The 141624-nt window shown below is 58.3% G+C and overlaps 1 protein-coding gene across 3 annotated transcripts; it reads right to left on the bottom strand.

Moving 5' to 3' along the window:
- Positions 1–54803: 54803 nt before the first annotated feature.
- On the bottom strand, positions 54804–140974 carry PPFIA1 (PTPRF interacting protein alpha 1). 3 transcript variants are annotated; one of them, XM_036259097.1, is made up of 31 exons: positions 139416–139775; positions 105480–105581; positions 105017–105181; positions 104615–104689; positions 104152–104253; positions 103715–103936; positions 100871–101017; positions 98996–99130; positions 97917–97991; positions 97478–97561; positions 95035–95166; positions 92963–93025; positions 91788–91867; positions 87701–87836; positions 84387–84610; positions 81990–82221; positions 79642–79671; positions 76615–76766; positions 75488–75660; positions 75106–75199; positions 69890–69971; positions 69591–69791; positions 68266–68328; positions 67778–67804; positions 62906–63081; positions 62711–62808; positions 60968–61143; positions 60370–60438; positions 59432–59597; positions 57088–57151; positions 54804–56084 (listed from the first exon to the last, which is right to left on the bottom strand). In XM_036259097.1, the coding sequence occupies exons 1-30, from the start codon at positions 139677–139679 to the stop codon at positions 57093–57095; spliced, it is 3804 nt and encodes a 1267-aa protein (XP_036114990.1). In that variant the 5' UTR covers positions 139680–139775; the 3' UTR covers positions 54804–56084; positions 57088–57092. The 3 variants fall into 3 exon arrangements, with proteins under 3 accessions (XP_036114990.1, XP_036114987.1, XP_036114989.1); XM_036259094.1 differs by lacking the exons at positions 67778–67804; positions 68266–68328; positions 79642–79671 and adding an exon at positions 140942–140974 and having other exon boundaries at positions 139416–139679; XM_036259096.1 differs by lacking the exons at positions 67778–67804; positions 68266–68328; positions 79642–79671; positions 97917–97991.
- Positions 140975–141624: the final 650 nt, after the last annotated feature.

The raw sequence follows: 141624 nt of genomic DNA, 5'->3' as shown, positions 1-141624 counted from the left end.
GGTGCCGCTCTCCCCCCATCCCATGTGTTCACATGGGAAGCTCTCTGGACCCCCTACCCCCTGTACTTTTGGGGTTTGAGTGCAGCGCCATTGCGTAGGCATGATCAATTATTACTCTGTTTCCAGATGACCTGGGCCACAGGACGAGGTGACCTGGACCACAAAACAAAGTGACCTGGGCCACAATGACGAGGTGACCTGGACGAGGTGACCTGGGCCACAAGGACGAGGTGACCTGGACGAGGTGACCTGGGCCACAAGGATGAGGTGACCTGGGCCACAAGGACGAGGTGACCTGGGCCACAAGGATGAGGTGACCTGGACCACAGGTCGAGGTGACCTGGGCCACAAGGACGAGGTGACCTGCACCACAAGGACAAAGTGACGGCACCACAAGGACAAAGTGACGGCACCACAAGGACGAGGTGACCTGGCCCCTCGCCGCTCTCTGGGCTGAGAGTTCTAAGCCTGTGGCTGCAGCCTGGTCGTCCTGGTGACCACCCCCCATTAGCCACCCAGAGTCACCTCATCAGACAAAGACAACCTATCACCCGGGGAGTCCCAAGCACGGCAGGAACCCTGTGCCAGGGATGAGGTAAAAGACCAAACACCAGAACCAAGCAGGCTGCTGGCACCTTGACCACTCAGGAAATGACCAGGTTCCAGGAGCCCTTGGCCAGGAGCCGGGCAGAGGCCAGTGTGACATCCTCTCTGCTCTGATGCAGCCTGGCTGACCGAGCCCGGGCCAGAGACGCGTGACCCCGCGCCAGGCAGACTCAGAGGAGGGGCGATAAAGATACGACTGACCCGCGGCCTCAGAAGGGTTAAGGTCACGGGAGTCGGGGAGACTGAGGAGAGAGGCCAGACCGAAGAGCCAGGGTCACTAAGGCAAACACGACCTCCACTTCCCAGCCTGCCTAAGGGCTGTTTGGCATAAACCCCAACCATCCTGGATCTGTCCTTGTGTCCCGGTGAGGCTGGGGTCTTAGGGGACCCTGAAGGTCTTCCCCGAATGCCTTGCATCACCCCACCATGTCCCTGTGCTCCTCCTTGAACTTAAAGAGCCCACAACCTTAGCCGACCACTGCCCCTTGCTGGAGGTCCATGCCCTGTGTCCAGGTCACCTTGTCCTTCTGGCCCGGGTCACCTCGTCCTTGTGGCCCAGGTCACCTCGTCCTTGTGGCTCAGGTCACCTCGTCCTTGTTGCTCAGGTCACCTCGTCCAGGTCACCTTGTCCTTGTGGCCGAGGTCACCTCGTCCTTGTTGCTCAGGTCACCTCATCCAGGTCACCTTGTCCTTGTGGCCCAGGTCACCTCGTCCTTGTGGCCCAGGTCACCTCGTCCTTATGGCTCAGGTCACCTCATCCAGGTCACCTCGTCCTTGTGGTCCAGGTCACCTCGTCCTTATGGCTCAGGTCACCTCATCCAGGTCACCTTATCCTTGTGGCCCAGGTCACCTCGTCCTTGTGGCCCAGGTCACCTCGTCCTTATGGCTCAGGTCACCTCATCCAGGTCACCTTGTCCTTGTGGCCCAGGTCACCTCGTCCTTGTGGTCCAGGTCACCTCGTCCTTGTTGCTCAGGTCACCTCGTCCAGGTCACCTTGTCCTTGTGGCCCAGGTCACCTGGTCCTTGTTTCCACTGGATTTCCTTTGGCCCCATTCCGGCCCCTCTTTCCTGGGACTTAGCTGTCCTCCCTCAGTGTCCTCGCCTACAGGGCTCTCTCTGGCCTCTGTTGGTCTGTCTGTCTGTCCCTGAACCAATACACAGGAACTTAATCACTGTGCCTCACACCAAATCCCAGGACCTGCTCGGCTCTCTCACTGACCACTGTCTTCAGGAATTTCTTGACTATTCTGCTTTTTTGTTGTTGTTAATCTTCACCCGAGGGTATTTTTTCATTGTTTTTTAGAGAGTGGGAGGGATGGAGGGAGGGGGCGAGAGAGGGAGAGAGAAGCATCGATGTGAGGAAGACACATCGATTGGTTGCCTCCCACATGACTCCAATCAGGGCCGGGGATGGAACCTGCAATCCAGGTACATGCCCTTGACCAGGAATCGAACCCACCACCCTTTGGTCCTCAGTCCAGTGCTCTAACTGCTGAGCCACACCGGCCAGGGCTGACTATCCTACTTAGGATACTCATTTCATTTTAGAATCAATTTGTCAAGTAGAACACCTGTTGGGATTTTGATTGCGGTTTGATTGAAGGCAGGTGCATTTGGGGGGAATTCACAGCTCTGTATGCTGAGTGTTCCCAGTCTCTGCACGTGCCCCGCCCTTCCACGCGAGCCTCCCAGTTCCCCCGAGATGCTGCGGGGTTTTCCGCGTACGGGTCCCAGACAGAGCTGGTTATTTCTCTCCGGATATTTCATGTTATGCTATTGTACATGTGACAGTTTGAAGTATGTGCTTTTCCAAAGTATGTCTTGATGGTGCAAATAAATGCAATTTGACTATTCCAAGGCTGTCATGTATTCAACAGCCTAAGTGTTGATTATTATTATTATTATTTTAATCCTCACCTGAGGATATTTTTTCATTTATCTTCAGATAAAGTGGGAGGGGGAGAGAGAGAGAGAAAGAAACATCGATTGGCTGCCTCCTGCACGACCCAGACCAGGGCCGGGAACCGAACCGCAACCGAGATATGTGCCCTTGGCTGGAATCAAACCTCAGACTCCTTGGTCCGCGGGCCGGCGCTCCAACCACTGAGCCAAACCGGCCAGGGCGAGTGTTTATCATTTTTCACAGCTTTTTGCAACGTCTGCATCTCCTGCACACAGACCACAGCGTGTGGTCGTGGAATAAGCACAGGGCGACCTCTTCCTCTGTGACCCACACGGACGGCACCGGCTCTCCCCGACTCCTGGCCTCTCCCGGGACCGCGGTCCCGTGTGACCCAGAGGTTCCTTCTGTCACCCTCGCCTCAGAGACACCCGTTCCTGGGCTGACCACGCTGGGCGGCGTTGCTCTGGGCACTTGCAGACAGCCGTCATCATGTTAAGGGACTGCCCTATTCTTCATCGCGTGCCAGCAGTGACGTTTCTGCCCGAAGGCCACAGACGGGAACAGCTGCGTCTGTGTGATCACAGGCCTGGGGCCGGCTGCTCCAACCTGCGGGGCTCTGGCGGGACAGCCAGTGGACAGTGAGGTCCTGCTCCCACCGCCCGGCCCCTCGTCAGCCTCACCCCGACAGCGGGGTCCTGGGGGCGTTCACATTTCACCAGATTTCAACGCCTGACCCAGCACGTAGACTTTTCCCAGCATTTTGTTTAGCACAGGGGGGGTGTCTGCCCAGCTTCCCGTCCGTGCGTGGCTTCTCCGGGGAGCCTGACAGACCCGCCCTCGGGACGGCGGGCCAGCTCTGGCCGGGTCGCACGAAGCCTCCTTAGAGGATCCCGGCTCCCTCCTCAAGGCCTTCATATTGCCCAAGAGTTGTTTCATTGTGACCACGCTGACCTTTGTCACTCTCAGTCACTCCCGTGCTGGGGAAATGTGTCCAAATGAGCGGAACCCGGCGACGCCCAGACTCCCTACGCGCCCACTTGCTTCTGCGCTTGTTGGCGTTTTACAAGCCCCCCGGGCCGAGATGGCTCCGTTTTATTAAATTAATATTGAATAGTATCGAAGAATGGCCGAGATGTCTCCGTTTTATTAAATTAATATTGAGCGGTATCGAAGAATGCTTCCGTGTCTTGCGATTTCATTACATGATTTCCCTCCTTTATTGAGTTGACGTAAATGACATTATTTGATTTTTTGCATCTGTTCGCACCCCCTCGCCCCCCTGGAATCAGGTGCCCGGCCCGGGCTGTTCTGGGGCACGGCCGGGTCCGTGTGATTTCTGCGTCTCTGCGGGGCTGGGGCCGACTGGCGACGTCTCCCTCGCACCCCTGCGCCGGGCCGGGCGGCGAGGCGGTTCGTCCGTCACCACGTGGGTTTTTCGTCTGCGCTTTGGGTTCGGGGCAGCCGCTGGGGAAGCCCCGTGGCCCGTGTTCTCTTTCCGGCCAGTTTTCGTGTTAGTCATTTTGGTGGTCGCCCTGTTTATTTGCTCCTGTCCCCAAAGTCTCGCGCTAAAGACTCAACTCCTTGGCATTGCTCGTTCTGCTTCTCCGGTGTGACGCCCCCACGTTCACCACACAGGCTGCTGAGACCGCCGGTCCGCAGACACGGGAAACACTGGACACGTGCAGCGCGATTTCGCCGTTACGGTGGCAAAGCGGCCTCGGCCACTCGTGTTCTGTGTGTGAAAGGCCGTGTTCATCGGCCAGCGGCCCTGGGGCCGGGCCTCACGGGCTGTCATTTTAATTTTCAGGGCCCTTGCTGTGTGAGGTCACGGGACAGGCTGGTTGGTTGGGAGACGGGAGGAGGAAGGGGTGCAGAAGAAGAAGGGTTCGCCTGTCAGGAGCCTGGCCCTGTCCCCGCAGGTGCCGAGCGTCTGGGCGGACGGCGCGTCCTCACTCCTGACGCCCTCCCTGCTCCGCTCGCCCTTTCTCGTCTCGGTACAGTTGTATCCATTGTCCTGAGCCTCCAGAGAACCTGCGTGACCACAGACTTCATGTCTACACGTTCGTGGCTGTCCTAGGCCCCGGGTTTATCCACATGGCTCCGCTGTCCGAGTGGCCGTGGGGGTCTGACCCCCACGTGGAGCCCTCAGGTGGCAGACCCCACGAGCGTTTGCGTGGACACCGAGCGCAGACCCATGGCCACTGAGCTGAGTCCCGTGGCCACGGCCGGGCTGTGTGCTGACCCTGCGTGGAGGTCCCCACACGCCCGGCTGGACAGCAGGAGCCGGCTGTCGCTCTGTCCCCCAACTCGGCCCTCGCTTCGGGGCTGGCTCAGGAGGGACGTGGACAGAGCTTGTTGGAGGAGACCCAGGGCCCCAGGGCCCGTGGAGCTGCTGGGTTCAGGGGAGGAGGGAGGTTCCTGGTAAGTGACAGGCTGACGGTGACGGGGTCACCCCCTCCCGTGGGCTTCAGCAAACACTGCCCTGGGCTGGGAGGACGGCCCAGAACTGAGATGGGGCGACTCCCCTGAGGCCTGGGTCAGAGCCGGAGTCTTCCCCTGGCGGTGACAGGTGTGCAGACCCTGAAACCTCCACTGCCAGCACCCCCGGAACATCACCACCCCCGAACCACTCACCCCCGGAACTGCCAGCACCCCCGGAACCCCAGCACCCCCGGAACTGCCAGCACCCCCGGAACCTCACCACCCCCCGAACCTCCCATCCCTGGAACCCCAGCACCCCTGGAACTCCAGCACCCCCGGAACCCCAGCACCCCCGGAACTGCCACCACCCCCGGGACCCCCCCGAACCACCCACCCCCTGAACTGCCAGCACCCCCAGAACCCCACCACCCCCCGGAAACCCACCACCACTGGGACCCAACCACCCCCCGGAACTGCCACCAACCCCCAGAACCCCATCATCCCCGGAACCCCACCACCCCCGGGACCCCACCACCCCCGGAACCCCACCACCCCCGGGACCCCACCACCCCCGGAAACCCACCACTCCTGGAACCCCACCACCCCCGGAAACTCACCACTCCCGGAAACCCACCACCCCCTGGAACTGCCACCAACCCCCGGAAACCCACCACTCCTGGAACCCCACCACCCCCGGGACCCCACCACCCCCTGGAACTGCCACCAACCCCCGGAAACCCACCACTCCTGGAACCCCACCACCCCCGGAACCCCACCACCCCCTGGACCCCACCCCCCCGGACCCCCCCCCCAGAATAGCCACAGCAGCCCCTGGACCTGTGGTTGAGGGTGGCGCGGTCAGAGGAGCAGGTAGAGAGGGGGGAGGACAGGTGTGGACCCCCTGGGCCAGGGGCCTTTATACACCTGCCGGGGTCAGTCACCTCCCGGCCCCTCTCCTCGGGGAAGCTGCATTGTTTGTGTCTGTCTGTCTGTCAGCCCTGACGCGACCCTGGTGGCCCTGCTCTGCACTGTTTCCTTAGTTCACGATCACCTGGTCCTGGAACAACAGAGCCTCCGTTCTGGGGGTGCGAGGGGGCGGGACGGTCCTGGGCTGGGTGCTGGGCTCCCCTTGGCTGCCTGTTTGTTTCTGAGGCTGCTGGGACCACGCACTGTGGTCTCTCGGTCTGGAGGCCGCACAGCCGAGGTCCAGGTGTCGCAGGGCCATGCCCCCCCTGGAGGCTCCGGGAGGGTCCCTGGTCACCTCTTCCCTGCCCTGGCGCTCCGTGGCTCCGACCTTCTCCGGTGTCTGCGTCTCGACCCCTCTTCTCCATGTAGGACAGGACACCCGTGACTGGGTCAGGCCCACCCTGGACCAGCGCAACCTCATCGAACTTGATGACGTCTGTAAAGACCCTCTTTCCTATAAGGTCCTGTTCTGGGGTTCCAGGTGGACATGAAGTTGGGGTGGACACCCCCCCCCATGATCCTGATGTCGCCCAGATGCTTTCCTGGCTCCAAAAGCCCCAGAGAGGTTCACAGAGGACAGGGAGGGGGGTCCATGGGCACCCTCTGGGCCAGACTGCCCCCCCTGCCGTCACGCTGGGGACAGCAACACCGAGATCGAACAGGACAGTCGGGGGACAGCACCAGCTTGGGATCAGGACAGGACCCCGCATCAGGACAGGACCCCGCATCAGGACAGGACCCGGGACCTGGACAGGACCCGGGATCGAGACAGGACCTGGGACCCGGACAGGACCCGGGACCTGGACAGGACCCGCATCAGGACAGGACCCCGCATCGGGACAGGACCCCGCATCGGGACAGGACCCGCATCAGGACAGGACCCCGCATCGGGACAGGACCCGGGATCGAGACAGAACCCGGAATCGGGACAGGACCCGCATCAGGACAGGACCCGCATCAGGACAGGACCCGGAATCGGGACAGGACCCGCATCAGGACAGGACCCGCATCAGGACAGGACCCGGAATCGGGACAGGACCCGCATCAGGACAGGACCCGCATCAGGACAGGACCCGAATCGGGACAGGACCCGCATCAGGACAGGACCCGCATCAGGACAGGACCCGCATCAGGACAGGACCCGGAATCGGGACAGGACCCGCATCAGGACAGGACCCGCATCGGGACAGGACCCGCATCGGGACAGGACCCGCATCAGGACAGGACCCGGAATCGGGACAGGACCCGCATCAGGACAGGACCCGCATCAGGACAGGACCCGCATCGGGACAGGACCCGCATCAGGACAGGACCCGCATCAGGACAGGACCCCGCATCGGGACAGGACCCGGGATCGAGACAGAACCCGGAATCGGGACAGGACCCGCATCAGGACAGGACCCGCATCAGGACAGGACCCGGAATCGGGACAGGACCCGCATCAGGACAGGACCCGCATCAGGACAGGACCCGCATCGGGACAGGACCCGCATCGGGACGGGACCCCGCATCGGGACAGGACCCCGCATCGGGACAGGACCCGCATCAGGACAGGACCCGCATCAGGACAGGACCCGCATCAGGACAGGACCCGCATCGGGACAGGACCCGCATCAGGACAGGACCCGCATCAGGACAGGACCCGCATCAGGACAGGACCCGCATCGGGACAGGACCCGCATCAGGACAGGACCCGCATCAGGACAGGACCCGCATCGGGACAGGACCCGGGATCGAGACAGAACCCGGAATCGGGACAGGACCCGCATCAGGACAGGACCCGCATCGGGACAGGACCCGCATCAGGACAGGACCCGCATCAGGACAGGACCCGCATCAGGACAGGACCCGCATCGGGACAGGACCCGGATCAGGACAGAACCCGGAATCGGGACAGGACCCGCATCGGGACAGGACCCGCATCAGGACAGGACCCGGAATCGGGACAGGACCCGCATCAGGACAGGACCCGCATCAGGACAGGACCCGCATCGGGACAGGACCCGCATCGGGACAGGACCCGCATCAGGACAGGACCCGCATCAGGACAGGACCCGCATCAGGACAGGACCCGCATCAGGACAGGACCCGCATCAGGACAGGACCCGCATCAGGACAGGACCCGCATCGGGACAGGACCCGCATCGGGACAGGACCCCGCATCGGGACAGGACCCCGCATCGGGACAGGACCCGGGACCCGGACAGGACCCCGCATCGGGACAGGACCCGGGACCCGGACAGGACCCCGCATCAGGACAGGACCCGCATCAGGACAGGACCCGCATCAGGACAGGACCCGCATCAGGACAGGACCCGCATCAGGACAGGACCCGCATCGGGACAGGACCCGCATCGGGACAGGACCCGCATCAGGACAGGACCCGCATCGGGACAGGACCCGCATCGGGACAGGACCCGCATCGGGACAGGACCCGCATCAGGACAGGACCCCGCATCAGGACAGGACCCCGCATCAGGACAGGACCCGCATCAGGACAGGACCCGCATCGGGACAGGACCCGCATCAGGACAGGACCCGCATCGGGACAGGACCCGCATCGGGACAGGACCCGCATCGGGACAGGACCCGCATCAGGACAGGACCCGCATCGGGACAGGACCCGCATCAGGACAGGACCCGCATCAGGACGGACCCGCCTCAGGACAGGACCCGCATCGGGACAGGACCCGCATCGGGACAGGACCCGCATCGGGACAGGACCCCGCATCGGGACAGGACCCGCATCGGGACAGGACCCGCATCGGGACAGGACCCGCATCGGGACAGGACCCGCATCAGGACAGGACCCCGCATCGGACAGGACCCGCATCAGGACAGGACCCGCATCAGGACAGGACCCGCATCAGGACAGGACCCGCATCGGGACAGGCCCCGCATCGGACAGGACCCGCATCGGACAGGACCCCGCATCGGGACAGGACCCGCATCGGGACAGGACCCGGACCGACAGGCCAAAGACAGGACCCGCATCGGGACAGGACCCGCATCGGGACAGGACCCGCATCAGGACAGGACCCGCATCGGGACAGGACCCGCATCAGGACAGGACCCGCATCGGACAGGACCCGCATCGGGACAGGACCCGCATCAGGACAGGACCCGCATCGGGACAGGACCCGCATCGGGACAGGACCCGCATCGGGACAGACCCCGCATCGGGACAGGACCCGCATCGGGACAGGAACCGGAAGGGACAGGACCCGCATCAGGACAGGACCCGCATCAGGACAGGACCCGCATCGGGACAGGACCGGCATCGAGACAGGACCCGCATCGGGACAGGACCGCATCGGGACAGGACCCGCATCGGGACAGGACCCGCATCGGGACAGGACCCGCATCGGACGGACCCGCATCGGGACGAAACCCGCATCAGGACAGGACCCGCATCGGGACAGGACCGCATCGGGACAGGACCCGCATCGGGACAGGACCCGCATCGGGACAGGACCCGCATCGGGACAGGACCCGCATCGGGACAGGACCCGCATCGGGACAGGACCCGCCTCGGGACAGGACCCGCATCGGACAGGACCCGGATCGAGACAGGACCCGCATCGGGACAGGACCCGCATCAGGACAGGACCCGCATCGGACAGGACCCGCATCAGGACAGGACCCGGATCGAGACAGGACCCGGAATCGGGACAGGACCCGCATCAGGACAGGACCCGCATCGGGACAGGACCCGCATCGGGACAGGACCCGCATCGGGACAGGACCCGCATCGGGACAGGACCCGCATCGGACAGGACCCGCATCGGACAGGACCCGGATCGAGACAGGACCCGCATCGGGACAGGACCCGCATCAGGACAGGACCCGCATCAGACAGGACCCGGATCGAGACAGAACCCGAATCGGGACAGGACGCATCAGGACAGGACCCGCATCGGACAGGACCCGGATCGGACAGACCCGGAATCGAGACAGGACCCGCATCGGGACAGGACCCGCATCAGGACAGGACCCGCATCGGACAGGACCCGGATCGAGACAGGACCCGGAATCGGAAAGGACCCGCATCAGGACAGGACCCGCATCGGACAGGACCCGGATCAGGACAGGACCCGCATCGGGACAGGACCCGCATCAGGACAGGACCCGCATCAGGACAGGACCCGCATCGGGACAGGACCCGCATCGGACAGGACCCGCATCGGGACAGGACCCGCATCGGGACAGGACCCGGGACCCGGACAGGACCCGCATCAGGACAGGACCCGCATCAGGACAGGACCCGCATCAGGACAGGACCCGCATCAGGACAGGACCTGGGATCGGGACAGGACCCCGCATCAGGACAGGACCCCGCATCAGGACAGGACCCGCATCAGGACAGGACCCGCATCAGGACAGGACCTGGGATCGGGACAGGACCCGCATCGGGACAGGACCCGCATCGGGACAGGACCCGCATCAGGACAGGACCCGCATCGGGACAGGACCCGCATCGGGACAGGACCCGCATCAGGACAGGACCCGCATCAGGACAGGACCCGCATCAGGACAGGACCCGCATCGGGACAGGACCGGATCGGGACAGGACCCCGCATCAGGACAGGACCCGCATCAGGACAGGACCCGCATCAGGACAGGACCCGCATCAGGACAGGACCCGCATCAGGACAGGACCCGGGATCAGGACAGGACCCGCATCAGGACAGGACCCGCATCGGGACAGGACCCGCATCAGGACAGGACCTGGGATCGGGACAGGACCCGCATCAGGACAGGACCCGCATCGGGACAGGACCCGCATCAGGACAGGACCCGCATCGGGACAGGACCCGCATCAGGACAGGACCCGCATCGGACAGGACCCGCATCGGACAGGACCCGCATCAGGACAGGACCCGCATCAGGACAGGACCCGCATCAGACAGGACCCGCATCAGGACAGGACCCGCATCAGGACAGGACCCGGCATCAGGACAGGACCCGCATCGGACAGGACCCGCATCAGGACAGGACCCGCATCGGGACAGGACCCGCATCGGACAGGACCCGCATCAGGACAGGACCCGCATCAGGACAGGACCCGCATCAGGACAGGACCTGGGATCAGGACAGGACCCGCATCAGGACAGGACCCGCATCAGGACAGGACCCGCATCAGGACAGGACCCGCATCGGACAGGACCCGCATCAGACAGGACCCAGAATCGGGAACAGGACCCGCATCAGGACAGGACCCGCATCAGGACAGGACCCGCATCGGGACAGGACCCGCATCGGACAGGACCCCGCATCAGGACAGGACCCGCATCAGGACAGGACCCGCATCAGGACAGACCCGCATCGGGACAGGACACGCATCAGGACAGGACCCGCATCAGGACAGGACCCGCATCGGGACAGGACCCGCATCAGGACAGGACCCGCATCGGGACAGGACCCGCATCAGGACAGGACCCGCATCGGGACAGGACCCGCATCGGGACAGGACCCGCATCAGGACAGGACCCGCATCAGGACAGGACCCGCATCAGGACAGGACCCGGCATCGGGACAGGACCCGCATCGGGACAGGACCCCGCATCGGGACAGGACCCGCATCAGGACAGGACCCGCATCGGGACAGGACCCGCATCAGGACAGGACCCCGCATCAGGACAGGACCCGCATCAGGACAGGACCCGCATCAGGACAGGACCCGCATCAGGACAGGACCCGCATCAGGACAGGACCCGGCATCGGGACAGGACCCGCATCGGGACAGGACCCGCATCGGGACAGGACCCGCATCAGGACAGGACCCGCATCAGGACAGGACCCCGCATCAGGACAGGACCCGCATCAGGACAGGACCCGCATCAGGACAGGACCCGCATCAGGACAGGACCCGCATCAGGACAGGACCCGCATCAGGACAGGACCCGCATCAGGACGGACCCGCATCAGGAACAGGACCCGCATCAGGACAGGACCCGCATCAGGACAGGACCCGCATCGGACAGGACCCGCATCAGGACAGGACCCCGCATCAGGACAGGACCCGCATCAGGACAGGACCCGCATCAGGACAGGCCCGCATCAGGACAGGACCCGCATCGGGACAGGACCCCGCATCGGACAGGACCCCGCATCAGGACAGGACCCGCATCAGGACAGGACCCGCATCAGGACAGGACCCGCATCGGGACAGGACCCGCATCAGGACAGGACCCGATCGGGACAGGACCAGCATCAGACAGGACCCGCATCAGGACAGGACCCGCATCAGGACAGGACCCGCATCAGGACAGGACCCGCATCAGGACAGGACCCGCATCAGGACAGGACCCGCATCAGGACCAGGACCCGCCATCGGGACAGGACCCCGCATCAGGACAGGACCCGCATCAGGACAGGACCGCATAGGACAGGACCCGCATCAGACAGGACCCGCATCAGGACAGGACCCGCATCAGGACAGGACCCGCATCAGGACAGGACCCGGCATCAGGACAGACCCGCATCAGGACAGGACCCGCATCGGGACAGGACCCGCATCGGGACAGGACCCGCATCAGGACAGGACCCGGCATCAGGACAGGACCCGCATCAGGACAGGACCCGCATCGGGACAGGACCCGCATCGGGACAGGACCCGCATCGGGACAGGACCCGCATCGGGACAGGACCCGCATCGGGACAGGACCCGCATCAGGACAGGACCCGCATCAGGACAGGACCCGGCATCGGGACAGGACCCCAGAACGGGACAGGACCCCGGATTGGGACAAGACCCCGGATTGGGACAAGACCTGGGATTGAGTCAGAACCCTAGACACAAGGTGGGTTCCCCTGGTCTGCTTCGATCCCAGAGTGCCTTAGTTGGAAAGAGAGGGCCTGACCACCCCAAGGAACGCTGGTCTGCGGGGTGGGCTCAGGACTGGGGGGCTCAGGGCAGCTTGTCTATGGACACAAGTGTTGAGCTGGTTAGCCCCTTGCTACGTGGGCTGGGCAGGGAAGGGGGCCCAGGGCCGGAAACTCCAGGACAGCCAGACCGTGGGGCAGGCCTGTGCCCACCGCATGCAGGGCTGTGCCCTCCAGTACAGGGACCCGCCATGGTTGGACCTCAGGGATTGCAGAACAGGAGCTGAGGGGGACCTTCTGCTACTGGTGGGTGGACTTCTGTCACCCCACACAGCTAGGGCAAGGGGACCTGAGGGGGTGTCCTCCGAGGGCAGACACCCGGGAGAACAGACAGCCTCCTGCAGGGCCCTGTGGTCTCAGCGCCGAAGCCGCACAAGCTCAGGACCCCCGCCCCCATCTCAGGCCGCTGCAAAGGGGAACAGAGCTCCTTGTCCAGACGGGAGGAAATTCAAAATGAGATGTCACCACACCAGTTAGGGTGACCGTCATGGTGAAGACAGGAGACAGCAAGCACTGGAGAGAGGCTGGTGGGGGTGGGGCTGGTGGGGATGTGGCTGGTGGGGATGGAGCTGGTGGGGGAGAGGCTGGTGGGGTGAGGCTGGTGGGGATGAGGCTGGTGGGGATGGAGCTGGTGGGGGAGAGGCTGGTGGGGTGAGGCTGGTGGGATGGGGCTGGTGGGGATGGGGCTGGTGGGGATGGGGCTGGTGGGGATGGGGCTGGTGGGGATGGGGCTGGTGGGGATGGGGCTGGTGGGGATGGGGCTGGTGGGGATGGGGCTGGTGGGGTGAGGCTGGTGGGGATGGGGCTGGTGGGGATGAGGCTGGTGGGGATGGGGCTGGTGGGGTGAGGCTGGTGGGGATGGGGCTGGTGGGGATGGGGCTGGTGGGGATGGGGCTGGTGGGGATGGGGCTGGTGGGGATGGGGCTGGTGGGGATGGGGCTGGTGGGGATGGGGCTGGTGGGGATGGGGCTGGTGGGAATGGGCTGGTGGGGATGGGGCTGGATGGGGATGGGGCTGGTGGGGATGGGGCTGGTGGGGATGGGTGTGGGGATGGGGCTGGTGGGGATGAGGCTGGTGGGGATGGGGCTGGTGGGGATGGGGCTGGTGGGGATGGGCTGTGGTGGGGATGGGGCTGGTGGGATGGGGCTGGTGGGGATGGGCTGGTGGGGGTGGTGGTGAGGTGGTGGGTGGGCTGGTGGGGATGGGGCTGGTGGGGATGGGGCTGGTGGGGATGGGCTGGTGGGGATGGGGCTGGTGGGGATGGGGCTGGTGGGGTGAGGCTGGTGGGGTGGGGCTGGTGGGGATGAGGCTGGTGGGGATGAGGCTGGTGGGGATGGGGCTGGTGGGGTGAGGCTGGTGGGGTGGGGCTGGTGGGGATGAGGCTGGTGGGGATGGGGCTGGTGGGGATGGGCTGGTGGGGATGGGCTGGTGGGATGGGCTGTGGGTGGAGGCTGGTGGGGATGGGGCTGGTGGGGTGAGGCTGGTGGGGATGGGGCTGGTGGGGATGGGCTGGTGGGGTGGGGCTGGTGGGATGGGGCTGGTGGGGATGGGCTGGTGGGGATGGGGCTGTGGGGTGAGCTGGTGGGGTGGGGCTGGTGGGGATGAGGCTGGTGGGGATGGGGCTGGGGGGGGTTGGGGCTGGTGGGGATGAGGCTGGTGGGGATGGGGCTGGTGGGATGGGGCTGGTGGGGATGAGGCTGGTGGGGATGGGGTGGTGGGGATGGGGCTGTGGGATGGGCTGGTGGGGAGGGGCTGGTGGGATGAGGCTGGTGGGGATGGGGCTGGTGGGATGGGCTGGTGGGGATGGGGCTGGTGGGGAGAGGGCTGGTGGGGATGGGCTGGTGGGGATGGGGCTGGTGGGGATGGGGCTGGTGGGGATGGGGCTGGTGGGGATGGGGCTGGTGGGGATGGGGCTGGTGGGGAGGGGCTGGTGGGGATGGGGCTGGTGGGGATGGGGCTGGTGGGGATGGGGCTGGTGGGGATGGGGCTGGTGGGGATGGGGCTGGGTGGGTTGGGCTGGTGGGGATGAGGCTGGTGGGGATGGGGCTGGTGGGGATGGGGCTGGTGGGGATGAGGCTGGTGGGGATGGGGCTGGTGGGGATGGGGCTGGTGGGGATGGGGCTGGTGGGGATGAGGCTGGTGGGGATGGGGCTGGTGGGGAGAGGCTGGTGGGGGATGGGGCTGGTGGGGATGGGGGCTGGTGGGGATGAGGCTGGTGGGGATGGGGCTGGTGGGGATGGGGCGGTGGGGATGAGGCTGGTGGGGATGGGGCTGGTGGGGGAGAGGCTGGTGGGGATGGGGCTGGTGGGGATGGGGCTGGTGGGGATGAGGCTGGTGGGGATGGGGCTGGTGGGGATGGGGCTGGTGGGGATGAGGCTGGTGGGGATGGGGCTGGTGGGGGAGAGGCTGGTGGGGATGGGGCTGGTGGGGATGGGGCTGGTGGGGATGGGGCTGGTGGGGTAGAGGCTGGTGGGGATGGGGCTGGTGGGGATGAGGCTGGTGGGGATGGGGCTGGTGGGGATGGGGCTGGTGGGGATGGGGCTGGTGGGGATGGGGCTGGTGGGGGAGAGGCTGGTGGGGATGGGGCTGGTGGGGATGGGGCTGGTGGGGATGAGGCTGGTGGGGATGGGGCTGGTGGGGATGGGGCTGGTGGGGATGAGGCTGGTGGGGATGGGGCTGGTGGGGATGGGGCTGGTGGGTATGAGGCTGGTGGGGATGAGGCTGGTGGGGATGGTGCGTGGTGGGGGATAGAGGCTGGTGGGATGAGGCTGGTGGGGATGGGGCTGGTGGGGATGGGCTGGTGGGGATGAGGCTGGTGGGGTGAGGCTGTGGGGATGAGGGCTGGTGGGGATGGGCTGGTGGGGAGGCTGGGGGGGATTGGCTGGTGGGTATGGGGCTGGTGGGGATGAGGCTGGTGGGGATGGGGCTGGTGGGTATGCGGCACGTGGGTATGGGGCTGGTGGGTATGCGGCACGTGGGTATGGGGCTGGTGGGGTGAGAGGCTGGTGGGGATGGGGCTGGTGAGGGATGAGGCTGGGGGGATGGGGCTGGTGGGGATGAGGCTGGTGGGGATGGGGCTGGTGGGGGAGAGGCTGGTGGGGATGGGGCTGGTGGGATGTGGCTGGTGGGGATGGGGCTGGTAGGGGATGGAGGCTGTGGGGATGGGCTGGTGGGGGATGGGGGGTGGGGATGAGGCTGGTGGGGATGAGGCTGGTGGGATGTGGCTGTGGGGATGGGCTGGTGGGGATAGGCTGGTGGGGATGGGGCCTGGTGGGGATGGGGGCTGGTGGGGATGGGGCTGGTGGGGATGAGGCTGTGGGATGGGGCTGGTGGGATGGGGCTGGTGGGGGAGAGGCTGGTGGGGATGGGGCTGGTGGGGATGGGGCGGTGGGGATGGGCTGGTGGGGATGGGGGCTTGTGGGGATGGGGCTGGTGGGGATTGGGGCTGGTGGGGATAGGGGCTGGTGGGGATGGGGCTGTGGGGATGGGGCTGGTGGGGTGAGGCTGGTGGGGATGAGGCTGGTGGGGATGGGGCTGGTGGGGATGGGGCTGGTGGGGATGAGGCTGGTGGGGATGAGGCTGGTGGGGATGAGGCTGGTGGGATGGGGCTGGTGGGGAGAGGCTGGTGGGGAGGGGGCTGGTGGGGATGGGGGCTGGTGGGATGAGGCTGGTGGGGATGTGGCTGGTGGGATGAGGCTGGGGCATGGTGGGGTGGGCTGGTGGGATGGGGCTGGTGGGGTGGGGCTGGTGGGGATGGGGCTGGTGGGGATGAGGCTGGTGGGGATGGGGCTGGTGGGGATGGGGCTGGTGGGGATGAGGCTGGTGGGGATGGGGCTGGTGGGGATGGGGCTGGTGGGGATGGGGCTGGTGGGGATGAGGCTGGTGGGGATGGGGCTGGTGGGGGAGAGGCTGGTGGGGATGAGGCTGGTGGGGATGGGGCTGGTGGGGATGGGCTGTGGGGATGAGGCTGGTGGGGATAGGGCTGGTGGGATGATGGCTGGTGGGGATGAGGCTGGTGGGGTGAGGCTGGTGGGGGAGAGGCTGGTGGGGATGGGGTGGTGGGGGATGAGGCTGTGGGGATGGGCTGGTGGGGATGGGGCTGGTGGGGATGGTGGGCTGTGGGGGATGGGGCTGGTGGGATGGGTGGGGGATGAGGCTGGTGGGGTGAGGCTGGTGGGGATGGGGCTGGTGGGGGAGAGGCTGGTGGGGATGGGGCTGGTGGGGATGAGGCTGGTGGGGATGGGGCTGGTGGGGATGAGGCTGGTGGGGATGAGGCTGGTGGGGATGAGGCTGGTGGGGATGAGGCTGGTGGGGATGAGGCTGGTGGGGATGAGGCTGGTGGGGATGAGGCTGGTGGGGATGAGGCTGGTGGGGATGGGGCTGGTGGGGATGGGGCTGGTGGGGATGAGGCTGGTGGGGATGGGGCTGGTGTGGATGGGGCTGGTGGGGATGAGGCTGGTGGGGATGAGGCTGGGGGGATGAGGCTGGTGGGGATGGGGCTGGTGGGGATGAGGCTGGTGGGGATGAGGCTGGTGGGGATGAGGCTGGTGGGGATGGGGCTGGTGGGGATGAGGCTGGTGGGGATGTGGCTGGTGGGATGTGGCTGGTGGGGAGAGGCTGGTGGGGATGGGGCTGGTGGGGATGAGGCTGGTGGGGATGAGGCTGGTGGGGATGAGGCTGGTGGGGATGGGGCTGGTGGGGATGAGGCTGGTGGGGATGTGGCTGGTGGGATGTGGCTGGTGGGGAGAGGCTGGTGGGGATGGGGCTGGTGGGGATGGGGCTGGTGGGGATGGGGCTGGTGGGGATGGGGCTGGTGGGGATGAGGCTGGTGGGGTGAGGCTGGTGGGGATGGGGCTGGTGGGGGAGAGGCTGGTGGGGATGGGGCTGGTGGGGATGGGGCTGGTGGGGTGAGGCTGGTGGGGATGGGGCTGGTGGGGATGAGGCTGGTGGGGATGGGGCTGGTGGGGATGGGGCTGGTGGGGATGGGGCTGGTGGGGATGAGGCTGGTGGGGATGGGGCTGGTGGGGGAGAGGCTGGTAGGGATGGGGCTGGTGGGGATGGGGCTGGTGGGGATGAGGCTGGTGGGGTGAGGCTGGTGGGGATGAGGCTGGTGGGGTGAGGCTGGTGGGGATGGGGCTGGTGGGGATGGGGCTGGTGGGGATGGGGCTGGTGGGGATGAGGCTGGTGGGGATGAGGCTGATGGGGATGGGGCTGGTGGGGATGAGGCTGGTGGGGTGAGGCTGGTGGGGATGGGGCTGGTGGGGATGGGGCTGGTGGGGATGGGGCTGGTGGGGTGAGGCTGGTGGGGATGGGGCTGGTGGGGATGGGGCTGGTGGGGATGGGGCTGGTGGGGATGAGGCTGGTGGGGATGGGGCTGGTGGGGGAGAGGCTGGTAGGGATGGGGCTGGTGGGTAGAGGCTGGTGGGGATGGGGCTGGTGGGGTGAGGCTGGTGGGGATGAGGCTGGTGGGGATGGGGCTGGTGGGGAGAGGCTGGTAGGGATGGGGCTGGTGGGGATGGGGCTGGTGGGGATGAGGCTGGTGGGGTGAGGCTGGTGGGGATGAGGCTGGTGGGGTGAGGCTGGTGGGGATGGGGGCTGGTGGGGATGGGGCTGGTGGGGATGGGGTGGTGGGGAGGGGCTGGTGGGGATGAGGATGGTGGGGTGAGGTGGTGGGGATGGGGCTGGTGGGGATGGGGCTGGTGTGGATGAGGCTGGTGGGGATGGGGCTGGTGGGGATGGGGCTGGTGGGGGAGAGGCTGGTAGGGATGGGGCTGGTGGGGATGGGGCTGGTGGGGATGAGGCTGGTGGGGGAGAGGCTGGTAGGGATGGGGCTGGTGGGGATGGGGCTGGTGGGGATGAGGCTGGTGGGGATGGGGCTGGTGGGGATGGGGCTGGTGGGGATGGGGCTGGTGGGGTGAGGCTGGTGGGGATGGGGCTGGTGGGGATGGGGCTGGTGGGGATGGGGCTGGTGGGGGAGAGGCTGGTAGGGATGGGGCTGGTGGGGATGGGCTGGTGGGGATGGCTGGTGGGGTGCGGCTGGTGGGGATGGGGCTGGTTGGATGAGGCTGGTGGGGATGGGGCTGGTGGGGATGGGGCTGGTGGGGATGAGGCTGGTGGGGATGAGGCTGGTGGGGTGTGGCTGGTGGGATGAGGCTGGTGGGGGTGCGTCTGGTGCAGCCACTGTGGTGGACAGGACAGAGGGTCCTCAGCAAATTAAAAGTAGAACTACCTGTGACCCAGCAACTCCACTTCGGGGTCTGTATCCACAGAAAACGAAGTCACTGTCTGGAGAGGTCCCTGCACCCTGTGCTCACCCAGGGTCACGCCCATGGCCGAGGCGGGTGCCATGGCGTGGGAAGGGCGGTGCCTTGGGTCAGGCATGTTCCCCGGACGGCGTGTTGTGAGGTGACAGGTCAGCAGGACAAGGTGACTGCGACAAATACTGCGCGGGGTCACTTACAGGTGGAATCTAAAAAATAACCACGTCGAACTCCCAGAAGCAGAGCAGAGAAGAGCGGTTGCGGGCGGGCAGGGGAAGGGGAGGCTGGTAGCGAGGAGAGAGGGGGGCCGAGGAAGGAGGAGTCTCGGGGAGGCCGCAGGGCGTGGGCCCCGGCGTGGACCCTGCGGCGCATCACCAGCCCCGTGTGAGCTCCTGACCACACAGCGGTGAGCCGCCCTCGGGTACCCTCGTGACGTGCGCGGCTGTGTGCGTTTTTAATTCCACGCACGGGGGGTGTCTGAGCACCAGCCCATGCTTCTGAGCCCCCCTCGTCCCTGTATCCTCACAGGCGTCCACCCAACACGCGTCCACCAGTCTCGGGGGGGTTGGGGGCTCAGGCCACGGGGCGAGACCCAGTCATGTGATCTTGGGCAGTCCTGCGCCTACTCGACCCTCAGTTTCTTCATCTCTGAAGTGGGGCCAACAGCGACCGCTGCGAAGGCCCCTGTGAGGAGCCAGGAAGGAAGGTTAAGTCGCTGGTTCTTTGCAGGCCCAGCGAGGGCACAGTGGTCGGCGCCGCTCACTGCTGTCCCTGCTGGGTCCAGGCTCTCTGCAGGAAGCGGCTGTGCAGACCGTGGGCGCCCCCTGGCGTTCGCGAGGGCCTTGCTCCCGGCCGGTCGGGGGACAGCACCAGCTCGGCCAGGGCTCAGAGGCAGGGGCACAGGACAGCCTGGAGCCAGCCATGGGCCCCGGAGGAACTAGGCACCGGCTGGCAAGGAGCAAGGGCACCACTTGGCCCCATGGGGGCTGCAGGCTCAGAGCAGCCGGGTCCCTTGCTGCCCAGGGCCACCTTCTCCCTTCCGTCCTCCTGTGCATTCGCCTTTCTGCTGAGCTTGCCGGGGGGCATGACGAGGGCAGGACGCCCCTCGGGTCAGGCAGCCTCGGGCTCCCTCACGCCCTCGCGCCCACCGCTGGGTCTCAGCTGCCCCGCACCAGGTCCCTCCCTGGCTCAGGGCCGGCTCCCTGGCACTGGCCCACAGGCCCACGGGGAAGGCGATCCGGCCTGGGCTGGCCGCCGGGTGGTCCCCCTGCCCCTGTCTCCTTGCCGGCACGTGGGTTTCTCCAGGGCCCCATGCCCAAGCCCTGTCCCCTTCACTCAGGGGTCTGTGTCCTAGGGGGACTGGTCCTCCCCGTGACCATTGCCAAGTCACATGATGGCTGTGCCTCCTTTTCTAGACCCTAAACTCCCAATGGTGATAGGGCCCATGCCCCTTAATGAGAAAATTCAGTGGGGAATTCAATTCAATTTCTGATCTCCTCAGAAAGTCGGCGGGGTGGAGAGGGCGCCACCTGGTGGCAGCATTTGCACACAGCGGAGGGCCGGCCCCTGGAGGCCAGACACCCTCTGTCCAGGGAGAGGGGCCAGCTCACCGCCGGGGTTGGGGTCTGCAGGAGTCGGCTGGGTTCTCTAGGGGCTGTGTGCCCAGCTGGCCAGGCGCTCAGGGTCTGTGGAACACCCGGAGGCTCTCCTCCGCTGGGCACGCCCGATGGAGCAGTGTGGGACCCAACTGCACTGCACCGACCGCAGGTCCGTTCTTCCCGGTCATGCCCTTTGGTGCTTTTCAGAAACAAAACCACACGTCCTTCAGCTGCTGCTCCCAGGCCCGGAGCAGGTGTTCAGTGAGGCCCCGCAGAGGCTCAGCAGCGCCCCCGGTGTGCCCTCCCCGGCGTCGTGAGCATGGCTCTACCTTGTCACACGGGCCCGTATTCGGTGAGCGGTGAGCGTGGCTCCCACCCTGACCTTCCTTCTGCGGCACACTAGCCAGCTCATGGCCCGTGGGCAGAGGCCGGGCCTCGACTGTCACCCCCCTGCCCCTCGGTGGCCTGGGGAGCGCACCTGGGGCCCTGGGGAAGCTGTAGGCTGGATGCTTGAGCTGGGACCAACGGACCCAGAGGGATATCAGCCGGGGTGTCAGTGGGCTCCCGGGGGTGGGTGAAGCCTCAACCTTGACGCCGGGCAGGGTCTTTGGCTTCCTCCCTGCCGCGGGGCCTGCTGTGCCTGGCGCCCTGTGGCTCTGGCCACTTGGTCCAGCTCAGCCCCACGGGGACTGTCCTCTGCCTCCGCGCACACCCAAGCGCCGCTGTCACTGATACCGCCAGCGTCAGCGAGGGGGCTGGCAGACCGGGGAGTGGCCCTGGGGAGTGAGGTCCCCCCCCATGTCTTTCCTGGGAAGCATGTTTCCGGGCCCTGGAGACGTCCCCTTTCTGCTGTCCAAGGGCCGCTGAGCCGGTCGCCGGGAGACTGCGCTGAGAGGAGCCATTCCAGAGGGCGCTCCCGGACAGGCTGCCCAGCCCCGGGCCTGGCCATTGGACGGAGGCCTTCTCCCCGGTCACTGTGAGGACGCCACTCACGGACGTGGCCTGTGCCCGCTGGTCCCTTGTGCTGGTGCCGCTCACGCGAGGTCACGGCTCCTTATGGTGGCTCGTCTCCCCTCGGGCTCTCTGCTTGCCCTCGTCTTCCGTCTGGTCGGGGGTCGAGCTTCATGCTTGGAGCTCACTCAGCACATCCCGCCGGACGCAGAAGCTAACGGCGGAGACCAGTCAGCTCGGGCGGCGGAGACAGTGTCCCCACCGACGGCGGCTCCCACCGCATTCCCTTCTCGCAGTTCTCGGTTCTCGGGGCTGGCGCCCCACGTCCAGGTGTCAGCAAGGTCGTGAAGCCGCCTTCTGGTCTGCAGATGCCGCCTTGTCCCGGTGTCCTCGGCGGGGGCAGGGCTCCGGTCTCTTCCCTGGGGCACTGACCCACCGCAGGCCCACCCTCAGGGCCTCATCCACACTACTGCTCCGTTAGACCCCACCTCCACCTGGTGGTTAGGGCTTCCACACATGCAGGGGGGGTCACAGGTCAGGCCATAGCAAACCCCATTCAGCTCGGGACGGGACCAGCCCTGCCGCAGGCCTGGGCACTTCTGTCTGCGGTGTCCCAGCCCCAGAGCGGAGTGGCTGGGGCCTGTGGTGTCCGGACGCTGGCCCCCACCTCCCCAGGAGCTCCCGGCACACGCTTACCCCTCCCCTGGGGCCACATGTGCACAGCCTGGGCGGAGGGGGGTCCTGGGGACCCAGACCCCAGCAGCGGAGGGGTGCAGGCATCCGGAGCAAACACGCAGCCGCTGGCCTCGGCAACATCGACGGGTCTTGTTCACGCGGTCCCTCTGCGGGCGTCCCCTCCTCGCATCGCGCACATATGTGGTGCCGGCGGCTCAGAGCCCAGGATGGGCTCGCGGGGAGAACGGAGGAGGAAGGGCCCCGATGTGCACTGAGGCCAGGCCAGGTCCCAGGGCCCGGCCAGCGGCTGATTCGTCCTGGACACTGGAATGCGGTCATTTGGCTTGTTCATCTACTCTGCACTCTAGGGCACCCCGATCCATTTCTGTCCCTCACACAAAAGCAACAGACTCTGCTAACGAGCATCCTCCCCGCTGCCAGCCCCCACGGAGGGTTCTGAAAACGGGTCATGACCAAAAGTGGAATTGAAGGGGGACAGTGGCTCGGGGTGGGTGGGGGTTGAGGGACAGGCCAACCTCGTGAGGCCGGGGACAGGATCTTGCCGGGGGTGGAGAGGGAAACCTGGTCAGGGTAGGGCCACCTGAAGGGTGCCGGGGTGCCGAGCACCAGGGAACTCAGCTGGGAGCAGCGTGGCGCCACGGAATGGGCTCCAACTCAGAGGCCCAAGGGCATTCTGCTGGAGTCCAAGCCTGAGACCTGTACCCGAGACCCCGGGCGCCCCAGGAGGCAACAGCCGGCCCAGAGCAACAGCAGCCGCGGCCCCACCGCCACCTCGGGCTGCAGCTGAGGCCCAGGCAGCTCTGCTTCCCAGAGAGGACCTGGCCCAGCGGCTCCATCCAGCGGGTCAGAGACACAGGACCTCCGACCACAGGCAGGCAGAGCCCCAGCTCATGGAGCCCATGGCCCTTCCCAGACTGCCCAGCAGGGGGACGCAGTGCTGGGCCCAGATCACAGCCACAGGGCCAGCCTTCCCCAGGAGCCCAGGGGCCCACAGCAGGGGTTGGAGCAGGGGTGCGGGGGAACAGCGCCCTCCGACTGGGCGCCCAGCTGCCCACGGAGCCGGCCACTCTCTCCTGGGGCCACGACAAGCCGCTCCACAGTGGCTGAAGCGGACGGCTCCACGCGCAAGTCCACTCTGTGATCAGAAGGGGTCCTCCCCCAGCGTGACGAGGACACAGACGGGCAGTCACACCGAGGTCACCCTCAGTAGGCACGAGCTGATCTTTCCACCAGCATCCGTGACCCGAGTCCATCGCCCCGTCCACACCCCACGTGAGAAAAGACACGAGCGGCCCGTGTCGCTTGGACACAGGCACAGTGGTCGCTGTGGCTCTGAGCACTGTCGCTTTGACCTCAAGAAGAGCAAGCGCAGGGATTTCAAACCAGCCCAATTTAACTAACAGCCAAACACTTTCAGAGTGTGGGAGACACCAGTAGAAGGCGGGGGCCGAGTCTGTCACCGTGAATTCCCAGGGGACTTCACAGTGAATGAAACACCCGCCCGAATACAACGGGCACAGTAGGACGGGAGCCACGGGTCTGAAAGGTGGAACCACAGTCCAAAGGGAAGAAAGGACACGAGGGGAGAGCTGGCGGCGGCCACCAGGTGGCGCCATGGGAAGCCGGGCCCCAGCCGGCCTGGTGCCCCCACCCAGATGGGCTCTGCAGCCCCGTGGGAAACTTGGTGGGAAACTTTCTGGGGGCCGCTGCAGAGGCCTGAGCCCCAGTGTCCCTGAGCCTGACATGGCATTTCCGGCTGCTGTTTATCTCCACGAGCACCCCAGGCCGTGCGCGGGGGAAGCTGGCTCCAGGCCCCGGCAGATCACAGTGAAGGTGCCGCCGCAGGGGAGTGGGAGCCGCCCGTCCAGGTCCGGGGCGTAAAGAAGATTGATGTCCTGGGAAGCACACGGCTACCCTGCACCTTGGCATCGCCCCAGTTTTACAAGCAGGGTCAGGGCGTGGGGAGCACACTGGGGGCCGCGGGGGAGGAGGCCTGGCACCCGGCGCTGGGACTGGGCCCACTTGAGTCCCTGTTTTTCCTTCAATAAAAAGTATCCTTGTTTTTAAAAACGTGACAGCATTCTTTAAAGGGCGCACATGACACTATACCCCAGTAGCAATGGCTGGAAGGAGAATCTTTATTCTCAGGGACATTTTGTAAGAGGCCCAGACACAGAGTCCGTGGAAGCTGGTCACAGGGAGCACAGCAAACACCCAGGCGTCCCAGCTCCCTGTCCTCCTCCCCCCGTCCCAGCGTGAGGAATGCGCCCTCTGTGGTTTAACATGGCTGCTGGAGCGCCAGCCATTTCGTCAGTGCTCTAGAAAGCACAAAGGAGCCCAGAGCACAGGACAAGCTGCTCCCACTGGCCAAGTGTGTTTCTTTGAAGAAAGAAAGTGAAACGTGGAGTTACCATGGGACCCGGCAACCCTCCCTCTAGGTGTACCCCCAAATAATGGACAGCAGGGGTTCCCACAGACCCTCCACACCCATGTTCACGGCAGCATCATTCACAGCAGCCAAAGGGGGGAGGAGCCAGAGTGTCCCTCAACAGACACATGGAATCACAAAAGGGTCCCCCCAGGGGAGTATCCCTCGGCCATGAAAAGGAGAGACACTCTGACCCCAGCTCCCACGAGATGGACCTGGACACTCGGAATAGGAAGAAAGAAGTAGAAGCAGAGAGCCTGCCTTCCAGGATTTAGTTCAAACGAGCCAGTCCTGACCTGGTGGCCAGAGGGCAGGCGTGTGGCCGAGGCCGTGAGCAAGGCGGGCGACACAGTGACCAGAGCAGGGCCGTGTCTGTTCTGAAGGAAGGGCAGAGGACAGGTTGGCCCCAGCCTTCACAGCAGCGAGCAGGACGGGGTTCGAGAGGGCGCCAGGGCTCTGCCCCGGGAGGGAGCAGGGGCTCAGGGGCCTCGTGTCGGCCAGGCCTGTGGGCGGAGGGGCTGATTCTGTCCTGGAGCTCTGGGAGCTGGGGAAAGTCCGGGCAGGCAGAGGGGGACCCTGCGGATCTTCCCCACGGGGCGGGGCTGCCGGCCCAGCCACGGGCAGAGAGCTGGGCCCTGCGTGCGGCTCAGGCGGGGTCTGGAGGCGGCGGGCACCCTGCCTGCTGACCACCGGGTCTCTCCTGGCAGCCTCTGGGTGCCGTGACCTTCGCCACGTCGGCACGTGGCTGTCAGGGGGGCTCAGGGTCACACCAGCTGTGCGGGGCGTGTGGTGATTGGGGCCAAGCCGTGTGGGTGCCGTGGCCACAGAGTCAGAGGCCAGAGGCCCAGCGTGTCCTGTTTGTGCACCTGGTTTGGGGCTGAGAGGACGAGGGGGAGCCCAGGCCCGCGGGGAGACCCGGGCACAGCCCTGGTCCTGGGGGCCGTCGGGGCTGGTCGACAGGGGAGGGGTGCAGGGGCCAGACGGGTGCCAGGAGCCCACCCGTTCCTGCGCTGGCTGTGCCCTGTCATCCCGGGACCCGCCCCAGACCCCACCCCGCTCTCTGGGCGCCACTGACCCCCACCAGGCCCTGCCACCGCCAGGGTCTGCAGTTCCGTCCCTGTCAGGGGGCCTCTCGGGGGGACAGGCACAGATCCTGGGCCTGCTCCCAGCCTCTGCTTCGCGACACAGCAGGGGGTTCCCCAGTCTGCCCCACAGGCTGCTCCGGGGGATGGAGAAGGGCCCCAGCCCTCGGCTAAGGGCACCTCTGTCCCTCTCCCAGGGCCCGGACCCTCCCCCTCTGCGCTGCCAGCCGAGCCCAGAATGACCGCCCGGTGGCCGGCCCGGCCCGGGTCCCCGACGGGCTGTCAGGAGATGGCCTGACTCGTGTGAAGTTGCAGATGGTCCCGGGGGACCCGCGCGGGCCCTGCACAGCCTCACAGCGACATGAAAGGGAAGGGGGGAGACACCACGGTGTCCTGTAAACACGCTGATTTCTCAACGTAAACCAGATTCCAGCCCAGGACATCAGATAAACATCTGCGTCAGCGCCCCCTCCCCGGAGGCCCAGGGTCCGTGGCGCGGCTCTGGGGCCTGTCAGAGTGACCGCTGACACGTTGCACAACCAGGCGAGATTGGTCTTGCATTCCTTCCCTAAATCCCCCAGATCTCTGCGATTTCAGATCTCCTCGAAAATGCAAACATTTGGTAACGACGTGACCGGGAGAAAACAGCAGAGGCTGTTTCTCTGGGGAAAATGCCGACGGAGGCAGTCCCTGGGGTTGCGCCCACCTTGGGCCGGGCCGCTTATCTGCAGGAGGAATCCGCTGAGCTGGGCCTGGGTGCGGGCCGGCGCCGAGGCCCGTCTGGAGCCCGGGGCTGGCCCGGGGCCGGGTCCCAGCCCCCCGGACTCTGGGACACCAGTTTGGGGCACAGGGGCCCACTCTGCAGGGCGGCCGTGTGGCAGCACCAAGGACAGTGGCCTCGAGGGCAATGCCAGCCAGGGGCTGAGCTCCCTGCCCGCTGGGCCGTGTGTGCCACTGGCCCTCACTCCTGCGTGGAGCTGGGCCTACGTGGGCAGCCGCTCGGGCCCATGGCGGCCTTGACCTCTGCTCACAGAAGAGGTCCCTGTGTTTCTGGGTGTGTCCCTCGCTGGACCCTCTGCCTCCTGGTTGTTTTCCCTTTATCTCCGGGATCAGGTCGAACCCTGGAGGGCCCGGGAGGCTGTAACATTCCCGCCAGGTCACCAGGCTCTCCCCCCGCCCCCGGTGTGCTTCCCGGGGCTTTGTTCGTAAGGAGAACAGCACGCGGTATCTGTCCTTCCCTGCACAGATGAACATAAAGAATGTGCTTTACGTAAAAGCTGGTCATGCCCTTTCGAAAACAAACGTTTTATGAGAAATAGTTATACATTCCCAGGAAGCCGTAAAAACAGTTCAGCGTTTTCCCACGTCGCTCCCACCAGTCGCCTGGGGGTCACAGCCGGGACCGACTTTGCCACAATGTATCTCTTTCTGGGTGACAGACCTGCCCCCCAGCACCGGCTCCCAGTGCCCGCGCTCCTGCGTGGAGCTGGGCCTGTGTGGGGGCAGCTTCCCCGGGACGTCAGCCTGGCCGGGCCCCACACTGGGGCCTGCGGCTCCCTCCCTGCCGCAGCAGCTGGGAATTGAGGTGTCGGGGTGGCTGGAGTCTGTAGGTGGGGTGTCAGGGTTAGCCTTTGCTAACTCAGGGACCCTCAGCTCCCAGAGCAGGCCCAGGACCTCCCTCTAGTGCTGGACCTGTCTGTGGGGCCATGGCCACCTGCTCGCCTGACCTGACCCTCAGGGCTGGGCTCAAGGTCACGTCCTGCCTGCCCCCCTCCTTTCTGTAGCCCACAGCTGAGGCCCCTCTCAGTGTGCGCAGATCAGGGGATACTCTGACACGCCGGCATCCGCGGAGTTCGCATTTCGGGCCATGGTATTGCTTTCTCGGGTGCCGGCACCCTCTGCTGTGGCCGGCAGCTGGGGTGGGCGCCTCTGCACCCCGTGGTGGCAGCTGCCATCGGCGGTCGGAGCTGGGGGAGCAGTGTCCCTTGTCCCCAGCAGAGGCTCCATCCAGATCCTCGGGTTCCAGAAGCCCAGGCAACCCCACACGTATTTCTAGAGAACTGGCTTCTGGTGGCTCATGGTGCGGGCACAGAGGTGGTTGCGGTCTGGCCCTGTCCCCGGGGGTGTCCTGATCAATCCACGAGGAAACCGGCGGTGTCACACGGTGCCCTGGGTGCGAGCCCAGACGTGGGCTGCAGTGCCAGGGGGGGACAGCCCTGGAGTGGAGGCAGGGAGGGTCCCACCTTCCCAACTCCCGGGATCGTGGACGGGGGCCACATCATGCGTCTGCTTCTTTGCTCTGCGGATGTAATTGCTGGGTTTCCTACGATCCCTGCTGTACACATAACCAACGTGCAGAGGCCTGGACACGCACACGCCCACAGGGACCACGGCCTGACTGCAGCTGGGTCAGAAATCGGGGGCTCTGTGCTCACTCTGAATAGAGAGAAGGGACCTCAGAGTTCAGCTCCCCTGTCCAGGGCATTGGAAAGCCACAGAGCTCGGCGCTGGGCCTTGGGGGAGGGCATTGGGCTCTGTGGGGAGGGGGTGCCCCAGGAAGGGCTCAGCAGCTGTCCGTGGTCGTGGGAGAGTTGTGTCCCAGGAGTCTCCAGGCTGAGATGCCGAAGCACCTTGTTTACGATCTGCGGGGGCACAGAGGCCAGCACTCCCCTGATAAGGCACGTCCGCCGCTCTCAGAAGGCGCGGACTCCGGGGGGGTGGGGACAGCGGACTGGGCCTGGAGCCACAGGGACCAAGGCTGCTTCCTCCTTGGGGCTCTGTGACTTGTGGCCTGATGCTCTGGCTGATGTTTGTACTGTCCTTGTCACATTGCTGCTGGCCCTGAGCTGGCCCTGTCTCATCCTGCCGGGACTGTCCTCACAGATGACCTTTCTGCTGTTAGTGGGGAAAAGGGAGAGGAGGGTGGGTGAGGGACGAGCAGAAGGCCCACCTGCCCGCTGCCCATGGGTGCCAGGCCGTCCCATGCCAACCCCGTGAGGCCGGAGCTGCCCCAGCCCCCACCCCACCCCCCAGTTCACATTTGAGGAGACTGGCGCTCAGCGGGACTGAGAAGCTCACCAAGGTCACCCAGACTGAGGCCCCAGCTAGGGCCTGGCACCCCAAAAAGTCTCAGTTGCTTCAGATAGTGTGTGTGAACCTCAGCCATGACTCTGCATCATGGAACCTTCCCTCACGGCCAAAGTCATTGTCTTCCGGCGCAGGGACTGTGGACTCCAGGCCTCGGGGGTGGGGGTGAGGGCCCAGCATCCCCCCGACGCCTGGAGTCCACAGTGCTTCCTGCCAGGGTTGTCCTCGATGCAGGCACAGTCTGGTGCCACCAATGCTTCCTGCCAGCCCTGCCAGCCGGTTCTCCCGACAGACAGACCAACAGAAGCACGGGCGTAGGTGCCGGCGTGAAGAGGGTTGGGGTGAAGAGAGGCTCATGTGACTGTGGGGGCGAGTCCAACACCTGCAGGGGTCCCAGCAGGCTGGAGAGCCGAGAGCTGGTGTGCATGGAGCCAGGAGGCCGTGGGCTGGCTCCCCTCGGGGAGCTCAGTCTGTCCTCCACGGGGCCTTCAACGGATTAGACCAGGCCCACCCACCACAGAGGGCATTTAAATGTTCGTCTCAGCCCCAAACCCATACAATTAACCACCACAGAAGACTTACAGTTCATCTTGAGATATTAAAAATAGGATTTCCCGCCCTGGTCGGCGTGGTCAGTGGGTAGAGCACCGTTCCGTGCACGGAGGGCCCGCAGATTCAGTTCCCGGTCAGGGCACATGCCCCGGTGGTGGGTTTGATCCCTTGGTGGGGCGAGAGCGGGAGGCGGACGACTGTTTTCCTGTCTCTCTCTCTCTGTCTCCCACTTCCTCCCCTTCTCTCTCTCAAAAAACATGTCTTTGAGTGAGGTTTAAAAATTTTTTATTTTAATTTAAAAGCAACACAGGATTTTACAACAAGACACTTGGCTTGAAAGCCAGGCTCGGTGAGAGAAGGAAGATCTGTAACCTGGGGCTAAAGCTGGGGGCCCCTGGACCCCGGCTCCATGGGGACGGCCCGGCTGCAGGACTAGGAGGGCGGCCGGCCCCGGCGGGCAGCGTGGCGACCGCGTGGGCATGCGTGGGCGGGCACGCCTGCTTGGTACTGACGTGTCCCAGATGGGACAGGCCTGTGGACGGCCGCGCGACAGGGGATGCCCCGTGCCCGGCGCCGCGAGCCCAGCGGCTGCCGGAGTGAGCACGTCTCCGCACGGAAGCTCGCTGGGCTGTGCCCGGGGGCCAGTCAGTAAGTAGGTGCTCTTTGGGGTCTGGCTGTGTCACTCAGCACAATGGCTTGGGGACCCCCAGGGTTGTCGCTGTGTCCATGGTTTACTCTTCTGCTGCCATGTGGGACCACTGTACAGAAAGTGTGGGGCCAGGGGTGGGAGGGTCCCGGCGCCCACTCTGCCCGGCTCAGCGGCCCTGCATGCGCCCCACGCCGGCTCCCCATGGCCCCCCAGCACCCTTGTCCACAGCCAGTGCTGGTGGGGTCTGCTGTGTGCCAGGCACCGGGTGAGCAAGACTTGTTCCGGGGAGACCGGCCGTCGGCAATGCCCTCACGTGACCCGACTCGTGATGGCGCCACCCGTGGGCGCACCTAGGGGACCCCCGGGGAATCCGCAAGGGCTTAGGTGCTCGGCGAGCTGCCGCGTTCGAGAGCACAGCCCAACACGCTGTTGCGAAGCAGGGACACTTGAAGAGCCAGCACGTCTCCCGCTTCCGAAGGGGACGAGGGTGAGAGAGTCGCAGCCACGAGGGCCTGACCTCACGCGGCCACGGATGGGCACGGGGTGGGGAGGAAAAGTGCACACGCGCAAAGGAGGAGGGAGCCACCAGCCGCCGCCGCGGGTGCAGGCCACGCCCGCCCACAGGGGGTCCCTGCCCGCACAGGTCTGGCGACCCCCCTTCCCACTCCGGGTGCCCTCAGACCATGGTGGGAAACTCCTGAGAAAACAAAAACACGAAGAAAATTGTCAAAAGCAAAGCATTCTGAAGACCTCACGCTCCCAGAGACAAGACTGAACAACCCAGAGAGAAATGCCGTGTCCCTCCACCGGGAACCTGCTGATGTCATTGCACCCCGTAAAAGTCAGGGGCTATTTCTGTCTCCCGAGCGTTCTCCGAGCCTCTCATCAGAGGACATCTGTGCTGAGCAGCTATTAAATTTTTGAAAGCAAAGTGAAAAGGCAGAAGCCCAGATTTCCCGGGCAGATACCGGAGCAGAGCTCCAACCGCAGGCTGCCGGCTGCAGATTAGAGCCCCGGACAATGGGGGGCAACGGGGCACACCCGGAGCCCTGACGCCCACGGAACTGGGGACAGACCGACCGACGTGTGGGCTTCAGTCAACAGGAAAAGGAGACTGTCACTGGGATGACATCGCCACCCTTGGTCATTCATTTGGAGCAAAACAGATCTTAACTCAGACACGAAAATAAATTTAAGAGCCATCAGAAGCCAAACAGGAAAATAAAAGTGTAGTGTTTCTGAGAGGACAAGGGGGGACGTGATGCTACCTGGGGGGGGGGGTGATAACCGGCATGTCTCAGAGTTCACACGTTCCAGATGAAACACCCCAGTGAGTCTCCATGAACCAGAAGAGCAGCCCGAGAGAAGGTTGCTGGCGGACAGGCAGTCAGGGTACTAATGTCCAGAGCCGAACGGGACTGAACACGGGCACAGGGACTTGGAGGCGCTCAGGGTTAGGAAACAGCTGGGGGACCCCCCTGAGTCTGCAGCCATGGAGGCAGGACATGAGGTCGTTGCTCCTACCTGTCAGGGTCACCTTTCGTACCTGCTCTATAGACATTCCACTTGGTCCCTACCCGGGCACCAAGAAACGACGGGCTGACCCTGAAGCTGGTACAGCGCAGGGTGGGAGAGCCACACTAGCTAAACTGGGGCAAAGGCATAAACGAGCGTCCAGTTGGAAGAATCAGGCCACGTTTGGTTTGCAGCCTTCCTGTGGTCAAGAGCGTGACGCTGGGGGGACAGACACGCAGGAAAATGGAGCAGATGGGGAGAAGGGTTCCGCTATGACCCACGTGAGGTTCTTCTACAAGGGGTCTCTGCAGGGCCCTGGAGGGAAGGTGGTCCCCTCAACGCACAGGCCGGAGCGGTCGCCGTTGCTGGGGAGACCCGTGGCCTGAACCTCACACCACCTTATAAAAAAATGAACTCAAATTGGAGCATAGATTTAAACAGAAAACTTAAAAAAAAACCCAAAGCACACAGGACAAAGCCCTCAGGGCGCTTACACATAGCACAAAAAACAGGCCCCATGTGATTTTTAAAAACCAGTGACTGAGACCTCATCAGAACTGCCATCCTTTGCCCCGAAGAAGCCCCAGGAAGAGATGAGACGAGCCCCAGGCTGGAAGACAGGGCTGTAACCACAGGTCAGACAGTCACTGCAGACCACAGATGACCTTCTAAAACTCAGCAGCCAAGAGACCAATCCACTGGGCCGGCCACGAGGAGCCATGTCCCCGAGATGCCCGGATGACCTGAGCAGGCCGCCACCAGCCCCCAGGGAAGGGCCAGGCAGGGCCAGGGATGAGAATGTCACCTACCCTGGGAAACAGTCTGACAGTTTCTTAAAACTCTACGCATATTCTCCCCAGATGCGTACCCCGAGCCCTGACCCCACCGAAGGGGACACTTGTGTTCACACGAAAACACACACGGTGAGTTTCAGCAGCTTCCTCTGCAACAGAGAACAACGGGAGAGGACAACGAAAATCCCCTCCCCGGGGGAGCAGCTAGACCAGCGGTGGCACCCGGACACCCGGGGATGCCCCGGGCCCAGAAAAAGACACACAGACAGGGAGCCGCGGTGACAGTTCAGGTCTGAGCACGGTGCTGAGGGACAGAGGCCCGTCCCAGTGTCTCAGGCTGTGTGATTTCATGTAAACTCCATTTCCAAATGACACCAGCGAGCTCAGATGCTGGTGAGGGTCAGAGAGATGGGGAGCCGGTGCTGGGGGGCAGGTCTGTCACCCAGAAAGAGATACATTGTGGCAAAGTCGGTCCCGGCTGTGACCCCCAGGCGACTGGTGGGAGCGACGTGGGAAAACGCTGAACTGTTTTTACGGCTTCCTGGGAATGTATAACTATTTCTCATAAAACGTTTGTTTTCGAAAGGGCATGACCAGCTTTTACGTAAAGCACATTCTTTATGTTCATCTGTGCAGGGAAGGACAGATACCGCGTGCTGTTCTCCTTACGAACAAAGCCCCGGGAAGCACACCGGGGGCGGGGGGAGAGCCTGGTGACCTGGCGGGAATGTTACAGCCTCCCGGGCCCTCCAGGGTTCGACCTGATCCCGGAGATAAAGGGAAAACAACCAGGAGGCAGAGGGTCCAGCGAGGGACACACCCAGAAACACAGGGACCTCTTCTGTGAGCAGAGGTCAAGGCCGCCATGGGCCCGAGCGGCTGCCCACGTAGGCCCAGCTCCACGCAGGAGTGAGGGCCAGTGGCACACACGGCCCAGCGGGCAGGGAGCTCAGCCCCTGGCTGGCATTGCCCTCGAGGCCACTGTCCTTGGTGCTGCCACACGGCCGCCCTGCAGAGTGGGCCCCTGTGCCCCAAACTGGTGTCCCAGAGTCCGGGGGGCTGGGACCCGGCCCCGGGCCAGCCCCGGGCTCCAGACGGGCCTCGGCGCCGGCCCGCACCCAGGCCCAGCTCAGCGGATTCCTCCTGCAGATAAGCGGCCCGGCCCAAGGTGGGCGCAACCCCAGGGACTGCCTCCGTCGGCATTTTCCCCAGAGAAACAGCCTCTGCTGTTTTCTCCCGGTCACGTCGTTACCAAATGTTTGCATTTTCGAGGAGATCTGAAATCGCAGAGATCTGGGGGATTTAGGGAAGGAATGCAAGACCAATCTCGCCTGGTTGTGCAACGTGTCAGCGGTCACTCTGACAGGCCCCAGAGCCGCGCCACGGACCCTGGGCCTCCGGGGAGGGGGCGCTGACGCAGATGTTTATCTGATGTCCTGGGCTGGAATCTGGTTTACGTTGAGAAATCAGCGTGTTTACAGGACACCGTGGTGTCTCCCCCCTTCCCTTTCATGTCGCTGTGAGGCTGTGCAGGGCCCGCGCGGGTCCCCCGGGACCATCTGCAACTTCACACGAGTCAGGCCATCTCCTGACAGCCCGTCGGGGACCCGGGCCGGGCCGGCCACCGGGCGGTCATTCTGGGCTCGGCTGGCAGCGCAGAGGGGGAGGGTCCGGGCCCTGGGAGAGGGACAGAGGTGCCCTTAGCCGAGGGCTGGGGCCCTTCTCCATCCCCCGGAGCAGCCTGTGGGGCAGACTGGGGAACCCCCTGCTGTGTCGCGAAGCAGAGGCTGGGAGCAGGCCCAGGATCTGTGCCTGTCCCCCCGAGAGGCCCCCTGACAGGGACGGAACTGCAGACCCTGGCGGTGGCAGGGCCTGGTGGGGGTCAGTGGCGCCCAGAGAGCGGGGTGGGGTCTGGGGCGGGTCCCGGGATGACAGGGCACAGCCAGCGCAGGAACGGGTGGGCTCCTGGCACCCGTCTGGCCCCTGCACCCCTCCCCTGTCGACCAGCCCCGGCTGCCCCAAGGACCAGGGCTGTGCCCGGGTCTCCCCGCGGGCCTGGGCTCCCCCTCGTCCTCTCAGCCCCAAACCAGGTGCACAAACAGGACACGCTGGGCCTCTGGCCTCTGACTCTGTGGCCACGGCACCCACACGGCTTGGCCCCAATCACCACACGCCCCGCACAGCTGGTGTGACCCTGAGCCCCCCTGACAGCCACGTGCCGACGTGGCGAAGGTCACGGCACCCAGAGGCTGCCAGGAGAGACCCGGTGGTCAGCAGGCAGGGTGCCCGCCGCCTCTAGACCCCGTCTGAGCCGCACGCAGGGCCCAGCTCTCTGCCCGTGGCTGGGCCGGCAGCCCCTCCCCGTGGGGAAGATCCGCAGGGTCCCCCTCTGCCTGCCCGGACTTTCCCCGGCTCCCAGAGCCCCAGGACAGAATCAGCCCCTCCGCCCACAGGCCTGGCCGACACGAGGCCCCTGAGCCCCTGCTCCCTCCCGGGGCAGAGCCCTGGCGCCCTCTCCAACCCCCGTCCTGCTCGCTGCTGTGAGGGCTGGGGCCGCCCTGTCCTCTGCCCTTCCTTCAGAACAGACACGGCCCCTGCTCTGGTCACTGTGTCGCCCGCCTTGCTCACGGCCTCGGCCACACGCCTGCCCTCTGGCCACCAGGTCAGGACCGGCTCGTTTGAACTAAATCCTGGAAGGCAGGCTCTCTGCTTCTACTTCTTTCTTCCTATTCCGAGTGTCCAGGTCCATCTCGTGGGAGCTGGGGTCAGAGTGTCTCTCCCTTTCATGGCCGAGGGATACTCCCTGGGGGGACCCTTTTGTGATTCCATGTGTCTGTTGAGGGACACTCTGGCTCCTCCCCCCTTTGGCTACTGTGAATGATGCTGCCGTGAACGTGGGTGTGGAGGGTCTGTGGGAACCCCTGCTGTCCATTATTTGGGGGTACACCTAGAGGGAGGGTTGCCGGGTCCCATGGTAACTCCACGTTTCACTTTCTTTCTTCAAAGAAACACACTTGGCCAGTGGGAGCAGCTTGTCCTGTGCTCTGGGCTCCTTTGTGCTTTCTAGAGCACTGACGAAATGGCTGGCGCTCCAGCAGCCATGTTAAACCACAGAGGGCGCATTCCTCACGCTGGGACCGGGGGAGGAGGACAGGGAGCTGGGACGCCTGGGTGTTTGCTGTGCTCCCTGTGACCAGCTTCCACGGACTCTGTGTCTGGGCCACTTACAAAATATCCCTGAGAATAAAGATTCTCCTTCCAGCCATTGCTACTGGGGTATTGTCATGTGCGCCCTTTTAAAGAATGCTGTCACGTTGTTAAAAACAAGGATACTTTTATTGAAGGAAAAACAGGGACTCAAGTGGGCCCAGTCCCAGCGCCGGGTGCCAGGCCCCCTCCCCCGCGGCCCCCAGTGTGCTCCCCACGCCCTGACCCTGCTTGTAATACTGGGGCGATGCCAAGGTGCAGGGTAGCCATGTGCTTCCCAGGACATCAATCTTCTTTACGCCCCGGACCTGGACGGGCGGCTCCCACTCCCCTGCGGCGGCACCTTTGCTGTGATCTGCCGGGGCCTGGAGCCAGCTTCCCCCGCGCAGGGCCTGGGGTGCTCGTGGAGATAAACAGCAGCCGGAAATGCCATGTCAGGCTCAGGGACACTGGGGCTCAGGCCTCTGCAGCGGCCCCCAGAAAGTTTCCCACCAAGTTTCCCACGGGGCTGCAGAGCCCATCTGGGTGGGGGCACCAGGCCGGCTGGGGCCCGGCTTCCCATGGCGCCACCTGGTGGCCGCCGCCAGCTCTCCCCTCGTGTCCTTTCTTCCCTTTGGACTCTGGTTCCACCTTTCAGACCCGTGGCTCCCGTCCTACTGTGCCCGTTGTATTCGGGTGGGTGTTTCATTCACTGTGAAGTCCCCTGGGAATTCATGGTGACAGACTCGGCCCCCGCCTTCTACTGGTGTCTCCCACACTCTGAAAGTGTTTGGCTGTTAGTTAAATTGGGCTGGTTTGAAATCCCTGCGCTTGCTCTTCTTGAGGTCAAAGCGACAGTGCTCAGATCCACAGCGACCACTGTGCCTGTGTCCAAGCGACACGGGCCGCTCGTGTCTTTTCTCACGTGGGGTGTGGACGGGGCGATGGACACGGGTCACGGATGCTGGTGGAAAGATCAGCTCGTGCCTACTGAGGGTGACCTCGGTGTGACTTCCGTCTGTGTCCTCGTCACGCTGGGGGAGGACCCCTTCTGATCACAGAGTGGACTTGCGCGTGGAGCCGTCCGCTTCAGCCACTGTGGAGCGGCTTGTCGTGGCCCCAGGAGCGAGTGGCCGGCTCCGTGGGCAGCTGGGCGCCCAGTCGGAGGGCGCTGTTCCCCCGCACCCCTGCTCCAACCCCTGCTGTGGGCCCCTGGGCTCCTGGGGAAGGCTGGCCCTGTGGCTGTGATCTGGGCCCAGCACTCGTCCCCCTGCTGGGCAGTCTGGGAAGGGCCGTGGGCTCCATGAGCTGGGGCTCTGCCTGCCTGTGGTCGGAGGTCCTGTGTCTCTGACCCGCTGGATGGAGCCGCTGGGCCAGGTCCTCTCTGGGAAGCAGAGCTGCCTGGGCCTCAGCTGCAGCCCAAGGCGGGTTGCTGAGTGTTTCATTTCACGCGTGGTCCCGTCCCTGCGGATCTCGTAGCTTGTAAATCAGCAGGCTTCTCCCCCAGCACAGGCCTCCCGGTCAACCTCTTCCCAACATGGACGAGCACTTCCTTCTCCCTTCCGGGGACCCACCGCCTTAGGCTCCCTCTCCCCGTCTAGGGCATCACCCCCCACTGACAGGGTCACCACGGGCCTTCCCATCAGCACCTTCTCCCTGCCTGCCTCCCACCGGTGTCTCTGCCTCCCCGCCGGTGTCTCTGCCTCCCGCCGGTGTCTCTGCCTCCCCGCCGGTGTCTCTGCCTCCCGCCGGTGTCTCTGCCTCCCGCCGGTGTCTCTGCCTCCCCGCCGGTGTCTCTGCCTCCCGCCGGTGTCTCTGCCTCCCCGCCGGTGTCTCTGCCTCCCGCCGGTGTCTCTGCCTCCCCGCCGGTGTCTCTGCCTCCCCGCCGGTGTCTCTGCCTCCCCGTCGGTGTCTCTGCCTCCCGCCGGTGTCTCTGCCTCCCCGCCGGTGTCTCTGCCTCCCCGCCGGTGTCTCTGCCTCCCGCCGGTGTCTCTGCCTCCCCGCCGGTGTCTCTGCCTCCCCGCCGGTGTCTCTGCCTCCCCGCCGGTGTCTCTGCCTCCCGCCGGTGTCTCTGCCTCCCCGCCGGTGTCTCTGCCTCCCCGTCGGTGTCTCTGCCTCCCGCCGGTGTCTCTGCCTCCCCGCCGGTGTCTCTGCCTCCCCGCCGGTGTCTCTGTCTCCCCGCTGGTGTCTCTTTCTCCCCGTCAGTATCTCTGTCTCCCTGTCTGTGTCTCTGCCTCCCCGCCGGTGTCTGTCTCCCGGCCGGTGTCTCTGTCTCCCCGTCGGTGTCTCTGTCTCCCCGTCAGTATCTCTGTCTCCCCGCCGGTGTCTCTGTCTCCCCGTCGGTGTCTCTGTCTCCCTGTCTGTGTCTCTGTCTCCCCGCCGGTGTCTCTGTCTCCCTGTCTGTGTCTCTGTCTCCCTGTCTGTGTCTCTGTCTCCCCGCCGGTGTCTCTGTCTCCCTGTCTGTGTCTCTGTCTCCCTGTCTGTGTCTCTGTCTCCCTGTCTGTGTCTCTGTCTCCCTGTCTACGAGGCATCTGAAGGTGACCCTCCAGCCCCACCCATGGAAGCGACTCCGACTGGACAGGCCGAGGCAGCCTCCAGGTACCTGCCTGGACGGGTGACGCCGTGCCCCCCACCACGGATGCTGGTGTCACTCCTCCTGCGCAGACCCTGCGCGTCAGGCCGGGGACTGGCTTTCCCTTCGAGTCCGCACCCCACCGTCGACAGTCTGTCCAGGCCACTCCGGCCGCGGCCTGCGATGGTGTAGGAGGGCCTCAGCCCCGGCCCCTCGGCCCCGCCTTAGCTGCCATCACTCCAGCCTGCCCAAGGCATCCCTCCATCTGTCTCCCTGACAACCTGTTGTCACAGAGAGGCCACCGCGGTCTCTGACACGCGCCACCCTGGTCACGGCCCTCTTCTGGCCTCTGTCACCTCCTGCTGTGCTCCGAGCTGAAGGCGAAGGCTGTGCGGAGTCCGGGGCTGGCCGGAGCGTGGTGGGTCTTCCTGGGGACCGTGCGCGTCCGCGCGTGTGCGTGTGGGCTGACAGCGCCGTGACACCGCGTCCCGGGACAGGCAGGTTGGCTCTGTCCATCCTTCACAGGTTTAGCTGGTCAGCCGAGTTAGGTCATTCAGTTCCAGAGTTTATGGCCTGTGGATCGCAACCCTTTTACATTTCTTTCTGGTTATTCCGTGAGTCAGCCTCTGTGTCTGTCGCTGGGCATACCCAGGGAGGGTCTGTGATTGTCCGCTGCCCCTCCCGTGGAAGGGCCACCTCGGGGGACACGGCTCCACCCTGAAAACAGAGCCGTTTTTGCCCCGGCGCCGGCCCGACAAGGTGCCGTCGAAGGCTGACGGGGTCTGAGTCCCGCGCGTTCCCGGTTCTCTGTTCCTTCTCTGTGTTTACTTCATGCTTCTCTCTTCTCAGTTCACTCCTGCGAGACTCCTGTTTTAGGACTGGTCCAGTTAGGGGGTCTGTCTCTAAGTCCTCCACAGATGTTTTAGCTTATTTTCGTCCTCACCAAGGATGTTTTTCCATTGCTTTTTAGATGGAGTGGAAGGGAGGGAGGGGAGAGAGAGAGAAACATGGATGTGAGAGAGACACATGGATCGGTTGCCTCCTACATGACCCTCACCGGGGCCAGGGATCAAACCTGCAACCCAGGTACGTGCCCTTGACCAGGAGCTGAACCCGCGACCCTTCAGTCCGCGGGCCGATGGTCCAACCGCTGAGCCAAACCGGCCAGGACTCAACAAACTGTTTTAAGTGCAAGGTCTCAATATGCACCCTCTTCTCCATCCAGATAAGTTTTCTGCAATGTGTCCCTGCCTGTCATTATGAAGGGACCTCGGATGGCTGTCCGTGACGCAGTGTGTGGCAAGCAAATGGACAGTGAACACTTGGCCCTCGAACCCAAAGCCGGGCTCCCTGCCATCTCTGCACTCTCGGTGAGGCCTGTGTCGCCCCAGTGCTGACCGGGTGCGGACACAGGCTTCTGGTTCATCTTCAGAACAGGGACATTTCAGTGTTCCACGTGTACACGCAGCTCCTTCCTATGCACACGCAGCTCCTTCCTGTGCACATGCAGCTCCTTCCAGTGCACACACAGCTCCTTCCTGTGCACACGCAGTTCCTTCCTATGCACACGCAGCTCCTTCCTGTGCACACGCAGCTCCTTCCTGTGCACACACAGCTCCTTCCTGTGCACATGCAGCTCCTTCCAGTGCACACACAGCTCCTTCCTGTGCACACGCAGCTCCTTCCTGTGCACACGCAGCTCCTTCCTGTGCACACGCAGCTCCTTCCAGTGCACACGCAGTTCCTTCCTGTGCACACGCAGCTCCTTCCTGTGCACACGCAGCTCTTTCCAGTGCACACGCAGCTCCTTCCAGTGCACACGCAGTTCCTTCCTGTGCACACGCAGTTCCTTCCTGTGCACACGCAGCTCCTTCCTGTGCACACACAGCTCCTTCCTGTGCACATGCAGCTCCTTCCAGTGCACACACAGCTCCTTCCAGTGCACACGCAGTTCCTTCCTATGCACACGCAGCTCCTTCCTGTGCACACACAGCTCCTTCCTGTGCACATGCAGCTCCTTCCAGTGCACACACAGCTCCTTCCTGTGCACACGCAGCTCCTTCCTGTGCACACGCAGCTCCTTCCTGTGCACACGCAGCTCCTTCCAGTGCACACGCAGTTCCTTCCTGTGCACACGCAGCTCCTTCCTGTGCACACGCAGCTCTTTCCAGTGCACACGCAGCTCCTTCCTGTGCACACACAGCTCCTTCCTGTGCACATGCAGCTCCTTCCAGTGCACACACAGCTCCTTCCTGTGCACACGCAGTTCCTTCCTGTGCACACGCAGCTCCTTCCTGTGCACACGCAGCTCTTTCCAGTGCACACACAGCTCCTTCCTGTGCACACACAGCTCCTTCCAGTGCACACGCAGCCCCTTCCTGTGCACACGCAGCCCCTTCCTGTGCACACGCAGCCCCTTCCAGTGCACATCTTCGACATCCTGACTGGTCTCGGGCAACTGCCCCATCGGTGGAAATCCTTTCGTTTCTACACCGTTGGCCTGTGTCGTCTCGGGTCCCAGGACACGGTCAGGAGCAGAACCCTTGTCCGCAGCCATGTCCGCACTGACTCGGAGGCTGAGTGCTGGATGGGCGGGCTGGCACATTTGCAATTGGAACGAAAACGAGGAAAACAAAAGACTAGTAGGAAAATGGCCACTAAGGCCCACGGGCTTCGCGGGTCAGGGAGACGCGCCGGCAGGGCCGCGGGACCAAACCAGTCGCACTCGGGGAAACGCCAGGAAAACAGCAAAGGGGTCACCTGCCCCAGTGGGGGCGCAGGGCCCGCCATGGCTGGGGCACCAGCGTCCCTGGGCACCCAGACGTGTCAGGCCTTCCCATGAACACCCCGGGAACCCCGCAGACCCCCGGCTGACCCCTTCCGCCTGCAACCCCACACCCATCCCAGCCCCTGCTCCCACCGGGCGGGCAGCACCACCCCCCCATGGTGGTGAGAAGGGGAACTTGGTCCTCACTTTACTGACAAGGTTTTGGGGTTTCATACTTGAGAATTATGTTCCCTGTGGCCTTTAGAAAAACAACATTTCCCCTGTGCCAGCAGTTTCTATCTTTGTTTGACGCGGTGTATTATTAATGGCTGCTGGGTCTTATCAAGGGGGAAATGTGAAGCCGCTGGGGCTGGAGCGCATGGGAAGCTGCTGAGTCATGGCATTCCAGCCCGGCGAGCACGCGCAACACCCTGGAGGAGGGGGGAGGGAGCCTGGGGCCCCGGCCCCCAGCCCGCCAGGCCGTGGGAAGCATGCCTCCTTTCTGGGCCCATCCAGAAGAGACCACCCCACTGCACCAGACCCTCCAGCTCCCACAGCACAGTGTCCCCACCCGAGTTTAGAGAATGCCCTTGGTCACTCCCGGGGACCACAGCCCTGGGGGAGCTGAGACCGGCCAGTGCGTGTCCCTGTCCACCCCGCAGACGGTGCAGTCGGTTTGTCTGCGTGAGCACCACCACTGCGGGACCGGCTCTGCCACTGGGCTGTGGGGACCCTGCCCAGGCCACGCTGCAGGGCACCATGCCGGCCACGGCTGTGCGGGGACTGAGCCCTGCTGCCACCCGCTCGCTGGTGGCACAGGCTGTTGGCACCTCTGCAGTGCTCGGAGCGTCTCCTCCAAGCACAGGCTCGGAGAACGTGGCTCCTGCCTCCATGTGTCTTGTCCACTTGGGAGTCCTTCCCTTCCGCTGATACAAAAGAGCTGGACAGAGACGGACAGACACACTGAGACACAGAGACAGAGACAAAAGAGACAGAAATGAGGGAGACAGAGACAGACGGAGAGACAGAAAGGAAGAAAGAGACAGAGAGAGGGAGGCAGAGACAGAGAGAGGGAGGCAGAGACAGAGAGAGAGAGACAGAGTTGGAGAGACAGAGAAGGAGACAGAGACGGAGACAGAAGAGACAGGGAGAGGGAGACAGACAGAGAGAGGGAGACAGAGACAGAGAGAGGGAGGCAGAGACAGAGAGAGGGAGACAGAGTTGGAGAGACAGAGAAGGAGACAGAGACGGAGACAGAAGAGACAGAGAGAGGGAGACAGAGACAGAGACAGAGAGACAGAGTTGGAGAGACAGAGAAGGAGACAGAGACGGAGACAGAAGAGACAGGGAGAGGGAGACAGACAGAGAGAGGGAGACAGAGACAGAGAGAGGGAGGCAGAGACAGAGAGAGGGAGACAGAGTTGGAGAGACAGAGAAGGAGACAGAGATGGAGACAGAAGAGACAGAGAGAGGGAGACAGAGACAGAGAGAGGGAGACAGAGACAGAGAGAGGGAGGCAGAGACAGAGAGAGGGAGACAGAGTTGGAGAGACAGAGAAGGAGACAGAGACGGAGACAGAAGAGACAGAGACAGAGAGAGGGAGGCAGAGAGAGGGGGACAGAGACAGAGACAGAGAGAGGGAGACAGAGTTGGAGAGACAGAGAAGGAGACAGAGACGGAGACAGAAGAGACAGAGAGAGGGAGACAGAGTTGGAGAGACAGAGAAGGAGACAGAGACGGAGACAGAAGAGACAGAGACAGAGAGAGGGAGGCAGAGTTGGAGAGACAGAGAAGGAGACAGAGACGGAGACAGAAGAGACAGAGACAGAGAGAGGGAGGCAGAGAGAGGGGGACAGAGACAGAGACAGAGAGAGGGAGACAGAGTTGGAGAGACAGAGAAGGAGACAGAGACGGAGACAGAAGAGACAGAGAGAGGGAGACAGAGACAGAGAGAGGGAGACAGAGAAGGAGACAGAGAGAGGGAGACAGAGTTGGAGAGACAGACCACAGAGCAGGAGGCAGGGAGGGGATTCTCAGTGGGTGACGACTGTGAGCTGAGGGTTCACTGACTGTCCATGTAAAGCAGACTGGTCCTAACAGGCCCCAAATCTGCTTGTTTGAGCTCTTATTTGTAAAGATTTTTCACTGATATTTAGAGAGAGAGGAAGGGAGAGAGAAGAACAGCCGCCCTGTGAGCACGTGGCGTTGATCAGCCATCGCCTGTGCGCCCCCTAGTGGGGGTTGAGCCCGAAACTCGGCACGGGCTGGGACCAGAATTGAACGGGTGACCGTTTGGGGCGTGGGACAGCAACTCAACCAACGGAGCCACACCAGCCAGGGCGTGGGCTATTTTTAAAACAACTGAAGGTATCACAGTTGGAGTGCGGTGCCGGTGTGGAAGAGGCAGGGGGCGACCCCAGTGAGTGGTGGCCATCACAGCGTCCGCTGCCCGCGAGTTCGATCCATGCCGGCCAGCAGCTCAGTGCCCAGGGCAGGACCACCAGAAGAAACTGGGGGCGGGGGCTGTCTGCTGGGGTCCCGAGGCCGCTGGCCACACTGCCACCAGCAGTTCCGGGGCCTGGGAGAGGTGTGTGTCACAGCCCCCCTTGCGGCAGCACGAGAAGGGCCCCTCATTTGATGTCCTGCACTGACTCTCCTTCCCGCGTCCCGGGAAAGGGCCGGAGACCCGAACTTGCGTCATTCTCTCTGCAGAATGGGAACCCCAGTCCAGGCCGCGCCACTCAGGGTCCCAACGTCCCCAGTGCTCGGCGTCCAGGCCATCTGACTTGAGACACAGCAAACAGATGGGCCGAGGAAGGCCGGTACCTTCATCCCGGGACACCCTGACCAGCTGCTGGCCCCTGCCGCGGGGCCGGAGGGGCGCACAGCTGGGGAGTCCTTCGTGTCCAGGTCCGTTCAGAGTGATCGATCCAAGCCCGCCGACCACTGTGTCCGTGGCCAGGCTGGTCCCAGCACCGCGCCCAGTGCAGCCCGTCCATGGCTCAGAGGTCAAGCGCGTGCCGATGGCCGCTTCCTGGCCGCCCACACCTCGGGCAGGTAGACCCCATGGACTGGGGCGCCTCGAGCCCGGCCGCAGACCTGCAGCGTGTAGGCTCCAGCACCTCCAGGCAGGGGGGCTGGCGGGGCTGCTATGCTCTGCACCCCAAATTGTAAACCGTGGACCCGCAGGGAGAGCGGGGTCCCCCAGTCTCCCCGGCTTTCAGGGGCATCTGGACACAGAACCCGCTCCCTCTGGGCCCCCGAAGGGAAGACCCAGCAGCCCCAAGCACCCCATCTCTGTCCCCCGCAGCTGTGTCTCCCGGCCAGGGCGAAGTCTCAGTCCCCCTGCAGACGGCCCCTGGAAAGGACAGCGTAGGCCACCCGTGCCTCATTTGCCATCCAACACTGCCACCTGGCGGCCAGCTCTGGTCTCCCCGCCAGGACACTCCTCGGGCGGGACAGAGTACATCAGAACACAAGGCTCCTGCAGAGACTTTTAAAAATAACTGAGCCGGGCTCAGCGGTTAGAGTGAAGGCCCGCGAACCAGAGAGACCCGGGTTCGGTTCCCGCTAAGGGCACGTACCTCGGTTGCAGTTTGTCCCAGGCCCTGGTTGGTCGTGCGGGTGGCAGCCACTCGATGTGTCCCTTTCACGTCGATGTTTCTCTCTCTCTCTTCCTCTCTCTCCCTCCCACTGTCTGAAGATAAATGCAAAAATGTCCTCAGGTGAGGATAACAATAAATAACAACTGAGCCAAATTCAGGGGCCCACCTTGACCAGAACAGCAGCCTATGTTCACGCGAAGCCTTTATGGCAGACGGTTAGACACACGCGGAGGCCAGCCCGGCAGAGGGTCTGAGGCCAGCCCGACGTCCCGTGTCGGCTGTCGCAGGGGACGGTGGCCAGCTCTCCGCGCTCTGCAGCCTGCGGCGCTCAGGTACACTCTCCCATGGAGGAAGGGAAGGCAGCAGCTGAGCCCTCCGGGGCCATGTGGCAGGGCAGGGACCGGGCTCCTCAGTCTGGGGAGCCCACACCCCAAGAGGGTTTCACAGAGGGTGCCGGAGGGGTGGCAACCACCTGAGTGCCCTTCCTGAGCCCGGAGAGGAAGATGGGGGGAAAAGCCGGTTCGGGACATGCTTTTAAAGGAGCCGGAGCCGCCCTGCTGGTTTGCTCAGTGGTTAGAGCGTCGGCCTGTAGACCAGAGAGAACCGGGTTCGGTTCCCACTAAGGGCACGTACCTCGGTTGCAGTTTGTCCCCAACCCGGTTGGGGTCGTGTGGGTGGCAACCAGTCGATGTCTCTCTCTCACATCAATGTTTCTCTCTCTCTCTTCTTCCCTCTCTCCCTCCTGCTCTATCTGAAGATACATGCAAAAATGTCCTCAGGTGAGGATGAAAAATAAATAAAATAAAGGAGCCAGAGCCTAAAGCAGGGTCCTGTGGGGGAGGCCGACAGCGTCTCCAGTGAGCCGTGTCCCGGGTCAGGAGCCTCTGGTGTGGGGGCTCTGCTGTCCAGAATGCCCGTCATGAACGGGACCCTGACACAGCAGTCCAGGCTGCCCGACACCCCCAGGAGCCTGCTCCCGAACCTCTGGCCTGTCCCCACTCCGAATGGCCGCCGGCCGCCTGAGAGTGTGGCCGCCGGTCCCGGCACCACCGCCCCACCCCGGGTGTCCGCGCACCGCCGGCGTGGCTGGGACCGTTCGGGCAGTTCTCCAGTATCGAGGGGAAGACAGCAGGTGTGCCCAGCAGCGTGGGTGTGCCTGTTACCATGGTAACTGTGGTGTGCCAGCTGGCGGTGGTGCCCGACGTCTGCGCACACACCAGTGCAGATGTCGCCGAGAAGGTGTTTTCAGATGAGGTAACACAAGTCGGTGGCTCTGAGTCGAGCCCAGTCTCCCTCCATACGTGGTGGGCCACGTCCCATCAGTCGACGGCGTCAGAGAAAAGCCTGGGGTTTCCCAGAGGGGGACGTCACGCTCGAGGCCATGGCACAGAGACCCTGCCCGAGTCTCCTACCCGCCCACCTGCCTCCCCCCCGCCCCCGGTTTCAGAACGACCCCCATAATCTCAGGAGCTAATTTCCTAAAGTAAAGGTTCGACTTCTCCAGAGCACCTTGGTCCGTGCACACGTGGGCCAGGAAGCAACCGTAAAGAGTCGCCTGGGTCCGGCCGGCGTGGCTCAGTGGCTGAGCATCCACCTGCACCAGGAGGTCGCCGGTTCCATTCCCGGTCAGGGCGCATGCCCAGGTTGTGGGCCGATCCCCAGTGGGGGCCTGCAGGAGGCGGCCGATCGATGTTCTCTCATCGATGTTTCTCTCTCTCTCTCCCTCTCCCGTCCTCTCTCTGAAATCAATAAGGAAAAGCTGCCGGGACCAGAGCACAGGAGCCAGGGGACGCGCCCGCCCTGGTCCCCTGGAGGCCAGGAGCAGCGCAGGCTCTGAAGGGCTCCGCTCACCAGCTGGCACCCTCTGGGCACCACGCCCGCCCCCCGCCCCCCGAGGGCAGCCCAGGGGCCGTGGCGGGTCTAGAAGTCCTCCCCCTTGTGACTGGGGTGACTTCCTGCACCATGAGCTGCCCGCGGGACCAAGACCGCTGCTTCCTCAGGACTCGGAGCACCCTGTCCACGCTGATGTCCGTCCTCGGGCACAAGGGAGGGCGGAGAGGTGCAGCCCGGACCCCGCACATGCGCCTCACGCGGCTGCTGTCTCCCCATCAGCGCCGGGCCTGCTGCTTCTCCGCGTCGGGCTGCTGGGCCTGCTCTGGCCTGACAGCCCCCCACTTGCCACGGGAGCTGGAGGTGGGATGAGTCTCATCTCCTTGCCCATAACTGCCAACCCGCCTGGAGCAGGGAGGAGGGCTCAGCTCGGGGGACACAGCTCAGCCCGGGGGACACACGGCTCAGCTCGGGGGACACACGGCTCAGCCCGGGGGACACGGCTCAGCCCGGGGACACGGCTCGGCCCGGGGGACACACGGCTCGGCCCGGGGGACACACGGCTCGGCCCGGGGGACACGGCTCGGCCCGGGGGACACGGCTCGGCCCGGGGACACGGCTCAGCCCAGAGGACACACAGCTCAGCCCGGGGGACACGGCTCAGCCCGGGGGACACGGCTCGGCCCGGGGGACACGGCTCAGCCCAGAGGACACACGGCTCAGCCCGGGGGACACGGCTCAGCCCGGGGGACACGGCTCAGCCCAGAGGACACACAGCTCAGCCCGGGGGACACGGCTCAGCCCGGGGGACACGGCTCGGCCCGGGGGACACGGCTCAGCCCAGAGGACACACAGCTCAGCCCAGAGGACACACGGCTCAGCCCGGGGGACACGGCTCAGCCCAGAGGACACACAGCTCAGCCCAGAGGACACACGGCTCAGCCCGGGGGACACGGCTCAGCCCAGAGGACACACAGCTCAGCCCAGAGGACACACGGCTCAGCCCGGGGGACACGGCTCGGCCCGGGGGACACGGCTCGGCCCGGGGGACACGGCTTGGCCCGGGGACACGGCTCGGCTCGGGGGACACGATCCAGTCCTCTCTGCCGGGGCTGGCAGACACTCAGGCTGGGGAGGGGCACAGACAAGGACTGGGAAAGACTGAGGAGTGGGGCCCTCTCGGCGCAGGGCTGCCCCAAGCTGGTGGACCCTACAGGGGCAGGACACAGGGCGATGCTGGGTCCGGTCACAGCAGTAACTGTGGGCATCACCTATGGGCAGGACCCCGTCCCCTGCTTCCCCACTGAACAGGCCCCGCCCCTGCCCGGGTCCTCGGGCTGCAGCTGGCGGCCTTTGCCAGTCGGGCTGGCCCACGCGACATGCCCGAGGCTGGTGGCCGAGCCGGACGTGCCCCCGGGGCTCCAACCGCCACCGGAAGTCAGGTGGCTACGGCTTGTGTTCCCCCACCGTGTCCCCCCACCCCTGGCTCACCCTCATTTCCCTCTTCCCTCATTCAGTGGGATCAGAAAATCCAAGCACATTTTTATGTCACTTTAAAAGTGGCCAAAATCTCAAGCTGAAAGATGACTATTTCTCCGCTTTTACACTCAAAACTTCAGCAGGTTCCCTGCTCCCAGCGGGACACGTCCGCGGCCCAGCCACACGCCTTCGCTGCGGGGACCCTGCTGCGTCTCCGGGCGCTCACACACTCCCTGTGCGCGACCCAGGCGCGCTCCCCCAAAGTGGCCTACAGGACATCGCTTCCGAGGATGAGCCGAGTCTCAAATATTTTCACTTCAAACAAGGATGTTTGGCCCTGGCCGGTTTGGCTCAACGGTCAGAGTGTCGGCCCGCGGTCCAGGGAGACCCGGGTTCGGTTCCCGCTCAGGGCACGCACCTCGGTTGCAGTTTGTCCCCGGCCCTGGTGGGTCGTGTGGGTGGCGGCCAGTCGATGTGTCTCTCTCACGTCGATGTTTCTCTCTCTCTTCCTCCCTCTCTCCCTCCCGCTCTGTCTGAAGATGAATGCAAAAGTGTCCTTGGATGGGGATTAAAAAAAAACTAACAGACGAGGGTGTTTGAAATCACACAGTTTCAAATATACTGTAATAGAAAATTCCAAAAGTCACTTTTATGCAAAGGCATTTAGGGCGGCGTGGCTCAGCGCCCCAAGTGTCCTGGGGCAGCGGTGGAATCGGAGGGTGGGGGTCACAAGGAGAGAGAGCCAGCAGCCTTCCCCGACCCAGCCCACAGGACACACACGGACACACTTGTGCTGAGACAGCGGTGGAAGGAGACGGCCAGGCTGCTCCGCAGCTGTCCAGCCTCACACAGCGAGGGCCCAGGATCCCACAAGAGCCACCAGCCCACCCCTGCTGAATGACAATGACCCAACTGCCAACTGCCTGCTTCTTGAGGGCATCCGTCTCCTGTGAACCCCAGACCACCAGCCAGCCGGCCAGAACCCTCACCCCACACCCTCCCCCCCATGGTTTAATGCAGGTGAGTCCTAGGGTCTCATCCAGCATGGCTGGATGCGGTGGTGAGGGGAGCCTGGCGGGGAATCCCACCTGCTTGGAGGAGGTCGGGGTGACCGGAGTGGGCACCGTGAATGGATGGGGTAGCAGAGATATGGACACTGTTCACCTGCGCCGTCTTCATTCCCCAAACTGCCCATAGCTCCACCCACAGCACCCAGAGCCTCAGGCCCCACTAATTCCACCTCCATCACCCCATTCCTGTAACTCTGTCTTCTGCTGCCTGAGCTCCACTCAAACACGCCAGACTCCAGCTTGTTTGGACCTCAGGACCTTTGCACGGGCTCTGCACCCGGCTCTACAAAGCCAGCCTAAGAACGGATGGCGATAACGTCCAGTTCACCTATTTCTCCAAGGACCAAGCTTCACTCGTATCTGAGAGCCACCGACAGCCACGGGACCGCCTGGCGCTCCGTACGCCAGGACCGGCACCTGGACTCAGCTGGGAGTCTGCGGAGCGGCCCCAGTCACATCTCCCTTTGTGCTGTGGGGCTGCGCTCGCCAGGTCTGCCAACTGCGCCCCCTGGTGGCTCCTCCTCGCCGAGCCGCTTCCACAGGGGCTCTGCAGCCCAGAGCGGTCAGACGCAGTCAATGCAGCCGTCAGGAGGACTGACTGACTTTCCACCAGGCCGGCCCTATTGTTATCGCCCAGCAGAGACAGAGGGAACCACAGGACACTGCTCTGGGGCTCCACCTGCTGGGGAGGGGCAGGAAGGGACGGCCCACGTGGCAGGTGTCGGAGCCTGAGAGAGGGCAGGGGCGTCTGTGTTTACGTGGAAGGGAGAAGGAAGCACACAGGTGTCCACGCCCACACGGCCCACACCTGTGCTGGCAGCTGGGGCCCCGCTTCACCTGGGCACCCACTTGGGGGGAGATGAGAAACAGGAGGGCGCCCGCTCTGATCCCCGCTTGGCGCCCAGGACGGACCGCGGGGGCGCGGGCTGCGAGCTCGTGGCCTTCTTATCACCGTTCTTGTGTTTATTATTTTAAAGTGTGAACGTAGATGCACAACCCGTGGACACAGACGTTAGTTTGGGGAAAGCAGGAGGGTGGTGGGAACGAGGAGGTCAGTGGGGGGAAAAGGCAGGGAGGTCTAATACCTGCAACAATAAAAATCAAAATAAATAAAAAATATGTTTTAAAAAGCGTGAACACTGACAATGCCGGTGCCCAGTGCCTTTCGAACAGCGTGGGCCCCGGGGGCTGCCCGTTCAGGACCACGGCTGTTCCTGCTCCTTCCCGGTGTGCGGAGCCCTCTCCCCAGCCCGGGAGGGAGGCTGAGGAGGGGCGGACCCGGTGTTGGGTTCAGGGGAGCTCCCAGGTGCCGGGGTCTGGGGACATGGAGGGGGAGGCCCGCTGCGCCGCTTCGGCAAGGCCGTCAGCGTGGTGAGGCACGTCCACAGGCTGCCCCCCAAGACGGCTGCCCTGTGCACAGGAGGTCGGGTCCAGCCGCCAGTGTTTGTTCAGCGGTTTGGAATTTTCCCACGAGGGACAGAGGTCGTACGTCTCTGTGGTCATCCCGTTTTCATCGGGTTCACGTCGATGTGCTCCGGCCCCGGAGAGGCTGCGGACGCCTCCTGTCTCGCTCACAGAGCCGGGGGGACCCCGCCAGGCCCTGCTGTGGGCGGCTGCTCCCCCGTTCTAGGTGCTTCTGTGCTCAAGGCTCGGCGGGACGGCCAGCTCCGTCACGCACGCCTCCAGGGCCCTTCCTCCAGCCCCGCCCCTGCGCGCACCCTCTCCGCCAGGTGGGACAGGCGATGAGGAGACCCTGCCCCTCCACCTGCGACCCTCTCCTTCCAGGGGCGCGGGTGTCCGCGTCCCCAGGTTGCCAAGTCGGGGCTCCCAGGGGTCTCTGCAGCCTCCTCCCTGGCTCTCCCGCCTCTAACGAATGGCTAACGGGCACGGAAGAGGGTCTCTAGTGGGGCAGACGGCAAAGTCCTCCAACGCTGTGAAGGCGCGTGACGGGAACTCACGCTCCGCCATCAGAGGCCAGTAGCTCTGTGACAGCCAGAGCCGCTCCCCAGGGCTGGGCGTTGGTCAGCGTGTGCGCGGCGTGGCTGTGTGGGGGCAGCTAGGCACACGTGAGCATAGCAAGGACATGGCCAGGTCCCGGTCACCGGGGTGCCCAGCAAAGAACACGGGTGGGGTGGGACCTCGTCCCCAGGGGGACCTTCCTCCCCTGGCACATGGTTGGTCACGCGGCTTGGGCCCCTTGACCGTCTCCCCCCTGGAGACCATCTCGGCCTCAGCTGCAGTTCAGCTCCCGGCCCAGAAAAGCAGCAAAACCAGACCAGCGACCCCAATGCCGCAGCTCACCTCAGGACCCGCCGCACTGGACAATGGCCTATATTCTAATAAAGTTTTCCTCTGCGGACTGGCTCACGCCTGCTCCGCTGTGGACGATGTCAACCGCACTAAGTGTGAATTTTGTAAGATTGTCGCGCATGAGGCTCTGAGGCTCGGGGAGGGAGAGGCGGGGACACTCACATTCTCGGGTGTCCGCGACAGGCCGCGGCCGCCCCCCACGGATGGATGGGAGCCGCCCCAAGCAGTCGGGGGCAGCACAGGACAGAGGCCCCGCGTTCCACTGGGGTGATGTGCACGCAGGTCCTTGTGTGACCTGGCGACTGGGACCCTCGGCCCTACAGGCCGTAAGACTACAACTCGACGCGCTGCTTTTCTGTGATGAAACACGAGAGAGAAAAAATTCATTTACATTGCCTTTTTAAAATTACAAATGACTTTCAAAGTGGTTTTTATTTACAGGTATGACAGCATCTGTCCTGAGACAGAACTGTCAGCTGTGAGCCGGGACGTCACTGGCCAGGCGAAGGTCCCTCCGGCTGCGGAGGCAGCACCTACTCTGCTCTGCGGAGGGGTCCCTGCTCCCAGCTCCTGGCTCAGGCGGGTTGGCACTGGCGTCCCTCTTCACGCCTGCTCCAGCGTGGACACTGTCAACTGCACGGGACAGGTCCTCGGCCCCGAGGCTGTGGCACAGGCCGCCCAGAAGCTGGGGCTCCCCAGCTTCCCTGCACCCAGCCCCCCAAAACGCAGGGACACAGTGGTCATTCCTGGCTGCAGCCTGGCCGGGCAGAATCCGCCTCCGTACTAGAAGCGTGGACTCTGTCTCCGCACCTCCGTGTGGTCTTCGATGGCTGTGAATTTGCTTTCGAAAGGGGGCCCCCCCGTCTGCCTTCTTAGCTGAGGTGACACTGAGCACACAGGGTGGTGACCTGTCCCAGAGGTCAAACCCCCTGGCTCTCTGCTTCAAAGTGGCTTCCACCTTCTCGGAGCTCACCGCTGCCCCACCCCGGAGCTCACCGCTGCCCCACCCCGTGGTGGCGGTGGGCGGTCCTGACCGTCAGGTGGGCCCCAGGGGCAGGCCGCCCCGCCCTGGCATCTCTGGGCAGGGAGCGCCTTCTCCGGAAGGGACGCGGAAGGGTGTGGAGGACTGAATGGCGACCCCAGAGGTTGCCTCCGCCCAATCCCGTGGACCTGTGAGCTGACTTTCTCAGGAGAAGAATTTCGGGAGACATGATTCAGGGTCTTGAGAGGTGACCGTCCTGGATCACCTGGGTAGGCGGTGACGAGTGTTCTCACGAGAGACAAAAGCCAAGGCGCGCAGAGGAGAGGCCCGGGAGACGGGCACAGACAGGGCGCAGCCAAGGAGGCCGACCCCAGGGCTGGAGGGAGGCAGGGGTGGACCCGCAGAGCCCCCAGAGGAAGCGCCGTGACTGCTGTGCGGGCCGGGTGCAGGGCCCGCCGGGAAGGGCACCCCGGAGCCCAGGACAAGGAGTTCCCAGGTGCCTGAGCCCGTCGGACTCACTGACATGCCCGCGTCAGGACCGCAGCAGGAACGGCAGCTGGACACCCACTCACCTGAGCCGAGAACCGGGGAACGTGGGCCCTTGCGCAGCCCTGGACGAAGGCGGGGCTTAGGCAGCAAGGGCAACGACCGAAACCCACACCCCAGTTCCACGGACACGAACGCGCGTCCTGTGCAGCGCGAGGAACCTTCGGGGCGCTCCCTGGGCAGAGCGGCCGTGGCGGAGGGCTCGGACCCAGGGGAAGGCGGGCCGGGCTCTCCCCGACCACACCTGGGCTGAGAATGACCCTCAGCTCCCTGCTCCCGCAGGGGTCAGCCGGAGGGCAGACCCGAGGGACCCCGACGCGCGCGGAACCAAAGCCCCCGTCCGGGTGTCTCAGAGGACGTGTGAAGGGCTAAGAGGAATCACACGTTTTAAGGAAGCACCGAAGTCCCCGAGCCCAGGGCGCGGCTCGCTTCCGGAAGCTGCCAGGGACCGAGGCTCCGGCAGCAGAATGAACAGTGAGGTGAAGGAAGGAAGGAGCACGCTCCCCAGGCTTCCCATCCACACTGAACCCCAAGAACCAGGAGTGAGGCGGAGGGCGGGCAAGCGCAGGTCCGACGGGAAGCGCTGGGTGACCTGCGGGCTAAGTCCCGACGGAAATGAGCTAGAAGGTGTCACCACAAAAAGCAAGCATGTGCCATTCGGAAGAGGGGCCCGGCAGCCCTGGAGGGACCGGTGGGAAATGAAACTCAGGTGACCACAGCAGGGCCCCCCAACAGGCCGTGGGGGGAGCGAACTGCCAGCCGCCAGAGCTGCGCACTCCAGACGTGCTGAGCGATGGGGACACAGCACCCTTGAGCTGCCCGCGCCCTGCCCTGCGCCTCCTGCACCCGCCCGCTGTGGGCAGGCACCCCCCCCCCCGTCCCCTAGCACAGGGCTCCCCGCACCCGCCCGCTATGGACAGGCCCCCCCCTGTCCCCTAGCACAGGGCTCCCCGCGCCCGCCCGCTGTGGACAGGCCCCCCCCTGTCCCCTAGCACAGGGCTCCCCGCACCCGCTGTGGGCAGGCCCCCCCTCTGTCCCGCTAGCACAGGGCTCCCCGCACCCGCTGTGGGCAGGCCCCCCCTCTGTCCCCTAGCACAGGGCTCCCGCACCCGCCCGCTGTGGACAGGCCCCCCCCTCTGTCCCCTAGCACAGGGCTCCCCGCGCCCGCCCGCTGTGGGCAGGCCCCCCCTCTGTCCCCTAGCACAGGGCTCCCCGCACCCGCTGTGGGCAGGCCCCCGCCCTCTGTCCCCTAGCACAGGGCTCCCCGCACCCGCTGTGGGCAGGCCCCCGCCCTCTGTCCCCTAGCACAGGGCTCCCCGCACCCGCTGTGGGCAGGCCCCCGCCCTCTGTCCCCCTAGTACAGGGCTCCCCCCCCCCCGTCCCGCTAGCACCGGGCTCAGGACTTGCTGAGCTGTCGGAGAAGCATGCTCAGTGCTCCCAGGGGCCATGGACCTGGGAGGACACAGCTGGGTGCTGCCCGGGACCCCTGGGAAGAGCAGCGGGGAGCACAGAGCGGAGCAGGCTCTCCCGTGGTCACGGCGGCCCCTCAGCCTCTGGCAGGCCGTTCCCTGCTGGCGGGGGTCTGTCTCCTGTGCCTCTGGGCCCCTCCGGGCCTGGCTCCCCTCAAACTGGAATCGTCTCGGCCTGCAGAGCAAGGGGAGGGACCACCTGGCCTTCCCTCGGGTGACTCCGGACCCTGCCAGCTGGTTCCCGCCACGGGACGGCCCACGAGGACCAGGGCGGCGGGACAGCCACTCCCCATGGGCCGAGGGAGACGCTCCCGCCACGGGACGGCCCACAAGGACCAGGGTGGCAGGACAGCCACTCCCCACGGGCTGAGGGAGACGCTCCTGCCACGGGACGGCCCACGAGGACCAGGGTGGCAGGATAGCCACTCCCCACGGGCCGTGGGAGACGCTCCTGCCACGGGACGGCCCACGAGGACCAGGGCGGCAGGACAGCCACTCCCCACAGGCTGAGGGAGACGCTCCTGCCACGGGACGGCCCACGAGGACCAGGGCGGCGGGACAGCCACTCCCCACGGGCCGTGGGAAACGCTCCAGCACTTTATTGAAAGAAAGCAATAAATAACACTGTGATAAAAAGAGCTCCAAAGTGGACTGTACATCCTTTGTCACATACCAGGAAGTTCACAGAGTGATAGAAAACAGCAGTGATGGTGAATCGCACAAGCCACGCGGGAGCAGAAGCAAATGCAGACACGCTGTCCCCGCCTGCCTGTCTGTCCCGCAGCGGCCGCATAATAAATACCGCACGTGACCCCACGCAGTCCCGCTGGCTGCGGTGTCACACGCCACGGAAAGGGGAGGCGTGCCCCTGGCCGCGCCGACCGTCCAGATGGCTGTGTCGTAAAATCTACAAACGTATGACTGGGTCCATTCTTTAAACACGTCTACAGACAAATGTGAAAAGATGGTCAGGTAAGAAAAATAAGGCCTTTATTAGTAGTGTGGCATCCTCCTCGGGAGCCCGCACGTCCTCTGTGCAGCGAGGTCCCTGCAGCGAGCTGTGGCCTCCGATTGGTCCTCACGGGTGGGGGTGCCAGCGCCTTCCCACCCCTGGGGGAGAGCCGGAGGCCACAGCTCCCCCACCGTCTCTTCCTGTCCAGCTGAGAAGTGTCCGCCGCTCCGGCTCCCGCCCGTCCCCGAGGCGAGCTCTGCGTCTGCAGAGGCGGGCTCTGAAGGGGTGAGCGGGCCGCGGTCCATAGTGTCCTGCTCATCCTCACCGTCCGAACTTCACGAGAAGCTGGCGTCCCACCGGACATGCTCACGCTGCAGGACAGCGCTTCTCGCAGAACAGTGCAGCGGGGTCAGGCACTGAAGCACAGCAGCGACGCTGGAAACAGGCTGCTCGCTCCGGACGCCGGCCCGGCGGCAGGCCAGGCTCGGGAGGGCGGCTTCCCCAGCACAGGGGATCCTCTCCGCGGGTGGTGTGTGATTGGAAATGAAACGATCATTACAATTAATGCATAATTTACAGAAGCCCACGTGCCCGCGGGACTTGTGCACGCGAGCGTGACGTGCCTTCCTCGAAGACCAGGAGAAGGAGCACGGGAGCTGATTGGAGGGTACTCAGCCGGGCCATACATGAAAAAGTAACTATATAAACGAAGGCATAAGTTCACATAAATATAAGAAACATTAAATTCTAAAATATTCTCTTTATGGTATTCATAAATCTTCTCGCTGATTAAAAACTCTGTAATAAAATATCTCAGGGTCCATATAACAAGTTCCGACAGGCTGCAGAGCCCACCGGATGCTGAAACGCCGTCCTCGCGGGGTCCAGGCGCCGCCGTCACCTGTACAAGTAATGTGGGTAAACTGGAAAAGAAGCAGAAAGACCAGCCTGAGACCAGCCCCCAGCGAGGGGAAGAGCCCCCCGCGGGCTCCCGGCCTCCCGAGCCTGCACCGTACTGCCCCAGGGACTGTGATATCAGCGAGAGAATCCCTTCACTGACTTTATTTTAGCATGTGTCTAAAGGTTATCAGTTTTCAAAAAAGATGCCGAGCCCTGGCCAGGGTGGCTCAGTGGGCTGGGCGTCGCCCCGTGTACTAGTGGGTGGCGGGTCCAGTCCCGGTCAGGGCACATGCCTTGATTTCCAGCTCGACCCCAGTAGGGGGCGTGCAGGAGGAAGCCAATGGAGGTTTTTGTCTCCTGTTCATGTTTCTCTCTCCTCTTCCCTCTCTCAAATCAATAAAAACTTTATAAAAAAAAAAAGATGACGAAACCAATCGAATATCTTGGCTGAGACATGGCGACATAACTGAGCAGACCAGTGCCCTCCGTCCAGCCCTCCGCGCAGCGCTGGGCTGGCTCCGGCCCGTGCCCACCACCCAGCACCCACGAGGCGCGCTGGGGCCCCAGGGACTGACGCGGGGCAGCGCCAGTGGCACGCCAGGCACCGCTCCTGGAACAGCTCCGCTGTCTCGTTCGAGGAAGTGCGCTTATCCCAGCTCACCAGCAAGGCGCCTGGGGACCACAGAGGCACCCACACACGTCCAAGTGCCAAGGGGCCTGCACCCGGCGCTCCGAACCATGGGCAGCGGCCAGCTAGGAGCCCAGTTCACGTTTCCTGCTGCGTTCTGCCCCCGCCGCCCCACCCCGAAAGGACGTTAGCAGACACTCAAGGAAGCCAGCATTCTCAGGTCACAGACACCGCAGCAGACACCCTGAAGAGGGGGGCGCCAGCCTCGTGCCGGGCTGCAAGCACACAGCCCCGGAGCCGCCTCAGTGGCGCAGAGGCTCCTGCTCTTGGCCCAGTTCCCGAGCGACCCGATGGCCCCCTGGCCACAGGCTTGAGGGGCGCCGCTGCCGTCCACTCACCGGCTTCAGCAGGAGTAGGTGCGGACGGTGGCGGAGTCCAGCCTCTGCGAGCCCGGCAGGCTGCCTGCTCCGCGCCCGGGGAAGCATGCAAACACAGCGTGCGGTTAGTGCGGCCGCCACACGACAGGCACCTCACCCCCCCAGGCTTCCAGGGAGCCCTCCGGGGCTCGATGAGCCAGAGAAAGAGGACCCCAGTGTCCCCAAGGGCGGTGTCCCTAGGTGTCTCGTCTCCAAGCAGCCCTGTCACTGCCAGTTCAGTTAATTCCGAGACAGCAGCAGTGCGTCTGACGGTGTAAGAACAATTCCACCGGTGCATCTGCGTCCGTGGCCACTACTTCGTGTGATCCCTGTTCTCCTCAACCTGTCTAATCTGAGTGAGCAACGGGACTCTCCTTTCAGCCCTACACACTGTCTGTGAGAACGGCAGGTGACACCTGCTACCAGCCCACTGGTGGGCGGGGTCAAGGGTCAAGTGCACCCCTGGCCTGAAGGGAGGAGGGCCACCTCCCGGCACCCTCCGCACCTGCCTGTGAAGGACAGTGCCGGCCTGGGAGGCCTCTCGGGCAGTTCAGCCCAGAAGCGGCTGGAGGACACGCCTTATCTAAGGAACTACAGTCCAGTCGGCGGACACAGGGCACGCCACAGACTTTTGGGGTAAGAAACATACTGCATGGCCCAGCAGAAAAGCCCCAATTCTTCCTCGCAAATCTGATTAATACATTTTCAAAACTGAGCACCAGATACCCGCCGTTCTCAATGACACTCTGCCGCACACCAGGACTACTCCGCACAGGAGTCCGCAGGGCCCCGAGAGGCACCGGCAGCGGGCTGCGGAGAGTGGGTCCCCTTATCAACCCTCCGGTTTGAAGGGCCTGGGAGACCTGCGAGTCCCTTGCACGCCCTGGTTTAAAAAGCCACTAAAATGATCAACTTCCCAGGTTTAGGCATTCGTCATACAGTGTAGAACATGCTGTATGTTATACTCCCAAAACCTTTTTCTAGAAATGTGTTAAATTCATCTAGACTCTAACCTCATTATTGCTACTAACATTTCACAGGAAAACACAAGTTGTAATAAAGAAAATGGAAATGAAACTGGAAGAAAAAGAAAAAAGCACTCAGACTATTCAATAAGTCAAAGGCCAAACTACAGTTAAAATTCATAGAACTTAGCTGCATGCATCTTAAAAAAAAATGTGACCTTAAAAATGTTACTGGCTTTCCTACGAGCACACTGTTGAACTCTGCCAGAGAGAGGCAGCTTTCAGTAAGAAGGCTGCCCTGGCCCTGGCCGTTGTGACTACTGGCTGGAACATGTCCCGGGCACCGAGGGGGCGGGTCAGGCCCTGGTGAGGGCACACACCTGGGCTGCGGTCTGATCCCTGGTCGAGGCAAGTACAGGAGGCAACCGATGGATGTTCCTAACACTGAGGTCTCCCTGCCCGTCCCTGACTGTTACACAGGGGTGAGAACGACCTCTAACCCCACCCCAACGGGCTGGAAAAAGAGCAGAGCCTCACAGGGCCACACCCCCTCTCGGAGCCCATCGGAGGCAGATGGAGTCCCTGTAACAGGAAGTGGCTGCGCCGACGCAGACATGCCACTTTGTAAGAGCTTCGTGGGAATTCATTAATGACCACACCAGGCGGACGAGGAAGAGACTGGTGGGACGGCCACGTCACAGATGGGGACCGAGGGGCGGGGCTCAAGGCCGTGCACCCATGTCTGCCACCGAGAGGGTCGAGCACAGCGGCTGTCCAAGCAGAGTCCGAGGCCTGATCTGAAACCACGACCGCAAGGCTGGTCTCGTCAGCGAGACGAGCTGCCATCCAGGGACGACCCCCAGGCTTACGCCCCTGCTTGTCTCCATCCTTCTGGGACATGGACGGACCACAGCGGGGACAGAGGACGAAAGGAGACACAGCACTCCCAGAGGTCCAAACAAACGGTGCTGTTTAAATGGACTCGGCCACCTTTCCGGTGTGAACAGGGGTCCAGGAGCAAGTGAGGTGGACTGGAAGCCACGACACTGCTGTTCTGACAGGGTCCTGAAGCCGCCTGTCACACACCCCTTCCTGGGCGGGAGTCAACGCAACGCACTGAGGCTGTGCGGTGCTCAGCTTCCTTCGTTGGAAGAATGTGAATATTCAACCAGACGAGAACGTAAATACAAAATCTGTTACTGGTAAGCTCTCACAAACAGCGTTAGGGTTAATGGACATGTAGGCGGGACATGCCGCTACACTGACATGCCTCCTGCCCTATGAGACGGCCGTTCCCGACAGGCACCCACACCCGGCCACCGGCCCTGCCCCTGCACAGGCAGGCGCGAGGCCTCACGTACCGTCCAGCTGCATCTTCTTGGGCGGCACTGAGGGTGAGGACAGGGAGGAGGTGACCCGGAAGTTTGCGGGGAGAGTCTCTGCCGACCCGGCAGCAAGGCCGCGAACATCTTTGGGTCTGAACTTTTTTCTCCAGGAAGGTGCCCTCCTGAAGCTCTTGTCGTCGTCCTGAACACGAGAGCACAGAGCACGGCGCTGTCAGGGACACTCACCGTCGGTTCCCAGCCCGTTGGGAAGACGGCGGGACTCGTTCCTGCACTGTGTCACTTTATCTGAACCTGCTCTTGACGGCCACGTGATCTGCTGACCATGGAGCCCGGGTGCAGGAGGCGGGCGGCCCCACGCAGGGACCCTGCCCCTCCTCTCCAGCACCGTGTGCCTGTCACTTCTCACGTCGCAGAAGTCACTGCCCTACTCTGGGAGACAACGCGTCTCCGTCTTAAACACAGCTGTCGAGTGGTGACTGGTTCTGTCTTATGCTGGGACAGAGCCCGCAGGTGCTTCGAACTCGAGCTTCCTCATGGCCCAGTGAAGTAAGAATGTGTGGAAAGAAGTGAGTCATGGTTTTGTATAAGGAAACATGACCACTTTGTGTGGTTTTCTTCATCTACTTCTGACATACCCCCGAGCACAGGCTCCGGGTCGGGGGGAGCCGGCCAGCCGCCCGAGCACGGCTCACAGACAGACCCCATTCCCGGGCACAGTCGCTCTGTGAAAACCGTTTCTGAGGTTTCTCAAAAGTTAAGTAACAAAAAGTAAAATAACCTATCTTACTGAAAATCTTAGTTTCTTAATAGCTCATCTGTTCATCAAGTTTTAAGAACAGAGCCCGCCCTGCACAGTAAAAATGCCGCCACGCTAGCGGGGTGCCCAGCGCAGACGGCGCCCGACAGAGCAGCTGCCAGTTAACCCCGCCGGACAGCCCTCAGCCGGAACCTACCTCATTGAAGCGTCGGTCAGTCCCCATGACTAAGAGGTGGTTAAACTCTCTCTCCAACACGGACCGGGCCTGAAACCACAAACCCAGACGTCAGTCCCCGGAAGGGCCGGTGCAGCACAACTGCTTCAAGCAACACTTCCAACCACCACGGACAAGCTAGCAATGCCTTGAGCTAGGGTCCGAATCACGCGTTAACGGGGTCCAGATGGACTCCTGGATACTGTTCAGAGGGTGCTGGGGCAGGCAGGGGGGGGCTGGTAAAGGACAGGGAATCTTCGGCAAGGGACAAAGAAAGGAGCCCAGGAGGCAGAAAGGACTAGGTGAGGCAGTTACCCCGGAGACACACCATCACCCCCATCTGGCACACGTCAGAACTGCATCAACGCGGCTCTGATGAGCACGGGGACTGGGATGAAAGTTCCCACCACTGTGTTTCTCACAAGACTCTCATGCTTGCAGCAGACAGAGAAGAGAACAAGAATAACGAAGAACTCAGCCTTGCTGATCGGAACTGTCCTGCTACAGATCAGGTATGGACTCGAGTGACCCCACGTGGGCCGGGAGCCGAGGGGACAGGCGGGAGGCCGGCTGGTGTCACCTGGGTGTTCTGCGTGGGGATCTGTAAGAGCAGGGCCAGCACGTTGAAGTCGAAGGTCTCGTCCAAGGCCATGAGCGCGCCGTGCACCCCGCTCTCCAGGAGGTTGTCTGCGTACTCCTTCAGGCCGATGGACAGGATCCAGCGAATCACTCGATCATTGCTCCAGACAAGCACGTCTGCAGGGAAAAGAAAGGACGACGCACGTGACTTCAGGGGGCTGGCCACCATGCACCCCTGGAACACAGGACTACGGCTCCACAGGGATCCCGCCCTTCGGTCCTGGCGGGAGACCTGAGCCTCGCGAGAGCCGAGCAGCCCTGCTGAGCGTGCAGACAGCCACTCGCTGCCCCAGCCAGCGAGGTCTTGGCCCTCCTCCAGCTCAGAGCCTCCCATCAGAACCGATCTGCAGGTGAGTCCACGGGAGTCAGGCTATCTCGTGCATTCAGCGTCAAGAGGAGAAAGTGATGCGGGTCCAGGGATCGCAGACCACAAGGCCAGGTGCCAACACGGGTCCCACGGGAGCCTGACGCCCTTCCATCTCAGGAGCTGACACCGACACCCACGCCTTGCTCAAGTCAACACTAACCTCCCGCTGATGAGCTTGAAGCCGTTTTTCCTGTCTTGTTTTTAAATGAGAGAAACTATAGATATTCTCCAGAATACTAAAAATCTGGGGGGAAGATTTTATACTTTATAAAGTAATAAATCATTAAATTTGCTCTAAAAAAGCCTCTATAAAATACATTCAAATGACTATCAACTCCTTTCAACGACAGCTTTGTCAATTGTAAAAAGATTTAAAATGAATAGAGAGCCCTGGCCCTGGCCGGTGTTGGCCCGCGGACCAGAGTCCCGGGTTCGGTTCCAGCCAAGTGCACGTACCTCGGTTGCAATTTGTCCCCAGCCCTGGCTGGGGTTGTGTGGGTGGCAACCAGTTGATGTGTCTCTCTCTCACATCGATGTTTCTCTCTCTCTCTCTTCCTCCCTCTCTCCTTCCCGCTCTATCTGAAGATAAATACAAAAATGTCTTTGGGTGAGGATAAAAGAAAAAAAATGAATAGAGAAAACAAATGAGATAGATTTGCACATTTAATTTCTAAAGACCTTTTCTGGATAAAGGAGACACACACACCGCCTGAACACCATACTTGTGAGTCACATGAACTCAACCGTGACGAGACTGTCTTTCCAACTGACCTCCTCCCCACACACCCCCCTCTCCCGGTTCTTTCTCGGCGAGACGGGGGTGACAGCAGCACCTGTGGGCCGTGGTAAGGATCACACCAATCGCTGCACACCAATCAGCCCGTCTCCCAGCCCCACCCCCCGACCTGCTCTCCAGGAGAACGCCGTGCCCTCCTCGCCGTGCCCTCCTCGCCGTGGGAGGCGCCCGCTCCACCCGCCAGGCCCAGCAGGAACTCGAGCTCCAGTCCCTGGGTCAGCGGCCAGAGCAGGAGTCCCACTTCAGTGGCTGAGCTAAGAGCAGGCCCGCCCTGCCCCACCAGCGGCAGCAGCTGCACCTCTGAGCGAGGGCGCGGTGCCCCCCAACAGGAGAGCGCCGCGTCGGAGGGGAATGCTCCCCGCCAGTGGCAAACTGGAAAGCCTCGTGGTCACCGCCCTGCTCTGGGCTGACTCCACTCGTCCTCCCCACGTGGAGCCTCCCCTGGCTCTAACTAGGAGTCGCGGAGGCTGCCGATGGCTGGGAAGCAGAGACCTGCTCAGCCGATCAGACATGGGTGCTACCTTTCACTTCATTCTGGCTTTCTTCTCTTTTTCTTTCCAGTTCTTTTCGGTCATAATTTAACCTTCGCAGGCACATAATTCCGCACTGGAAACTGTTTCTATTTGTTAAAAAAAAAAAGATAAGAATACACATTTTAAAAAGGAATAGAAACGTCAAGTGAAGTCTCAGGCGACCGGCCAGACCGGGCCGCTCACCGGTGGAAGCTGTCCACCATCTTCAGCTGCCCCCGCAGGTCCTTCTTGGTGAGGTGGTCCAGCATGCGCGCGTCCACCAGGCACTCCATGAAGTAGCTGCGGTACTGGGGCAGCCCCAGGCTGGGCAGCCACTCGTTGCCAATCCACTCGTGGTTCATGTCCCCGTAGGCCAGCGTCTGCTTTCAAGAAGTGAGGGTGATCAGTTCAGAGAGGGGCCAGGAAGAGGGCACAGAGCAGTTTAAATAATCTTCAAACTGGATGTTGAGCCTATGACATATTCACAAAGGCTCAACTAAGTTTCTTCTTTATAATTTCAAAGTAAACAGCTCTCCTATTAACTACCTTTTGAATTTGTTAGTAAAACTTTACACAAAAGGAATTACACTGTTAAAAATCTATGACTCATTTGTATTTATAAATTTAATCTATTTAGCAAACCACAACAGAACTGTAACTGACCACATGTATCTCTCTGGAACATGTTTTATGTATAACAACACAACACCAAAGAATGACCACGACTCATGAACAAGTTTGAAGGATCAATCCAACAGTACTCATTAAATAGATCTCCACTGGTTTTAATTTTAACACCTTGTTTTCTAAATTTCCTTAAAACATCTGTTAATTCCAAAACCAGTTTAAAAAGGGAATGAAAATAGTTTTAAAAGAAGAGATAGCCCAGCCGGCGTGGCTCAGTGAATGGAGCATCGTCCCATGGACTGAGAATCCCAGTGTGATTCCTGGTCAGGGCACATGCCCGGGTTGCGGGCTCGATCCCCGGTTTGGGGGAGTGCAGGAGGCAGCCGATTGATGCATCTCTTGCATTGATGTTTCTCTCTCTCTCTCTAAAAAATCAATAAAAACATATTTTAAAAACTTTTTTTTAAATAAATAAAGAGATAAAAGCAAGAACGGACAGGACTGAAAGAAGAAACAGACAAGCACAGGTCTAGTAGGAAGACCCAGCCTCCTCCTAAGTAGTTCGTAACTGAGTAAGGAAGCCCACCCACCCACCCCTCAGTAAGCAAGTAGAAGCCTCCACAACACCACCAAGCCCACTGACCTATGGACACTTCATAGAACTCTCCGCAGCTACAGGTGCACATGGAACATTCTCTCAGACAGACAAATCTCAATATATATACACATAGAGAAAGAAAGAAATACAGATCATGTTCTCTGACCTCAAAAGAATTATTAGAAATCAAATTAAATTAAAAATAAAAAGGTATCTGAAAAACTCCTAAATATTTGGAAATCAGCATACTTCTAATAACCCACGAGTCAAAGAAGAAATCAAAAGAGAAATGAGAAAATATGTTGAATCAGCCCTGGCCGATTTGGCTCAACGGTTAGAGCGTCGACCTGCGGTCCAGAGAGACCCGGGTTCAGTTCCCACTAAGGGCATGTGCCTCAGTTGCAGTTTGTCCCCGGCCCTGGTTGGTCGTGCGGGTGGCAACCACTCGATGTGTCCCTTTCATGTTGATGTTTCTCTCTCTCTTCCTCCCGCTCTATCTGAACAAAAAATGGAAAAATGTCCTTGGGTGAGGATAAAAAAAAAAATACACTGAATTGAATGAATGAAAACACAATATATTAAGAAACTGTGGGACACAGCTAAAGCAGAGCCTTGAGGGAAATTTATAGTATTAGATACTTAAGATATAATTGAAGAAAGATCACAAATCAATAATGTAAGACTCTACCTTAAAAATCAACAAATGAAATCTACAGTAAGCAGAAGGAAGAATGTAAAAGTGAAAATCAATGAAACAGAAACCAGAAAAATAACTGAAAATTAAACTAAAATCTGGCTCTCCATAACTATCAGTAAAATGGTCTAATCCTTCACCAGTGTAACCCAGAAAGGAGAAAACACGTCACCAATATCCAGAATGAAAGGGGGTGTAGGCATGCACCCCACAGACACTGTGAGGACAGTCAGGGAAAACTGGGAGCGACTTGAAGCAACTGAGATGAATGACATAGCCAACTGCTTAAGACAATCTACAAAAGCCACTGAGTAGGAAACTTGTGACGTGTATCTATTATAACTTGAATTTATAGTTACAGACCTTCTCACACACAAATCTCTGCCCTCAATGGCTTTACAGGTGAATCCTACCAAATATTTGCGAAAAAATAGCAATTCTACAAAAACTATTCCAAAAAAGTGAAGAAGAAATGCCTAATTCATTCTATGAGGCCAGCATTGTCCTGATACCAAAATCAGAAAAATGTACGACAGGAAAACTGCAGACCAATATCCCTCATAGACACGGATGCAAGACTCCTGACAAAATACTAGCAAGTCAAATCAATAATATATTAAGAGAATAACGTGACCAGTGACATTTCTTTCAGGAACTTAAGGTTGGGTCGACATTTATAATCAATGGAATTCACCGTATGGGTGGGCCGGAGAGGAAAGCACATCACCCTGGAAGATGAGGAAAGGCGCACGCAGCACGCGCAGGCCTGAGCCCTCGCAGACAGAGCCCGTCTCGCCGACACGGCACATCTCCCAGATGCACAGAGCCCACCCCGACGGGGAAAGCCCGCGCGTCCCCACGTCGGGACAGTCAGGATGTCTTGCGCAGTGCTGGGCTGTGCTCCCAGCCACTGCAACAAGGCAAGAGGAGAAGCCAGGACACACGACTGGTGAAGAAAAACTGTCTGACCTGACTAACAACACAGAAAACAACCTACAGAACACACCTCAGCTGAAGTGAGTTTGGCCAAGTCGTGGGATACAAGGTTGCATATGGAAATGACTGTGTCCACATACTAGCAATGAATTGGAAGCTCAAATTTTAAAATACCATTTACAATGCCATGAAAAACCACAAACGCCTTAGGGATGCGTCTAGCAGGACATGTGAAGGTCTGCACAAGAAGAAAGCAGCACGCGTGTGCATGCGTGTGCACACATGGAAGACGGGCCCTGGTGTTCTTCAGTCTACGGAGACCAAGCCCCAGCCCCAGGAATTCTGCACATTATGGGATCCCGGCAGAGAGCAAACTCTACCCACCACCATGTCGTCTTGAAAATACGGTCTCTAACCTCATTTATGATTTATGCCAGCCAGGCGGAAGGAGTGACTCCGATTCTAACAGGAAAGAAGTGTCCTTGTTGCTCTGCACCATGAGCGAGAACCGGGCTGGGACATCGCACACCACATGCCTTTTCGGTCTCTGACTCCCACCTCGCAGGTTCTCACAGCATGAACGTGCGGCCCGTGTTCTTGCTGGCTGACTATGGAGTCTTCAGCCACACAAAATGCAGAGATTTCTGAACAGAGAAGCCCATGGGAGCAGGACCCTCCTTACTGTGTCTGCTCACTCTAGCCTCTAGTCACACTTCCTGTGGTCAGCAGGAGCTCCGAGGAGGGCCAGGCTCCTCCCAGGGAGACCCAGCACCCCGGCTGCCATCACAGGCTTCTGAGAAAAGCAGCAACAGGGCTCCCTGTGTCAGAGAACATGTGGACGACGAGAGGCAGCCACAGCACGGTCTATTTTCCCATTGTTGGAATCACCACGGATTCAGCCCAGGTGTTCTAACTCTGTACAATCCGGGTGCGGGGAGGGCCCCGCTGCCCTGTCCAGGCTGTGTTCCTGGCAAGCAGTCTGTGGGCACACACTGCTGCTACCCGTCAAATGAAGTGTCATGGCTTTGACCGCACCTTGATGTGTTCTTCCCCCAGTGCCCAAGGGCACCTCAAAGTGCCCCCCAGCTTCAGAGCTGAATGCTGTGGGGCAGTGTGGGGAGGGCACTGAACAAGTCCTGCACCTGGCATTTCACAGACCCCGGGGGCCTCACCTGCTGCTCATCTAGAAGCCAAAAGCCCTTGCTCGCGCCAAGACCGAGTGCTGGCTAACTCTGCATCTCTGGCACGGCTCACCCTCACTCACATTTGATGGCAAAGAGCACACGTGCAGCTTCATTTACGCGCTGTGCCTCTGATGCAGGCATTTCCCGCGGACGTGCGGCAAAGCTCTGCTTGCTGGTGTGGGCACACTGAGCTCTGGCTGGGACGCACCCCGTGGCCCCAGCGCTCACCGCTGACCTGTGCAGAGGCAGCTAGCTAGCTTAAACCATCAGTAGAAACGCTGACCTGGAGGATCAGCACATAAATGGGGGGAGAGCGCTCAGAGAACCTCATTACAGCTTCCTCCCCTCTTTCATTAAGAAAGGTGGTATAACTGGCTTCACTTTAAGAGTAAACGGAGGGAAACAGGTATTTCAACCACCAACTCCTGACCAGGAAAAGTGATTTAAGACTGCTTCCGGTGTGAGCACCTGAGGCCTGCCCACAGCTGGACCCCGGGCGCCTGCCACGCACAGCCACATGCAGCTGGTGGACTCGCGGGTCGAAAGGCTGCACGGCCCCCTGACAGAGTTTCTCAGAGGCTGGACTTCTGGGGCCCGTTAGGAGGGAGGCTTCTACTCAGACGACACTAGGAGAGCGCTCAGTGAGCCCGACCCAGGCTCAGCGGGGTCTCCGTTGGAAATGTATTCAAACACGTTTTCCCATCCACAGATCTTGTAATTCAAGTTACCCTACGAGGGACTGAAATATATAAGGGGCTGCTAAATCCAGACTGTGTGAAAGAGCGGTCTGTGTCCATGAGAGAGAACCACCACGGCTCACTAGAGAAATGCTGAGAAATGTTCAAAATTGTCCATGAGCCGTGTTCTTCGCACTCTTACATCCTACACTTTGCTTTGACTGATGCTTTCAAAGCATAACAACGTTCAGAATAAATTAAGAGGTTAAAAATGTCAAGAAAGATAAGTTACGAGTTTTCATACTCAATTCTTTTTGTTGCTGTACATAGAGTGAAGAATAGGTTATAAAAGTCTCCAACCTGAGCCCAGCTGCCCTCCTCATCCTCCTGGTGTTACGTGGTTAGGGATGCAAAAGAACACACAGCCGTTAGTACGTGAGCTCAGGACACGGGGTGACCCGGCAGGCGGTGCACGTCGCCGAGGGACAGGTCAGACCCACAGGCACATGCAACCCATGCACGCCCCACACCCCGCCTCGCGTGCAAGGAGCAGGCACCCACGGCCGGCACGCCCACGAGGGGGAACCAGGCCGGACCTTCACAGTGGGGGCTAACGTGAGGTCTCTCCTCAAGAAGAGAATTCAATCTATTCTAAATAAAGCCAATCTACCAACTTTAATTTCATAAAAAAAAAAAAAAAATCTAAAAGAAGATAAAATAGGAATTCTATTGCACAGTTAACTAATACCTAAAAGAAATGCTGTCCGGAACAATTTACTGTGGCATGGCATTGTCTTCCCGCCCTGAACGGGAATGCCCGAGGCAGACGAGCTCGGGCCAGGACTGACCGTTTGTGGCGTGGCTGTGAGTGTCTCCATCTCTTCGTGCGTTAACCAGACATTTCCCGTGCTCTAGGGTGACCCCAGTGACCAAGCACATCCAGGACAAGGGAGCAGTGACAAAGAGGAAAGGTGGCAGACACGTGAGCCACAGGTATTTCAAAGGAGCAGGTGGACGCAAAGGTCCACACAGAAAATGACACATGGACATCAGCTCGCCCCTTTGCAGAGTAACCACACCTCATTAACACTGTTATCAACAGCACAAGGCGAGCCACCAGGTATGTTTGCCAAGCTTGCCACCTGAGTTATGTGGCAGACACGGAGAGGAAGCATCTGTGCCTCTGAGGATGGTGACTAACTCAGCAGCTGTCACTCGATACATCCAGTGGGTCTCACCCACACAGAGACACCGGGCACTGCACAAAGCCTGCTTTGGCTGTGGGACGCCGGTTCGGCAGGTGCCCCATGGGTGGGCCTCTTGGCCCGCGGCCTCGCCCGGGGAACCAAGGAGGAAGGGGGCAGGGCTGCAGCCTGGTCTGAGGCAGGGCCTCCCGAGGTGAGGGGTGCTCTTCATCCGCTCACCCAGACGCTGCCTCTATCCCACTTGATGGCAGCGCTGGGAAGCCGCAGCACCTTCACTTCTAGAAAGGCCACTCTGAGGAGACTGACGATGCCCCGCTGGGCAAGGGCGTCTGGGCAGGAGTGAGACACTGGAGTGCTGTCCACTGCAAACCTTCCCTGCGCCACACGGGGACCTCACGCTCCTGACCCTCCCGGTGCGGAGCGGGGCTGGCCTGCACCCAGACATGCGCGTCTGCGAGGCTGCGGCGCTCGAATAGGCTTTGTCTCCAGAGACCCAGAGCAGAGCCAGGGCCCCGGCCAGGGACGAGGGCACGTACCTCCCAGGTTCCGCTCCTGTGTGCACTGGGCGCACTTGAACTTTCGACCAGAACCCTTTCTAAGGGTCCTGACTCCCGTGCGGCGGGAACTGTCCTGCAGACAGGGCGGGCATGCCTACTGCTTCCGGCTGCTTCCCCGCGTGCTCAGGGCTCGGCCCCACCCACAGACCCAATGAGTCAGCAGAGAAAACACTGCTTATAACGTAACTGGGGATCTAAGCTTTTCCCCCTTCTCTTTTCATGAATTCACATTTAAACGTGCTCCTTACTTTTCTACACTCCCAACTCCTACTTCTGTAGGACAAAGCCACTGCGGCCCTGTGCTCTGAAAGCCTTTACCAAAGCTGCTCTCAGCCACCCAGCGTCCCACATTAGCTGCGCCTTACATGGAGCACCTGGCGTGTCTCTAGGGACCTGGGGCCTGACACGTACCGTCCTGGACGTGGGCGGGGCCGACGGGCTGGTCAGGGACATGATCTCCTGGATGGCCAGCCGCAGCTTCAGCCGGTGCAGAGGGTTGCTGATGCCGATCTCCCGCTGGATCTCCGTGTCCGACAGGGCTGACATGATGGCCCCGCTCTTCACATTGGCTCGGCACGCGGCCACGTACCAGGCCGGCATCCCCACCCAGAGCTGAGAGACAGGCGGTCAAGGTGGGGTCAGGCTCAGAGCAGGACATGAGTCACACGCTCACATGTGCAACACCCTCAAACCCGGACCAGGAGATGTACCTCCAGCCAGACGACGACGGTTGGCCCGTCCCATTGTGCAAAGGGTAAGCCTTGTCTCCGGGCTTCCTCGAGCACCTCGTGCCTGCAAACAAGACTCAGAATTAGAGCCTGGTACCCACACAGAGCACGCGGACAGCTCCCTCCACAGCCCCCCAACCCTGCGGTACCCACACAGAGCACGCGGACAGCTCTCTCCACAGCCCCCAACCCTGCGGTACCCACACAGAGCACGCGGACAGCTCTCTCCACAGCCCCCAACCCTGCGGTACCCACACAGAGCACGCGGACAGCTCTCTCCACAGCCCCCAACCCTGCGGTACCCACACAGAGCACGCGGACAGCTCTCTCCACAGCCCCCAACCCTGCGGTACCCACACAGAGCACGCGGACAGCTCTCTCCACAGCCCCCCAAGCCCTGCGGTACCCACACAGAGCACGCGGACAGCTCTCTCCACAGCCCCCAAGCCCTGCGGTACCCACACAGAGCACGCGGACAGCTCTCTCCACAGCCCCCCAAGCCCTGCGGTACCCACACAGAGCACGCGGACAGCTCTCTCCACAGCCCCCCAACCCTGCGGTACCCACACAGAGCACGCGGACAGCTCTCTCCACAGCCCCCCAAGCCCTGCGGTACCCACACAGAGCACGCGGACAGCTCTCTCCACAGCCCCCAAGCCCTGCGGTACCCACACAGAGCACGCGGACAGCTCTCTCCACAGCCCCCCAAGCCCTGCGGTACCCACACAGAGCACGCGCACAGCTCTCTCCACAGCCCCCCAAGCCCTGCGGTACCTACACAGAGCACGCGCACAGCTCTCTCCACAGCCCCCAACCCTGCGGTACCTACACAGAGCACGCGCACAGCTCTCTCCACAGCCCCCAACCCTGCGGTACCCACACAGAGCACGCGGACAGCTCTCTCCACAGCCCCCAACCCTGCGGTACCTACACAGAGCACGCGGACAGCTCTCTCCACAGCCCCCAACCCTGCGGTACCCACACAGAGCACGCGGACAGCTCTCTCCACAGCCCCCCAAGTGTGAGGGCACACATCTCATCATGCCCTCTGACCTCCCACACTGTCCAGTCATTGCTGGTTGGCTACAAACTACAGAGAATGCAGGAAGGACGAGACTTGGACTGACCCCACCATCTCCGTAGAACCATCTCCTTACAGAATTAAGAATTACTACCAACTCCGGACAAGCCAGCCGCCTTCATATCCGAGGTCAGGCATTCAAGGGAAACACAGCCACGCTCCCCTGAGCACCGAGGAGACAAGACTCCCGCAGGAAGAGGAAAGACAGCTGGTCTGAGCCAAGGAGGCTGCCTCTGGGCAGCTCAACACCACGAAGCACAAAGCGACCCTGGCAACGGGCCGGCACAGCAACGGTGGAGGTGGGTGTGTCCACCCCATACTGCCATCGAGCTAACAACGTGTCTGCAGAAGGACGACACTGGCCCCTGTGGTTCGCCCACGGGCTCCATGCCCAGACACTTCACGCCCACCACCACCCGCACACCCAGGGCGGCTGCCTGGGAGGTAGACGCATGAGCTCCACAGGCAGAGCAGGGCAGCCCTGGGCGCCGACGGCATCGGAAGGGCTCTGCGGCCTGATGTCAACCCTTAACCCCAAGTTCACCACATTCACATCTTTTTTTTTTTTATCCTCAGCTGAGGACATTTTTTCGTTTTTTGTTCAGATAGAGTGAGAGAGAGAGAGAAACATCGACGTGAAAGGGACACATCGAGTGGCTGCCACCCACACGACCCAACCAGGGCCGGGGACAAACTGCAACCGAGGTACGTGCCCTTAGCGGGAACCGAACCCGGGTCTCTGGGGACCGCAGGCCGACGCTCTAACCGCTGAGCCACACCAGCCAGGGCCACATTCACATCTTTAAAAGTGATTCTGTCTCCCTGGCCAGTGTGGCTCAGTTGGCTGGAGCATCATCCCATGAACCGGAGGTCGTGGGTTTGATTCCTAGTCAGGGAATCTCGAGAGAGAGAGAGATTTTTGTCCTGGCTGGTTTTGCTCAGTGGTTAGAGTATCAGTCTGCAGGTTCAATTATCGGTCAGGGGCACGCACCAGGATTGCTGGCTCATGCCCAGCCCATCGGGATCGTGTGGGAGGCAGCCAATCAATGTGTCTCTCTCACATCCATGTTCCTTTCTCTCTCTCCCTCCCTCCCTCCCGCTCTATGTGAAAACAGTCAATGGGAAAATATCCTCAAGTAAGGATTTAAAAAAAGAAGAGATTTTGTCTACTGATAACACAGTCAGGTAAAACATAACCGGTGTGAAAGCCGAGGAGAGAAGAGGGGCTGGGCGAGGGGACAGGTCCACCCCCCGTGTGCCTGGACGTCCCGGGTCACTGTGACTTCCTAGGTCACTTTCAGGACAGCCCCCCCCCCCCCCCCATGTGCCTGGATGTCCCGGGTCACTGTGACTTCCTAGGTCACTTTCAGGACAGGCCCCCCCGCCCCCCCCATGTGCCTGGATGTCCCAGGTCACTCTAACTTCCTAGGTCGCTTTCAGGCAGTGACTTCCTGCCATGATCTCTGCAGGACACACCGCTGAGTGTCTCGCTTCTAGACAAATATTAGATCTTTGATATATTTAATAGCATTAGACTCCTCATGAGACAGTGAGGTCTATGTACAATTAGATTCCACAATATTTCACATAAAATTTCAAGAAAGTTTTTCTTAAGTCAACCTTGGGTTTCCTGGGAATAATAAATTTTGTAATTACCTGCCGCCATGACCCCGGAGCCTGGACACTCAGTCATGGCGACGTCCCTGAGCTGGGAGCTGGGAGCTGAGGGCCGATGCACCGACCTGAACACCCCAACTACAGACACCTACCAACCACAACACGCGCACACATGTGCACATGCACGCACGTGCAAACGCACGCACACATGTCCAAGTGAGCGATGGAATCACACGCTGAGGCACAGCACAATAAAGGCTGTCCTCATACGGCCAAGTGACCAGGCACCCCTGCTGAGAACGACCATCATTTAGAAACCACAATGAGACACTCTGGCCAGTTTATATAGTTTGGGATCCTCCATGAACATCAACTTCTGGGAGCAGGAGGACCAAGCCGCACCACCGCAACCCGACAGCTCTGACCCCAGGCGACTGAGAATGGGAAACGAACACATCACTGAAGCCAAGGGACACCCTGGTGAGGCTCCAGGAGCGAAGGGCCCGAGCCGCTCGCCAGCCTTCACTCCGTCCAGAGCACCGGCTTCTCGGCAGCTGCTGCTGCTCAGTGCTGTCCGCAAACGTCCGTCGACCATCCCTGCGGCACTGTGAGCAGTAACGGAAACACGGCATGCCACCTGCAATGCCATCACTAGTGTGCCAGCCACGATGACCGTTACCACGGCTTCTGAGAGGAGAACTCAAATGGGGCAAATTTCACACAAAAAAGTCAACTGGCAAGTCCAGGGGCTAATGGCAAAGGGCCTCAGCGGAAGGGTGTCCTGGCTCAAGGGCGACCGTGGGGCCAGTGCTGGGGTGTTGGCTTCTCAGCGGCCAGATTCGCCACAGACCCCGCCGCGCTTCACCCTGGCCATCTCAGCACCTCTCGGACAGAATTCCTCCCACTCTCGAGGGGTCCACGCTCACCTCTCAGCCCACAAACTGCAGCTCTCACCACAGGAAGGGTTTGGCCTCACTGCTCAGCTCGCTGGGACCGTCTCAGCCCACGAGCTCATCTGCGCACCTCTGGGTTAGACCCGAGAGCGGTGTGCCGCGGACCCCTCCTGCCTCGCTGTGGGGTCACGGTGCCTGGGCTCCTCTGCAGAGAGCTATTCCCACTGTTACTCACTTTCACAATCAAAATGTAACAAGTAGACTATAAAACAGAATCTATGTAAGACTTATAAAAACAAAATCTGGCCCTAGTTGGCGTGGCTAAGTTGGCTGAGGGCCGTTCTACGTGCTGGAAGGTTGCAGGTTCAGCCCCCAATCGGGTGGGTACATCCAATTGATGTTTCTCTCTCCCTCTCCCATCTTCCTGCCCTAAAATCAATAAAAATATATTTTAAAAAACCTGGAGCAGATAAAAGGGCAAATGGCACACTCCCTGCCAGGCGGCCGGTGTGTCCCCGCAGTGCCATGCACAGGGAGAGCTGCCCGCCCTGTCCCCGCAGTGTCGCGCACAGGGAGAGCTGCCCTCTGTGTCCCCCCGCAGTGTCGCGCACAGGGAGAGCTGCCCGCCCTGTCCCCGCAGTGCCGCGCACAGGGAGAGCTGCCCGCCTTGTCCCCGCAGTGCCGCGCACAGGGAGAGCTGTCCGCACTGTCCCCGCAGTGCCGCGCACAGGGAGAGCTGTCCGCCCTGTCCCCGGAGTGCCACGCACAGGGAGAGCTGTCCGCACTGTCCCTGGAGTGCCACGCACAGGGAGAGCTGCCTGCCCTGTCCCCGCAGTGCCGCGCACAGGGAGAGCTGTCCGCACTGTCCCCGGAGTGCCGCGCACAGGGAGAGCTGTCCGCACTGTCCCTGGAGTGCCACGCACAGGGAGAGCTGCCTGCCCTGTCCCCGCAGTGCCGCGCACAGGGAGAGCTGTCCGCACTGTCCCTGGAGTGCCACGCACAGGGAGAGCTGCCTGCCCTGTCCCCGCAGTGCCGCGCACAGGGAGAGCTGCCCGCCCTGTTCCCGCAGTGCCGCGCACAGGGAGAGCAGCCCTCTGTGTCCCCCCGCAGTGCCGCGCACAGGGAGAGCTGTCCGCACTGTCCCCACAGTGCCACGCACAGGGAGAGCAGCCCTCTGTGTCCCCCCGCAGTGCCGCGCACAGGGAGAGCTGTCCGCACTGTCCCCGCAGTGCCGCGCACAGGGAGAGCTGCCCACCACGTCCCTGCGCACAAGGCGGACTATGCGGCTGGCACTCACAGCCCGTGGGGCGTGTGCTCGGCTCCCTGATGCCCAGCACTGATCCGTGTGGGCAGACTCAGAGTCAGGCGCTGAGGCCCAGCCCACGGAGCCACAGCACAGCCCCCTCGACAACTTCCTAGGGTGAACGGGGATCCCTGCGGGAGTCCGTTGAACATTCCATACAAACGTGCAGTTCAATGAAGACTTCGGTTAATCCTTACAAGACAATACATACACAGAGCTAGATAATACACTTAATAAACATTGGACAGGAATCAGGCACGACCAAAACCCACTCAGTAAGCTGGACACAGACGCAAACACTCACTTCTTCTGAAGCCTGCGATTCTTCTCGGCCTGTCCTCCCAGCTTGCTGAGCCCCGGGGCCTCTGGGGACGGGCTCTCTGCCTCTGAGGCGCCAGCTACGAGGAGAAGCAGCGGGGCGGTGAGCGGGGCACAGGGCTCGCGGGGCGGCCCCCACACAGCCGCTCTGGGACGTCATGGAGACGCTCGGAGTCGGCCGCGAACACCCGCGACAGGCTGGCGCTCAGGGCAAGGGGCGTGGCGTGGCTCGCTGGCCTGTGCCGTGGCCTGGCCGTGCCCTGGAGAGCTGGAGAGCACCCCGCTGGCGTGGCAGAGCCCAGGCAAGGCCGGCGCAGCAGGCACACGGCGGCCCCGCCTGGCAGCGGGCAGCGTGTGGGAGCACTGACCTGGTCCCGGCGCCTCCTTGCCGATGTGCCCTGGGCGCATCTTCTCCTTCTTGCCAAATAAGCGGCCGATGGAGGACTTGATGCCCTTCTTCTTGGGGGCTTTGTGGAGCGAGTCCTGGCTACTGTTGCTGCTGCTGGGGTTGCTCACCGGCCCATCCTGGGAGCCTGTCGAGCTTTAGGGACAGAAAAGGACCTTTAGTTAAGTGTTCTTGAACTAGAACTCTCCCCCTTTTTAATACCTGTTCTCAAACTTCTCAACAAACACTCGTCTCTTCCACAACATCTACTTCACAAGACTCCTACGTGTAGGAAACAGGGCCCCAGGGCCCCGAGGGAGAACTGTGTCCAGAAGGCGGAAGTTCTCGGGCTGGGAGTCTCCTTCCCAGGAAGGCTGGGAGCCACCCCAGGTCACCTCTCAGCAGGAGTGCCCCCGCCCCCACTCTGCACAGCCCCGGGCCTGAGAGGAGCAGGGAACCGGCGGCAGGCCGTCGCCGGTCCTGGGGGCAGGCACCGGGAAGGAGAACGACAGGGAGGCCCCGCAGTCTCGAAGCACAGGCACCTGAGAGCCGCCGACGGTCCACAGGGAGGTGACCACCACCAACGTGCCATGTGCGGGACAAATGCTCCCGCGAGAAAAGTTCTTGAAACGGGCGACTGGAGGAGTCTGAAGAAGGGGTTCCCTAAAACGGCAGGTCTCACGTGACCCCGTCTCCCCACATGGCTCTGCCAGACCTGCACCTGTGGCTGACGTCACAGCAACCCCAGGACACCCCTAGCATCCGGAGCACCGCTTACGAAACACAACGGAACCACAGTATTTCTTTAAAATCATAGTTCTGACATTTTAAAAAAAACAACCCTGGCTGGTTTGGCTCGGCGGTTAGAGCTTCACCCCGAGGACCAGAGAGTCTTGGCTTCGATTCTAGTCGGGCATACACCTCGACTGCAGTTCCTCGGCCCTGGTTGGGGTCGTGCGGGAGGCAACCAATTGATGTCTCTCTGTCTCTCTCTCTCCCCCTCCCACTGCCTGAAGATAAATGGAAAAATATTCTCAGGTGAGGATTAGAAAAACACATTAATAGCTTTCTCATCCCTGAAAACCACAGACAGCATGTCCCCGCTCTTACTTCCTGAGGTCCCTGAGGTCCTCGTGGCTGACCGTGTGCAGGGCTCCTCTGTGCGTCCTGTCCACACGCAGGGACCTCGGGGAAGGCGGCGGGGAGGTTTCACATTTGATGGTCGTCTTGTCGTCTCGTACCTCTTCTCGGGAAGCTGGCAACTGAGGGTGGAGATCAGTGTAAACTAGTTAGCAAAAGACGTGACCAAAAAAGTCACACCGGCTCTAAGTGACAGTCGTGAGCTCATCTGAAACGCTGCCGGCGATGCTCCTGCCGCGTACACAGCCCTCCCTCGGGCCGCCGCCGCCACAGAGGACAGTCGTTCAGGACGCGCCGGACGCCCGCTCCCGGGCCCCGAGCTCCACGCAGCCTGCGGGCTGTCCCGCCGAGAGTCCCGGCACACCGGGGCGGCAGAGACTCGACCCACTACAGACCAGGCGGCATCTGCTCTCCGAGGGGTCTGGGAGACTCTGTACATGCGATGCCGTTCCAAAGAAGTGCCAGCGAAGGCAGAAACCTCTCAGGCCAAATGCCCAAACCTTCCTGTTTGGGGGTGGGGGATGGGGAGGAAGAGCTGGTACCACGGCCAACGCCATCCTTAATGATATGCAGACTAGAGGACTCAGTAACAAGTCCCAACAGAGACAAGGGAGCTCACCCTCCGCCCCGACACGCAGCCGGGCTCCGGGAATCACAAGGGAAACAGCACACGAGGGAAGGACAGGTGAACCGCAACGCGTCACTCCAGCTTCGAAGGCGCAGTGGCGGGTTCCCGCTGCAGATGCTCTCGGTTTGCGGGAATGTGGCGTGGGAAGTAGGGCGGGGGGACGGCATGGGGAGCAGAGGAGCCCTCGGGCCCTTACGCATTTGGGTTCAGGGGCAGGGCAGGGTGGACTCTGAACCGGTCCTAACAAGCACCTGTGTGCACAATGAGGCCTGAGCAGCCAACTCAGGCCCTTCTTAAGATGACACTGGGTACAGACGATCGGTCCTGTGTCCCCACACTGGCTCAGTGACAACCAAGTGGATAACTGCAGAACGGAGCTGAACTCAGCAAAGCTGGACAATTCTGCACCCTCTCCTGACTGCCAGCCATCGTCAGACAACAGGCTACAATGGCTGAAAGTGTCCACGAGGAACATAGGGGCAGGTTAAAACGATGACTTGTGGGAAAGCAACAACAAAGAGCAGGGCAGGGAGTGGCCCTGTCTGGATCGACCACACTTATGGAGACCGACTACCCCAGCAAGGCTGCTCCTGGACCACAGCCTGCAGCAGAGGGCCCTGCTGGGGTGTCCTCGCCCCGCCTGGCCTGCCAGCCCTCCTTCTCTGGGCCACAGCCTGCAGCACGAGGGCCCTGCTGGGGTGTCCTCGCCCCGCCTGGCCTGCCACCCTCTCCCTCTGGGCCCCACAGCCTGCAGCACGAGGGCCCTGCAGGGGTGTCCTCGCCCCGCCTGGCCTGCCAGCCCTCTCCCTCTGGGCCCCACAGCCTGCAGCACGAGGGCCCTGCAGGGGTGTCCTCGCCCCGCCTGGCCTGCCAGCCCTCTCCCTCTGGGCCACAGCCTGCAGCACGAGGGCCCTGCTGGGGTGTCCTCGCCCCGCCTGGCCTGTCACCCTCTCCCTCTGGGCCCCACAGCCTGCAGCACGAGGGCCCTGCTGGGGGATCCTCGCCCCGCCTGGCCTGCCAGCCCTCTCCCTCTGGGCCCCACAGCCTGCAGCACGAGGGCCCTGCTGGGGTGTCCTCGCTCCGCCTGGCCTGCCAGCCCTCTCCCTCTGGGCCCTAGAAGGTGCACCCCACGTGGGACTTGAGCCCACCCGGGACTAGAGTCTACGTGCCATTTCAGACCCAACTAGAAGGGGAGGCTCCATGGAGCTGGGCAGTGTCTGAGCATACCCCAGGGTGCTGGGGAGGAGGGGTGACGCTGCGTACACACTGGCCTGTGTGCACGGCGCTAGGCCCTGTGCAGACACAGCTGGTCACACCCTCACAACCACCCCAGGGCAGGCTCTCAGAAGAGCCACTCGCCACTCAGCAAATGCAAGTTCCCACGAGCAAGGCTGCCCTGAGCGAACACAGACCCACGACTCCCCTCCCTGGGAGGGCTTGCCAACAAATACACGCAAGCACAAGCTAGCAGGCTGGGGGTGTGCTCTGTGCCTGCGATGGCGCAAGCACCTTGTCAACTGTGGCTGTGCACAGACAGGCCCAGGCTACGGCCACCCGAGGGCAGGATTTCCATCCCTGTCTTCACCTCACAGGAGAGCCAAGCAGGGCACCAAGAGGGCAGGAGCCCAGCCAGGCCACACCACTCAGGGCAGAGCTGGAGTTCACCCCAGGGGGTCAGTAAATCGCCACACTGCTCTGTGCAGGGCAGGGACTCACCCACACTGACCACCCGACAGGCTAGCCCAAGTGCGGAACAGACAGATTTGGGAGATGCACAGACTGGGCCAGCGTGTGACAGTGACAAGGAACACGCTTCGGTCCCTCCCTCTGAGAACAGGGAGACCCAGCTCAGGGACACCTCTGCAGAGCAGAGGCCCTGACTGCGGCTGGGGTGCTGCAGAGGAGGAAGAGCACCTGGGGAACAGGCAGGCCGGAGGGGAGGTGGCTGTATCCAGGCTCTGAAACCAGAGAGCCACATTGCACTGGGTCCTGGGCACAGTGTGTGGCTGCTCCAAGCCTCAGTTTCCACATCTGTAAAAGGGGGTTAACAGCAGGACCCTGCATCTCACAGGGGTGCTCGTGAGGATCGGATAACAGATTAGCAAGCACGGAGCGCAGTGCTGGTCACAGCGAGAGTGTAGGAAGTGCTGCCAGCTCGGAGGACTGAAACGGGCTTTTCCCAAACCTGGTCTGCGGCTCTGCTTCAGTAACTCAAATACCACGGCTGCTATGAGCACGGGCACAGCGCCCGCGGGCAAAGGCACATCTGCCCAGCTGGGCAGCCAGTGCCCCCAAACCCGGCACCCACCCTCTGCGTAGGCACAGAGACAAAGAGCAAAGGAGTGTTAAGTTAAGTGAGGAAGGGTTACCTTTCTACGGTGCTTCCTTAGGTCACTAGGCTGACATGCAGGCAAAGAAATGGAGAGAAAGCAGATTACTGCACTCTGACGCGAGATTCGACCACGCAAATATATTACAAAGAGACACGACAATTACGAGTTAAGATTAAGAAAAAAATGTAACTGGAAATAGAATATTTTTTCATCAAAAATTTAAATATTTAAATATAAGTTATTTGAAATTTACTAGAGAAATACTGCAAATTACTCAGGAAAGGGAAATCCTATGACAACATGTAAGATGAATTATAATAAGACATTCTGTGTAACAAAGAGCCCCACAGTTGTCTAACCAGCTGATGAGGAAGTTAGCACAATACCTACTATAAGACTGAACTAACCTACCTTTAGCTAGTCAACTGTTGGACATCAATGTAAATCCTTGCCTGAAATTTAACTTAAAACTGTTCAAAAACAAACGTGTTGATGAGAGCAAGGAGCCCTCTGCAAACATGGAATAAAAGCTGTCGTAACAGCAGGTGGAATCTCACCTTCTGTAATTCAAGATGTTTTAATTAGAAAGACAGTCTAGCCCTGGCCAGTTTGCTCAGCGGTTAGAGCGTCGTTAACAAGTTTGATCCCCGGCCCCAGTTGGGGTCGTGCGGGAGGCGATCAATAGCTGTGTCTCTCTCACATCGATGTTTCTGTCTCTCTCCCTTCCTCCCTTCCATTCTATCTAAAAATTAATAGAAAAACATCCTCCGTGAGGATTAACAAACGAAAAAAGAGTCTGTTAATGGATTAGTTGTGCATGTTCAGTAAGCTCATGAGGCCCACGGTGACAACCAGACGTGTACTCTCTGTGCCGAGACTGCATCAACCCTGCACTTGGTGGATTGTCTCTGTACCTGTAGGGGAACAGCTCCTGCACGGAGCACACACGTCCTACAGTCTTGAGTACAACGGCTGGGACCCCACATCATGCCTGCACCCACATCCAGTACATGGGGACACACTGACGTGCCGCTGAGGAGTGAGGAAAGGCAGAGCGCGCAGCAAGGAGCCAGGCTTGAACAGTCACCCTGCGGGCCGTGCCGCTGCCGTCTCCTGAGCCTGCGGGAGGGTGCTGCCGCGTGGGGCTGTGCGCAGTGGAAGGAGTGAACTGCAGGGTGGGGTCTAGGGGACGGAGGCCTGGATTCAAGTGGTCAAACAAACACAGGGCGACGCAGGAGGGCAGGGCCACTCAGCCGGCAGGCGGAACTACGCGAGCGGGGAGCACGGGACGTCTGCACGAGTCTCTGCAGGAGATAAGCAGAGCCCTGGCCGGTTCGGCTCGGCGGTTGGAGCATCGGCCCACGAACCAACGAGACCCGGGTTCGATTCTGGCCAAGGGCATGTACCCCGGTTGCGGTTCGGCCCCGGTCCTGCTCGGGTCGTGCAGGGGACAAACAGTTAATGTCTCTCTCTCTCTCTTCCTCCTAATCTGTCTAAAGATAAATGAAAAAATGTCCTGGGGTGAAGATATAAAAAAAAAAAAGAACAGAAACATGAAAACATAAGTGACATTGTCAGTTTGGAACAGCAGCTGATTAGCTGGCGATGTGAAGGACAGCGCGTGTCAGAACACCTCTGCGTGGGGTCACTTTGCCGCGTGGCTGCCGGCTGCCGGCGCAGCTGATTAGCTGGCGATGTGAAGGACAGCGCGTGTCAGAACACCTCTGCGCGGGGTCACTTTGCCGCGTGGCTGCCGGCTGCCGGCGCAGCTGATTAGCTGGCGATGTGAAGGACAGCGCGTGTCAGAACACCTCTGCGCGGGGTCACTTTGCCGCGTGGCTGCCGGCTGCCGGCGCAGCTGGAGGCGACCAGGGCGGGAGCAGCAGAGCGGCAGTGCGGCCACCCCGAGCACGTGGCCAGCGTGCAGCGGGGCAGCACCGGGGCCATGGAAGCATGGCTGAGGACCGGCCTGCTGCTTCCGACCGCGGGCCTGGACCCTCCATCAGGCCCCCCTAGCGCCGAGGAGACGGCACAGCTCTCGGCACACTTGTCTGTGTGCTGGGAGTCTGCCTGCATTGACTTTGCTTAACTGTCTGGTCCTAGAAAACCGAATGGTCCACCCTGCAGCTGCCCACACCCAAAGCTACATGATGAAACCTCTGGTGAGTTCGTGATGACGTGCGGAGTTGGCCTCCAAGCACTGACACTAATCTGTCACCGCACTGTTGTCAGATGATTGACCTGCTGGCTCTCAGAACCTGGGCCTCTAAGCACAACACACGCGAAACACCCGATTCCTTCCAGGCGCAGCTAAAGGCACATCCACAGTGTCTGAGACTGAGCTCGGTGGGTGGGAGTGTAGCAGGGAAAAGGCCAACACTTACCAGGGTCATGATGCCTAGTCTGTCCACTTCGCGAGCCGGACTGTGGGGGACGCGTCGTGGGGTGGACCGACCGCTGTTTGGAGGGGAGGAGCCCGGGAGCGAGGATGCAGGATACGGGGGAATGGAGCTCATTGATCTAAAACGACCAAGGTTGTCCAGGCTCCCGCTGCCAACGCGACTCTCGATCTCCTCGGCCCGCTGCTCGGCGCTCTCCTTCTCCTCCTGTATCAGCCTAGACAGACAGAGACAGGCCGTGCTCCCTCACAGCACCACGCGGCCCTGGTCCGCACCAGTGCTCCCCCCGCATCGTGGTGACGCCAGTTCCAGTAACAGCGGCTCGAACACGCACACTTCACCAGAAATGCTCTACTTTTGATTTTCCCAGTAGGCCCTACTCTAGAACCAAGTCATCTCCCGGCCTCACAGAGCTGCTTCTGCCCCTCAGTCTGATCCCTCCCCCGCCTCCAGCTCTGCCGGCTCCGCGGCTCTCGCCCAGCGCCGCGGGACGTGCGCCTCGGGCGCCGACCCTGCCCGCAGAGCAGAGCGGCACCACGACCCACTGCTTTTCAAAGGGGCATCAGGAACTCGGACACCACCAGAGTCAAGGGCCAATCCCCAAAGCAGGTAGGAGTTTCCAAATGTTTAAGTCTCTAGACTAAATGAAAACGTCCAACGGGTTTTCTAAGGCTGAACTAGGACAAAAGTATTACTCGTCTGAACTCCAGAGTCACGCCAACCATGCTGCCCTCACTTGGAATCAAGAGTGATGCTCTTTGCCTTAGTGAACAGTGGTGGGCACGTAACGTTCTTGCTACTTGACTGCAAGTAACTACTCTAGCATTAGAGCACACCACCCTTTCCGATCGCAGCTCTACGTACATGTCCTGGAAGTGCCTGTGTTACTGGTGAAAAGTCAATGGGTAGGATTCACCATTTGTATCAGGCCCCTTGCTGCATAAAGAAAAACCCTTTTTGCCGGACACACACGGGAAACCACCGAGGAGCAGACAGCCCTGCGCGTTTCCCCACGAGGGGAAGAGCGTGTTCTCTGCAGAAGCAGAACCGCAGGCAGCAGCTCCGCTCACCCACAGCCCACGGCTCTCACGTGGGCTCTCTGCAGGTGGGGGGGCACTTCTGCCGTGTCAGCTGCACGCGGACAAGACCTGGGCGGCCGCTCCGCCTGGATCCACGGCAGGCTTGGCACACGATGCGCTTCACGTGGCCTCAGGGCACCCTGGTCACACTGCTGTACCCAGCACCTGAGGTCTCCTAGGCCTGGACAATTCTTTGGATTCTACTCTACAGATGGTCATTCTTTCTTATACTTACCACTAGAACTGCTAAGAGGGTTTCTAAGGAAAACACCTCTGAAACACACACCCCCGACCACGCACTGGCCCGGGAGCCAGTCTCCACGCTACGTTAGTTTACACAGCCAAGAGCAAGTCCCCCGGGGACTCGAAACCTCCACTCCTCAGCCGTCCTCTTCCAGGCGAACGTGAGACACACCTGAAAAGGTGAAGCTCAGAAGGACACACACCCGCCCTGTTCAAGGCTGGAGGACACATGAGCAAGCAGGTGGACCCCACCCCAGAACCCAGCACCTTGCCACTTTGGGGTTCAGGCCAGAAGGGGCTGACAAGCAGCTGCCCCTCCCACACCCTATGGCACAACCCCCCTCACCCGTGTGGACTAAGCTGCCACCTCTCCCGACGCATCCCTGCCCAAGAAAGGGTCCCAGGGCGCGGCCAGTCAGCCTCTTCCAAACTCTCGGGGTGCCCTGGCGCCCACACCTTCCCCCTGCACGGAAGACCAGGGAGACCTGCTCCACGTGTTCCCGGCTCTCTGCGCCCCGCCAGCAGTCTCTGGCTGCCGGGTGCTATCCGGACAGCGCCCAGGGGACGGCGCCCAGGGCACGAGCCCAGCAGCACGCTCCAGCTGTGCCTCAGCCTCTGGGGTGGAGGAGCACACACCTCCCGTCACAGCCCCTCACACACACGCCAGCACCGGCGTGGAGAAGGCCCTGGCTACTGACTTCCACGGCCAAGGCTGCCTTCAGAACTAGCACCCTCACGACAGAACTGAAGGCTCACTGCTCCGGGACACTAGACGGCGGGCGCTCTCCGTGGCCCCCTGAAGTGGAGCACACCCCGGGACTGTCTCTGGGCCGGGACACTAGACGGCGGGCGCTCTCCGTGGCCCCCTGAAGTGGAGCACACCCCGGGACTGTCTCTGGGCCGGGACACTAGACGGCGGGCGCTCTCCGTGGCCCCCCTGAAGTGGAGCACACCCCGGGACTGTCTCTGGGCCGGGACACTAGACGGCGGGCGCTCTCCGTGGCCCCCTGAAGTGGAGCACACCCCGGGACTGTCTCTGGGCCGGGCGCAGCGCCTGCACCTGATCTCTTTGTTGATGGCGTCCAGCTGCTCCTGGAGCATCATGGCCAGCGTCTGGGCGTCGGCCTGCCCACCGGGCGACAGCAGAGCAGACGAGCTGAAGAGGGCGTCCCTGTCGTCCTCGCCGTCAGACAGGTCGGCGTCGCTCTCGAACGCTTGCGCCACGTTTGCCAGGACACTGGCCTGCTGGGCCCGCTCCCAGTCCTGCTCATTGAGAGTCTGCACCTGTAGGCGAGAAGCCACGTCTCAGCGAGCACACACCCGCACCCTGGTCAGAGCAACCTCCAGGAAACCTACCAGGAGCTTTCTTAAATTTCTAAACGGAAGGCCAGCAGACTCTGGGGAAACGGCGGTGCTGCCAGCTGCTGGCGTCGAAGCAGCCGTGTTCGAGAACGGGCGGCTGCCCACCGCACCGCCGTCTTCCGGGGAGGGAGGCATCCCTATGCCGCTGCTCTTGATGGTGACCGACTGAGTCAGAAAAAGCTGAAAACCACAAAAACACGCCCAAGCCCACTGGCCACGTGCACGGCAGTGGAAACTCCTTCGATTCACACTGCTGGCTTCCGTCGCCGCCGGGACTTTTACTGGCACGGAAACTGGAGCTGCTGGAGTTTCCTGGTCTCTTCCGGGGGTGGCACTGCCCAGCACAGGCCGAGGGCGGCAGCAGCACAGGGGCGCTCGCCCGCTGGAGTTTTCCGGGGAGGTGCTGCTCACGCAGGAAGGCCTCTGTGCCGAGCCAGCCCTCCTCAGTGACAGCGCACTGTGACCCCGCGCGGGGACCAGGAGTGCACGCTGGGCACTGTGACCCACGTGGTCCCTTCACACCTCCTGGCTCCTAAGCTCCCCCTCTCCCACCCACTCGGCACTGTAGACGCCTCTCCCGCCCTTCTCCCGAGACCTGGGCTGCAGCTTACCCCAGGGTCCCCTGCCATCACCCCTCCCTGAGAGGAACGGCGCCCCAGAACTCCGCCGTGGCCTCAGCCGTCACTGCGCCTCCCTCCACAGTGAAAGCTCCCTGGCGCTGCCTCCAGCTGCCCTGCCCCCGCCCTCTCCAGGACGCCAGCAGCGGCTCTGCACGCCCCGCCGCTGCCCCTCGCCGGGCCCCTGGCACTGCTCCCCTCTTCCCTGAGCTCACTTGGCTGCAGGCCCAACCCCTGAAAAATGGGGGTCCCTGGCTCTATTCTCACAACCCACTTGGTGACTATCTTGTCTCAAGCTATAAACACCACCTGTATGCTCATGACCCCTGACCTTTACCTCTAGATGACAGTGCTCTCTCAGGTCCAGCCGAAACGTCCAGCTGCCTACCTGACACGTGCCCATGTGGGCACCTGACAGACCACCCACCTGAGCAGGGCCGAGGCTCAGCTCCTAGTCCCCAGCCCCGCCACCTCCTCATGTCAGCACTGAAGTGTTGCTGCTCTAGGACATTCAGACGAGGAGGGAGACAGACCCACCTCCAGCTGCTCCCGCCTGAGCCCTGCAGCCCCTCCTGCGATCCAGCAGCGCACGTGTTGAAGCGACCCTACGACAGCTCCAAAGGCTACCGCTCTTCCCCTCAGGTCTTTCCACCCTCCTGGTGGCACCTCGTTGGCCCCCCATGCTACCACTCAGGCACCTGGCTTTCCTTCCCTGCTCAGAACCGGCTGACACTCTGGCGGCAGGGCCCGAGGACGAGAATGCCAGGACAGGAGAGGCGTGGTGCCCAAGCCCAGGGCGGATGGGGCTCTAAGGCCTTCTTGCTCTCAGAATGAGTCTAGGAAGCTGCTACCACACTGTGAGACGCTCAGAGTCCCAGGACAGGCCCCCAGGACCGGCCCCCAGGGACAGAGCTGGTCCTTCTTGCCGAGAGCCGGAGGGAGCTGGCAAGCCCACCCTCCAGCCTCAGCTGAGCCCCCCGACAGCTGCAACCTTGAGAGAACCTGAGCCAGGACCATCCTGCCGACACGCACCCAGGTTCACAGAGCTGTGAACCCGGAACGTTCGTCGTGAAGTTCTGTGGTCATCTGTTACCATGGCAACAGATAACTAATACAGGAACCCTGGCTCACTGCTTGTCTCTCCGCACTGGATGTGTGTGCTGAAGGGCAGGTGTTGGCTCTATTTTTTTTTTTTCTTTACTGATTTTAGAGAGAGAGGGAGAGCTAGAGAGATAGAAGTATCAATGAGAGAGAACAAGCCACCTCCTGCACGCCCCCCCCACTGGGGATTTGGCCCACAACCTGGGCATGTGCCCTGACCGGCAATCGAACTGGCTACCTTTTGGTGCAGGGTTGATGCTCAACCACTGAGCCACACCGGCCGGACTGGTCTGGTTTTTGCTCATGCCCTAACCTCGGTCTATAATGATGCCTGGCCCAGACGAGAGGTCCAATGAGTATGGGCACTCAAAATACAGAAAAGTATATAAAAATATCTGCTGTGAAATAGACAAAAGTAGATAAGTATTTCAACCCCCTGCACAGTCAAAAATCCACGTATAACTTTGGATTCCCCCTGCCCTGCCTGGTGTAGCTCAGCAGTGAAAGCGTCGGCCTACAGACTGAAGGCTCTTGGGTTCGACTCCCAGTCAAGGGCACGTACCTGGATTGCAGGTTCAATTCCTGGCCCCAGTCAGGGTCGTGAGGGAGGCAACCAATCCATGTGTCTCTCTCACATAGATGTTTCTCTCTCTCCCTCCCTCCCTTCCAGTCTATCTAAAAATCAACAACAAAAAAATAGCCTCAGGTGAGGATTAACCACCACCACAAAAACAAGAAAAACAGAAAACTTTTGACTCCCCAAAACCTTAACTACTAACAACCTACTATTGGCTGGAAGCCTTTTCGATGACATAACCAATTAACACACATCTTGTGCATTATATTACCTGCTGCACTCCTACACCCCAGTAAGCTAGAGACAAGGAAAGCCATTCAGAAAATCACAAGGAAGAGAAGATACCCTCACGGCACTGCACATGTTAATAGATGTCAAAAGTCTAAGTGGTCTGTCTACAAGTTGAAAGAAAACCCACAGATAAGCTGACTTGAGCAGTTCAAACCCGTGTTGTTCAAGGGTCAACTGCACATGTACTCATTCACTATTAATTACTACTTCAAACCGACTAATTTATATCGTGTTACAATTAAGAAATCATATTTTATCAGACTTCCCATTCTTAAAAAGCACACCTTAAAAGTAAACGTTCAGCTAGAGAAAGCAAAGTGGGGGAGGGGAAGAGAGAGCGTGCCTATTGACACTCATTCCCAACAGCCCCAGTGCGCGAGGCGGGCGGTGACGTGCAGGCAGGCGGCCCGGAGCCGGAGCCCTTACCTTTGAGGGCTCGTCCCGCAGCGCTGCCACTCGGCCTTTCTGGGGGCGCCGCAGCACCGCACTGCTGCTGTAGGAGTCCGTGGGACCGTCCTCCACGGGGAACCTGAAGTCGGGGACACTGCCCAAGTGGGGTCGGCTGAAACATGGATCAAAAGATCGTTAACAGAAAAAAGTGAACCAACTGTGCTCATCAAGCCAGGACCTGTCCCTCTGGGAACAGTGATCCACAGCAAGGCCCCAGAGAGGGCGGCCCTCACCTGCCCCGGTGCCGCTCCTGCCCACCCAGCCCGTCAGCCCCGCCAGGAAGGGCGCCGCCAGGATGTGCGGGTGAGCTGGAGGCCGGCCGCTGGGGCCCATCCGGAGCTGTCCCTCGGGTCAGGCTGCCGGGCGCTAGGTCGCTCCCCATCTCCCTGACCGACCTGGAGGCACACCCCACGTCACTCCTGGCCTCCGGCTGCTGGCTTTCCCACTTGCCAACCCAGTGAGGTCGACGCTGTGCCCCACCTGTGAGGCTTTCTCAAGTGCGCCCTCGAGGGCCAGCTGCAGGAGCCCTGGGACCACAGCAACCATGTACAGGGAGACGGGTTTGGTACCTCGCTCTCCTGTTTCTGAATCAAAAGCGCAGCCCTGTGTGCAATCGGGTCGGCAGACAATCAGCACTGCTGGCTAGAGAAATCTCCAGAGCAGTGGCTGGGCCTGCACTGCTACGGAGACAGAGGAGCCATGAGCTGTCCCAGAGGAGCCTACAGAGAGACTGGTCAGCAGAGGGGAGGGCGTGTGCCGCCCAAAGGTCCAGCCTTTGCTGGGCACCGCACCCGCATCTCCAGCCACACCGTCCCCTGGGGAAGAAGGGTGGCTGCCTTCCTTTTCAAAAATCCTTAAGACCCAGAGAGCTATAACCCATGCGTCCAGCTTGGTTCACACACCTCTCGACATTCTCGCAAGAAGGCCTTTGAAACACCGCACTTACTCCTTGTTTAGCAGGTGTCCGTCCACCTATGACCTTCCTCTTTGCCCTCCTTCCCAATGCACTGCCCCTTCCTCAGCGGGGCTCCTGACAGCAGCTGGGGGCTGTGACCCTTTCAAAGCAGCTGGGACCCAGGAGCATTAGCCCTGCATGGGGCTCTGGAGGACTCGGCTTCTCGGAGTGCACGTATTGAACCCCGGCACCCTTCTGCAGGATGACCCGCACGTGGCTCTGGAGGACTCGGCTTCTCGGAGTCCACGTATTGAACCCCAGGCACCCTTCTGCAGGATGACCCGCACGTGGCTCCGGAGGACTCAGCTTCTCGGAGTCTATGTGAACCCCGGCACCCTTCTGCAGGCTGACCCGCACGTGGCTCCGGAGGACTCGGCTTCTCGGAGTCTATGTGCTGAACCCCGGCACCCTTCTGCAGGCTGACCCGCACGTGGCTCCGGAGGACTCGGCTTCTCGGAGTCTATGTGCTGAACCCCGGCACCCTTCTGCAGGCTGACCCGCACGTGGCTCCGGAGGACTCGGCTTCTCGGAGTCCACGTATTGAACCCCAGGCACCCTTCTGCAGGATGACCCGCACGTGGCTCCGGAGGACTCGGCTTCTCGGAGTCTATGTGCTGAACCCCGGCACCCTTCTGCAGGCTGACCCACACGTGGCTCCGGAGGACTCGGCTTCTCGGAGTCTATGTGCTGAACCCCGGCACCCTTCTGCAGGCTGACCCACACGTGGCTCCGGAGGACTCGGCTTCTCGGAGTCTATGTGCTGAACCCCGGCACCCTTCTGCAGGCTGACCCGCACGTGGCTCCGGAGGACTCGGCTTCTCGGAGTCCATGTGAACCCCGGCACCCTTCTGCAGGCTGACCCGCACGTGGCTCCGGAGGACTCGGCTTCTCGGAGTCTGTGAACCCGGCACCCTTCTGCAGGCTGACCCGCACGTGGCTCCGGAGGACTCGGCTTCTCGGAGTCTATGTGCTGAACCCCGGCACCCTTCTGCAGGCTGACCCGCACGTGGCTCCGGAGGACTCGGCTTCTCGGAGTCTATGTGCTGAACCCCGGCACCCTTCTGCAGGCTGACCCGCACGTGGCTCCGGAGGACTCGGCTTCTCGGAGTCCATGTGAACCCCGGCACCCTTCTGCAGGCTGACCCGCACGTGGCTCCGGAGGACTCGGCTTCTCGGAGTGCATGTATTGAACCCCGGCACCCTTCTGCAGGCTGACCTGCTCCAGCCCCACCGCATTCTGCGCGGGCCCCCTGGGGAGCCAGGGTCCTTCCTCTCTGCTCGCGGAAGCCTGTCCATCAGCCTCCTTCTCCACCCTGCAGTCCGGCTAGCTTCTCTGCTCAAGTCACACGGCCAGGTGACTGACCCCAGCTCACGGACCTGCTTCTCTTCACCCCTCCCAGCTCACGCCTGCCCCAGGTGCTCTGTGAGGCGTCTTCCGTTTCCAGCTCCCCGACAGGACCTCCGCTGCCCCGTGGAGCCTCTCCCGCCCGGTCTCCCGCCCACACAGCCCTGCGACAGGCTGGAGCGCACAGCTCCTCTCGGCACCGCGCGTTCACGTCACACTGTGGACTGGCCACCACGCCAAGACTCCTCCATCATCACTGCTGCCCCGACTCTGCCACCCTCCAAGCTCCTGCACGGGTCCCCTCATTCCCCAACCTGCCCACGATGTCCGAGTCCCCTGCACCCACTCACCCGCAGACCCCCTCACACACACCTTCAACTCCTTCAGGGGGCCTGCCCTGCCACACGGGCGACACCAGCCTTTCCCATCGAGGACCTCACCCAGCACGCCAGCGACCTGCCCCCGACGGCGCCCGCAGCTCCCTGAGCAGGCCCTCTCTCCTTCCAGGTCTAGCCCCCTGCAGTTTCACAGACAGGAAGTCTCGGACTGCCTCTCAGCAACAGTCTTCATGATTTCACCTTTTTTTCTAAAAGTAGGTTCAACAAGGACAACCACAAAGTACTGCAGACCTTCCCAATACCCTAAATTTACAAATGCAAAGATATCCGTACAGGTTCCGAGCATTCTCCTAATTCCTGTTCCAAGCAGAACTTCGCTTCCTGTAAACTAATGAATGTCACCAATCACCCACTTCAATAATTCTTGAAGTTTAAATCTCAACTGATGACCAGGTTCTACAAAGAAGCAAAAGAAATTTCTAAATACTTCAGTGACAATGCTGCCTTTGTAACGACAGCCAACTCAAAGTCACGTGTCAGAAGAAGTTACAATGATGACGTCATTAACCTTTAAATGCTCAGGACGAGTACTGCACCAAGCCCATGGAAGCCCGAGTCCCTCATTCTGTCCGCTGTGCAGTCCCCCGGTGACCTCGCCGACCTTGTGCACGTGGATGCCCGAGTCCCTCAGCCTCCACTGTGCAGTCCCCCGGCGACCTCGCCGACCTTGTGCACGTGGATGCCCGAGTCCCTCAGCCTCCGCTGTGCAGTCCCCCGGCGACCTCACCGACCTTGTGCCCGTGGATGCCCGAGTCCCTCAGCCTCCGCTATGCAGTCCCCGGCGACCTCGCCGACCTCGTTTGTGCACGTGGATGCCCGAGTCCCTCAGCCTCCGCTGTGCAGTCCCCGGTGACCTCGCCGACCTCGTGCACGTGGATGCCCGAGTCCCTCATTCTGTCCACTGTGCAGTCCCCGGCGACCTCGCCGACCTTGTGCACGTGGATGCCCGAGTCCCTCATTCTGTCCACTGTGCAGTCCCCCGGTGACCTCGCCGACCTTGTGCCCGTGGATGCCTGAGTTCCTCAGTCTGTCTGCTATGCAGTCCCCCGGTGACCTCGCCGACCTTATGCCCGTGACCGTCACTCCCAGTGAAGCCACGCTCTGCCCGCCTCTCCCTACACTAGCAGGGCCACATCCTGCTGGCTCCTTCAGTGAACACACCCAAACAGAAACTGATCACCCACCTTCCACACCTTCTCCCCGGTGCTGACTGTGACTGACCTCTGGACTGACACAGCCCTCTGCCCTCCAACCTGCTCCCTCGGCCAGACTGTGAGCTGAAACCAGGGATACTGCCATGCGGCCAAGGACGTGCCCCGTGCATACCGCACAGGCTGAGGTGGGTCCCCGACTGGGGCGTCATACCTATGGTGAAGGGAAGTGGCTCTGAGCCTCATCTGGTCCAGGTCAGCCTTCAAAGTTGCGACGCTTTGCTGCAGATGCTCCTATAAAACAACAAACAACATCATTGTAGTGGCCTCAGGACTCGGGTCCTCGCGTGTGCTCAGCGGCTGAACACGACCGACCGGGAGGTGAGCCGAGCAGTCACCGTGCAGCGCTCTGATTCTGAGGCTCTCTCCAGAGTCCTGAGCGAGCACACTCACACACCAAGCGACTTCAAACCCAGAGAGAGGCACGTCTCAGTCACAGAGGAGCTTTCAGAAGAGACACCAAGCCATCAACAATGATTCCTGCGTGTGTGTGTGCGATGGGATACTCACATCCTCCCGCGCACACCTCCCTGCTGTGTGCCCATCTCCCGATACGTCCTCCCGCGCACACCTCCCTGCTGTGTGCCCGTCTCCCGATACGTCCTCCCGCGCACACCTCCCTGCTGTGTGCCCGTCTCCCGATATGTCCTCCCACGCACACCTCTCTGCTGTGTGCCCGTCTCCCGATACGTCCTCCCACGCACACCTCTCTGCTGTGTGACTGTCTCACATCGAATACACCTTCACTCATCTACCATCTACATGTGCAACCTCTTTTCCCTACACTGTAAAGCTACAACTGACAGACGGTTTCCATCCCTCAATAAGCTCTGGCTTGGTGCTGTCCATCTAGCACCTGTTCTGGCCACATGTGGCCACTGAGCACTCGAATGGGGCCAGTCCAAGCTGAAATGTGTTTTACCTATAAAACACACTGGATTTCAAGCTTAATATGAAAAAAGCATGTGAAGGAATCCACTAATTTTTATATTAATTACATGACCAAGTAATGTTTCAACGACACTGGGTTAAACAGTTACTTTCACTGTTTCTTTGACTATTCTGCATGGGCCGCGAGACCACTGCAGATGGCGCATGGGTCAGTGTCGTTCTTGGCTGGCTGTCCTAGATGGGAGTGTGGTCATGTGACAGCTGTGCCGTGCAGCCAGAAAGGAGGCACAGTTCTAAACCGCCCACTGCCACTCAACCCACGGCGTGGGGCTCGCCGGAGAGCGTAACTCCCTGCGCCGAGCATCCGCAGCGATGAGTGACCGTAGACCAGCTCGAGTCAGCTCGATGCAGTTCTAGGGGATCTGAAGATTTAAGTACCTTCTCATGTTGACCTTCTTCTAACTGCTTTTTTAAATCCTCAATTTCTCGTAACAGAGCATTCTGAAAAAGACAGACAGTGCTTCAGGGTTGATTCCTGAAAGTGTTGCGTATGGCATCACATTTACAACGTATTTCTATTACAACAACGAGGCAGCGGAGAGCAGGGACAGAGGACATGAACGGCCCTGAGCAGCACACACACCCACAGTGAAGTGCCTATGAGGAGGCCAGGGAAACATTTTTTTTTTTTAATGCTCACCCAAGGATATTTTTTCCATTGATTTTTAAAGAGTAGAAGGGGAAGGGGGGCATCAGTGTGAGAGACACAAGTTGATTGACTGCTTCTGGAATGCACTCTGACGAGAGCTGGGGATTGAACCTGCAATCCAGGTAGGCACATGCCCTTGACCAGAAATCAAACCTGCGACCCTTCCTGTGCAGGCCGACATGCTAGCGACTGAACCACATCAACCAGGGTAACTTTTAATAGTCTTGGTAATGTAAAATTTACTTCTGTGATCGGTTTTCCAAATGTTGGTACAGCAAGCTCATTTTAATCACTCAAACTGGTTTGAGCAGCTTTTGGTCTGTGATTCACTGGTCACTTGGGAGACCTGACTCAAGTTCAAATGCGCGATTCCACTCCCAGATAAAAGTACTCCTACCTAAGGCAGGCCCCACTGAGCAAGGGTGTGTATTACCACCACCTACTGGGCTCTACAATGCATTTCATAATGGATTTTGTGCAAAATTAATGTGCCGCACCAGCAGTAGTAATCACTGGTCGCTCTCAAATGAGCATGACCGAGTGCCAACCCCAGCGAAGATTCTGGGCCTCATCTTGAGGTACACAGGTGCCGTCAGAACAGGTCTTATCAAATCTGATCCCCACTGTCGCTTCTCTGACACAGATTCAAGGACACACTTCATCTCTGGTTACAGCTAAAGAATTCCTTGATGACAGCAGCAAGAGCCCAGGCTTAGACATTTTCCAAACCAAATGAAAAGGAAGAAGGCAGGAGCTGGAATATGAAACTTTGAGACAGAAATGAACTTCCAATGCAAGAGCAACAAAGAGGTGAGGGCTAGGCCCAACTCTAGATTCTAACCCTGGCCAGTTTATTCAGTGGTCAGAGCGTCAGCCGAAAGATCAAAGGGTCGTAGGCGTGATTCTGGTCAAGGGGACGCACTTGGGTTGCAGGTTTGGCCCTGGTTGATATCTCTCTCTCATATCGATGTTTCTCTCTCCCTCCCTCCCTTCCAAGCTCTCTAAAAACAAATCTATGGTAAATATCCTCGATGAGGATTAACAAACAAACAAATAAAGGTTCTAGTGCAGGAGTTGGTAAACTAGGGCCTGTTGGCCAAATATGGCCCACAGACTCTTCTTGTCAATAAAGTTTTATTGAAACACAGCCATACCAATTCATTTAAATATTGTCTCTATGGCTGCTTTTGTGTTAATTATTGATTAGTATGAAACTATTTTACACAATTTGTCATAATTAGCAAAACCTAAAACTTTTACTATCTGCTCCTTTAATTTTTGTTTTGTTAATACTCAACTGAGGATATTTTTCCATTGATTTTTTTAGAGAGAGTGAAAAGGAGGAAGGGAGGGAGGGAGGAAGGGAGGGAGGGAGGGAGGGAAACATCGATGTGAGAGAAACACATTGACTGGTTGCCTCCCACATGACCCCAACCAGGGCCGGGGATCAAACCTTCAACCCAGGTACGTGCCCCTGACTGGGAATCAAACCTGTGGCCCTTAGGTCTGCAGGCAGACGCTCTAACCATTGAGAAAGCTTTCTAGGGCACTATCTGCTCCTTTAAAGAAAGAGTCTACTGATCCCCGTTCTCAAGAGCAAGACTGAAGAACAACTCTGCATGTATGCAACTCGTGCAGGACATGCCAAGCGACACGCGAGCTCAGCGAGCAGACCACGGCTCCTTCCGCTGAGACTGACTTCCCCTTTCTTAGAGGTGCTGAGCATGTTATGCACTGTTCCTCAGGAGCAGGTCATGAACGATGCTTCTGCAAGGGTGGGGAGCCCTCTGCGACCTCCAACCTTATCTTCCAGAGCAGCCATCCTCTCTTTAAGGTGAAGCTGAAGTCTCTCATTCGATTCTGAAAGAAGCTTGTCAACAGTGTCTGATAAACGTTTATTATGTTCTTCATTCATTTTTTCTCTCTGCCGTGCCTAAAACAGGAAAAATAAAACCTTAGCAACTTCCAGCAAAGGTATGATCATTATATCACCAGTGCCAAGGACCAGTGGTGCGGGTGACACAGGACACTGCCCCTCCCCACAGCCTTCTGCAGCGATGACACGATCGCCAGGACCCACTCGCAGGTGCAGAGACGCAGGGACAAGTCTGTGAGATCACTAGTTAAAGGAAGCCCTGGAGGGCCTGAGGACCCGCCCATCAGGGACTGTCGGCCTGACTCAGGCCCACGCAGGTGCAGAACCGAGCACGTCTGTATGGGGGCCAGCGCGTCAGGACACTGCTGGAGGGGCTGCCCTGTGTAAGCAGAACCTCGGGTCTGGATGCAGGGGAAAAAATTTAATCCACAAAGCAGAAGGTAAAAAAAATCATTTTAGAAAAAAGTCAGTGGGAATAAAGAGACTTTCACTTGTTTTTCTTTATACTTCTAAGTCTCAAACTTTTTGTAACAAAAATTCATGTGAAAAAATTACAAATAATTACCTTAAATAATTTTCATTAATCCTCACCCAATGCTAACCACAGAGTCAAACTAGCCAGGACTACCTCGCGTAATTTTAAAATGTAATAACGAAGTTGATAAGTCTACCATTTCTAGAAGTAACATCGGTTTCATGGGTTAAGAAGCTTGTGTCCACCTTATGTCCTGCATAAACACGAGAGCCAAGAGCAGGAGTGGGTCACCGGAGAAGTGCTCAGGGACTGCTCCCAGATGGAAGGCAGCATGGCCAGGGCTGAGATGTGTGCTCGGGTCATGCTGCCCAGGCAGGAGTAAAGAATCTACAAGAACTCATCGCTGGAATCTGCTTGTTTCCTCACCTATAACATGTGGGTGCCAGCATCCCCCTTTTCTCTATGGCTATTGTAAAGATTACATAGAAAGCACTCAAAATCATGCCTGACACACTGAAACCATGATCTGGAGGAGACCCCCACACACCATACAATAAGGTGTTGGCATCTGAATACGAGCATATGCATGAGCCTGAGTGTATGAGCGTGTGCACGAGCCTGGGTATATGTGTACATGCATGAGCCTGTGTATGACCATGTGCATGAGCCTGAGTGTATATCGTGTGCACGAGCCTGCAAGTATGTACATGAATAAGCCTGTGTGCATGAGCATGTGTCCCTGTGTGTGCATGTGCCTGTGTATGAATGTATGAACAAGCCTGTATGTGCTTGAGTGTGCACAAGCCTACGTGGTGTGTGATTGTGCACGAGCCTGTGCATGTACGTGTGCATGAGCCTACACATGTACGTGTGAGTGTGCAAGAGCCTGTGCGTGCGTGCGCACAAGCCTGTGTATGTGCGCGGGAGTATGCACGAGTCTGTGTGTGTGCGTGTGTGCACAAGTCTGTGTGTATATGTACGTGCATGAGCCTGTGTATGAGTGTGTGCACCAGCCTGTGTGTATGTGTACGTACACGAGGCTGTGTATCAGCATGTGCATTAGACTGTGTGTTGAGCGTGCACAAGCCTGCGTGTATGTGCATGTGTGTGTACTAGCCTGTGTGTGCATGTATGTGTATTGGGAGGTAGGGGACTGCCTAGCACATAGTCCCTTAATCACAATCAGAATCTTCACTTAATGGAAGCTCATGTGTGATGCTCAGCAGTCCATGGTCAAGAATACAGGTTTCTGGTAAAAGCAAAATCTGATGGCCTTCAACTGATGTTCATAAGGTTGGTGCCAAATGGACCTGGATCAGCCGCTCACTGTTCCTTGCAGGTGCCGTGCTGACATCTGACTGGCTCTTCAGAAAAAACCCTAGGAGTCACCCCAAACCAACTCCACAGCCATGCTCCCTAGGCTCTGCTACCGCAGCTCAGTCACAGTCGTCCCCTTGCCAGGAACATCCCTCCCTGCCTGTTCCTTTATGTTGACAGTAACAATGTGGTATTTGGGATGGAAGTCAGGGCGGTGACCTGAATGTGGGACTTAGGTGCCGTATTGTGAGCAAGCAGACTGTCCCAGTCATTTCAGGGGACCCCAGGCCAGCACCTCAGGTATGTGTGACAGCACCCAGAGGTCCTTCCCACCGGTACCTGGAGCAGTCCCCTGATGGGCTACCTCTTCCTCGCCTACCTCTTCCTCGCCACCGAAGCGACATGAGGCTGTCTATGCGGTGGACCTTCCAGCAGACAAGACGCAAATGCAGCCACAAGGTGACTGCACAGCCGGAGTGGGGAAGGGGACAGAGTCGGAAGAAGAGGAGATCCCAGCCCCCACCCTGTCCCTGGGCCCCGCCTGGCACTGGGACAGACGTCTGCTGAGTCACATACCCGCTGCAGCTCCTGGTTCTTCTCCTCCAGCCGTGCCTCCATCTGGCACAGTCGCTCCTCAATGTTGCCGTGCCTCTCTTCAGCCTGCCACCAAGCACAGTGTAAGTCGACTGACAGAGACACGGCTCTGGGCACACATGCTGCGCACTAACTAAAGCAGTAGCAATAAGCACACCATGCTCGTGCGGACATTTCCACCACGTTCGACGGAAGCGTCTCCTCACATCCACCAACACGCCCTGGGTGGCCACGTGTTGGCCTGGGAGGCAGCTGCCCCCGTGCGGGTGGCTCTGGGCATGGCTGCGGTGGTGGTGAGCTCTGTGAGGAAGATGTGCTCCCGCCCCACGCCCAGGCTCCAGGCTTCCTGCCCCCGCCTGCGCCTGCGTGGAGTGCGCATGGAGAGCAGAGCAGCGAGCACGACCCGACGCAGCACAGCTACCTTCCTAAGCTGGGCAGTGAGTTCGCACAGTTTAGCTTCCTTAGCGGCAGAGCTTCCAGAAGACAAAAGGTCAGACTACAAGGCCAACCAGGGACAGGAGAGATGACAGGGGAGAAGAGAAACCGAGACTTTAAACGCAGATCACGACGGAACAAGAGCACTTCTCTGTCACAGCTGTCAGCAATGCACTCACCCCCCAGGTCTACAGCACCCTGTCTGCCTGCCCCATCTCACCTGCCGCACTGGCAGCCCAGACGCTCGAGCCAGTGAGACAAAGCCATCGGCAGGTGCTCCTGCACAGGCTTGAGCACGCAGAGCCGCAGGCCTGACCCCTGCAGGCCAAGGGCTGGGCATCTGCAGCCACACCCTGCGCACACTGCCCAGACCCAACACCTATGACAACATTCTGAAATTGTCTTGTCACCTGCCTGTTGCCCCTGGAAGTGGGGCGACTGTGAGGAGAGGCACTGCGTCCTGCACATGCCCAGCCCGTATTTGTTAAAAATTTATTACAGCCCAGCCAGTGTGGCTCAGTGGTTCAGTGTTGACCCTGCACCTAGAGGTCACCAGTCGATTCCCGGTCAGGGCACATGCCCAGGTTGTGGGCCAAGTCCCCAGTGGGGGGCTGCAGGAGGCGGCCAATCGATGTTCTCTCTCATCGATGTTTCTATCTCTCTCTCCCTTCTCCTTCCCCCCTTTCTAAAATCAATAAAGAAAAAAATTAAAAAGAAAATATATTACAAATTTATTGTGACTGTGTTTAGAAGAGAATGGCCCTTTCCTACTTCTAACAATCCCTTCCTTTCCCTGCTAGCCAAGGCTCTGAGCTGCTGGCTTAACATCAGGAAGCAGCGACTCTTAGCTCCCCACACTGAGGACACACTCCACATCTGACAAACTGGAGGGAAACGAACATCAGGATAACACAACAATGTTCCAATCGCAAACTAAATAGCACTAAAAACCAGTCTAGCCATTTCAGGGATTTTGGCGTATGGACATAAGATCAATGACCAAGGTCCACGAACAAACCACCCTCCCCAAGACCCTTGTGTAGGGGAAGGAAGCCAGGGCAGCACCTTGGAGAGCGCAGCCACCCGCTGGGCCAGCTCGGCCTCCACCTCTGGGAGCGTCTCCGCCTTCCGCAGGGTCTGCTGCAGCTTCTGCTCCGCCAGCTCCAGGCGCTCCTGCAGCTGGCGGTTCTTGTCCTCGGTCTGCAGAGAGAGCACAGCAGTGAGTGGGAGCAGGTCTCCCAGCCATTCGTTGGTTTTTTGTTAAGAATCGTTCATTGATTTTTAGGGGGGGCGGGGAGAGAAGAGAAACATCAATGTGAGAGCGTAACATTGGCTGCTTCCTGCACACCCCCTACCAGGGATAGAGCCTGAAACTAGACATATACCTGACCAGGAACTAAACCGGCAACCTCCTGGTGCACGGTACGATGTTCAACCACGGAGCCGCCAGGCTGGGAAGCTGCTAGGCTCTTATAGAGCCGACTGGGTGCTGACAGCTGAGCGGGCTCTGAGGGACACACCAGTGTGGGAGCCGCCAGGCTGGGAGGCCGCTTGCCGACTGGGTGCTGACAGCTGAGCGGACTCTGAGGGACACATCAGTGTGGGAGCCGCCAGGCTGGGAAGCTGCTAGGCTCTAATAGAGCCGACTGGGTGCTGACAGCTGAGCGGGCTCTGAGGGACACCAGTGCGGGAGCTGTGTCAGGGTGACACTCTTCTTCCCGCGAGGAGCTCACACCCACTCTGCTTGGGCTTGACTTTAACTGCAAAGCACCTCTGGCCAGAGTGCTTACTTTTCCCAAGTATCTTTAAAGAAGTCTTCCAAAAATTAAAGTAAACGTTTCTACACATTAAAGAAAATGCTTCTTCTCCTTCAGTGGTGACTAAGGGTGCCCAGACCCTCTCCTGGCAGCTGACCAGCATGGCACGCCGGCCACAGCACAGCGCCCGCCTCCTCTGAAAGGGACACTTCTATGAGGGTGCCTGCAACAGCCTCTCAAGGTATTGTTGTAAATGTGGGATTATTCTTTTTAAAAAATCTCCTTACTCTAAAAAAATTTTAATGTAGAAAGTTAGACCAAAAAAATTAAAAAAAAAAAAAAAATTCAGAACTCATCTATGTGTTCAGGTCCCGGAGAAGTCCGTGTTTGTTCATACTTAGCTTTCCTTCCTTTTTCTGTGTGTGTACAAAGGGGTGGGTGAAAGGAGGTTCACAGTTGTAATACAAACAAAACAATAATTAATAACCAAAAATAAACTCGGCTTTGAATGCTCACAGCTGTAAACCTCTGTGAAACACGTCCAATATACTGTTCTCAACCCCTCAGAAAACTGCGACCTGCCTTTCAGACTCATCATTGTGAACACCTCAGACGCTCAGGCAGCACTCACACTGAGACTGATGACAGCTTCCTAGTGTTTTACTTTTCACATTTAGTTGGGCCCTAAGGATACACTTGATAGCACACTAGACAAACTTTATTTTCAAGAAGCGGGTTTGGTTTTCTGGTTCACGGACTACCTGAGACCCAGAGGAACAGGAGGCCCTGTGGCCACCACAGAAAAGAGAGCACAGACGCCCCCTGCTGGCTGCTTTTCTAAACTGCCCTTTATTAGCAGGACCAGGCCCGCACAAGCAGCCGGCGGCCTTCAAGTGCTTTGCTCTCTGTTCCTTTGATAAAAATGCTGACAAACAGACGAACGCTCAATTAAAACAAAACAAAACAAAACACAGAAAGACACAAGGAGTGCAACTCCATAAAATGGTAAAATCAAATCCTCCATAATTAAAACTGTAAACTGAAATAAGCCACACTGCAAACGTGACAGTCTGAGGTCCTAACTTCACATGTGGGCTCGCCGCCACCATGGACGGCCCAGAAGAAAGGCGTCTGCGGCAGCGGTGAGGAAGCGGCGGGCCCGCCCGAGCCTGTGAGCACCCACCTGCTGGTGCAGAGAGTCTTTGTTTGCGACTTCAGTCTCGAGCTTGTTGTTGAGGTCGTGCAGGGAGGTGGCTTCGCGCTGCACTGCCAGGTAGCGCTTCTCCAGAGTCGCGATCCTCTCCTCCGTGTCCTGCTTCTGGGCCACGGCCTGCGCCAGGCACGTCAGAGGGGAGAGATAAGTCATATAAAACGCATTAACACGCAAGGAAAAACTGGACGGAACTGTGATTTTCAAGCAAATATAAAACGACCATCCCTGCAATCAGGGTGGCAGACAGCCCACCTAGACCTGCCAGCTCTCACCTGTGCGCGGAGCCAGCACTCCTGGGTCCTGACACTGCGCCCAGTCGCCCAGTGACCAAGCTTAGCCTCCTCTACATAGTTCAGACAAGTGTACAATAGAATATCCACTGTTGTACGAATTCCAGGAGGTGAAGGTGCCGTCATGAAGGGCACGACCTCCGTCTGCCTCACGGCACAAGTGGGTGCACACAGGACAGGTGCGGCCCCTCGATGGACACAACGGGGTGACACCAGTGTCATTTTCTTGGGTAAAAGTTGGATGAAATCACATCCAATTACCACAAAATTAGGGCGACCACATCAGTTAATGGGAACAGAAGTCAGGTCAGTGGACTGGATAGAGCTTCTACAGCCGGACCCTGGAAAACCGCCGGAGCACGGACACTGAGGCTGGGCTGACTGCTCGTGCCCTCCTGTGCCCGCAGGAACTCACTTCGTTCCCTCTGCCAGCGAAGCAACCAATGTCGGCAGAGTCTTAATCCTGAGTGACAGGTCTAACAGAAGAATTCCAAGATTCTCTGCACGTGACACTGCACACGAACCATGGACTCGCAGGCCAGCGTCCCCACGCTGAGGGTCTGCAGGCGCTCCTGGAGAGGCCCTGGGGGGCCTGGGGAAGGTGCGGCTGCGTGCTGCTTGCAGAGCACAGGGCCGGCCAGCGCCAGAGCGCGCCAGCCCTCGCTGCTCTTTCACGGTGGTTTGTTTTGTTTGCTAATCCTCACCCGAGACCATCTTCCCATTGATTTTTTTTTTTTAGAGAGCGGGAGGAAGGGAGAGAGAGAAAAACCTAAATGTGAGAGAGACATACCAATTGGTTGCCTCCCGCATGATCCGACTGGAGCCAGGGATCAAACCTGCAACCCAGCTACGTGCCCTTGCCCGGGAATTGACCCGAGACCCAGCATTCCCAGGGCCGACGCTCCAACGGCTGAGCCGAAGCGGCCGGGGCCCTCCCTGGCTCTGACGATGGCACTCAGCTCTCCCGAACCCCTGCACACACAGACCGCCCGCCAGAACGGGCATCTGCCGCAATGTCACAGCACGGCCCTGAGGCCCCAACCTGAGCACAGCCCGTCTGCCTGCCCCTGGTGTCAGTGTCACTGACCCCTGTGAGGCAGGACTTGCGAGCAGGCCTCCAAGGCTCCCTGCACCGCCAGCAAGGCTCCAGCATCAGTGCGTGGGCCAGCAGCACAGCGGACAGCACTCACGTGCGCCTCAGAAGGCGCCTGAGCGTGGTGCAGACGAGGCTGAGCGCCTAGACCTGGCAGAAGCCAGGGCTCCACGCACCAGGGCGTCACGCAGGCTCCAGCATCAGTGCGTGGGCCAGCAGCACAGCGGACAGCACTCACGTGCGCCTCAGAAGGCGCCTGAGCGTGATGAAGACGAGGCTGAGCGCCTAGACCTGGCAGAAGCCAGGGCTCCACGCACCAGGGCGTCACGCAGGCTCCAGCATCAGTGCGTGGGCCAGCAGCACAGCGGACAGCACTCACGTGCGCCTCAGAAGGCGCCTGAGCGTGGTGCAGACGAGGCTGAGCGCCTAGACCTGGCAGAAGCCAGGGCTCCACGCACCAGGGCGTCACGCAGGCTCCAGCATCAGTGCGTGGGCCAGCAGCACAGCGGACAGCACTCACGTGCGCCTCAGAAGGCGCCTGAGCGTGACGAAGACGAGGCTGAGCGCCTAGACCTGGCAGAAGCCAGGGCTCCACGCACCAGGGCGTCACGCAGGCTCCAGCATCAGTGCGTGGGCCAGCAGCACAGCGGACAGCACTCACGTGCGCCTCAGAAGGCGCCTGAGCGTGGTGCAGACGAGGCTGAGCGCCTAGACCTGGCAGAAGCCAGGGCTCCACGCACCAGGGCGTCACGCAGGCTCCAGCATCAGTGCGTGGGCCAGCAGCACAGCGGACAGCACTCACGTGCGCCTCAGAAGGCGCCTGAGCGTGGTGCAGACGAGGCTGAGCGCCTAGACCTTGCAGAAGCCAGGCCTCCACGCACCAGGGCGTCACGCAGGCTCCAGCATCAGTGCGTGGGCCAGCAGCACAGCGGACAGCACTCACGTGCGCCTCAGAAGGCGCCTGAGCGTGGTGCAGACGAGGCTGAGCGCCTAGACCTGGCAGAAGCCAGGGCTCCACGCACCAGGGCGTCACGCAGGCTCCAGCATCAGTGCGTGGGCCAGCAGCACAGCGGACAGCACTCACGTGCGCCTCAGAAGGCGCCTGAGCGTGGTGCAGACGAGGCTGAGCGCCTAGACCTGGCAGAAGCCAGGCCTCCACGCACCAGGGCGGCGCGCAGGCTCGCAGCAGCACGGCTGCAAGGTGGTCTGATGAGCAGCAGGACCAGGTCTCCACCTCCCCAGACCGTGGGGAGAGCAGACTGGGCCACCAGAACGGGAGTTGCCGATCACAGGCGCACAGCACTGAGCTGTTCTGCTATTACGTACCCAATGATCCAAAGGCTAGAACCAAGTGGGAGCGTACGAGACAAAATGAGCAAAACACCCCAAACATTCAGGTCGACGACAATCTGCAATGTCTAGCGCACTCACTTCCCGAACATCTCGCTGCAGCTTGGTGTTCATCTCCTCGGACTTGATGAGGTCCTTCCTGGCGGTGTCCAGGCCCTCCTCCAGCTCCGCGACGTGGGAGGAGAGGGCCGCCAGCCGCTCCTTCATCTGGCTCTGCTCGCGGGACTGCCTGTCGATGACTTCCTGCAGCTCCATCACTTTAGCCAGGTCTTCCTCGTGGCTGGAGGAGCCGTCCGAAGATCTCTGATGGGGAGAAGACATGCTTCAGAAGCCTTGTTTGCCGAGCCAGGAAACAAAGCGCTTCTGGGAACAGGCAGAATCAAAACGAGCTCATGCAGTCTGCTGGGTCGCACAGCGTCCAGAAGCACGCAGGCGGCGCTGTGCGTGGCAGCAGCGTCCCGACAGGCCTGCAGACAGGCGAGACCAGAACTCAGAGACAGAGGAAGCCGAGGACTTGCCTTTCCGTTCGTGCTTGGCGTGTTTTCCTGTTCATGGTTTACGTCAAGCACCCCATCTGTCAGTGTTTTTTTCTGATTATTCTGTTCTTTAAGAATCATTAGCTAAAACCGAAAAATTGCATATGAGTCAAGAAGTAAGTCAAGACAGCAAAACTCTTTTTGGAAAAACACAGCTATAAACTGTACATAGTATAAAAATATATATACATGGTGATGCTGTCCATCCTGACTGGAACCAAGGTATTCAAACCAGAACTAATCACTTACTAGACAAACGGGCCCTTAGAGATTGTGCAACTCTGAAAGGAAAGTCTAGTGTACAAGTCATTACAGGGACCCCAGGGGCGGGTCCTCCGTCAGAAAGACAAACCGCATCTGAAATCCACCACTACAGTCTTCGTCCTGCTTTTGGAACGAAGAGACGGACGAGGCCCTCCCTTGCCACTCCGTGCACCAGGCTCACCTCTCTGTGTGTGGCGCCCAACTCTTCCTCCAACAAGCTGCAGCGTTCCAGCGCCACGCGCAGGCGCTCTCTCACCTGGAAGGAGACGCCGGGCGTGAGTGCACACGGGTTCTCCAGCAGCTGCTGATACACCGGCGCTGCAAACCGCCACCAGAGCACCTTCACGTCTCTTACAGGTGCTAACGATACATTGTTTAGTAATAGCTTCTAATTTTAGAAAAATCTTCCTCCTAAATTATACTATTCAAGTCTTAATAACAAAATCAATATATGGGACATAATAAATTTTAAGATGTTTATGCCAACCAATACTTGAACTACACAGAACTCTGTCTCCCGCAGGAAACTCCGTGAGGACCGCGTGCCGGAGCCAGCGCCACCGCGGGGCCGCCCGGCCAGTACCTTCTCGTCCAGAGCCTTGTGGTGCTCGAACAAGGACTTGAGCGCCTTGAGCACCTCCACCTCGCTGGACACGCCCGCCGGGGACTGCGCCTGCCTCTTCACCACCGTCATCCTCAGAGACCGCTCGTGCCTGGAGACAAGGCACTCTAAGTGTTCCAACAGCAGCTGGGAGAGAGGCCGAAGAAAGAACATGTTCAGTATGGCACAGTTCATCTGGGCAAGGAACCCCTCCACTCGCATGCTGAAGTCAGAGAAATCCCCTCACGGGTATTAAAGTACTAGTTCTCCCATCATAGAGTGCGAGCAAGGCCTGAGAACACTGCACGATACACCGCTGTCGGGCGGCAGGAAACGGTGAGTGTGTGACCAGGCAGAGCGCGTGGCTCAGGGCGGAAAGGGGCAGCCACGGCCGCAGCACGCCTGTGGGACCACGGCAAGTGCAGGGCAGCTAGACTCTACTGACCCTGGTGTTGTTCCTTTCCGCCTTCAGCTCAGCAATTTCTTCTTCCCTCTCGAGGAGCTGCTCCCTGCACACGTTGAGCTCCTTAGTAAGTGCTGCGAACTCCTGGAAGACAGGAAGAGACCCTCAGCAGAGACCCCGGCGAGCTCTCCAGCGCTCACCAGGGAGACCCTGGCCCAGGGACAGCGACCTCTGCGGTTCTCCAGGGGGAGAGGGGTCAGCCCCAAACCCAAGGCCACACAGAAGACCTCCACTCAGGTACTCAGGAGCAACACTCCCCCAAAATGATACGACTGCCTGCCAACGTCTCACTGCACTTTAACATTTCCTCCTAAAGGCCGAAGAAGGCATCGAGGCTCACTCAACAATCAATCTGACATTAAAGACACGAAAGTGGTGGATCTAGGTGTTTCTAGGCAATTTACAAACAGGTGGAATGTCCAAGCTCATCCACAGATGATTCCTTCGCGGTCGAAGTCAACCTCAGCGCAGAAATGACGCCACTCGTCAGAATCTGACTTTACAGGCCGCGCCGCACGGCTGTCCAGAGCCGTGACGGAGAACCCAAAGACTTGAAGAGAAGCAAGTGGGAGGACTAACATCCAAGTATTTCTTTTCTTCAGTGCTGTTGTTCTGGGGGGAGCAAAGTGACGGGGATGGGGAGGCAGATGCTGACAGCTCCTGAAGGACACTGGGGAGCACGGGCAGGGACACAGTGATCAGGGGGTCATTCTAATGTATCCAAGTTCTCTTCTAAGCTAGTATTTCTTCTTCAAGAATCCACGAGTTGCCCTGGCCGGTTTGGCTCAGCAGCAGAGCGTTGGCCCGCGACCTAAGAGTCGTGGATTCGACTCCGGTCAAGGGCATGTACCTCGGTTGAGGTTCATCTCCGGCCCTGGTCAGGGTTGTGTGGGAGGCAATCGGTTGGTGTGTCTGTCTCTCTCTCATCAATGCCCCCCCCCCCCCCAATTTATCTATCTGAAGATAAATGGGAAAATATCCTCAGGTGAGGATTAAAAGGAAAAACAGGATCCACGGTCTGGGTGACCACCCGGGCGGACGCTGAGGGCTCAGCCGACCTGCTCCCAGTGCAGCCAGGGCCTAGAGCACAGCTGTTCGCTCGTGGAAGGTGCTCGGGCACGTGAGAAACGGAGAACATTCCTTCGAGAACACGTGGAAGAGCCAGTGCGAAGGGCAGGAGTCTCGGGCACCTGAACCGGAACAGCTCAGAGGGGGCATTGTGCCGGAGGCAAGAGCACGGCTTCCTCTGCCCAGCCCAGGACGCTCCTGGCAGGAGGATGGCAGAGTTTCTCATCCTGGCCCCCAACGGCCTGGTGCAGAGGGAAGTGTGGTGGGGGTCCCTGGTGAGCCCACCAGGCTGCTGCCCACCCCCACCGAGAGCTCAGCTCCAGAGCAGGGGTGTCACTCAGAGGAGCTGCCATTGTCCCTCCCGAGCCCTGGCTCACAGACTGTGCCTGGGGTCGGGGGGGTGGGGGCAGCAAAAGAGAGCTCGTCTCTCCCCAAAGGAAGGCACTTTGGGGCAAAGTTCCAACCTCAGGGTGCTCTCAAGGTGGAGGCCATGCTGAAAGGGACAGCAGGGACTCAGGACTGAACGCAGCAGCAGCTAGACCACTAGTTCCAGGGAAGATTAGGCAGCTGGGAACTCCTAGGACCAGAACAGATGTCACTGACCTTCAGCACAGGTCCTAGAAAGGAGGCAATTCGTTTGCAGAGAAATGTACACCCCAGGGCATTGTTGGGAGCAGCAGAGCCACTGGCTGGCCATTCGTGGGGCTAACAGCTGGGTGGGTCAGGAAAGGAGTGGCAGAGACCAGCCACGCCACTGTGGGCGACAAGCACGCTCAAAGCCGCACCTCCCCGTGGAGCAACAACAGAGGGGGTGGGGGCGACGGCGCTGAAATCGCCCAGTCATTCAATACACTGGCTAAATGCTCATTTTTATGTTACATATACAGCTGACCTACGGGGCCAGTTTTATCTGGATGGTTTTCAGTCGATCTGTGCAGTTCAAGCTCTTGCTGTCCAAAGGTCCACTCTGCAGGTGGGAGCCCACAGGAGCCATGTCCCCTGCACTGCCTGTGGGGCTTCGTGCCCAGGTGCCCGGTACTCTGCTCACCACATGCCTAGCGGGGCTGCTCTTCTGTTCCTGTACCCAAGGGCATTTTTTTCCTCTTGGGGGGCCCTGGCTATATTTTTGGTCTATCTGTTCTCTACTTAGACTTTATCTTCTCACTGCTGTTTGGAAAAGAGGTTGAAGCACGAGCTATGCTGCCACCCTGCTGCGAACACAATTCGTCCAAGAAGCAGGGGCACAGCTGGCCAGGATGCTCCCAGGGCAGACGGACAGGCGCAGGCACGCAGCGTGAGGCGGGAGGGGCAGAGGCCGGGCTGGGAAGGCCCGTGTGCACCAGCGCACAGGGCCCGGATCTCACCTGGAAGGGGCTGGGAGTCACCCCCCTGCAGAGTCCCAGGCAGTGCCTGGCATGCAGGTCATGCTAGAGGTGGGCTTGCGGGTAAGCCAAGGCCTCGGGGGCAGGGCTGAGCTGGGCTGGAGGAGAGCGGGAGAGCCTGCGGGGAGCCGCCAGCACAGGCCCGGGGAGAGTGCGGACTGTATCACGGCCAGCGCCCGGACAGACGAGAAAGCCCCCCCAAGGCGCAGCCGCGTCTCCGGCAGGCGCCCTGCCGCTCACCCTCCGTCAGCTTCGAGGGTCCCTGGACACTGTGTTCAGAAGAGCCCGCAGAGGGGGCCTGGAGGGGGCACTCCAGGTACGCATGGCAAGCCGGCAGGGGGTCTGCGGCAGCTGAGCAGATCCGAGAGGAGAAAGGGCAGGGCAGCTCCTAGGACCCAGCAGGAGCACTGAGGGATGGAGTCACGCTTTCTGAGAAGGGAGGGCTTACGGAAGACCTCGGGCGCCCAGTGTGGGACTTGCTCAGTGAGATGTTAGCAGACACTCCGGCGGCAATGCCGAGTGCAGAGCTGGAACTGCCAGCCTGGCGTTCCTGGGAGAGCTGGTGAGGGGTGGGGTATCGATTTTCTTCCCCACAAATCAACAAGGCCCTGAGTGTAGACGAGAAGAAACAAGGTTCAAGCCGCGTGGCAATGGCACACTGACGGGCTGCAATGCGAGGGCCCAGCAGAGACGGGCTCGTCGGCAGGAGGGACGCAGGCAGGACACCAGGGTGTCACGTGTTCCCAGGAGGAGTGAGCAACCGTACCAGGTGAGGCTGGCCCACACCAGCTGCCCGGCGCTGACAGGCGGGTCTGCTGCCGTGGTCTGGTGCGGTGACCACAGCTGTCCTGGCACGTGGGGCGGAAGCCTGGCCGCACTGCATCAGTGGAGGATGGGAGAGGAGCGGCGAGCACACGGAACCCCCCGAGGCCCCTCAGCGAGGGGAGAAGGGAAATGGGACGGTGCTACAGAAGGTGTGGGGGTCCAGGCAGAGGGCGACTAGCAGAGTGACCACCTCGAGCAGCCGAGACAGATGGTGTGGTAAGTGCAGAGGGTGGCCTTCCCTGGGAGCACACGGGTCACCCGGAGGGGAGGAAAGGCAGCTGGACAGAGGGGCAGAGGCTCGGATCACCAGGCAGACGTGCGTGGGAACTGAGCGGCCCATCCGCCCCCTTGCCTCTCCCTGACAGACAGACAGACAGCTGCAATGAGAGAGCAGGCGAGGCGCAGGGGTGGGGCGGGATGAAAGCAGCCGTGTAGAAAGACAGGGTTGTGGCAGGTCAGTAACATGGCTGTGGCACATCTGGGTCCCCCCTGGTCACTCGGGAATGTAGACGGAGGATGGACTTGGTGGCTGCAGGTTCCAACGACGTGGAAGAGGAGAGGGAGCTGCAGGGTGTGCAAGGCTGTGGTGATGACGGACCGCGGATTTCAGGAGCAAGAACAGAGAAGACATGAGACGAGGCGGGACCAGGCAAGGTGGCAGTGAGGTCACAGGACTATAGGTCCCAGAAGAGGGAGTGTCAGTGTTGTATTTTTAAAAGCTTTATGATCTATTATGAACAAATTTCACCACCTTTACATGAAACACCAAGTCACAGCACAAGGTGGACACTGGGAGCTTAGTGGGTATGTGTGTGTGAGAGTGTAAGTGTATCTGAGAGTATGAGTGTGTGAGAGTGTAAGTGTATCTGAGAGTATGTGTGTGAGTGTAAGTGTATCTGAGTATGAGTGTGTGTGAGAGTGGGAGTGTATCTGAGAGTATGAGTGTGTGTGAGTGTAAGTGTATCTGAGAGTATGTGTGTGAGTGTAAGTGTATGAGAGTATGAGTGTGTGTGTGTAAGTATCTGAGAGTATGTGTGTGAGTGTAAGTGTATCTGAGTATGAGTGTGTGTGAGAGTGGGAGTGTATCTGAGAGTATGAGTGTGAGTGTAAGTGTATCTGAGAGTATGAGTGTGTGTGTGTAAGTGTATCTGAGAGTATGTGTGTGAGTGTAAGTGTATCTGAGTATGAGTGTGTGTGAGAGTGGGAGTGTATCTGAGAGTATGAGTGTGTGTGTAAGTGTATCTGAGAGTATGAGTGTGTGAGTGTAAGTGTATCTGAGAGTATGAGTGTGTGAGTGTAAGTGTATCTGAGAGTATGAGAGTGTGAGTGTAAGTGTATCTGAGAGTATGAGTGTGTGAGTGTAAGTGTATCTGAGAGTATGAGTGTGTGTGTGTAAGTGTATCTGAGAGTATGAGAGTGTGAGTGTAAGTGTATCTGAGAGTATGAGAGTGTGAGTGTAAGTGTATCTGAGAGTATGAGTGTGTGTGAGTGTAAGTGTATCTGAGAGTATGAGTGTGAATGTAAGTGTATCTGAGAGTATGAGTGTGTGTGAGTGTAAGTGTATCTGAGAGTATGAGAGTGTGAGTGTAAGTGTCTGAGAGTATGAGTGTGTGTGTGTACGTGTATCTGAGAGCGAGTGTAAGGTGTGAGTGGCGTGAGTGTGTCACAACTCCACATGCACTAGCTACAAGGCATGAGGTGCTCCAGACTCGGAGCTAGGACACAGAAAGGATCCCCAGAGCCCACGTCCCCTCGCTGACCAGCTGCGGCCCACATTCCCATCACCCCACTGCCCGCTCATCCCCAGAAGCAGGCCCATGTCTTTTCATGCAGTTCCCTTGAGCTGTTCCACATAGCTCCAAACTGTCTGTGCTCACCTATTAAGAGAATATATTCGATTCCTATCACTTTGGTAAAATATAAGTATTTTTTTATAATAGATTCAATAGCCAAAAGCACTCTATGATACACTAAACTGACTTTGGTAGAAAACAAACTTATAGAACTTGACAATTATTTTTACTCCTTAAGAAAAACCTTTCCTCTTTACTCAAAAGAATTCAACTAAGAAAGTATCGAAGCAAACTTAAACTTAGGAGTTTAGATAAACACAAGACAGGAAATTCCGAAGTGGAAGAGTCCCGACGCATGTCCAGTGTGCTGTTTGAGCCACCACAGCAGGAAAGCTAGCAGGCCGGACCGCCCGGCCACGCACCCGCCATCACGGGGGGCTGTCGGCGTCTCTGTCCTGCTTCTTTAGAAAAAAGCGTTAAAGAGACTGCAAGCCCAATACACCGCTCGTTTAAAGGGACATTCTACTTACAGTACTAGGATTAAAGTTGGAAGTAGTTTTGGAAACAATAAATACAATCATCACTGCAATATTTTCATTTTAAAGTATAAGTGTAAGCAATACAGCGATATGGATTTGTACTTCTGTTTGACATTTTCTAAGATTGAGAAGAGGGAAAATAACATTTAACCATTAAAGTAAGTTCAAGAACTTAGTTTCACGTAATGCTTAAAAATGTCACTATTATTTCTGAACAGAAGGATCAGATCTAAGATAAACCAAAGAACTGATACAAACATGTGCATAACCAATGGACACAGACAACAGTGTGGTGAAGGGGGGGGCACGGAGAGGAGAGTGTCCATGGGGGAAAAGAAGGCACATCTGTAATACCTTTAACAATAAAGACAGCCCTGGCTGGTGTGGCTCAGCGGTTAGAGTGTCGGCCTGCGGTCCTGAGAGACCCGGGTTCGGTTCCCGCTAAGGGCGCGGACCTCGGTTGCAGTTGTCCCCGGCCCTGGTCGGTCGTGCGGGTGGCAGCCACTCGATGTGTCCCTTTCACATCGATGTTTCTCTCTCTCTCTCTCTCTGTTCCTCTCTCTCCCTCCCAATCTACCTGAACAAAAAATGAAATATGTCCTCAGGTGAGGATAAAAAATAAATAAATAAAGATAAATTTTTTAAAATAAATAAGATTCAGATCTGGATAATAAATCCAGATTACACAAACCAGACATTGTTGATCAAAATCCACAATCAGGCCAATTTAGAAGTAATTCCTATGGACTGGATGCACATTTAGTTCCAAAGCAATGCCTTCTCTTGTGCCAGGCACCCCGGTAGCCCCAGCGACCAGAGGACTCCGGGTGTCAGCAGTTCCCAGCCAGCCTCACCCTCGCGTGGTCCTGACCCCTTCCTGTGTCCCTTACTTAGTCACCCATGTTACATTTCTACATCTTTCTTTGCTATAACGTCCATCAGTAGCTCCGTTTTATTTTTACTACCTTTCATTACTTTTGCTAACTGGAGGCAAAAGTGCATGTCCTCTTAGTGCAGGGACATGGAGTATAATAAAGAAATGAAAACAGTGTCTCATTTTTAGCAAACCAAGATGTCCTTCAGCAGGTGACAGTGGAATGTCACCCAGCGCCATGAGGGGACATGGGAACCTAACTGAGCATCACACACGAGAGGCGTCTGAAAGGCCACGCGCTGTGTGATTCCAACCGCATGGCATTCTGGAAAGACAGAACCGTGGAGTCAGCTAACGGAGCAGTGGCTGTCAGGGAGGAGGGAGGGCAGGTGGGGCATGGATGCCTTCTAGGGCAGAACTACTCCACTACCACAATGGTGGACACACGTCCTACACCTGCGTCCACCCACAGAATGCACAGCACCAAGAGTGGACCCTCATGCCCACCGTGGGCTCTAGGTGAGGATGATAGGTCCGTGCAAGTTCATCGACTGTAACAAACGTACAATCTGGGGGTTGGGGGATGAGTGTACTGGGGGTGGCAGGAGGGACATGGAAAGTCTCTGCACCTTCCCCTCAAGTCTGTTGTGAACTTAAAATTGCTCTAAAAAAAATAAACCATTAAAAAAAAAAAAAGATCCTGTGCCTCTTTCCTAAAATTTGACTTAGCAACTAAGTGGGGGAGCGGAGGGGTGCATTGTGTGTCCCTAACCCGAACCAGCACACCGAAGGCCGAACCTGAACATCGCTGGAGGACGCGGTGTGCTCTCCAGCGACAGACACTGCCAGGTGGGACGCACACCTGGCGGTTACCTCACCTGCCCGTTCTAAAATGTGACCACTTTTGACAATTTAACATCTGTGTTACTCTTGAGAGAACTGCACTAGCTCAGAGTGACTGGGACACTGATACATTTTATAAAACTATTTTAAATGAGATCATTCAAATTCATGAAAGATGTTACCACACTGCTTTTCTGTTCAAAATTTTTATCAACATAAAAGTCACTAACAAAAAATTCACCAACTTAACCACTTCAAGAGCACAATTCAGTGGTTTTTAGTGTACTCACAATGTTGTGTTACCATTACCAGTGTCAAATTCCGAACATTCTGTCACCCACCCAAAAGAAACCCTGACCCTATTATCGGGCATTCCCCATAACCCAGTCCCCTGGCAGCCACCACCGGCTCTGTCCCGATGGCTTTCTTATTCTGGACATTTCATGTAAATAAAATCACACTCTATCTGTCCCGTGTCTGGCTTCCTTCACTTGGCAGAAAGGCTCCGTTCATTTTTAGGGCTGAGTGATATTCCGCCATGGATGTTTTGTCTATCATCCATCTGTGATGGACACTGGGGTGGCCCAACTTCCCAGCTGTCAGGGATGAGTGCTGTGAGCTTCCTGTACATGGTTTTTGTGGGGTTTTTCCCCACTAAGAGGGGAAGGAAGAGGGAGAGACAGAAACATTGATGAGAGAGAACATCGACTGTCTGCCACCTGCATGCCCCCCACTGGGGATTTGGCCCACAACCTGGGCATGTGCCCTGACCAGGAATTGAACCGACGACCTCTTGGTGCATGGGTCGGTGCTCGACCCCTGAGCCACACCGATAGGGCTCCTGAACAAGTTTTTATGTGGACTTATGCTTTCTTTTCTCTTGGGTATATTGAGGAACAGACGTATTTCTTTACAACAAAGATGGGTGAACTGTTCCACTTATCTTGCTAACTTGTGATGTACATATCCAGGTATCTTAGCCATCACTCCTTTCTACTTTGGAAGGCAATTTCTTACAGGCTAAAGCTAGGATGTCTTCATGGGAAGTATACGGTTAGCTTCCCATATTTTTATCTTTTTGCTAAAGAGAAAACCAAGCTGTTCTGGGTTGTTACTAGCATTTAAGTATCTAAACACCATACCTTACAATCAGTCAAGACAATTTGAAATATGAATACACAGGTATATGTTTAAACAACCTGAAATATTAGTATGAGTTCATATATTTCCTAGGCAAGTGTATAATATTAGTGAAATAGTCACAGGCAAAACATTTTAATTAAAATTTTAAAACTGAGCCTGAAGGGTGGGAGAGAATCAAACCAATGAAATACGAAATCAAGGGCAGCCCTAGCTGGTGTGGCTCACTGGACTGGCATCATCCCGCGTACCTAGAGCTCGCTGGTTCGATGCCCGGCCAGGGCACATGCAGGCCTGCAGCTCTGATGCCCGCAGAGGGCGTGCAGGAGGCAGCGATCCATGTTGAGCTCTCACATCGATGTTTCTCGTTCTCTCGTCCTCTCTCTCTAAAAATCAAAACTATTATTTAAAATAATAATAAATCAAGGGGAGAAATCTTTCATTTGAATTAAAAACCTCTTCCAGATAGTTTTAAAAAAATATTACAATATTAGCTTAAAAGAGTTTCAGATAAACTAAAACACTAGATAATAAAATGACAACACAACATAAAGTACATTGAGGTCCAGGGCATGTTTATATCATGTTTCAAACTTCCCCGTGGCGTGAGTATGTGATTCCTGGTGTTGCTCATTGTTAGTAGAGTCTAAAACATTTTCACTTTCAAAGGTCTCACTTCATAGATCTACGCATGGGACAAGAAATGACTGAATCCTAAAGAAACCGTCTTTAAGGTATGAGACCAGAAACCGCCTATCTGGTCTGTACAGTCTAAAGCCGTCATGAGGTACAGCGTAAAATCCGTATTTCCAAGGAGACATTTGGGCCATAACAACCTTTCAAGACAACAATAAGGGAGGCAGCAAAGGAAGGGGGCTTAGGACAGAGCTCTTTCACACAACCTGAAGAAAGGTGTTTTAGAGACAGAAATAAAGGTGCACATAGACCACCTCCCTTCCAGCATGCTCATCCTCCCACACCACAGGGACCGGCGCCTTAAGACACCTGTTCATCCAGGGTCTTACGCAGATAAACCGATACCTAAGTCCACTTGCTGGCTTGTCTAAGTTAACGATGTAGCCTGACTGTTTCTGTGTCAGTTCACAAGTCCCCTCCCTGTCTTGCAGCTGCACCGACCGCACAGAGACCGCGCAGACAATAATACAGAAGCTCACGTGTACTTGTCATTCACCTGACGGACGCTTGTCTGCGCTTCCAGTCTCCGGGCACCAGGACCAGGCAGCATCTGCCCCTGCACATACATCCTCTGCCCACGGACCAAGCACACCTGAAGGCTGATCTCAGGGTTTCTGAGTGTAAGCGTCCATGTCATTTTACTTGGGGGCAGCCATCGGTGAAATCACCTGTATCCCTGCTGCTCAACTTCGGCATCGTTTTCTTTTTCGTATCCACACGGGGTCTCCCAAATCCGCTTATGTGCTAGAGGCAGAACGCAGGCCTGAACCTTTGGTGGGGGCTCGAGAGGCAGCACAGTCTCTGTGACCCTCCGTGCCTCCCCAGGCCTTCTCCCGACCAAGGGAATTAAATCATTCTGACATTTCACTTGCAAAGAAGGCTCAGCTCACTTGTGAGTTGTTACACTCCCTCATTCTCTCCTCTTGGCGCCGGTGACACGGACGACACACAACCCCAATTTCAGTGCTGGTCATCTCCTTTTCTCTGATCAAATACAAGGGACACTGGTCTGCTTGTCCTTACCCTGACACATGCGTACACAGTGGTCACCTTTCTTCCACGTCCCTGTGTTTCTACAGAATGGCACCTGACCACTGTCTCCCAATCTCAGCCATTCATGACCAGCCTCAGACCAGGGCCTTCTAGTGTGGTCACGCCCAGACATTTACATGACAAAATACCTCACTGTGCACCAACTCTTCAAATGGTTTTGATATTATAGAGGGTATTGTATTTCATTTAGTTTCCCCCAGTTTTATTTGTACTGGTTTCAGGTGTACAGCTCCGGGGTTCGACAGTCATACTTCATGCGTTCTCCTCGTATTCCCAGTACCCACTGGCACACGCACAGCTGTAACAATATACTGATTATATTTCCTATGCTTTACCTACACCCCCCTATTTTCTAACTGTCAATTTGTACTTGTTGATCCCTTCACCCCTTTGACCCAGTCCCCCTCCCCCTCCCCTCTGGCAACCACCACAGAGTTTGCTCCGTCCATGCCTATGAGTCTGTTTCAATTCGGTTTATTTTGTTCTTTCAGGTCTACATGTAAGTGACATCGCATGTACTTTTCTTTCTCTGGCTGACTTATCTCACTTAGCACGACACCCTCTAGGTCCACACTGTGCAAATGGTAAGATTTCGTTCTTTCTCACAGCTGAGTGCTATCCGTTGTATGTATGCACCACAGCTTGTTCATCCGCTGTCTGCTGAGGGGCACAGGGGCTGCTTCCGTATCTTGGCTGTTGTAAGCAATGCTGCAGTGAACATGGGGGTGTACATATTCTTTTGAATTAGTGTTTTGGGTTTCTTCGTATAAATCCCTAGAAGAAATCGCTGGGTCATAAGGCATATATAGTTTTTTGTGAATATCATTTTACGATGGCAAAGACTATAATTTAAAATATTACAAATATTAGATTGCTCCAATGTATAAACACAGAAACGGATCTGTTGGGTCAGAGTGTACTAAATTATAGGGTACTAAATGAATATTAGTTTTGCTATTTTTGTCATTTCCTTCTACATTTACAATTTATAGTAAGAGGGGTTTTAATGTCCTGACAAAAAAAACGTGCAGCCCTGGCCGGTTTGGTTCAGCAGTTAGCACGTTGGCCTGCGGACCAGGGAGTCCCGGGTTCGGTTCCCACTAAGGGCACGTACCTCATTTGCAGTTTGTCTCTGGCCCCAGTTGGGGTTGTATGGGTGGCGACCACTCGATGTGTCTCTCTCACATTGATGTTTCTCTCTCTTCCCCCCCTCTCTCCCTCCCGTTCTGTCTGAAGATAAATGCAGGAATATCTTTGGGTGAGAATTTTAAAAAAAAATGTGCAGATCACAAACAACCATGTCCCCCCACCGACAGTGCAGACCACTCTGGTGGCAGAGCTTGTGTGTCATGTCTGTGGTCCTGTTACAAGGAGGCTGCCTTACCTTTATTTTAATCTTCAACCAAGGACATGCTTAGACACAGACAGAGACAGAGACATGGATGTGAGAGAAACATCGATCGGCTGCCCTCCACACACATCGTGACTGGGGATCAAACCCACGACCCAGGCAAGTGTCCCAACTGGGAATCAAACCGGCCCCCTTTCAGTGCACAGCATGAAGCTCAACCAACTGAGCCCTCCGGCCAGGCAGCCTTACTGCTTTTTAAACATAACATATTTGCATCATAAAAAGGAATTGATTTTTGTTCAAAGACCACAATTTCTCTATTCAGAATTTGCCTTTTTAACCTCTTCATAGCAGTAAGGGACACATGGAAATATTATCCTACTGTAAGGAACAGTAAAAATAATCACAAACCTCTACTCAGCTTGATAGTCAAATTATTCATTGTATTTACACATTACATATATAGCCCTGGCCAGTTTGGCTCAGCGGTTAGAGCGTCAGCCGACGGACCAGAGAGACCCGGGTTCAGTTCCCGCTAAGGGCACGTACCTCAGTTGCTGTTTGTCCCCGGCCTCGGTTGGGGTTGTGTGGGTGGCAGCCACTCGATGTGTTACTCTCACATGGATGTTTCTCTCTGTCTCTTCCTCCCTCTCTCTCTCCCGCTCTATCTGAAGATAAATGCCAAAATAAATAAATAAATAAATAAACATTGCATATATAGTGTGTATGCCCAAATACAACGCCGTTTTGAGTAAAAAGCAACTTCCCCATTTCCTATCAAGATAACTGCCAAGAGTTTTTGGCCACTTTAATGTACACCTGCAGGAGAACAGCCCGACTCAGACTCGGTCCTCTGTAGTTACTGAAGTTCACTCCGGCTGCTGGCCAAGCTACCCTACACATCATGCTAAGGCCCTACCTATATTCACCCACGTGGGATTCAAGCCCCTCCAGGAGATCCTGAAACTGTTCTCTACTCCTGTTTGCGCACCTTCTGGTGAGTCACTCGGGCATCACTTGGCACGGACCGCCCTGTGGGCATCCCCATCACTCACACTGCCACGGTCCAGAGCCACGGGTGGTCCTGCCTTAGGACGGGGCAGCGATGGCTCCACGAGAAGGCAGAAGTGATGGGAGGGTGCCAGGCCTCCAGCACCCTGAATTTGAGGGGGGGTCGCAGCCATGCTGAGGGAGGGGCAGTGCACCCAATCAGTGTCCTCACTGCTCTGGTCTCCCCAGGGGCACCCAGGCACTGCCTTACAGCTGGCAAGGTAGCAAGTCCCCTGAGGAGTCTTAGGCTGTGCCAGGGCCTCTTTGATTCCGTCACAACATAAGCATCATCTCAGGCTGGTCATCAGTCCACAGCAGCACCTCACTTCTGCAGAGAAAGCCCCGTCAGCGGTGCCCGTCTCGGCCCCGACTGGATGAGAGCGCCGAGGGTGCAGTGCAGGAGCTCGGGGTCCCGTCTGGGCCCGACTGGATGAGAGCGCCGAGGGTGCAGTGCAGGAGCTCGGGGTCCCGTCTCGGCCCCGACTGGATGAGAGCGCCGAGTGTGCAGTGCAGGAGCTCGGGGTCCCGTCTAGCCCCAACTGGATGAGAGCGCCGAGTGTGCAGTGCAGGAGCTCGGGGTCCCGTCTAGCCCCAACTGGATGAGAGCGCCGAGTGTGCAGTGCAGGAGCTCGGGGTCCCGTCTGGCGCCGAGGGTGCAGTGCAGGAGCTCGGGCACCAGCTTCCAGGGCCACACATTTTAAATGTGGTCCCGGCAGGTGAGGCTGAGCGTGACACTGTGTCCTGCAACAGGTCACCTTGCTCGGACCTGCCTGCGGGCCAGAGCCCTGTGCGTGCTGGCTGCATTCTAGCAGGCATGGGACCACGGCTGAACACATGCTTGTGCTCAGCACCCAGGGGACCGAGGACAACTACGCTGGCTGCTTCCTTGTCGGCTGATGGTCTCGACAGAGACGAGAACTGAAAGCGCCCCATCAGGGTTTCCGCTGTGGCTCGACGGTGCCTGGTCAGTAGGGACTCGCACTGGAGAACAAGTGGTCTGGGTGTCTACGGCTACCCTCCCTGACGCTCTGCAGGCAAGTCAAAGACACACATGCTTACGCAAGCATGGGGGAACTGGGAGAGGCCCGGGTCTCTCTCGGGCAGTTTTCACAAGAATAACACTGCCCAGAGGAAACTACAGAGCAGGCCAGTGCAAAGTATAAAGATCAAGGGCTGGTCCTGCCTGGCTCGGCTCAGCGGCTAGAGCGTCTCCAGTGGACTGGTGGGGGTCATGCGGGAGGCAACCCATCTGTGTCTCTCACACTGAAGTTTCTCTTCTCTCCCTCCCTAACTTCCACTCTATCAAAAAAGTAATGGAAAAATACCCTCAGGTGAAGATTAACAACCAAAAAAGATCAAGGGCTTCTTGTCAACTAAGGAAGTGTCCCTGTGGCCTGCAGTGCCTGGCGCCCACTGCTGTCCAGACTCCACTCTCCATCACCACCCCAAGCGCTGTCAGAGGGCCGGCGGTCGCCTAGCCCCCCTCCCCTGCGAGCCCGCACCCGCTCTCCTCCCACCTGGCCCGCCCTCCTGTGTCATCCCTTCCACCCGCTGCCCCAGCCCCACGGCTCCCGAGTGCCCGATACGACGTCGCAGACTGAGCTCGGCCACGCCGTCCCTCTGTGCAGGCCCACGCCCTCCGAGGCAGGCGTGGCGTTCCCGCCAGGAGACACCATGCTCAGTTTACGTGAACATGTCACTGCACTTACCAAGGAAACAAGAGCTCCCCTCACTGTTGAAACCCCAAGCCCTGGCCAAGGACCTGGCAAAGCATTCAAGCAACAGGTATGAATGGGACCAAATCAATAACGGCGAACATCACTGCCCTGTAATCAAACTTTTATGGTTCTGTGTATTCGTGTCTTACAAACCAGTCTGACGAGAGTCCTCTGTACAAAGAGTTTTACCCCTGATTTAACAGAAGGCACCTCAAAACGAATCAGAGGTCTCGGTACAAACCCACGAGTGCATGTGCTTTCCCAGGGATTTCCTCCTGTGCTCCGGCCAGCTTCCTAGGTAGAAATGCAAGCTTCAGAATGATGAGCCCTATTAATCTGGACAAATAACTTACTGCACACTGCCCTGGCCAGTTTGGCTCAGTGGGTAGGGCACTGGCCCACGGACCAGAGAGTCCCGGGTTCAGTTCCCACTAAGGGCATGTACCTCGGTTGCGGTTCGACCCCAGCCTGGGGTCGTGTGGGTGGCAGGCAGTCAATGTGTCTCTCTCACATCGATGTTTCTCTCTCTCTCTTCCTCCCGCTCTATCTGAAGATAAATGCAAAAATGTCCCTGGGTGAGGATAAAAGTTTTTTTAATTTACTGCACAAAAAAAATGCGGCACTACACTAAATACTCATATGGGGTAAATATTAATGCAATAAGTTTATATTTGCTTAATAAGCTTTATGGCTTTCAAATCACTTTCATATATTTGATCACATTTTATTCTCAGCCACCCAGGAAGGCATACACTGTTACCTCATTTTACAAACTAGAATCCAGGCCCAGACAGGTTAGTGGTGTGCAAAGGTCCCCTGGTTAATAAGTGGCTTGGGATTCAGCCCTCAACACAGACTTTATCTATAGGGCAGATACCACATGTAAGCACCAACACCAAGTCCACATGCGGGCTGTCACCCCAGTCCCAGACAACCGTATGCGGGGCGTCAAGGGGTCTGCAGCTGCCACCCTGTACCCACTGAGCACCCACTTGGTGCAGGAATTTGCTGGGTGTTTTACTTCACTTCTTGGATGACCAGACAATGTCAGAGGTGGAGTGTGCTGGCCAAGATCAGAAAGTTAGTAGCAGAGGACCCAAGCCTTGCACCAGGGAGGGCAAAGGAGGAGACGGGGTGGGAAAGAACAGGAAACCACTCAGCAGTCAGTGAGAAGGGCCGTTAGGTGGTGGACCAGCAGCACCCCCACCGCCCTACAGGGAAGAAGACTGCTCACATAACCCCAGGGTATCTTTTTGTGATTCTTTTGCCCCTCGAGGATGACCTTGATATACACTTGACCCTATTATTTTATCTGTGTTTTTCATGAAGCTGATGGCATTATTTAGCTAGAGAAATACGCCCTGGCCGGTTTGGTTCAGCAGTTGGAGTATCGGCCTGTGGACCAGAAAGTTCCGGGTTTGGTTCCCGCTAGGGGCACATGCCAAAAAAAAAACCCCAAAAAGCTAGAGAAATAAAAAGGAATAAAAAGCCAATCAGCTCCAGGCATCACTGCCGTCCTCTCCCGAGATGGGCCAGACCCTGAACCCCAGTGGAAACAGAGGATGGTCAGGGAGACGGGGGATTTTGATGAAAGGGAACTGCAGAGGCCCCAGTGTCAGAGAAGGGAGTGGAGTGAGCAGAGCAAGGGGCAGGTGCAGAGGGCAATGACGTGGGCAAGCGGGATGAAGCCAGAGCCCAGGGCAGTGAGTCCAAACTCCACAAGCTCTAGCTCTGGCCCCGGCTGCCGTGGATGGGCACCGCCAAGCCCCCACAGAGGGCATTTAGGTTAGGCTGGCAGTGTGCGCAGCGTGCTGGGGCTGCAGGGAAGACAGTGCGGGCAAAGCCTCCTCGTGCGGGACGTGCCCCTCAGGTGCTGGAGTGCCAGAGAGAATGGGGATGACTTGGAAAGGACGACCAGCAGAGTTGTGCTGGGTCGCACTGGAGGAGAGAGGAAGGAGACAGGACACGGGGGAAGCCTGGCGGGGAGGCTGGGGACCCAAGAAGCTGGCTGAGGAAGACAGAAAAGCACCACACAGAACGTAAAGCAGGACATCCACAGGCCACATCCACAGGCCAGATGACAAACTCAGGCGACCATCTTCAAAAGGGGAGCCCAGAGAAGTGAATACATCGCCAAGATGAACCACAGAACAGAGAGCAGGGGGCTGGAACCTTGATGCATGTCCTAGTCACGGCACAGCACTGTGTCCAGAGGGAAGTCACCAAATGTCCTTGGATGGCAAGTGCTTTCTTCCCTTGGTCCTTTCCACAGGGGTTTTCCTAACGTTCAAGCCTGCGGCCTGCCGGTGAGCACGGCGAGCACACGGGGACAGCAGCCCCAGGTGATTCACGAGCTCCCTCTACATGACGACAAGGTTCCAGGTCCCTTTCAAGCACAGTGTGTGTGCCAGTATGCCTGCGTGCCAGTACCCTGACCTCTGATGAGAGAACGTGAAGGTGATTCAGCAGCGGAAGCAACAGCAGACCCAACACAGGACAACGTGCACCCGGAGTCCAGCCCCCGCCCAGCCCCAGGCCAGCTCCCCGGGACACACCAGCCCGAGGTCCCCCAGCAGGCTAGCATAGCAGGGTCCCTGGGTGGCTCGCTCCCTAGCAGCACGGGTCCGCTTACTAGCCATCGCCGTGCTGAAAACGCCACCGGGAGCACGAAGAGGAAAGTACTGGACGTTCACAGGTTTGGGTGAAGCACCAGAACCTGTCGATGCGAATGAGCTTTCACACCACCTCTGAATTCGCTGCTCAGTGTTTTGGGGAACAAGTATCTCTACGGTTTGCACAAGAAAACGACCTTGGAATGCACGTTCTTACAACTTAAAACCTTTGCTCTAAGCACCCACCCCACTACTTTTTCCTGAAGGAGCCTTTCCACCATGCAGGTGACTGTCAGGCACCCCACTACACACCCCCAAAAACGTGATGCTTCCGGTTGTGAAACATCCACTCCCTCTTTGAAATGTGGTGAGGGGCATCAGGAACAGACACAAAAATAACAAAGGGCAATGACATCATAGAAGAAAGGAGGATTGTCCAAATGCCTAATTTAATCTTCATTTCAAATGTGTTCTTTTTTGGGGGGAGGGGCAAACTGCTCCTGACCATCCCAGCCAGGAAGTGACCTCACCGTCCACCACTTAAGCAAGTGCTGACCCGCCTTCTCCAGTCCCACACGTTCCACATGCCACCAGCCTGGAGCCCTTTGATGGTGGGAGTGGCCACCTGGAGCAGCGGGAAGCATAGCACTTGTCCCTCGCCCCTCCTGCATCTGGGGACAGCACAGGATACCCCCGGCCCCGCCAAACACATGGTCCTGGGAGCCCAGACTTTGAGTGGAAGAAACAGGCAGCACCCAGAAGTGGCCACAGAATCCTGACCCGGCCAACAAAGCGGGCAGTGCAGGGCCGTTCACAGGACTGGTGGCTTCACCGTTTGCAGCAGGACCGGCTCGTGGCTCCGGGCCTGGTTCTCCCACCTTCCCAGAGATGCGTGAGCCAGGCTTCTGCACAAATCACCCAGGCCCCTTGGGACTGACGAAGCCCCCTGACTCAGCATGCTTATTCAACTCACTCCTTGTATTCCACAACGCAGAACTTCATTTCTCCCGATGGAAAGTACGAATGCATATTAAAACCCTCACTGGCTGGCAGATAATAGCCCACACTGTGCACATACTGGATGGAGGCAGAGACTGTCAGTGTGCACGTCATTCATTTCCATATTGCCGCCCCCCATTTTCCTCCTTTTATCCCATCAGCCATGGCTAGCTTTGGGAACCACAGAGAAAGGCACTTCCCCATCACCAAACCTCCTACACCACTTAGTCACGACTATCAGAGTAGTGGCGCCACTGATGGTGCCCACTAAATACCAGCCATTCTCCTGAGGGCTTCACAAGCTCTCCGTGACCCCCGTGGCCGGTGGGGCAGCTCACAGTGAGAACCCAGCCCCAAGCCTCCAAGTCACTCTGCAGGAAAAAGCAAATCCCTCTGCAAACTGTAGTAACAAACGCAATTTAGAAAATTCTCGCAACTTCCCTCATTCCCTTTGACTCCCTGCCCCGCTCACAAAACCTCCATCCTACACTGAGGACAGGAACTACATCAATGGCGCCAGACCCGCCTCCTGCCGCACGTGCCCACTAGAGAACCGGCAGGGCGAGCAGACCTGAGATGAGCCCTGGCCTCCTCCAGCGCCCTCCCGCCCACACGGCCTCCCCTCGCCTCCTGCCCCAGGCCCGTGCAGGTGCAGACCTCAAGCAAACGCTGACCTTTCTCTGCCGCTTGCAGAAAAGAACTAGGCAGGAGCCAAAGACAGTTCCGGAACCACATGCTGAAAGGGGCTCGGAACCACTAGTTCCCCCGGCTTCCCAACAGTCCTCCCAGGACCCTTTCAAGGGCACGAAGTCTCAGCTCGCGAGGCTCCAAGTGGCTCTGCTCTCCCTGGACAGCTGCCGTCAGAGACGTTTTGGGAACAGGATTGAAGCTCTGGGCTACAGGGTTACTCTACAGAGGAGCGCCCTGAGGCTCCGAGGGGTTATCTGGTGACAGTCCCCCAAGCATCCACACTGCCAAGCTGACAGCCCTGTGCACAACCCTGTCAGAGGCCGGGGACCAAGGATAGGCCTTGCCCACCATGACGTGCACACTGCCAATTGACTGGTTACGTTGTGAAGCCACAGCTTTTCTATTTACTGTTCCAGTGACTTATCTAGTTACCTTAGAAATACTGATGCAATCGAGATTAGTGACTTTCAGGTTTACGAGGGCCCAACAGGTGACTGATGGGAAAGAAAACACACTTGCTGCAACACTTAACCCCTGTTGCACACGAGGGGAAGTTTTTTGGGAAACAGCAGAGAAAGGATAAAAAGAGAAACTGGCAACACCCTGGATTAATTGAGTGAAAGAGCCGAGAGCTGAAGACAATCAGCCAGGACAGCCAGGACGGGTGATGCTGACAAAGTCTAGGCACAGAGGAGCTGCCCAAAGACGCTGGGAAGCCATTAACGAACCCCATGGCGCTGTGCGGAGCGCTGGGGCAGAGCGGCACGGGGCAGCCGGCGGGTACTGTAGGCACGTGAAGGACCTCGCTTGTCCGTCCGCGGGCTTCCGGGCGGGGCCATGTGAAAATCAAGCTGCCCCGACACAGAAGAACCCGCTCGAGGGTAGGGAGCGCACGGAGGATGCCCAGGGGAGCTGCGTGGGACGTGAAGACCCTTTGCCGAAGAACCAAACTCTGCACTTCCACGAGCCCAGGGGCCTCTGAGGGCACACGGCTGTGCCCATCCTCCCTGCAGAGCTCTGGGGTCAGACCCACATTCTCCCACTGATCTACGGGACTCTAGAGGAGCTCCCAGATGGCTCTGCGGCGCGATGTATTCATCTATAAAACGGCGCACACGGCAGCGCCCTGCTTGCCAGCACTGTTACAGATGAGGCCTGCTTCCCGGTGCCATCGAGGCCTCAGGGAGGTGCCCACACGAGGAGGCACAGAGGCAGTCAGTGCTGCCTGTCGTTTCATGAGCCCCAGCACCTGCATGCCCAGCCCTGCACAGCGCCTATCCACAGCAGACACGCGTATCATCTGCTAAAAACAGTAAGTGCTGTCGTTACTGTCCTGGACTGACCGATGGGAGCGCCGAAGGCGGAGACACCGCGAGGACAAAGAGAAAGATGGGTGCAAGTCCTGCCAACAACCTGGACAGACTGCTTCCCTGGCCAACATGCCCACCTCGACCCAGGGATACCTGGGGGAGAAGGTGCGGGGGATCTCCCTGCAGACAAACAGGCCCACCTGTCTGCCTGCTCCAACCCGCCACTGAAGCCACCCTGTGAGCTGGAGGGAGACAGCACTGCTCTGCTCTGCTCTGGGGAACGCCTTCCCCTGCAGAAAGGGTGACATGCCAGTGTGCTACGGTCCCCGACCACGTGCCTGTGGGGAGGGTCAGCAACTGAGCCACGGCTCTAGACAGAGGTCCTTTAGCCCACGCACCAACTGGGTTCACACTTAGTCTGCAATGAAGCCCTTTATATTTTAATTTGCATGAAAATCAGGACCATATCAGACTATACAAATTAATAGACTACTGAAAATACTCCTCTCCTGCCACATCTGCTTCCATTTCAGGGTGCGGAGGGTACCATCATCATACCTGCCAGTCACGGTTTGCTCGTAAATTATTTTTACGGTGGAAGGAAGAGCCTACCCTGGCCCCTTCATTATTTAAGCGGGAACCACCTTCATCCAGGAGCTAAGATGGAGGGAGGGATTTACCTGCCCAGGCCTGATGTCCTCTCACAGAACAGCGGCCCCTCACTCAAGCTCAGGGCCACCCGCACGGCCCGCTGCCTTGTCTCCGGCGACGCCAGCAAGCTGGCCAGCTGGACCTGCGCATTCGTTTCCCCTTTCTGAGTTTCCTGATGGTTCTGGGTGAAACCTCTCCTCCTGAGGAGCCAGCCCACGTGGACAACATCAGCGATTCTGGTTTGAGAGCACACTTGGGGCCCCAGAAGCCGCCGCGTGCAGGCGCGATGCTCGCGACTTCTCGGTGCCTCCCGCACACAGACCGTGTGCGCGTGCTGCTGGCGACCTGTGGCTGGCAGCAGGCGTCCCTGCTCACACCCCTTCCTGCGGCCAGACTTGCTCCTGTCCCTGGTCGCACAGCCACAGAGAGCTGCCCTCGCTTCTTAACAGCACCTCAAGATTTCAGGAGCTCGAAGGCTCAGAAACAGCGATCAGTCTCAAGTAGAACTCAAACCTTTACATACATGATAACAACTTCATGCCACCGTGTGACATCAATTCGCTATCACTACTGGCAAAGGTTTAAAACTACACGGGCAGCAGGAATGATCAGCCATTAGCAACACATAAAAACTTGGAAATGAAAGACATGCTTCAAGCTCCCGGATTATTTTCAGAGCTAAATGAAATTTCCTCCTCAGAATGAGAATGAGATTCTGGAAGCCAGGAGTAAGAACTGCCTGGGTGGACCTTCCCTGCCAAGTGAAGCTCAGTCCAATCCTGCGGAATTTAGCCAAGAGCTTACTTCTAGCTGCAGGAAAAAACCTACAAAGTGGAAACATTTTGTCCACATCTTTCAATTAGCATGGGCCCTGTCTAGCCTCACTTCTGAGAGGGAAGGGCACCGTCACTAACTGCTTCAGGCAACAGGCGAGCTCAGGACCATCTCATGCAAAATGGGACACGGTCATCCCACCTACACGAGGTGGTGGGCAGGGGCGGGAGGGGCAAGACTTCTGACTATGCCTAGTTCCACAGTTCTGATTTTTGAATCATACAAATGTTTCATGTATTTGAAAGAAATGAACTCCAAAAGGAAACTACAAACCCCCAAATTAAGAATAAACAAAAGCAGCCCTGGCCGATTTGGCTCCGTGGTTAGAGCAACAGCCCGCAGACCAAAGGGTCGCTGGTTCAATTCCTGGTCAAGCACCTGGTTTGCAGATTCGATCTCCCGCCCTGGTTGGGTACATGAGGGAGGCAAACAATCAATGTGTCTCTCTCATGTCAATGTTTCTCTTTCTCTCTCTTCTTCCCTCCCTTCCATTCTCTCTAAAAATCAATGGGAAAAAAATCCTCGGGTAAGGATTAACAATAAAAAACACACGAATGAACCCAATTGTATATGAAATTTTGTGTGGTTATGTTACTTCACATTGCTCTAAAACCCATTATTCTAACTACACTTGGCCCTGAGTATCAGAAGGGCTTAGGGGCTCCGACCCCCATACCCCGCAGTCAAAAATCTGCCTGAGTGTAACTTTTGACTCTCTAAAAACTTAACTACTCATAGTCTACTCTTGACCAGAAGGCTTACCAATCAAATAAACAGTCGATTAGCACATATTGTGCATGTTATATACTGTATGCTTAGAGTAAAGTAAGCCACAGAAAATACAATATTATTAATAAAGTCATAAGGAAGAGAAAACACATGTACAGAACTGTGCCTATTTACTGGAAACATCTGTAGGTACATAGGTCTGCACAGTTCAAATTCATGCTGTTCAAGGGTCAATTTACATATATTCTTTTTCTCAAATTGATTTGGGGGGAAGAGAGGAACATTCATGTGAGAGAGACACATCAATTGGTAGCCTCCCATGCACGCCCTCACCGAGGATCAAACTCAGAACCTAGGTATGTGCCCTGACTGGGAGCTGAACCCACAACCTTTTGGTATATAGGATGACCCTCTAACCAACTGAGCTACACCGGCCAGGGCTGGCCTATATATATTCTTAAGATATATTTATTCTAAGAACCAAAAGAATTGCAAAAATATTCTAAAACGTCACTCAGTAGGATGATTATAACAATAAGACACTAAAAGTCTAAAACTATTTTATGTATATCATAGGATAAAGAAAATAATGCTAACATCATTAAGGAAAAAATTGTCACTTAAGAAGTACGAGAGCCCTGGCCGGTTTGGCTCAGCAGTTAGAGCGTCGGTCCGTGGTCCAGAGAGACCTGGGTCTGGTTCCTGTAGGGCACGTACCTGGGCTGCAGTTGTCCCCGGCCCCGGTTGGGGTTGTGTGGGAGGCAGCCCTCGATGTGTCCCTTTCACGTTGATGTTGCCCTCCCCTCCATCTGAACAAAAATGGAAAGGTGTTGTTGGGTGAAGATAAAAAATAATGAAACATTTAAAAAAAAGAAATATAAGATAGCCCTGGCCGGTTTGGCTCAGCGGTTAGAGCATCAGTTCACTGACCAGAGAGACAGGGTTCGGTTCCCACTAAGGACAGTTTATCCCCGGCCCCGGTGGGGGTCGTGTGGGTGGCAACCAGTAGATGTGTTTCTCTTGTCTTCTCTCTCTCCCTCCTGCTCTATCTGAAGATCAATGCAAAAAAAAAAAAAAAAAATGTCCTCTGCTGAGGGGGAAAAAAAAAAGATAAGAAATATAAGATAAATTCAGGGGTGAAACTGAGTTTTAATTTGTAAGGTGTTAACCTTGTTATGAACACTCTGCCTCGCTCTGTCCCCCGCCGCACCTGGGGACCCTGGGCAAACCCAGGCACTGAGCTCTAAATCTCCCCCACCGAGAGGAACCGGGCTCCTCAGAGCAGTGAGCTCAGAGCTGCGGCAGGAAAAACACAAAGTGGGCCTGGGACACATTTCTGTGCCAGAAACAATGGCACATTCAAAGACTCATAGGGCCTTGGCCAAAGGACACAGGAGCCAATCTGAGGGGACAATATGAGCACCAAGGAATACCGATGACAGCTGACTGCGGTACACTGACTAACTCCAGACTGGCCCCAGCAACTCAGAGAGCAGGGAAGGGCGCTCCGCGCAGAGGCAGCGCACACGTGGAGGGCCACCAGCAGCTGCCGAAGCCACCGCCTGGCAACTTGCAACGTCAGAACTGACACGGCAGGAACGCCCAAGGGCCTTAACACTGCCGGGCACCACCCTGGTGCCAAGGAAGGTCACTGGGGCACAGCCCAGAGGAAGTGCAGAGTCAAAGGGGTCTGCGATCACCACCACAGCCCAGGGACCCCACCTCCAACCACAAGGAGCCACCGGGAGTGATCCCTACACCGGGAAATGAGGGAAGGCTGGGAGGCCAACGGGAGACGTCAGACCCCGCAGAACGGTAACTACACATTCCTTACACTTTAGAATGGTTTCTAACGGGCCTGTATTACTCCTGCAAGTTTGCTAACCAATCACAGTGTAACTACAGTGAGCTGTCATGGTGAGTGGCACCACACACCAAGTTTCCTCCAGATACGAACTGTTTTCTGAGAAGTGAAACTGCTGGGTCAGAAGATGAGCGTTTCTGAGGATCTTTACCCAGAGGGCAACTGGTTCTCGGGGAGTCAGTGAGTGAACTGTGTGGCGAGCGCGGAGGGGGACAGCATGCGGCGCACGTGAGGGGGGCTCAACTGGTGGACGGAAGGTCCAAGACAGGGACTCTTCACAAGACCTGGAGACTAGCAGGAGGAGGGAAGTCAGAAAATCGGCAAGCTGTGTCCCTGTTTCCGACCACAGACTCGGGAGAAACTGTCCTGCTCACAGCAGGGGGGCTGAGGTGGGGAGAAGACAGTTGGGCCAACGTTGAATCTAAGGACCCAAAGTGCATCCAGTGGAGGTCTGCAATGTGGTGCTCAGCCAGGCGGCTGTGACAGAGCGGTAGGCGTGGAGGACCGATGGGCCACGAAGCCACCAAGGAAACTGTCCGGAGTCCTGCGCACAAACGTGGAAACGACCAGGCTTCCGCAGTGGCGCTGTCCATGCACTTGATTCGCTCCGACTGGGCGACACAGCCTTCCCTGCTCCTGCTTCTCTCCACACAAGCGGAAGTGCCTGGGCTGGGGCCCTGCCGCCAGTGCTGGTGGCGCCTACAACAGTGCCTGCCACACACAGGCCCTCAGTAAGCCCGGGCACGTCAACGTGCACATCACACGCACCCGTCACACAGACACTGAAATGTTGGGTATTTCTGTATGAAATGTAAGAACGGTACTGTTCTGTGCTTTATGGGATGGGTGAGGTTAAGGGGTTTTTAATTTCTGCCAAAGCACTAACTTCACACCTCAACCCATGCGCTCCAACCAGTGGTTCCCCCATTGGTCCATTGCTGCCTCGCCCACAACCCACTCCCTAAGCAACGTCAGCACTGTCTAAAATCCCACCAGATGCTGCCGGTCCCTCCACGGGCCCTCCAAGTACCTGGACAAAACACCCACCCACCTCTCTGCCAGCCAAGGCCTGCCTGACCCGCCTGCCGACAAGCCACCCCCTGCTGCTCTCCCCTCCGCTCCAGGAGCAGTGGCCTCCCTGCCATGGCCCTTCCTCCTGCCCCTGGCCCCTGGCCCTGCAGTCACCGTGCTAGGAAGGTGCTCACAGCTGGCTTTCCTCAGCCTCCGCATCTTGGCCCAAGTGACCTTTCTGGGTCTCCCCGGACCACAGTGCGCCACAGACAGCCCGCCTCACACAACCCTGGCCGTCTTTCCTTCAAATGCCCCATCGGCCAGGGTGCACCCCACAACCTGTATTTATGGTGCGAAGGGTATGTCATGTCAGCTCCCGGAAGGCAAGAGCCCTGTCTGCCTCCACCACGGCCTCCCGGGAGCACAGAACGAGGACCTGAAATGGGGTCTCCCTCCAAGGGGCTCCACGAAGAGTGGAAGCCTCTCACGCACAGTGAAAGGTGTCACACGGAGGACAAGGCAGGGCTGCTTTCAAAAGATGGCAAGTTGTGCAGGAGAGAGAAGACGCAATGGACCAATGCTACTTTGAAAAGGTACATTTAACTGTTTCATTTACCAAAACCATGGGAACAGCATGGTCTCAAGAGGGGTTCTGCCAAGTCAGTAAGGCACACTGGAGGGGGACCACCTGACTCAAGGCCGGCGCTAGAACGGGCCCACAGTGGAGAGTCCCTGACAGCTCAGCCTGGTTAGGGTCTGCCTGCCTCCCGCACCGACAGCTCAGCGAGGCCTGACGCGCTGTGCGGGAGCACTGGAAACCGGATCGCAGTGGGGGCTGTGCCCACGCTGCCTCGGCCCGTGGGCGCCATTCAAGTCCCTGTGCCGGGCAGGGGCTGCACCGTCAATGCGCAGGAGCACCCCTGCCCAGCTCCTCCGGTTCCCCACACCTCCTCGGTCTCCCTCCCCCCTGACCAGTCTGCTCCCACGCCTTCCCTTTCCAATCCACCCAGCACACCTCATACTGCTAGCAGCGTCCCCGAAACCTCTGCTGTGACAACCAACACACCTGACGCGGACAGACTTCCTTCTCACTAAGATGTCATTTTTAAGACACTGAGCTCTGGCCGAGTGGCTCAGTTGGTTGAGGGTTGAAAGGTCGCTGGTTTGCTTCTGGGTCAGGGCACGTGCCCAGGTTGCAGGTTCAGTTCCCAGTTGGGGTGTGTACGGGAGGCAGCCAATTAATGTTTCTCTCACATCGATGTTTCTCTTTCTCCCTTCCTCTCTCTCTAAAATCAGTAAAAACATGTTTTTTAAAAAAAGACTTTATTCATTAGGGTGTCTGAATCTTATACACAGTCCTGTCTCAGTGACTGGCAGACTCTGAGAGAGACATGAACAAAATGTGGGTCCCACCACTCACTCAACCTGAGCAATCAGACCTCATTTCTAGGCCCACAGACCAGAGTCTCAGAGAGATGCCTTAGAAAGTCCACTTGTCGCCCTGCCGGCTTGGCTCACAGCTGCAGCATCGGCCCACAGACCCGAGTCTCGGGTTTGATTCTGGTCAAGGGCAGCTACCTCAGTTGTGGTTCAGTCCCCGGCCCTGGTCGGCGTCGTGTGAGAGGTAACCAGTTGATGTGTCTCTCTCACATCATTGTTTCTCTCTCCCTCTCTCTCTCTTTTTCTCCCTCCCACTCTATCTGAAAATAAATGAAAAATATCCTCAAGTGAGGATTAAAAAAAAAAAGCTCACTTGTTGCTTTCAAACAAACTTGACCTGATATACACAGAACACTGCATTCCCATCAATACCCATTATTTTCAAGTGTCCAAGGAATAGCCACAAAAATGAATATATGCTGGGCCATTAGGCAAGCTCAACACATCTCAAAAGACTGAAATAATGCAGTCTATTTAGGAATTGTAGTGAGTTGAGAAGGTAGAGACTTTGGGAGGTGATGAGGTCAGTGGCCAGAGGTCCTTTGCCCCTGTCACCACTGAGGACAGTGAGAAGCCAGCCATATATGTGCCAGAAACCAGGCCCTCACCCCACAGAATCTGCTGGCACCGTGACCCAGGAGTCCCAGCCTCCAGAACCACAAGAAATAAACTCTGGCCCTGGCTGGTTTGGCTCAGCGGTTAGAGCGTCGGCCTGCGGTCCGGAGAGACCCGGGATCGGTTCCCGCTAAGGGCACATACCTCGGTTGCAGTTTGTCCCCGGCCCTGGTTGGTTGTGCGGGTGGCAGCCACTCGATGTGTCCCTTCACGTCGATGTTTCTCTCTCTCTCCCTTCCTCTCTCCCCCTCCCACTCTATCTGTACAAAAAATGGAGAAATGTCCTCGGGTGAGGATTAAAAAAAAAAAAGAAATAAATTCTATCGTTTATAAGACAGCTAGTCTATGGTGTTGTCACAGTAGCCCAAACAGACTGAGACAGGTATCTTCATAAAATTAGGCTAGAAATCAACTCAAAGATAACTAGAAAATCCCCCAAACAATGCAGAAAATGTTGGATGTTACAGATCTATCACGATTCCACAGACTCAGTCCATTATAATTCACTTGCAGGGCTACGATAATATTTTTGTTTGATTCATTACAAGACATGTTTCTTGCACTTTCAATTAAGTTTTCAATGAGTATATGACAACATAAGAATTTTGAGACTAAAAATTGTTTTTTAACAAATTAAATAAGTTAATTCCTAGTTATAATAGAGGTATAAAAATTTATTGGGCAAGTAGATAACAAAAATGTATGAGACAGCCCTGGCCGGTTTGGCTCAGCGGTTAGAACGTTGGCCCGTGAACCAAAGAATCGTGGGTTGATTCCGGCCAAGGGTACGAATCTCTGTTGCAGTTCGTCCCCTGCCCTGGTCAGGGTCGTACAGGAGGCAACGAATCGATGTGTCCCTCTCACATCACTGTTTCTCTCTCTTTTTCTCCCCCCCCCACTCTATCTAAAGATAAACAGAAAAAAATATCCATGGGTGAGGATTAAAAATAAATAAATGGCCCTGGCCGGTTTGGTTCAGTGGTTAGAGCGTCGGCCTGTGGTCCAGAGAGACCCGGGTTCGGTTCCCGCTAAGGGCACGTACTTCGGTTGCAGTTTGTCCCCGACCCTGGTTGGTCGTGCGGTGGCAGCCACTCGATGTGTCCCTTTCACATCGATGTTTCTCTCTCTCTATCTCTTCCTCTCTCTCCCTCCCACTCTATCTGTACAAAAAAATGGAAAAATGTCCTCGGGTGAGGATAAAAAAATAAATAAATAAATAAAACTAAAAAAATAAAAATAAGTAAATGTACTAAAACATAATGAATACTCCTCAGAACTTCGTTAGGCTTTCATATACTCATTTGTATTTAATTATAACTAAATCACCATCATTTATTGCCAAGTTGGAAACACTTTCAAATAAATACTTTCAACAAGGACAATTCAAAGAAGTAAAATTACAGACCAATCTCTCATGAATACAGATGCAATAATTCTAAAAAGATATTAACCCAAAACAAAAAAAATCTAGTTAAAGAAGAATACACTGAGATCAGGTTGGGATTACTCTAGAATTGCAAATTTTTTTTAAAAAGTTAAACCACCACATAAAAGAAAAATTACTTGATACAAATAATGGTCAACATATGGGAGGGGGTAGTGGGGTCTGGATGAAAAAGGGAAAGGGGTGAAGATGTACAAATTGCCAGTTATAAAAATAGTCATGAAGTACAGCACAGGAAACACAGTGAATAACAGTGTGGTAACTATGCACAGTGTCAAGTAGGTACTAGATTTACGGGGGATATCACTTTGTAAGTTATATAAATATCTAACCACTATGCTATACACCTGAAACTACTAATATTGAATGTCAATTGTAACTGAAAAAATTTCTAAAGTAAAAAAAATGTTAACATAATAATTTAGTTCATGATTTTAAAAAAATCTTAGCAAACTAATAAAGAAGTTTTATATTTTGATAAAAGTATCTACAAACAAGCAACATCAGATATCATATGTAATGATGAAATACAGAATGCTGCCCTGGCCAGTTTGGCTCAGCGGTTGAGTGTCGGCCTGTAGACCAGAGAGTCCTGGGTTCCGTTCCCGCTAGGGGCACGTACCACAAAAAATTTTAAAAAATTTTTAAAAAAAAGAAATACAGAATGTTTTCTCTCTGATATTGGGAATGACACAGAAAAACCTATTGTCATCATTTTTATTTAATACTGTACTAGGCAAGAAATAAGGCAAGAAAAAGAAAAATAGTTATAGTGCTGGGGAAAAAAAATGTAAATGTAAATGTCATTTGCAGACATAATTGTGTATGCACAAAAATCATTTATCTATATATATACTAGCAACACACAATTACATAATGTAATTTGTAAAAATATAATTTTTAATGGCATCAAAAATATCAAATACCTATGAATAAATTAAACACATATTAAATGTACACAGAAAACTGTAAATACTAAGACAAGTAAAAGACAATCTAACTAAATGGAAAACTATATTGTGTTCATGGCTTATAAGACCAATGTTAAAAAGATGTCACTACTCCCCACAATGGTCTACAGATTACATGCAATCTCAATTAAAATCCCAGCACAGCAATGGCCAGTTTGGCTCAGAGGTTGGATCATCGGCCCGCGGACCAGAGAGTCCTGGGTTTGGTTCCCGCTAAGGGCTCGTACCTCGGTTGCAATTTGTCCCTGCCCTGGTTGGGGTCATGTGAGTGGCAGCCAGTTAATGTGTCTCTCTCACATCGATGCCCTGCCCCCCCGTTCTGTATGAAGATAAATGAAAAAATAAAATAAAATAAAATCCCAGCACCTTTTCTGAGAGGATGCCAAGCAGATCCTAAAATTTACCTGAACATATAAAGCGTCAAGATTAGCTAGGTAATTATGAATCAGGGCAAAGCTGGAGGACTTAAGTCACCAGATATCAAGACTGACTAAACCTACAGTAATTTAGACAGTGGCATTTGTGCAAAGATGACAAAAAGACCAAGTGCAGCTCTGGCCGGTTTAGCTCAGCGGTTAGAGCATTGACCTGCGGTCTGGAGAGACCCGGGTTCGGTTCCCACTAAGGGCAGGTACCTCGGTTGCAGTTTGTCCCCGGCCCTGGTTGGGTCATGCGGGAGGCAGCCACTCGATGTGTCCCTTTCACGTCGATATTTCTCTCTCTCTTTCTCTCTCCCTCCCACTCTATCTGAACAGAAAATGGGAAAATGTCCTCGGTGAGGATAAAAAGAAGACCAAGTGCACGGGGCGCCCAGAAGCAGACCCAGACGTTCAGTCGCTAGAGCAGACAGACGCCACTGCGGGCACTGGGAAGGACGGTCGGCGCAATGAATTACATGGGGTCAAGTGCTGTCCATATAGTTAAGGGGGAGGAAAGGATCCTGGCCCGTCTCACACCATCACCAGAAACCGGTTCGGGTGGACTGCAGAGCTGACTGACAGGAAACAGGAGCTTTCTCGGGAAGGTCTCTTCTGCTCGTCAGCTGGGCTCTAGTCAAGTGAAAGTCTCTGCTTACCAAAGACGCCACAGAGCGCGAAGAGGCAGAGACAAGAATGTGAAAGCAAATCCGCCATGCATATATGTACTCAATACATAAAAAGAACTCCTTCAAAGCAACAGAAACAAAGCAGACAACCCAAAAGAAAAATTGGCAAAAGACAACTACTTCACAAGAGAAGAGATTCCCACGGCCAACACCACACGCAGGGCAGCTCTGCCCTGCACGGTCACTGGTTGTCAGGGAGCGAGCTCACACCACACTGTAAATCCTCCCACTCCACACCCACCAGACTGTGAGCATGAACAACGTGCGGAACCGCGCACTAGAGAACCAGATTGCTCACACATGCAGGTGGCGGCACCAAAAGCACCACCTGGTGTCTGCTGAGGCCGACCAAATGCGCTCCCATCACTCGGCAATGTCAGTCCTCTGAACACACCCAACAGGGATGTACACAGCTCTGCATCCAAAAAACAAACAAGGATATTCAGGGCAGAATTCGCAAAAACTAGGAACAACCCCAACACCCATGAAAAGTAGAAAGAGTAAGTTACAGCAGCCCAGGCCAGCATGGCTCAGTTGGCTGGGGTATCATTCCGTGCACCAGAAGGTCATGGTTTCCATTCCCAGTCAGAGCACATACCTAGGGTGTGGGTTTGATCCCCAGTTGGGAATTATACGGAAGGCAACTGATCAATGTACCTCTCTCCTTTTTTTTTTTTTTTTTTTATCCTCACCCGAGGACACTTTTTCATTCTTTGTTCAGATAGAGCAGGAGGGAGAGAGAGAGAGAAACATCGATGTGAAAGGGACACATCGAGTGGCTGCCACCCGCACGACCAACCAGGGCCGGGGACAAACTGCAACCGAGGTACATGCCCTTAGCGGGAACCGAACCCGGGTCTCTCCGGACCGCAGGCCGACGCTCTAACTGCTGAGCCAAACCGGCCAGGGCAATGTACCTCTCTCATATGGATGTTTCTCTCTCTCCCTTCCTCCTTCTCTAAAATCAATTAAATAAATAAATTCAATTAAAATAAAGAAATAAATAAGTTACAGTACATTCATTTGCACATTGGATTACTAGGCAGCAGATGAGAATACACAAGCTACATAAGACAATATGACGGGCCCTGGCTGGTTTGGCTCAGCGGTTAGAGCATCGGCCTGTGGTCCAGAAAGACCCGGGTTCGGTTCCCGCGAAGGGCACGTACCTCGGTTGCAGTTTGTTCCTGTCCCTGGTTGGGTTGTGCGGGTGGCAGCCACTCGATGTGTCCCTTTCACGTCGATATTTCTCTGTTTTTCTCTCTCTCCCTCCCACTCTATCTGAACAACAACAAAAAAAAGACAACATGACGGATGAATCTTACAAACATAATGTTGAATGAAAGAATCAAGAAACAAAACACACATTATTTCATTTATATATAAAATCAAGAACACGCCAAAGTAAACATCGCCAAAAGTCAAGACAGTGATTTTCTATTGATATTTGTTGGGATTCTGAATACAAGTTTTCTTGAAGAAAGAGTTCTGTGGTAAGAAAAAAACCTGAGGACCACCGGAACAAATAAAATAAAAGTCCAAAAAAATAAAGGGCTGCAGTGAGCTTTGAGGGACAATTACTGGGAGTGGGTAGGAGGCTTCTGGGAAGCTCAGTGATGTTCTCTTTCCTGATCTAGTGGTGGTTACAAAAGTGTGTTCACTTCGTGAAAAATTCACTGAGATGTACACTTATGAGTTGTGAACTTCCCTGATGTCTTATAATTAAACTTTATTTAAAGTACATATGCTCACTGCCTACAGAACGTACCAGGAGTACAAGTGCACTTACCTGCTCACATGCCTCCTACCTGGTTACACTATTAGTCACCAGACAAGAGACAAAAGCCAGGCAAAAGAAGCGTCCAAGAAATGTTCACGTTATGGTCCCCGCGTGTCGGAAATGCTGGACTCGGGTGCTCCCGTGGCGAGGCGAGCACGCAACACCATCACATCTCTGCTCAGGGGCATTCCCAGGCCAGAGACAAATCACCGAGCCCTTGCCCCCCAGAGCGGCAACTGGGCGGCACGAGACCGCGCTGCGCAGAACTCCTGCCCGGCCCTGCCCGGCCTGGTGCTCCTTCAACGAACCACTCGCCAAATGTGCAAGGGTCTGACACACACTTCAGTGTATGTACCTCACATTACCTTAAAGCACACAATCACACACACACAAACCGTACAACTATAAGATTTACAAGTACACTAACATCCTGGCGGAACAAAATCTGACTGATCCTTTCAAGCTTCTGGTAATAAAAATCTGACCTAAGCAAACTTGGTAATTTAGAGGACGGGAATGAGAAAAACCTTAATAATTCTCTAATCCACAAAAAGGGAACATTATAGAACTAACATTAAATTATTGCTGCTAGACAAGAAAGCCGAATGGTCGGCTTATCAATCTTTCAGGATTGCTGACTAAAGCCAAGAAACGCATGAAGGCCAGTAATTACTCCCTCACTGCCCTGGTGCGCGCCCCTCTCGCGGGCGTCGGCGCACGCTTGTTCGGGGCTACCCAGAAGCGCCATCAAGGCAGCTACTGAGGGTAAGTAAAATGGCACCTAGACAGCTCACGAACCCCCAAGAAAGCTTCCCGTCTCCCACTATGCTCTGTACCTCTTGCCTTCCATTCCCGTTGACATTTTCTCCCTTCACCTATCATCACCCTCAGTCAGCTCCATAATAAAGGGTCTGAAACGCGGGTCCAAATGCATAGGTGAACACCTGCAGTGCCAGTCCGAGCTTCATCGTTCTTATCGGCCCAGGGACGTTCCCACGGAATCAAGGTCCAATCCCCTATTTCTTAAAACAAATTTCATTTACAAAACACAGGTGTCCTGATCAAGGTGGACTATAAAAGTATTTTTCCTGTGGAATCAATCCTATGTGCCATTCAATTTCATTAGGAAACTGGAAATACGTGATACAATCCACGGGAAATGCACATTTAGTAAGAAATGGCTAAAGAGCAAAGGTTGACCGAAAGGCACCACCTCACTGGGTCGTTTCAAGGCCCTTCTCCAAAACCTGGGAGCACTCCTCTAATGCAAATAGTTCCTCCTGCTGTGGGAAGAAAGAAACAGTGATGAAGCATCTTCACTTGACTTCAGAGGAGCAGAGTCTGTTCCTCCTGAGACGTTTAATCCTCAGGAACTTGATCTCCATATGCCTTAAAATACCAGAATCCCATCTGTTCACAAATGTCACACAAAATACCCCTCTAAAATACTAAGACCATCAAGATGACCCTGGAGAAGATAGGCCATTTGTGGAAAGAAACCCGCGAAGCTGCAGGTAAAAAGCATCCGTACCTGTGGAAGTGCAGTGTTGAGCTGCCTCTGCAAGGAATCCCGTTCATGACCAACCTCCTGGAGCTTCCCCTGGGTCAACGCCAGCGTTTCTTGAGTCTCTCTCAGTGTATCGAGAAGACGGTCCCTCTCTTCCAGCATGGAGACCATCAACTGTTCGAAATGTGAATCTGCTTCTGGCTGCGAAGGCGAGCCGGACCCATGGTCCCCACTTCCTCCTGGGGGGCCTTCCGCTTCACTGATAGTTGGCATCACCTCGCACATCATCTTGAAAGAAAGGCCCCAAACTACAGTCAGTAAGTGCGAAATAAAGGCTCTCACAAAGCTGCAACGTTATAGCGGTCTGTCCTTATTAAATGAAAGACTGACAGCCTCCTTCTCAGATCTGACTGTTCGGCTCTGAACAGAATAAACTGGGGAAACACACACGCCCGCAATTCCCGGACCTCGGAGGAGGACGTTGACAGACAACGACCCCAGTGCAGGGTCAAGACGGAAACCTACCTCTCGCACAAAGAACCACCCCTCGGTATCTTGTTTGCAACGCTGTACTTTCTAGACGTTGAAAACAAGTGTACTTCTGTAACTTTTCCCCCCTCTATTTCCTGGTGGAGGAGAGCGGAGACAGGGCCACCCAATCAGGCTTCGGGAAAAGCACAGAAGGCCACAGAGCCAGTCAAACTGACAAGTACAGAATCCACCCGGCATCTCACAGGAATGTGTGCAGTCAGCTCCTGGGGAGGACGGCCGGCTCCCCGAATTCTCGGCTGGATTTGGTGGGGAGCGCTAAAAGCACTGGATTCCTCCAGGGGCCGGGAGAGGTGGTTTCCAATGGCTATAACCGTTGGTCCCACAATCTAACTTACTTAATAGAGCCCCCCCTCCGCCCCCCAAATTCCAGAATGGAAATAGAGCAGGTCGACACAGCCGGCTAGGAAGGAAAAGGGAAGGTGAGGCTGGGAGAGGCTGTTCCGTGTCCCGAATATAACGACAGAGCGAGGGGATGGGGGGCCGTTCCCGACGCTGCCCGCGGTATTCGGGGCTCGGCAGACCCCCCCACAACGAGACAGATGCCCGAGACCGCGCACCCGAGGGCGATCACCTTTTCCCACTCACACCCGCACGGGGTACGGCAGGTCCCCGGACCCCGGGGCGCTGGGAACCGTTTGCAACCGGAGCCCAGCAAGAGCCGGGGCTTCTTGCGGCCACAAGTGCTCACGTTCCACGTTCCGTTCGGCGCTGGGCGTTGGGGTCGCCGGGGCAACGGGGTCGCCCGGGCGATGCAGGCAGGGGAGGGGGCGGCTCGCGGGGTCAAGGACTCGCCGCTCCGGGCGCGGGCGGGGCGCGCCCCCCAGGGTCCCGCCGGGGTTCCCACGGGCGCCCGCAGGCTCTCCCCACGGACCGCGCGCCGCGGGCTCGCCCCCGGGAGCGCGCCCTCCCCCGAGGCTGACACGGGGCGGCCGCGCGAGGAGGGGCCGGCGCCCGGGGCCCCGCTCCGCCGAGCCTGCCTCAGTCTCCCGCTCCCTTACCTTGCTCGCCGGCGGGAGCGGGCGAGGAGGCTCCGCGGCAGCTCCCGGGCGGCCGCTCGCTCCGGGCGAGCTCGGGGCCCGACGAAGGCAGCCCGCGCCCGCGCCCGCCCCGCGCCCGCGGCCCCGGGCCCGCCGCCCCCAGTCACTAAGGCCGGCCCGCGGCCGGACACTGGAGGAGCGCAGGAGGAGCGGGCCCGGCGGCGCGTCGCCGGCGTCAACGTGCCCGACGTCGGGCGCGTCGGCGTAGCGTCAGCGCCGAGAGCCGCCGGCCCGCCCCGCCCCGCCCCGCCTCGCCCCGCCCCGGGGAGGGGCGTCGAGGGAGACCCGTGGCGTCCCAGTGCGCAAGCGCCGCCTCCTCAGGTGGGACGGTGTGCGCCTCCCCGGCGCGGATTGGACGGGCGCCGCCCGAGCCCCGCCCCCGCGGGCCCCGCCCCGGCTGGGGTCACCTACCCCGAGCGGTGGCTGGGTGCTCCGGTCCTCGGGTCCCGACAGCATCTTCCACCGCCCTGCCGCCCCCGGATCTCCTCCTCCTGCGCCCGGACTCCGAAGGCGCCGGACGCTTCCCAGCGTCACGTCTCCACACCTTGCAGGGGAGCGCGCGCGGGCGGATCCCGGCGTGTCGCCTCCGGAGCCTGCTCGGAACCGATACTTCCAGGACGCGGTCTCGACGCAAGACCCGTTGA

Source organism: Molossus molossus, unplaced genomic scaffold (genome assembly GCF_014108415.1).
Source record: "Molossus molossus isolate mMolMol1 unplaced genomic scaffold, mMolMol1.p scaffold_m16_p_13, whole genome shotgun sequence".
NCBI classification, from domain to species: domain Eukaryota; kingdom Metazoa; phylum Chordata; class Mammalia; order Chiroptera; family Molossidae; genus Molossus; species Molossus molossus.
The sequence above is the reverse complement of the archived record's forward strand: the minus strand, read 5'-3'. Positions and strand labels throughout refer to the sequence as shown.

What these genes read in the sequence shown, in the direction of transcription:
- PPFIA1 (XM_036259097.1), bottom strand. Translation starts at nt 139,679, where the DNA reads ATGATGTGCGAGGTGATGCCAACTATCAGTGAAGCGGAAGGCCCCCCA. An exon ending in TGGGCGCCACACACAGAGAG is followed by an intron (nt 104,254 to 104,614) that starts GTGAGCCTGGTG and finishes TTTCGGTTTTAG; the next exon opens with CTAATGATTCTTAAAGAACA. An exon ending in AGAACCAGGAGCTGCAGCGG is followed by an intron (nt 95,167 to 97,477) that starts GTATGTGACTCA and finishes TTCCTGTTTTAG; the next exon opens with GCACGGCAGAGAGAAAAAAT.